Source organism: Balaenoptera musculus, chromosome 7 (genome assembly GCF_009873245.2).
Source record: "Balaenoptera musculus isolate JJ_BM4_2016_0621 chromosome 7, mBalMus1.pri.v3, whole genome shotgun sequence".
Classification (NCBI taxonomy): domain Eukaryota; kingdom Metazoa; phylum Chordata; class Mammalia; order Artiodactyla; family Balaenopteridae; genus Balaenoptera; species Balaenoptera musculus.
Window position 1 is genome coordinate 40,008,335 of NC_045791.1, and position 144,179 is coordinate 40,152,513.

At 36.7% G+C, this 144,179-nt stretch overlaps 1 protein-coding gene across 1 annotated transcript; it reads right to left on the reverse strand.

The window, feature by feature from the left end:
• Positions 1-20,350: 20,350 nt before the first annotated feature.
• Positions 20,351-110,933, reverse strand: ACVR1C (activin A receptor type 1C). Its single transcript, XM_036858068.1, has 9 exons — positions 110,630-110,933; positions 58,864-59,094; positions 38,266-38,505; positions 33,455-33,685; positions 30,382-30,549; positions 28,885-29,041; positions 27,072-27,196; positions 24,772-24,902; positions 20,351-20,476 (listed from the first exon to the last, which is right to left on the reverse strand). Exons 1-9 carry the CDS (start codon positions 110,697-110,699, stop codon positions 20,351-20,353), a joined length of 1,479 nt encoding a protein of 492 aa, XP_036713963.1. The 5' UTR covers positions 110,700-110,933.
• Positions 110,934-144,179: the final 33,246 nt, after the last annotated feature.

The following is a 144,179-nucleotide window of genomic DNA, read 5'->3' on the forward strand; positions in this document are numbered from 1 at the left end:
TCTGATAGCTAGAGCCCCAGAGGGCAGTGAATATCTGAAACTAGGGAAAGAGATGGCAGTGTTTCCAAAGAGAAAGGGACAATGGCCAGGTTCAGTGTTGACATTTTGATCAAAGGTCAAAGAGCAGTAGATGTATGACACTCATATTCCCCCAGGACTTTCAGATGACTACAGTAAGATAGTCAGACTAATAATAATAGTTTCTCTTATTTTCATACAAAAAATTGTAATTCTTACAACAATTTTACAAGACAGACATTATATCATCGTTTCCTGATTGAGGAAACTTGCACACAGGGAAGTTATATAGCATGTTTGCGGTCACACAAAAACTCATAAATGTAAGAACAGAATTTGACTATAAATTTTCTGACAGCAAAATGTATCTTGTCTTCAAGGAAGGCCTCTACATTTAGCAGGCTACAAATCTCATCTTCCTTCTGCTGGGCTCAATCTTCTCAGTCTAGAGCTCAATCTAGTTCAACTCAATGTCTTTCTGGTCAACCTATGCCCTTTTACAGAAGGGTTTCAAAGAGTGGAAGGAACTCAAACTGTGGATTTAGGCACGCTGAGATCCACAACTCAGCTCTTCCACTTATGTGCTATGTGGCTGTCAGCGTATTTCCTTGTCTGTAAAAATTGATGATCATACCTAGTTTACAGTATTCTTGGTGGTTATTTGAGTTATCTATTGCTGCATAACACACCACCTCACAATTTAGTGGCTTAAAAATGATATTTATTCTGTTAATAATTCTGTGATATGATCAGAGTCTGGTAGGGATAGCTCATCTCTGCTCTACTTAGTATCAGCTGGGGCAGCTTGAAGGCTAGGGCTAGAATCATGAAAAGGCTTAGTTACTCACAGGTCTGGCAATTGATTCTGGCTGTGGTCTGACCCCTTAGCTGGTGCAGTCAGTCAGAACATCTACATCTCCCGGTAGCTTGGGCTTCCTCACAACATGGGGTTCCAAAGATAAGCATTCCAAGAGAAAGAGCTGTTAGGTGGAAGCTCTATTTCTTTTTGTGCTCTAGCCTCAGAAGCCAAACAGCATCACTTTTTATAGCAATCTATTCTTTGAGGTAGCCACTAAGGTCTGCCAGGTTTTAGGGAATGGGATATATAGTCCATTAATGGGGGAGTGGCAATGTTCTGGAAGATCACTTGGGGCCAAAAGTAGAGTAGAGGCTGCTCTTGAAAACTAAAATATGCCATGATTAACTTCCAGGCCATACCAATTCACATCTCTTCCACAAGCAAACTACACTCACTTTCTTCCCCAAGACCTCTCTCCCAAGCTCATCAAGCTTAGACTTGAGGTTTAGGATCTTGTCATCTAAGTTTGATCAAGTTTTTTGGGTGTGGTTCCTTGGGTTAAGCACCTTGAGTGCCATTCCTCTTGATCTGCAGATCTGTGAACTAAAGACATGATTCATCAACTCCACATACACCTGAGATGCAATGATGTGTTAGACAGAGGAAAACCATTAAATGTACTCATAGTCAAAAAAGGTAAACTAGATGAAACACAGCAGTCACTGGTTCATAACAATTCTGAAATACAGCCAGGTACATGTTACCAGTTCCCTGATTAATGCTCAGTCCTACTACCAGGAATTCTCCATGACTCTTTGCTCTGCTTTTTGGGCTCTTTCCAAACACTGACTCATTTTTCTATTCCCTACAGTATAGGTTACCTTTGCAGTTGAGTGGTTTTTTAATCTGCTTACTGTCCATAGATTTTGAGGGGTCCAAATATATCTTTTCATGTTGTACTATCTCTATCATTTTCAGTACAAGGAGATAAAATTCCTTTAAACACTTTGTGGGTTTCTTATGAATCAATTTATAATCCACCCCATTAGAGAATAGAAATATGTCCAAATCTCACTGGGATAAGCCTTTTTCTCACTTGAGCTCTCTTTAAGGCCACCTCCTTTAAGATTCTTAAAAAGCTTATTGTTTGTATAGAATGAATCTGTGAGGCACCTACTAAGATCCCTAGAGGGCCTTTTGTTTGTTTGAAATGGTCTGTAAGGCACTATCTAAAACCCTTATGAGGCTTTAACAAAAGGTTTTATATTTAGACCACATTTTCCTGACAGAACCCTGGATTTGATCTCTGCTCAGAAGCCACATCTTAATTTTAGTATCATTTGCCATCTGGAGAGGCTGGGAATGAGAAACAGTTTTCTTTTCCAACCCAGCAAGTCCTAGAGACTTTATATATAACAGTTCTTTCTTTAGCTCATCTTTCTTCCTTGCATTTTACTACAGGCAGCTAGAAGCAGACAAGAGGCAAAGTACATTCAACCCTCTTTCGGCAATTCTTCTTAGCTAGAAAATAGGTATATTTCTTATTTTCCACCTTATTGCAGGAGACATTGTTGCTAAACTTTCTTTCACTACATAACAAGAGTATCTTTTCCTCCAGCTTCCAGCATTTTCCTCTTCCTTTAAGTCTTCACTGAAAGCTATTTTAAGATCCATGAGGCTTCCTCTACTGATTTCCTTGACCCCTTTAAGATTGCACTAACACTGTCTTAAAGATGCTTCTCATTTCTGCCTGAGTCCTAGTCCAAAAGCTATTTCCACATATATTTGCTTTAGTTTTGGCTGTATGTTACTTCCTGAAACCCAAATGTGTTCCAACTGTTTACTCCTGCCTGTAAAACCACCCTAAAACTCAATGACCTAAAAGAATGACATTTACTTTGCTCAGGAATCTGCAATTGGAGAAAAACTCTGTGGGGATTGCTCATCTCTGCTCAACTCAGCCTTAGCAGGGGCAGCTTAAAGGCTGATGACTGAATTCACATTTTATCTCTGCTCCATGATGTTTGGGACGTCAGCTGGTAGACTAAAATCTTGCAAATGATTTGTAGGCTGGGGCCTGGAATCACCTGAAGGCTTGTTAACTCACATGCCTGCTGGTTGATATTGACTGTTGGCTTAAATCTTTACTGGGGTTGTTAGCCAGAACACCTACATGTAATCTTTCCATGTGTCCTGGGCTTCATTACAACAAGGTGGTTGGATTGCAAGAGTGAACGTTTTTAGAGAAATAGTGAGCCAATAAGAAGATGTATTACCTTGTATGACACAGATGGATGTCATGGATGTCACTTCTGCTGCACTCTTTTCATTGAGACAGTCACACAGGCCCCATAAGTTCAAGTGGAAGAGAAATAGCTTCCATAGAAGGGACAGTAGCAATGTTCTGGAAGGGTACGTGAGACCAAAAAAAATTATTGCCATTTTCGGAAAATACAGTCTGCCTCAAAGGAGATAAATGAAATAATTTACATTAAAAAAGTAAATGGGGCTTCCCTGGTGGCGCAGTGGTTGAGAATCTGCCTGCCAATGCAGGGGACACGGGTTCGAGCCCTGGTCTGGGAAGATCCCACATGCCGCGGAGCAACTAGGCCCGTGAGCCACAATTGCTGAGCCTGCACGTCTGGAGCCTGTGCTCCGCAACAAGAGAGGCCGCGATAGTGAGAGGCCCGCGCACAGCGATGAAGAGTGGCCCCCACTTGCCTCAACTAGAGAAAGCCCTCGCACAGAAACGAAGACCCAACACAGCCATAAATAAATAAATAAAATTAAAAAAAAAAAAGTAAATGTTCAACACATATCAGTTCTCTGTCTCAAGCAAAACATACGTTTCTCTTCTACCTTCATCCAGAATACTGCCTTAACATGGGATATATTCATGGTCTTTAAAGACACCTTGGATTGAATGCACAATCTTGTGAGTGTTCGTGTGTGTAAAAATTTTTATATGGGGAGAACACATCACATTCTTAAAATATCATTGACAAGAAACAAATACAATTAAGAACTATTGCTATGATCTGTATTATAGAGTACAATATTTTAAAATTGCATTTTTGGAAAAGGGACCTATTTCCTGTAATGCTGAAGTCAGTTTTACAGGTGTTTCATTCAGAGAAATTAACAGAAGGAAAAAGGAGCATTGGTACAAAAAAGTTAAATTTCCTATCATTTTTTTAATCTAAATGATATGTATTATATAGTCTTAAGCAAACACATATTGTCTCTTTATGTGTTAAATAAGCTCTCTCAACTGAAACCAGAATCAATTTGCAGTAATTCAGCATTACTATTTCTTTAGAGTGGGCATCAAAGAACGTACATTATGATAGTACTGAAAGTCACTGGGGACTGTGTCAACCTGCCCCTAGAGTTGTTTGTTCTCAAATTTTGATAACAAGCTCTGGTTTCATGAATCTAGCCTCAAAAGACATTAAGTTAGATTCACATGGGTCATGATTCAAAGGTGACCAAGCCATGTGAAGGAGGAAGTAATGAAGCAAAATTCTTTTCCCCTTTTAAACCAGTCCTCACCACTATAATTCCTATTATCTACTGCTTCTTGAGTAACTAGAGTGGGAAATGGAAAAATACACATAATCAGAAAGGAAAAGAAGAAAAAGTGGTAGTAAGAAAGAGGAATATAAGTGTTATATTAGGAAGGATGTCAGGCACTTGCCACTCCAACCCCCAATTCCAGAGAAGAAAATCTTGTAACTGTCAGAAATAAGATGGAAGTGTCAAAAGTATATATAATTACCTACATTCATTTAGAATAATAATCAATGGTTTTGTTCTAGCGTTCTGTAAAAACTGCAAATTTCATGGCGATCTAAAACTAAAGATCCAAGTAACATAAGCATGCTAGAAAATATTATTTTCAAGCTATTTCTACAATGAAATTGAACATTGCAGAGACAATTTTGGAAATGCTTGCCTGCTTACAAGTAGTCTGTACCTCAAAGTTATTATTCTCCACCTCCCACCATCTGTCTATACTAACTCCTCAATATGAACAAATGATTGTGAAGCCCTTGTGATCTTTCTCTCTCTCTCTTATTCCCTGTTCCTGCCCCCTTTAGTATAAACACGGCTTAATGACTTGTACCTGTCCAAAATTTTATCGTAGTTACTCTACTTGATTCAGTTTCAAAAGACCTAGTCCACAGAATAGACAAGCTTATTGATAAGTAATTCGAAAAACACATTTAATACATCAAAAACTTAAAAAATAAAAGTAGATACTTCTGCTTCCATCCATGACAGACCATCTGGTGCTATAATTGCCTCCCTGCCATAAAGAGTTAAAAATCTGAAATGAATGAAATATATGCACAATATGTATGTGAAATAGATATGTAAATATACTTGTGTAATATACAGTTGACCCTTGAACAACACTGGTTTGAACTGTGTGGCTTCATTAGGTGAGGATTTTTTTCACTAGTAAATATTACAGGACTACACCATCTGTGGTTGGTGGAATCCCTGAATGCCAAACAGCAGATAGGGAGGAACCGCATATATGAAGGACTGATTATAAGTTATATGCGGATTTCCAACTGCATGAAAAGTTGGCACCCCTAACCCCAACATTGATTGCTCAAGGGTCAACTATACATGGAGTATTATATATTTTATATTATATATAATATATTTACATATATATATATATTTCAGACATCCAACAATAGGAAGCACAGGATTATAATTGCTAAAATGAGGGAAACACATGAAACAGGCAGCCCCATCATTGCCCAGGATCTTTTCCTAGAGGCACTTCCTGGAGGACTGTGAGGAGAGAGGAGGAGCCAAGCTCATTAAATTGAGGAGATGGAGTTTGGAGTTTGAGAAGGCTAAGATAACTCATATTTGCAGAACAGGAGGGAGCTTCACAGAGAAATAGCTTCAAATGTCTGCAAAGAGGTACCCTTGAGTCTTTTGCCAAATATAGTGCAGTGCATGCTTAGGTGAATCTTGATGAGAAAAGGCAAAGAACAATTATCGAGAAGTTGTAAACTGAACAATTCCCAGAGCTCACACAGGACTGGGAAATGTTTGAGTACTGACCAGGCAGTGTATAGAGAGCTTACTGAAACCTGGGGCATTCAGTTGAAACCCCAGGAGGGTCACACCTTTGTAATAGTGTTAAACTAGCCCTAGAGTTAGGCTACTTTAACAAAAGTAGCTAGATTAACAAAACAATCTTGAAAACAAGATTTGAAAGGATAAAACTATTCTCCAAGCCCCTTAAATGCCTTCTAAATCAAACTTCAACTCTCCTAAAAGGATGACAATAAAATCCAGACACTCACTAAATGTAGCCTTTATAATGTCCAGCTTCTAATAAAAAATTACTAGACATGCAAAGAGGAAGAAAAATATAACCTATAAACAAGAGAAAAAGCAGTTAAAAGAAATAGACCCAAAGGAAGACAAAGATTTTAAAACAGCTACTATAAATATGCTCAAGGACACATAAAAGTACACATGAAAATAATGAGAAAAGAAAAGGTGTATAAAAGATCCAAGCAATACTTCTAGAGCTGAAAAAAGCATAATATCAGAAATGAAAATTTCACTAGAAAGGTATATAAGCAGATTGGAAAATGCAAAAGAAAGAGACAATAAACTTTAAGTCATAAGCAATAGAAATGAATCAAACTGAAGCACAGAAAAGAAGCAGCAGAAAAAAGATGATTAGAACCTCAGCTACCAATGGAACAATATCAGGTTGTCTAATATAAACATACTTGAAGCCTCCTATTTGAAGAAAAAAGCAAAAAAACATGATAATACAGAGGAAGACAAGAATTACCACTGACTTTTTTATCAGAAATAATGCAAACTAGAAGATAACACAACAACATCTTTAAAGTGCTGACAAACAAAACAAAGCAATTTAGATTTCTATGTCCAGTGAAAATATTCTTCAAAAATGAAAGGTATTTTCAGATTAACAAAAGCTGAGAGAATTTGGTGCTATATAAGTAATGTTAAAGGAAAATCTTCTGACTGAAGAAAATAACCTCAGATTAAAACTCAAATCTACACAAAGAAATCAAGAGAATCAGGTATAGTAAATATGATGAAAATATAGTGCTCATTTAAGGATTTTTAATTTATTTAAAACATAACCGACCATTTAAAGTGAAAATTAAGTCAATATATTGTGAAATTATAACATATATAGAAGTAAATTGTACAACAATAAAAACACAAAGGAGGAAGAAAATGGAAATATATTTTGTAAAATTCTTACATTATATGTAAACTGATATGACAGTATTTGAAGGTAGATTAGGATAAATTAATTAAATTTGCATATTGTAAAACCTACAGTGATCTCTTAAAAAAAAAGAGATGTCGCTAAGTTATAGAGGAAATAAATTAGAACAGTAAAAGTAGTGAACTAGTTCAAAATAAAATAAGAGGAAAAAAGTAAAATAAAAGAACAGATGAGAAAACTACAAAAAAATAGCAAGGTAATAAATTAAAATTACATATATTGATCATTATATTAAATATAAATGGCCTACACACTCCAATTTTGTAAAGTCAGAGGTTATCAGACTGGCTAAAAATGTAAGACCCAACTGTATGCTGTGTAAAAGAAATCCACTTTAAATACAATCTACAAGAAAGCTGCATTGGCTATATTAATATCATACAAAGCATATTTCAGAATAAGAATATTATGAGATTTCAAAAGAGATATCTCATAATAATAAAGGGATCCATTAACAAGAAGACATAAGATCTAAATGTGAATGCACCTAAAACCAGCTTCAAAATACATAAACAAAAACTGACTGAGTGAAAGCAGAAACCGACAAATCCACAATTATATTTGGAGTTTTCAACATCTTTCTTTCAGTAACTGATAGAAAATAGAAATCAGATAGTTCAAAAAGACTTGAAAACTCTATCAAGTAATGTGTCTTTATTTACTATTATAGAACACTATACACAAAACTACAGAATTCATATTGTTTTCAAGTGCACACAGAGTACTCACCAAGATAAACCATATTCCAGACCATAAAACAATACATTGAATAATAAGTTAAAAAGGGTAGAAATCATTTGGAGTATGGACAACTCAGGACAAAACTACCAGTAAACTAGATTTGGGCTCAGAAGACTGATTCCAGTAGCAAGGACAACATGTCATCTGCAAAGGGGGAATACTGCCAACTTCTGGAAAGATGTTCTTTTTTCCAAGGATCTGTTGGTCAAAGTATATAGAACTTGCTTATTCCTATTTGATAAGCAGAAAGAAGGAGAATGAGATTTTGCCCTCTACTTTTTATGATTTAGAGTCATCATACTTACGTTTTAGAACTATTGCTAATGTTATCCGAAAAGGAGGAAACACAAAGAGTAGAAATGAGCTAAAACAGTAGCGGCATAAAGATGGAGAGGAGGAATAGTCATACTAAGGAACTAGAAACAATAGGACTTGGTTACTGGGTGGAACAAGAGAATCATAGGCAAGAGCACAGGTTTGTCATGAAGAAAATGAGTTCAGTTTGACAAAATATTTGTATCTAGTCTATATAAAGAACTTTCACAACTCAACAATAAGAAAACAAACAACCGATTTTAAAATGGGCAAAATATTTTAACATACCTCCCAATATATGAGTCAATACTCACAGGAAATGAAGCTAAATATCATTAGCCATCACAAAATTGCAATTTAAAATAACAAGGAGGGCTTCCCTGGTCGTGCAGTGGTTAAGAATCCGCCTGCCAATGCAGGGGTTACGGGTTCAAGCCCTGGTCGGGGAAGATCCCACATGCCACAGAACAACTAAGCCCGTGCGCCACAACTACTGAAGCCCATGCGCCTAGAGCCCATGCTCTGCAACAAGAGAAGCCACTGCAACGAGAAGCCCGCACACCGCAACGAAGAGTAGCCCCCGCTCACCGCAACTAGAGAAAGCCCGTGCCCAGCAACGAAGACCCAATGCAGCCAAAAATAAATAACTAAAATAATTAAATTTTAAAAAATAACAAGGAGATACTACTGCATTGTCACTAGAAAGGCTAAAATGAAAAAGTTGGGAGCAACTATTACCTCATACATTGACAGTGAGAGTATAAAACGGTACAAATACTTTGGACAATGGTTTTCACTTATCATTTGATCCAGAAATTACACTCCTAGGTATTTACCCAAGAGAAACGAAAATACCTATCCACAATAAAACTTTTGCATGAATGTTCATAGCAGACTTATTCATAATAGCTCCAAACTGGAAAACCCAAATGTCCAAAGGTAACTGGATAAACAAATTGTGATATGTTAATACAACAGAATTGTACCCAGCAATACAAAAGAACAAGCTGCAGATACATCTAACGACATGAACGATTCTCAAATACATTATGCTAAGCAAACGAAGTCAGATACAAAAAGGACATTTTGACATTTGAGTCAAGTAATTGCAGCACATCAGAGTGGATACATCAGGAAGCAACTAAAAATTAGGACTGGATGTTAGAAGAGAAGTCTGGAACAAATGTGTAGGTTTGTTAAAGAAAAAGAGCAGATGAGATCACCAAAAGGGAATTTTTAGGCTGAAAAGAGCCAAAGCCAGAATCCTGGGTAAATATTAGCATTTTAGGGATACACAGAGAAGAGAAACTTTGTGGAGAACACTGAAAAAGAGAAAAAGAGGTAGTAGGAGGAGAACCAGAAGAAAATGATATTTCAGAAAATAAGGAAAAATAATTCTGGGAGAGGACATTCTGTGTCAAAGATCCTAGAAGGACTAAGAAAGAAAAGGGTAAAGTGTTTTCTGCACTAGGCTATATACGGTCATTCCTGAGCATAGAGAAGGATATTTTAGAGGAGCAATGAGAGAAAAGGTCTATTACAGTGGACTGAGGAATGGATGAGAGGGGAGATGGGAGAGAATATATCCTACAGAAGTTTGTTTCAGAAAGGAAAGAAGAAATAAAGAAATAGCTACGTCTATGTATTTCTATGAATTTCTGTGAATGTAATCTTCCTACCTGATTATAAATTTGGGCTATTTAATAAGTACTCTTCAGCAAATGGATTCTCAGTAAGAGGTTCATGATATCACCCATGCATTTCTGATAAAGGAAAAGCTGACTTAGAGAAAAGCACATTTTATAAACTAGTTCACATATTATATAAAAGCAAAGATCCAGATTGCGGTATAGAATTGAAAGTCTTGTTTTTGCTCTGTGCAGAAAACTAGGCTGTATTTCCTCGTTTCTGGTTCACTTGTATCTCATGCGATTGTGTCACCTTGTGTTTCTCCATTTGAAAATAAAAGGCAAACTCAGCAGTTCCTTTTTTCCTAAACTGCTTCAGTAACCAGCAGTTGCCACATTAAAAGCTTTAGCTGGAAGATTGTAAAAATAGTCTGATGCTTCCTAGCAGGTAACTACTTTTGAACAAATTCTCCCTTCAGGGATGTAGTGAGGTCAAATCAAATGGCCTAGGAAGGACAGGCTATGAGAGAGAAGAGAGAGCTGGTTGAGATTCGAATGGCAAAAGTGCATTGTGTTTGGAATGTTTTGTGTAAGTGTGAAACAGCGCCCACATTTAACCACCTGCTTCTTGTTTAGAAGAGTTCAAATGAACAATTTCAAGCACAACTGAGTAACACTCAAAAGAAAATCAAGTGTAATTTCCTAAGTTGCTGAAGCAAGTGTTCTTCTATGAAATCACCATTAGTATTTCTAAACCGAATTTGATTATATTTGAAATTTACTGCACACAGTTCAGTGGCACCTGGAAATTTCTTCATGCATAGATAAAATTACAAGAAAGACTTTTTAAGATGATTGTTTCTGTGTGTGTATGTGTGTGTGTGTGTGTGTGTGTGTGTGTGTGTTTTAAAATACCCTGGGTCATATTTGTGATAAAACTAAATTACTAAAGATGAAATCTTTAATTATCTTTAATAATTTTTCATTTAATTTTTCTCTCCTTGTGAATAAAATTTGCTTTTCTTTTAAGACACAGTAAAAAGTAGGGAAAAAGTACCATATAGAGACACCTACATGACACCAACCGTACAGCTTATCTTGAAATTCTTCACTTGTCTGCTCTCTCTAAATATTGACCAATTAGGGAAGAAAGGTAATGGTGGGATTTTCAGGTTACTTTGATAAATCTCCTAAGAAGATAACTCTTTTACTGCCTTTATTAAATACCAACGTCACATTATCTTTGCTGCTTTAAACCCTTCAGTCTCCCTCAAAGGCAGAATCAAGTTTAAATGTTGACCCTCATCAGACCCTCCATTCTAGTTCCGTGTTTACTCACTGCCATGAGCATTCCTGACTTTCAGATATTTTTTCCTACCAAGGACTTCTCTGTTTATTCCACTTATACAGATCTTTCCCATCTTACAGTATCAACTCAGTAGTTTTCTTGACTCTTCCAGCTTAACTCATACTTCATTTCTTTGTCTTTGTTATCATTTGATATCTGTACCCACACTCAGCCTTAATAATTTTCTTCCTTATGACTTCTCTGTATTACTAGCTTCTAAAGCTAGATAGCAATTCGTGTACATGCTATGTCTTCCTTAATAGATTATCTTCTTAAGTGCAGGAGCTTACTGGTTTCTTAGCACCACCTACAATGACTCTTACGATACTATGCAGCAGCAATATTTGATAAAGATTTGTTGACTAATATATGAGAGGAAAATAATTTTAACTTATTTTAATTATAGAAGCGATTTTAATTAAACATTGTTAGATATAGCATTAAAAACTATAGAAAAATGTTTCTTATTAAATAATTTTAAAGAAACTATTCAAATTGAAGTTTTCATAACCCTCCTTAACTGAACATACATTTATTTCCTCTAGAAGTCATAAAAGTCATAAATCTCTTCTAGAACATCCCATAAAACAGCCTGGATTTAGTAATTCCCTGATCTCCAGGAATCCATCCTAAGGGAAGAAAGGTAACTCTTCAATTGTTAAGTTCACTCATTAGGTAAATCATTTCATCAGCGTGAATGTTCAACTTTTGCACACATTAGTGCTAAAAAATCAAATGCTAAAAAGTTATTACAAAATTAGAGCTGAGGATAAAATACTAACACTAGTGCTGCTGAAACTAAACCACTTGTTTTATTTATTGCATAGGTTTCACAATCTAGGTTGATGTAAAATAAATATATTTTGCCTTTCTCCTCAACTCCAAGAAGAAGCTAATGATGAAGTCAGATGAGAACCTGATTTAATGATTGTTGAGCAAGAATATTTGGCTTGTAAATCTGGCTAGTACCCACTGAATGCAAGATAATGAGGACATATCAACAAAACTGCCCCCCAAATGGGAAAAAAATGAAGAAGCAAAAGAACTTCAGAACCCACACCAAAAATAAAACCAATGCAGGGTTCTGCTTCTCTTATGCTAAGTCCTAGAAAAATCTTTGTAGGGTTGGAAATATAAACCAAACAACCTAATTTTCTCATAATGTCAGTCTGGAACAGCCACTATGAATTTGGCTAAACTATTCTTGATTGGGTTTTATTACAGACATTTCTGGGGGGAGGGGGAGAGTTAATGCATTCCATACAGTATTACTCACTGTGCAAAACAATATATTAGTCTTAATGTTTTAAAACTACATCTTCAAACTTAACTGAAATTACCCCTAATTCTAGTGCTCAAGGATTTAGTCACCATGATTCTATATACTACAAGACACATGATATAATATAATGCCAGCTAATGCAGAATGCCATAAAGAAAAATAAAACAGACGGAGTGGATGGAATGACAAGGGTGCTGCTCTAGAAAGGGTGGCAAGAAAGGTCTGTTTGGTGTGATGGTTTTCGAACAGAAACTTAAGCCATACAAATGTCTAGAGCAGGAACAGGCAGAGGAAATAGAGCAAATCCCTTGGACAGGTATGTGTAGGGCAAGTTCAAGGAACAGCAAGAAGCAGGTGTCTCCAGAACAGCTGGGGCTGGAGATAATGGGATGCCGGAAATAAGGGCAGACAGGTTGTCAGGGTCCATATCCCCAAGGTGCTTGTAGACCTCGTGAGTGTTAGGCTTTTATTTTAAGTGTGAAGGAAGCTATTTTAGGCTTGAAAGCAGGCCAACCCAGCTCAAATATTTTTCCTGTTACTCTACAGGAAAAAGAAAACAAAGGCTATTGTCCTAAGTCTCATGTAGAGAAATAGCCGTTGAAGAAGCAAGTGTCTCTTCCAGGAAGGAAGGAAGGAAAATTCCAGTGCCCATGGAGCCAGCATTTAAATTTCCAAAACCCCCTCCATACACTGAATGCAAATATAAATATGATTTTAAAATAATAGAACATAATTGTATAGAAACTGGAATATGACACTTTCTTTTTATTTAAAATAGAGCTCTATATGCTTCACAGAAACAAGTTCAAGGAGTGCTTAATTTATTATCTTTGCCACTTTACAAAACAATACATTTTTGGAAAATGCATACATAAAAATATAACATTTAGGCAGATACCTATTTACATCTGGAGGCAACTGAAAGTTATGCAATAATATTTTTAAAAGCTTTAAAATAAATACTTTTATGACTTGCTTTTGGTAAAGTTAAACATTTGGTATGAAGGCTATCACTGAGTTCATACTAAATTCTAAAATACTGTTATTTTTAAACAAAAGAAGTATACATATATTACTATAAAATGCATATTTCCACAGGCTAGAAATTAATGAAACCTCTGAATATCATTCATTTCTCTTTGGAATTTGGAATTCTCTTCAGCATCAATGATTAAATTGCAACTACTAAACTTTCCATCTACATATTTTATACAATTTATTGCCTATTTCTCATTTTAAAACCTAATTTATTTCTTCATATTTCTTATATACATTCATTTGTGCCTGTCTGTTGAAAGGTAATATCTTTTTACATTCTTAAGAATTTCAGCTAGCTTACAATGTCTTTACAACAGTGATTCTTTTCACAGTAGTTCAAGAGTTCAAGGCATGTTTTGCAATGTCAAAATGCAATGGTTTTGACATTTGTAATATGTTCTTAGGTATAAGGAAAGTCACACTACCAAAAGAAAAGTATAATTAGTATTAGTACTTTGAAAGTCAATCCAGAATTACTTTTTTTGAGATCTGAATCTGATTTTCTGTTTTTAGGATATTTTAAAATCTGAAACACAGATTAAGTTTGAATAATTTTCTCCAGTCTAGGATCAGAAGAGTACAAAAGCTTAACACTAGTCATTGTGGAAATGAACTAGAATTTAGTATTTTGGCTAAAATAACCTTACTTTACATAAAGAGAAAAAAGAGCTGGATTTTTAAAAATATTTAACTACTTGTATTTAGCCTACTGGAGGAAATGGAGATACTGGTAAATATCACTCTAATCCTGCATTAGTTAGACAGAATTTAGGCATGTAAGTGCCTTTTTAAAGGCAAAGTCAGTGAGTAGGTTTGGGCGTGGAATTAAAAACTCAATGGAGATATAAAAATTAGGGTCCATGTGTCTTGCTATCTATTGTCTGGGTTGAAAAATTAAATCAACAAGATAAACATGCAATCTCTTTTGCTCTCTTGGGAATGTAGGATGAAAATCTAAAGTATTTTTTTTTCCAAGTTCTCAATTTGCAGATATCAGGAACCATTTTGAAGTTTTAGTTCTCATTTTCTGAAGATGTGTAAGCAGGCCCGTTTCTAAAGCTATATAAGCTAATACGGTGCTTTTCTGCAAACTATAAAAATATTTCTGCAATTGCAGGTTGAAGTTCAGCCCCTACCTACCCCTCAGCTGAGAGGATTCGAGCAAAGCACACGCCCAGCTGGATCTGGTGACACTCAGCGTAAGGTTAATTTCCCTAATGCAGTTGGATTCTTAGTGGCTATGCTAGTATTCAGGTTCATGTAGCCCAGAGTAAAAATCTAGCAGTTAAAACTGTTAGTTATGGAGAGAAAAACTTCTTGTAGGATAACACTGACCAATGATAAAAAAAAATTAGTCATATCTGAAAATATTAAAATCTAGGATTAGATAGAGCTCATATTCTCCCAAATGTTGTATTAATCTACAACTTAATTAAGAAGTATCCTGGAAGTTATATTAATAGAGGGACTTTTTAAATAGGGATTATTACCTAACATCAATATAATATTATATTCCAAACCATATGGCATAATGGCTTAATTTTAAAAGACAGTCAAAGCAAAACAAAGCAATAGTATGAAATATAGCAGAAAGAAATTTAGCAATCACATTATGGGACATATATTTCACATTCTCTGTCCAATCCACGTCTTAGGTGGAATTTATCATTAAGGCAAAAGTAGACATCCCTTGTATGTTAGCTAAAAGCTAGAATATACCTAGACTGCTTAGTCTTTTTAAAATTTAAAAGAAAGTCTTCTCTGCCATTAACAAATACACTCTTCATAATGCCAAATGAAAAAGTACCAGAGAAGGCATGAGATGAAAGCTCTCATATGTGGATATGGGAAATTAAAATCTTGCTAAGAGGTTCAGTGTGTAGCAATCTGGACGGGAGCTAGAATACTAAAAGAACAGTGATTGGAATTGATGAAATCCAGCAAAGATATTTTTTAATGCACTGAAAGAATGTGAATGCCGAGGATGAACTAATGAGAAACTAAGAAAGAAGTAAGATAATGTGCTACTAAACATGGTTCCACATTCAACTACCAAATCATCTTTCACTCCCACTACAATGCATATAAAGAAGAGTCCTTACAGAAAGAAGTCATGAAGAATCTCTTATCACTACTTGCACTAAGAAATTCTATATTCTCACAATTTCTAAATTTTATTCAGCACTCCAGTGGTCGCCTACCTAGCTGGACAACTATTTTACAACTCTTCCTTAGCCTATTTTAGTTTTTCTCACTGATCTCACCATGAGTGAGCAGACTATTTTAGCAGAAATAAAAAGAGAAGGGGGATTTGATCATCACCATTAAATGGCATGTTAGTTTATATTCAACGTAGGTGTAGATGGATGCTAATTATTTTTTAATTAGTAAATGTTGGATGTGGCAGGGCAGTGTGGTAGGTGTCACCACTGGCTTCTCACATTAGTTCTGCTAATAACTAGCGGTCATTCAATCTCTGATCTTCAGTTTCTTCATCTAACAAAATACGGGAATTGAATTATAAAATCCCTTACATCCTTTACAATTCCCAAATACTGGGTTTGGTTTTTGTCTGTGACACCTCTAAAATAATTTAGACCACGAAGGGATTCTCCCTTTATTAGAAGGCTAAATAGTAAAATGATTAAGTTAAATAGTAGCTAGTTTTGGGGGTTTTTTTTTAGTTAGAGACTAAAGATAATTTGGGGAGACAGTGAGGGAATATTTTAAAAGGAGGTGAGAAAAATAATGAAGCATAAAAGAAAAGCTAGAGGGAGAAAAGAAAGCCAAATATCTGAAAATTTGTATTAAAACACTTTGAAAAATTGTCTATACTATAGAAATTCTATTTAATATTAACATTTATTGAAATTTTTGTAATCCAACTGACATTTTTTCTGTTTAGAAGAAGCCCTCGGGAGCAAGGGGATTACTGTCTTCACTAAATAATGCATCAAGTCCATGTAGGTATTAGCTTGTGGAGGGAGCTAATGCAAAACATTATCAAACATAGAAGAATATATTTCACAAAAGCAAAAATATTTAGAATCTCTTCAAAAACCACAATGACACCAGTTTAAGATACTAATTCTTAAACATTTCCAAATAACTTAAAATGTTGTACTTGTAAATTTATTTAAAGGAACAATTATTGAAGACATCAACTGCCATCACCTTCACTCATTTGCTATTTTTACTTTCTTAATTTCCTGGTGGGAAATAAAATGTCCATACTTTAAATAAATTTTTGTAAATGAATTACATTTCTGTATTTATTTTAAATAATTAATCAGAAACTATTCCCTGCTAAGTAATTTTAAGTTGAACTTTATATAATGGCAAACGTGAGCTCCCTGCCTTCAGAGGATTTGCTAAGTAGTTTCCCTGGTACTTTTGCATAAATTCTGAGATAGCCCTGAGTTTTCTCTGCCCCAATAAGTCACATGGTGGCAAAATTCCAGCATAGTAGAAGTAGTTTTCTTTCATTTCATTTAATAATTCTACTAAGGTAGAAATATTACAAATAATAAATTTTTATGGAACGTCTAACCTAGTGAATCTATTGTAGATTTTCATTTTAAAATAAAAGCTGTTTTTGAAGTCTTCAGACACTGCAATCAGGTTACTATTTTCATATAATCATGGAAATTTAAAATGCAAAGTTAATTGAAAGTATAAAGATGAGAAGCAAGTGCTATACCTAAAATAGTGCACGACACAGTCATGTTTCACTTAACTTTCAAGTCAGAACATAAATTAAGAATTCTAGATGTGACATGCCAAATATTTTAGACAGAAGAAAGCACACAACAGAATCTGTACCAATTACACACTTAAATGCTTAGCTTATAAGGCAACAAGTTCATGCTGAAATATTGACAACAAATGATGTTTCCCTTAGTTTAAGGAAGTGATGCTGCATATAAATCCCATCACCACTTTATACAGTACAGTACAGTACAGAAATTTCATAAATAGCATTTTCCCAAGCTTCACGTTATACCCAAAGCCAAAATATTTGAAAGGAGCAAAGAACACTGACACTTTGAGCCTAAGAAGAATATTTTTTGCTTGTAACACAATTCAAAAGAAATAAATATTACACAATGACTCCATTAAAAAGAAATAATATAAAGTTTAACAGCACAGGTTATATACAGTAAATTTGCCTAATGCTCTAAACTGCATCATATTTCTGTAAATGAGCATTTTCTATTTATAATCATTCTGAAAGTTAAGGAAAAATTAGAACTTGTAACTTTTTCTTATAATTTATGTTAACCTACCCTCTTTCTTTAAAAATGCATTTGGAAATCGAAATATAAGACTATTCATTTAGGAGTTATAGTTAACAAACACAAAAACAAGAAAAATATCTCAAAATGTACAGATTTCTCTAGAGTGAAAGTTGACTCAGTAAAAATATGGAATTATATTTGGACACCTTCAAATAGATTATAAAACATAATGTCAAGGAAAATGGCGATTATAAAACACCCTCTCTCAAAAATTAAATAAGTATATTCACCCATTGTATGTGAATAAAAGAGGAAATATTACTCTTGTTTTTATGAAACTATAGTACAATCATAGTAAATAAATAATTTCATTCTCACATATGCAGAAACAATCTATGAGAAACCAAGGTAACAAGCACAAGCAAGATTACTCCTTCACAGAAGCTCTTTTTAGAATTCCTTCCCATATGCACTTTAAAAAATTGATTACATAATTTAGATTGTCTCGAATAACCAATAAAGATACTTTCTAAATGTGTTGGAAATTGAGAGCAATTTTTGAAACCCACGGTCATATAGAATTCAAGACATCCTCACTTGTATTATACCTATTTGTCAAGTTACTTCCCCTACACACCCACATCCCTGTTCCCATTCCCAAATTAGACTTTAAAATCCCTGAGGGCAGAACCTATCCACCTTTTAATTTCCCTGTTGAACCCAAAATTGTGGCAAGGAAGATATGCAGTGCCCCACATTTTTAAATGAATGGATAATTGCATGAATGAGAATGAAGGTATATGCAAACCACAGCTGTCAGATTTTTGCCTTTGATATCTCATCCTAGTCAAATGAAGATGGGTTTAGTAACAGATTTCCATAGTGGAATGAAGTGTAATCACTAGATTGTGCTCTATGTGATAATACACAGGTATATCCTTTAGAACACTGTTACCCAAGGCATGCTTTGTATAAACTAAAATGTGGGCTAGTAAAAGGTTTCCCCTGTTTTTTATGAAAGAGTTCCATTGGTCAAATAATTTGGAAAATCCAGTTTAAAGAAATTCAAGTAACAGTTTTTTACTGCTAGACTCCTCAAAGCACATACTATGCTAATATGCGGTATCACTTTCTAAGAATCTATCAAAGAACACTTTTGGTCTTTGATCATCTCAGAAGAGCATTCTAAGGAACAGAGTTTAGGAAACAATGTTTTAGAACAATAAACGATACCATGTTAAATCTTCCTTCACCAAAGCAGAATTATAGATTTGAAGGAAATATTTAATGTTCCATGTATTATTCAGAATGCATCACTTTTGTCTCCACAGGAAATAGAATAGAAGCAAAATTATCATGAGCCTTCTGTACCCATTGCTCATTTTGAAAGGGTAAGGGAATATCTCTTTACTGATAACGCTTGCTTGGGTTTGGTTATTATATTTCATTTAAGAGATTTCTTAATTTTTCCTCAAAATATCCCCTAGTAGCCTCTTCCTTTTCCGTTCTTCTCTTTCTAAATGTATATGTACAAAAGTAATAGGGACCTCTGCAATACATCTTAAAGACATCTCTGACAATTTATGACCTTATGACTGATTAATGTCTGGAAGTATTCAGAGAACATTAAAACTCATCTAACAAATAGGGTGACTATGGAATTTCTATGAGGAAAATGTCAGTGGATATTGTCCTGAGAGTTCATATAGATCCATTACGATTCTGCAAAATAACTTAATTTGTCTTCCGTTTGACTAAACCACAAATTCCATCATGAAAGATGTTGTTTCTCCATAGGGAGAAAAAATACTATAGGAATTAAAGGGAAAGTAGGAAGCTAGCTAACTACCATGTGGATTATCATAAGATTTGGACCTAGTGCCAGCTCTATCACTAGCTATGTGACTTTGGGACATCTGTCAGTGTCTCAAGGTGTCAGGTGTCTCATTTGAAAATAAGAGAAAGTAACAACCTTAGTGACTTTCCAACTGTTTGCCTCAGGGGCTGCTGTGGTGGTGGATTATGAAGAGGAGAAGAACAGGGAAGGAGAAAGCAAGGAAGTGATCTGATCTCCCTTCCATCTTCCACCTGAGCAGCACTACTTTTACATGTTTTGTATCCTAAAGTTCAGAGCAATATTTAATTTTTAAAAGATCCTGTTTAGAGAGAAAACCACAGATTCTATGATCTAAAGTCTTGTTTAGATATAACATCCTCAGTCCACATTTTTAATAAACATGTTTTCATCGCAGGAAAAAACAATGGGCTTTTATATTTTCTTTTCTATTCATTCATGTGCTCCTGATTCAAGTAAAATAAAACCTTAATAACTTTCATTATTTCATATAGCTTATTTTACAGTTTTGTAATATGTTTCTTAAATAAAAGTATGAGTTGATGTGTTGCTTTTCAAAATAAAATTAAAGACAACATGGGGAGTGGATGAAGTCAACTCCAGCCCATACTTGACTTTAGTTATTTTTTCATGGTGCCTTTGGGCACTTAAATACTGCACTGCATTATCTTTGAGGTAGAACAATAGCAACGATGACAAAACAAAGGCCAAAAAATTCACATAAAAAGGAAAAATGAGAAAGAAAGATGTGAGAGATTTCTTTTTAACACAATTCTCATCATCAGGCTTTGCAGTCTTCTTTGACACAAAGTTGAGAAATAGTCTTCTTAATCCGAAGGGCGGTTAGGCGGGCTGCCCCGTTGGCATACCAACACTCACGCATTATTCTCCCCATGACTCGGAGTGCCTTTAAGAGAGAAAATATCAAAGTCTTTAGCACAAAACACAGTACGAGAGAAGAAAAACCACAAACACAGGAATCGATGCTAAGCTCTGATACAGAAATAGTAAACTTAAATCAATATGAGAAGGAGATCAGGGCCAAATCACTTCAAAAATCCTGTCAACGGTGTCTCCCCTCAGACAAGGAACAGGGCATCTCCCCCCAGACAAGGACCAGGGCATCTGCCCTCAGACAAGGACCAGGGCGTTTCCAGACAGAAAGGGACCAGAGCATCTCCCCTCAGACGCGGACCAGGGCATCAACCCTCAGGCAAGGACCGTGGCTTCTCCTCCCAGACAGAGAACTTCTCTTAGAAAAAGACCAGGGTGTCTCCCCTCATAAAGGCACCAGGGTGTCTCCCCTCAGAAAGGAATCAGAGTGTTTCCCCACAGACAGAGACCAGTGTGACTTCTCTCAGAAAGGGACCTGGGTATTTCCCCACTGACAGAGACCAGGGCATCTCCCCTCAGAGGGACCAGAGCATCTCCCCACAGAAAGAGACCAAGGTGACTTCTCTCAGAAAAAGACTAGAGTGTCTCTTCTCAGAGACCAGAACATCTACCCTCAGACCAGGACCAGGACATTTCCTCTCAGAAAGGGACCAGACTGTCTCCCCTCAGACAAGGACTAAGGCATCTCCCCTGAGAGGGACCAGAGTGTCTCCCCATGGACAGAGACCAAGGTGACTTCTCTCAGTAAAAGATCAGGCTCTCCCCTCAAACAGAGAAAAAAGTTTCTCCCCTCAGACAGAGACCAGGTCAACTTCTAGCATAGAAAGACCAGGGCTCTCCCTTCAGACAGAGCCCAGGCTGTCTCCCCTCAAACAGAGACCAGGGCACCTCCTCTCCTAGGGAGACCAGGGTGTCTCCTCTCAGACACACCAGGTGTCTCCTCTCAGAAAGGGGCCAGGCGATCTCCTCTGGCTTCAGGCAGAGGCACAGGGCCCACTGATCTGTTAGATGATTTGAAGCCATCATTTGTGGACCTTGAAGGTAGCTATAGGAGATGATAGGGAGCTTCTGCTCAGTGGCATTTTGGTTTATGGAATTACACTATCATTTTTAAGGTCATGTTTGATTACCATAATGTGAAATGATGGACCAGTTTCATTTGTATTAGTCTTTTCTGTTTAGTGATTAGTTGTTTATATGTCTTCCACCTACTCTGTTGAATGTAATTTTAAGAAAGAGAATATGGCCACCTTACACAACATCCTTTTAGAGTAAGTGAAATCGATTGAATAGCTTTATCTTCTTGAGATGATCAGTAATCTTTGAAACATAATTAATCTTTGTATGCATTTTATGAAAATTTTCCTCTTCCTTCAAGCTGCATGAAAATAACATGTTTTCAATTAAGAAATTATATATGTTATGTATAAAAAAGCTAACAATTTCTGCCCTTGGGCTTTCAGAATACATAAACTTTCTTTAAAATCTTTGTAGTGGAATTTAAATATTTTTTAAAATCCTGTCAAAACACAGATATTAATCCTATAGAAGGAGGCTATTAATCCTCTTTTAATTGAAAATTCTGGGAATATGGTAGAATGACTATCTTTTAAAATATTCTAAGAAAGGACATGAAAGACAAAAATGGATAAGGGATGGGTTGGAAATTCCCTATGTTGCTCTGCATGGTAAGTACACATGTATACATTTTTTTTTAAAGTCATCAAACTGTATACTAAGATTTATTCATTTTATCATATGTAAATTATGCCACAATAAAATAATGATCTAAGTACTAATATCAAAATTTTTGAATTAAAAAAAATCAGTATAAGTGAACTGGTAAATAAATAAGATAAATACTCAGAGGGGAAAACAATGAGAATGCATGAATCCAGAGAGGTATAAGAAACCACTGAAGCAAGGCGTTGCTCTGATGGCATCTGCTGATCTCACAGTCTAGAATTTCAGAATTGATGGACCACATGTGAAAGACAGGAAATACAGCCCAAAGCACACAGAAGGTGTCAGATCAAGACATTTACAAAGTCCAGACTGTAAGGATGAATTGGTCTTAGAAGGAACTTTGTGAAGAAAATTGTCTAAATCTTTGATCTTGGTAAAGAAAAAAATCAAACCTTAGCCTTAAAATGTTGCAGTAAGCCTGAGCTCATAGTGAAAATTCACAAGATGAGGAAATAAAGTATCATAAGCAAGAGTTAGTCAAAACAACAAACAGGAAAATCAAACCTATCAAAACATTAGATGCTAGAATTAAATGATATAAAATATTTAAAAAATAAAGTACATTTTAAAAAGCAAAGAGAAAAGTCTAAACATAAGTAAAAAGCAAAAGTATATTTAAAACAAAACAAACAAATGGCATTTTTCACAGAATCAGAACAAAAAACAAAGAAAATTTAAAAAAGAAAACAAAAACCCCAAAACCAAAACAAACAATAAAAAACAAAACTAATATAAAAAAAGGTGTCAAAGGTAAGACATGCAAAGTTTTAAGGAGCAAAAGTATCATAACTTTCACACAGCATTATACTGGAAGTCCTAGAAACTGCAATAAGAAAGGTATGAGTCCCGAACTCTCATTATTTGGGAATATGATCATCTATGTAGGTACTCCAAAAGAATCTATAGTTTTATACCCTAAAGAAATAATTTTTACACACACACACACACACACACACAGCAGTATTGTTTTAAAAGAAACTAAAAATCACACATGTGACAATCAACAGTAGAGTGAAAAAAAGAAATTGTGCTATAGCCATACAATGGAATACTACACAGATATAAAAATAAACAGATTATAGCTATACATATATAAGGTAAAGTAAAAAAAAAAAATTAAGAAGAATATCTATAGTAAGTGTCATTAATATATTTCACAAATAAACAAAAGTTAGCCATATACACATACATATATATATATACATATATATATATGTATGGCTAAATTTTAAAGAAAAGCAAAGCAATAATAAAATGATTAGTTATAATAGTAGCCTCTCAGAGGGGTGAGGAGTCTTCAAAGGTATTGGAAGTGTTCTATTTTTTTAACTTGGTCATGAATTCTATTATCTTTACATATAACTTTACATATATGTTAATATCCTCTCATATGCATGAAATGGTTAACATCAGAAAAAATTTTAATTTAATTTCAATTTGCTTATAAATGCCTCAAATTCTGCTTCTAAAATGAGCATGTAGGTAAGCTATCTACACAAAATAGAAATATCAGGACATAAATCTTGCCTTAAATAGGAAACGAGTTGAGTGAAACATGAAGGAGAGGAAAAATGAGGAAAAAAGTAACTGTATAAGATATGACATATGACAGAGCCAAAACTAAAAAGATGTCACCTAAAAAATCACCTCAAACATTACATTTAAATATGGCAGAAGACAAACAGTCATAATTGGGATGGGGGAGATTAAATCATTAAAATAGTTGTGGAACTAGTTAGATGATTTATAGTCTTTCCTCCACCTTCCCTTCTACTTCCTGTGGGAGCTAGAGAAATCTCTCTCTTCACACAGGCAGAACAAACATTGCAATATGTCTGCTCTATGATGGTTACTACATGTGTGGTTCAAGATGAGGAGATAAACAACAATGGTCCCTGCCATGGGGAAGCTTTTCTGATGGAAGAGAATAAATTCAAACTTCAGCAAGTTAGGGATTAGGAATAATTTATTGACTCTAAGGATGGCTGAAATTGTAATACTCTGTGTAGCACAGACATTGACTACCCACCGAATATGCCTGTGTTCCCAACATTCCCAGCTCCCTTCCAGCTGGATGGGACCGTGTGACTTGTTCTGGTCTATGAACCATGAGTGGAAATGATATATGTCACTTGAGCCAAAGTATTAGAGAGCCAATGTGTGACCCTCCAGCTCCTCTCTTCTCCTGATCTAGACCTCTGGAAACTATGTGTTGAGATAGCAGCATCGCAAGATCAAAGTCACCTGGATTACTGAGTCACCACAGGGAGCACAGATTCCAATGAAAGTTGCCTAACCTGTAGGGGACTTGGCATAGCAAGAAATAAAGTCTTGTGTGAAGTCGCTGGGATGTCAAGGTTGTTCCTGCCACATAACTTAGCATTATGATACTGACAGCTAAAGGGAATAAAATCCTTCTGAAGCTTATACGAAGACATATACCTACATACATGAAATGAATTGGATGCCTAGATAAAGAGAAGGACTCTGGTCTCTGAAAATCCACCCTGATACTTACCTCAAAATTATAATGGAAAAATATACATAAGAACATAGCCTTACTTCACAGCTTTGCCACTGGTTTGGGATACTTGGTCGGAACTTCTGGTCACAGACAACCTTCCTCATTTCCTCTACTGAGGGATCTGAAGGCACCATGTCATAATAAGGCAACTGGTACTCCTCAACAATTCCTATAAAAAAGTTGCATAATAAATTTCCCAGTGTGAATAATAAACAAAGATGTTTATTTCAAAATAATACCAATTAAGTTTTCTAGGCACAAGTGGTACCCTGGAAAACTGGAAAATCAGGCTTATTAAAATTATGTATCATTGTAAAACCAAAGATATAAGTTTAAAGCACTAAGTTGAATAGTTATATAAGTTTATGAAATTTTATACTATGAAAATTTATATAATTTTGATAATTAAATAAGTTATATGAGACAAAAGTATATGTAATTACTGTACAAGATATATAATTTTATATAATTATACATTATACATATACAATTTTATATAAAATATTATGTTACATTTACATAACTTTTAATAATTATAAACATATAATTTTATATTATGAAAATTATGTAAATTTTGATTTACATAAAATGCCATTGTGCAATTCAGAAGTAATACCTAATTACAAAATTTATAGCAAGCCTCACTGATCTGTGAATGACGTATATTTCTCCATGAATGAAGTATATTTCTCCTTTTCAAAACACAATAGCTTTCTCTTTTTGAAAATTGTTAGGCAATCTTTTAAGAGCTGAGTTTTTTACATTTGGATTTTATAGCTACTACATCTGAGAATGTTCCAGAGAAATGGCCAAAGGTATTTGAAGATGAACAGTTCAACATGAAGGTTAATATTTAAAGAGTCTCAAATAATAGACAAAAATTTGACCTTAATTATCAGAATGTTACTTGAGTTCAAGAATTTCCTTACAGAATCAATTGAATTAAACTATAGTTCTTTTAATTTAAACATTTAAGATTGGCATAATTTAGAAAATGACATTCAAATCATGTTAACTAAATTACTATTTCAACTGTTGAAGAAAATTTAAGGACAAAAATCTAAAAGCAAATCTAGACAAATATCAGTATGAAATTTAAAAAAATAATAACATGTTTGAATCTTGCTATTTACCAAGCACCTTCCTAAGCCCTTTACATGTTTTAACTAATTATTCCTCAAAAGCACTGACTAAAGAAAGTACCATATTATCCCATTTTTACAGAATCAGGAAACTGAGGCACAAAGAGTGTCATGAATTTTCTCAAGGTCACATAGCTAGTAAGTGGCAGATCTGGAACTCGATCCCAGGCTTGGGGATTCCAGTGTCCGTGTTCTGTTTCTGCACCACTCTAAGTCTATTGCTTCTATGAATAGTTTCACCGTCCTGAATATTTTATTATCTAACCTAGGAATAAAAGGGGGAAAGCATGTTTTCTCATTCAAATATAATTTTAAGCTTTTAAGCTTTTCATTTTTTTAAAAATGAGATTGATGTAAGGCAAAATGACATCAATACAAAATGCAAAAACTGACAGTGGTTTAATAATGACAGTTCTTTCATTGAATGTTTACTCTGAGCAGGCTCTCTACAAAAAGCTTCACATGAATTAATTGAATTAGTCCATTAAACCCTTAAAGCCCAAGAGGTCAGTTTTATTATCTTCATTTTACAGATGAGGAAAGTGAGACCATATAACTCACCTAAAGTCAGACATTCAGGAAGTTGCTAAACCAAGGTTTAGGACTAAGTCTGTCTCACTTGAAACTGAAAAATCTAAATCATCTTCTACCAGGATTTAACTTTTCTCCACTGATGAAACAACTCCATCAGACTGCATTTACAGGGTTTCATCTTCCCAAATTCTTCCTCTTAATCTCTAATCTTCCTATTAATCTCTAAACTGCTGGGAGCAGTGGAGTCAGGAAGTTGCTTTGCTTACCTCTGCCCTCCACTTTAATCCCCGCACATTCATCATCACCGGAAAGAAATGAACAAGAAAAGCCTGAGAACCAGAAGACTTCAATTTAAGTCCTGAGGCCTTGGCAAGTCATTTAGTTTCCTTGGGTTTAACTTCTGATATAAAATAGGAATAACAGCTCAAAGAAGAAGATTTTCAAGTGCTTTGCAAAGTATTATTATGGAAATCAGAATTATCAGGAGAACTAAGCGGTAATCACAATCTAAAATCTCCGTTCTGTTCAAAATGCTCCACTTTTGCCACTGGAAAGATATCGCCAGAAGGTAATCTCTTAAATATTTAGAAACGATTCAATATAGTGCATTGAATTAGAGCATCAAGGAAAGGCAGACACAAAGAATATTTCCAAAATCTTACCTCCGACTGAACACCTCCGGGCTATTTCCCAGTAAACCAGACCAACAGAATAGATGTCAGCTCGTTTGAAGGACTCGAAGATATTCACATTTATTGTATCATCAAGCATTTCAGGAGCCATGTACCTTCAAAAACATGCACACTTCAGATTCTGTGTATGATTTTATAGCAGTCCAGTAAAACACAATGTTAATAAATCCTGATATACAATATGTTAAGGCAGTTTACATCAAATTTACAGGTTGATCTGAGCCACTATAATAGAGTAAAATTAAATAATACACTTATTGAACGATAATTTTAAAAACATTTTAAATAGACCTAGAGATCATCCTAGCATTAAAGCCTCTGGGCCAGGAGCCAAATACTTGGAAAGCACTCAGTAGGAAAGATGGAACTCAGTTTCCAGTAGTTTGGAGCCCAGAAATCTCCTTGAGGGCAAGGAGTACGTCCTATTCATCATGGTGGGCCCAGTACTCCAACTCAGTGCTCAGCGTCACTCCACAAATACTTGCTCTGAATGAACAGTGTTATTATACATTGGCTCCAAGACATATATTCATATTATATATTGGCTCCAATAAAATTACGGCCTTGCTGGAATAGGACTAAATCAAAAATTCTACCGTCCCTGGGGCCTGACTGAGCCTAGCTGTCCTAGGGATATTTCGAGAATTTCTCAGAATATTGAGGTGAGGATGTAATACTCTTCCTAATCTTTTGAAATCTTTAGATTCTCTGAAGGAATTCAGCATCCCAGTCTTCCCTGATGGACAAGTTAAAACTTGCTTTTTAAAGGGAAAAAAGAAGAGGTCCCTTAGGGCTGCCCAGTCTGAATAAACTGTCCTGAAGTGTTTCTGGGGTCCCATTAAAGTCTCCCAGGGAACAAAGTGAAGGACTCAGAGGGACTGCCCTGGAATCTCAAATATGGCTTGTAGGCCAACTATACCAGCTTAGAAATTCTCTACTCTCAAGGGCCTTTAACAACTCCAGGAAAGTGTTTTGGTTATTTCTGATTTCAAGGTCAAGAAACCTGGAATTATGCCAAAGTAGCACAGATCCTGAAATTCAAATGAAAGGAAACGGAAGTATGCTGGCCATATGGCCACAGTCTGGCTATAATAAGAAAACACCAGGAATCCCATTACTAATGGGCCTGTCCTGACATACGTGTGGTATGCTCTATATAAATCATGCTTGTTCTTAACTTTCAGAGATTCTGTTCCTTGAAAGTGGGAATTGTATCCAAACTCATACTACCTTAATATACATCAACTGGAGAGACTTAAGGATAAGTACAACTATAGGTAAATATGTTACATAATATTTTTAAATATTGAGAGAATATTATATAGAGTCCCTCATCTATCTAGTTCAGCGTATTGATTCTATATCTGTTGTTAGGACCTGAATGTACAGAACTAGCCCTGAGTTTCAGTTCATTTACGAAGTCTTGATATAAAGGCTTTGGAGGAGCTATACACTGCTAACATTTTTTTCCTCCTCTCTGTAGGAAAACTATTCTCAGATGTGGCACACTAAAAATAATCTATCACCATCACTTCCACCATTCCTTTCCACTGGACTCCCCACACAAATACCTACTTTCCATATGACCAAATGCCAACTCTTCTTGCTTTATAACCATTGTGCCGCTGATTTCTCGGTGACCCAGAGAAGACTTCTTGCTTTCTTGGGCCTAATGATTTCCCACTTTGGATCTGCCACCCACCTCCCTATACACATATCCCAGGCATTCATGTTTATGGGGCAGTCATAAGTCTCAGTATGCTACCAAAGTAAGTTATCTTACCTTTTGGTTCCTACTTTAGGATTCTGAGGTATGTCAATAGTGTTCAGTATTGAGTCATGCTTCACAGCCAACCCTAAGTCTGCTATGGCACAAGTTTCACATTTTTTCACTAAGATATTCTTTGATTTTATATCTCGATGAGCAATAGCAGGTTTACCTATGAAGCATAAGGTAAACATATTCACTTTTTTCATTACTGGAGATTGAACCTCTCTGAAAGGAGTCATCTTGAAGACTTGGCTCAAATGTTATCTTCTAAGAATGGTCTTCCCTGATCCCCATTCTACATTCCAAGTCATTCTCCATCAGACTATCCCATTTTGCCTTCTTCATAGCCCTTATCACTATCTAAATTATCTTAGTCATTCATATGCATTATCTGTCCCTCCCAACTAGACTCTAGGCTACATAAGGGCAGTGGCTATGTCTCACTCATCACCATGCCTCCAATGCTTAGAACACTAGGTGACATTTAGTAACCACTAGTAAATATTTGCTGAATAAGTAGGGAAAGTATTAGCATTGCTACGTCCACATAAGAACATAGCAAATATTCTCTTACAAAACAAGTTTCAAACTTCTACCACCCTACACCGGCAGTTCTCAAATGTGGCCCAAAGATCCCTGGGGTTCCTTAAGGCTCTTTTCCAACTACATATCTGTGTGATGTCACGTTTTCTTCACATACTTCAACCAAAAACAACATACTGGGACAGACTGAATGAAGAACAGGTATGAAAATCCAGACATTAAGGAGATTTGCAAAAGTGTAAAATGGCATTATTTTAGCTAGATTGGCTTTCGTACTACAAAAATTATGTAACTTTTAAAAATTATGTTATTTATTTTAATATTTAATTGGTTAATTATTGTACTTTAAGTAAATTAATAAATACTTTAAAATTTCTCAATTTTAGTTTCTAATATAGTAAATATTAATAGATATAACCCACATATACAAACTTTTGGGGTCCTCAATAATCTTTAAGATTTTAAAGGGATCATGGATCCAAATCTGAGAAGCACTACGGTGACTAGACTGACTTTCTAGAGCCAATTCTCTATTAACTCAATAAACAGACGAGACAGTGTATATTATTTGGCGTTCAAGTACATGATATATAAGTATTTTTTTAAGGTCAGAATAACCCTTTCTAATTATTTTGATTATCAAAAGTAAACAGTTAAATCATTTGTATTCTCTGAAAATAGAGCATTTGCCACCAAAGCAAGATCTCTCAGGTACATATTGTAAATAGCAAAGATAGAGCCACTAGGAATAAAAATATTATTATGGATAGTATACAAAATGACAAGTATGTAGATGAGAGTTGGCTATATCATGACAAAACCTTCAGCTTTATAAAATACCTTTAGTGTTTCTTTACATTTGATAATTGTTTGTAATAAACTAAAACACAGCTGAACACTAAAATACAACTTAGTGTTTCTATCCTCATATTCAAGGAGAAAAAAAATTAGAAAGAAAATACATACCTTGTGTACCAACAATCTCCATATGAAGGTGGGCCAGACCACTAGCTATTGAAAGTGCCAGTTTGATCATTCCAGCCACTGTCACTATGTTTCTATTCAAATAGTCATATAAGGAGCCCTGTTCATGATATTCAGAGACAAGCCAAAGTTGAGTCCAAGTTCCATTATCTAACAGGAAAAAGTTATTTTGTTGCTGTAAGTTTATGTTGAGAAAGAAACCAAAAGCTTTTAACAAATGTCAGTGTTTAAAGCAAATCTGTGTTGTTAACAAAGCAAAGTTAATTCTTTCAGTGATAATACTTACAGTCCAAGTTAGTAGGCTGAAAATTCTCAACGAATTCCTATTGATATATTAGAACCTGTTACATGTACCCACCATCGCTATAGGAAGCTGTGAGGCAGTGATTCTACCAACTGAACTACTCCTTTCTTATTCCCTCTATATCAATACCTGCTGGTAATAGCAACCACATTATGGGAGAAACTACTGAGAGATGCATTTAGGCTCAGCGTTGTGCTATAAATTATTCTTGAGCTTTTAAGAAAGATTGTACCAATGAAAAACAGAAATATAACAAATTTACACAAAGTATTATTACTATCACAAAAGCTCTAACATTCCAAGGATGTTCATATTATTCACCATTCAAAATATGAAGTTTATGATTTCCCTCAAAGCTTAATATAAGTGCCAAACACAATTACTAGAACTTTTCAAATAATTTACCTTATTTAACCAAAGGCTAATCCAGTTTATAAAAGATTTTTAGCAGAAGAGAAATTAGCCTAAAATTTCCTTAGGTATTAGAGTCCCTAGACTTAGCTTTAGCTTTCAGAATCAGATGTCTACAATAGCCCTGGGAAGTCCTGACCAGTTTTGATCCTCAGTGAAAGGGAACTATAATTAAAGAACATTTGCTAAGGTATCTTTGTACCTAGTGCTTTATGTACAAGAGCTCCTGGTTAACCAAGAATTTAATTTCCAAATCCAGGTAGTGATAACATTTCCTAGGAATGCAAAAATCAACATAACATGATAAAGTTCACTAATAAACTGACCACATATAAAACTAACACTTACACCTCTCTCCCTGCTTAACACCAGTGGCTATCTTTGCCCTCTCGTATCAATGTCTTTGTCAGACAGTTGACTAAACTAAAGAGTGAAACTGTAAATGTTGCAAAAGATACAGAAATGCATGAAAATGAAAGTGATGTTAGAGACCACTTGGAATCAAAGCCACTGACAAGTAAGCCATTGACACAGGTAGACCAGTTAAACTGAAGAACAGACAATCAAGGGTGATCTTTCTTGTGCATATTGTTTTATAATCCAATAAATGTCATGATTAAATTAGCTCTATCAGGATGATCCGTATAACGGCAGTCATTACTGCTTTCATAACATTGCGAATTAAGCTAACCAGTAGTTTAGCTCAATGTTACGAAGAAAAAGTAAAAGTTCTTAACAGCTTAATAAGAAATGTTTCATTTTCAATTGTATAGTTAAGAATTTGGAAAGAACCTTTTTCTTTTTTAAGCTCAGTTTCTCCCTGGCTTTACTTGGCTTTATTCAGTTTCTCCCTGGCAAATCAGAAAAGACAAATCATCAGCAAACATAACTATGGCCAAAATGTATAATAACACTAAGCTTCTCTTTGGCCATCTAATTAATCATAAATACTTTCATGATCAAGCTTATATTAAATAGAAATAACCATAGATTTTAAACTTTCCTAGGTAATGGTAGGTTTCTGATAGCCACAGATAATTTGTGGCTAGATAGAGGTTACAATCTCCACCTCTCCAAAGTTCTTCATGAGTATTACTGATTCAAATAAAAAAATAATTGACTGGATCAAGTTTTGCTCACCTTTGTTCCCTGTTTCCCTTTAAGGGAACTGTTGCACAGCTAAATGAGTAAAAGCTATGCAAAAAGAAGAAAGGGAGCATAGGTAATCCACAGACTCTATATCCAGTCCCTGATTACTGGGCATATACACAAAATTTTATGACTATTGATTTAAATACCAAAAAGTTGATGGTCTGTCTTATTCCACAAATCTCATAAAGCAGTATTATTTGGGGTTGTTAATGTTAAACCTCACGATATAAACCATACTCAAAGTACATTACTTTCACTAAAATTATCTTGCTTGCCACCATTCTAATAATGTTCATAGAAAACTAGAGTCCTGGAGTTGAGGTCTGTTGTACAGATGAAAGTATAGTCCTAACAAAGATGAATATTCAACTATCATTCATTGGTATCTTTGTACCAGTTATCAAAATATTGAAATATTTCTGTCCTGTTTAATTAACAGCTGCTATTCAAAACGTCCAATGGTATTCCTTTGCCCTAGACACCCAAAGCAACTCCTGAACCCCCAAGGTGCCTCCAGATCTTTTTATGACCCAGCAACTAAAGAGATAAAACCTAGCACGGCAGGGTTCTCCCAGGACTCTGTTCCAGTTGAAGCTTCTGTTCTGGTTGGTTAGTTCCTGTGCCATACCAGTCATCAAATATTTTAAATATCAAGCTGGCTATAGTGTCATCATGACTTCATATCACTCGTCTGCCCTGCTTTATTTTACATTTATTGCACATTTATCTGTGGAGAAGAGGAAAGCATTTTCTTTCCTCAAAAAAGAAATCAGGGCTTCCTTGGTGGCGCAGTGGTTGAGAATCTGCCTGCCAATGCAGGGGACACGGGTTCGAGCCCTGGTCTGGGAAGATCCCACATGCCACGGAGCAACTAGGGCCGTGAGCCACAACTACTGAGCCTGCGCGTCTGGAGCCCGTGCTCCGCAACAAGAGAGGCCGCGATAGTGAGAGGCCCGTGCACCACGATGAAGAATGGCACCCGCTCGCCGCAACTGGAGAAAGCCCTCGCACAGAAACGAAGACCCAACACAGCTAAAAATAAATAAATAAATAAATAAATTTATAAAAAGAAAAAAAAAAAAGAAATCAGACTTTTACGTAGATTTTATTAAAACAAAGAGATTATTTATTCTCCTCTGATAGTAGACATAACATTTTATTTGCTGGACCCAATTAGATTGAAAATACCTTTGTTGTCAGCAGCAATGAAGCCAAGGATGTTTTCATGTCTCAGCATAACGGTCTGATAAATTTCTGCCTCTCGAAACCAAGACCTTTCATCTCTGGAGGAGAATATTTTCACAGCCACATCTTCCCCGCACCATCTTCCGTGCCAGACCTCACCAAATCTACCTTTTCCTACTATTTCCTGAAGTACAATCGTCCTTGCAATTGTTCTTTGAACCAATAGAGGCAGACCTAACCAAAGAAAAGATGAAATTGATGATTAAAAACAAGTAATTGCCAGAAAACAACTGTCATGATGACCATTATTTTCACATAAAAAAGCAAACATTTAACCACTTTAGTAATTTTACTGATTTTGAAGAAATAAGCACCATTATACCACACTTTAATTTAGTCAAAGCATGCTCAAAAAATACTCCAAATTCTTACTATGATTTCTCTTCTCATATTCACAAATAAAAATTTCTTGAATATAGCCTGCCACTGCAGATATCTAATTTTCCAAAATTGTTGCAAATCTCTCTGATTTGCACATTGAAGCCAGTCAGTTTACTAAATACACAAAGGTTAAAAAGCATAAGTTGTTAGCCTCTAAAATAAAATATGATTCCTAGTACAACCAAGAATGCAGAGAATTCTTTATGAATTTTTTTAAAAACCAAGTTAAAAATGGAAAGTGAAGAATCAAATTCAATGATGAAGTGAGGCAATCATGTTACACTAAAAGCAAGGTACGGTCATAGAAAATATCAAATGGATATTTTCTGTGGAATAAAAGAAAGTCGAAGAAAATATATTCTGAATGTACGTAAAATGTTTAGGTTCTTTTGAACCAATAACTTTACCTCTAGAATTCTATTCTAAAGATTTAATGAAAAATGCAGAAAAATTTATGTCAAGATACTTAATATATTATTACTTATAGAAAAAGTAAGGAAAAGTGTCTGATAATAGAAAAATTGTTAAGTACAGTGCAGAGGTTGAGACCACAGATAAGAAAGGCTTGGGTTCAGATTTCATCTGTGCCACATGGTAATCATGGGCAAATTATTGAACTTCTCTGAGCTTCAGCTTCCTTGCCTGAAAACCTGTGGGCAATAATATTACCTATATCATAGGGATACTTTGAGAATTAATAAGCATGTTAAGCACCTAGCATGGTATCTGGCCTATTACATGCTCAATAATGGTTTGCCCTTAACATTATGTCTAAGGATGGATTACTTAGAGCCAAAAATAATGATGCTGTTTATGAAGAGTTATTTCTTAATGACATAGGAAAGTACTTCTGCTATAATAAAAACCATACTTTGTTAAATGAAAAAATACTTTTGTTAAAGACAAATAGCATAGCAAATTCTATCCATCTAAATAAGTGTATCTAGCTATTCGAAATATTCACGGGAAAAACACTGAAAAGAATATATGCTAAATGCTATGATGGGTATTTCTATTTAGTGGAATCAGGGTGAAGTAAATTGTGATATTCTCCTTTCTAATTCTTTACATTTTCTTAATGTCCACAATATTCCATAAATATTTATTACTCTTATAATTAGAAGGAAATAGCTAAAGAGGTCACAGTATAATTTATTCAGGAAAGTCATGTTTAGTTGTCATTGTACACAGATGGCTGGGAAACCCTTATAGCAACAACCCTGTAAGCTCCTGTAGGCTTCGACCTCTACTCCTGAAATGAGCCACAGTTTATTCATATGTTCTCATGTTCATGAGAACCACCCACCATGACTAAATAAGCACAGACTATAAGTTTGCTATTATGGGTCTCAACAATTAGTCACAAAGCCTCACAGCCAGAAAGTTCTTCTGAGATCATCTGGTTCAACTTTGTCATTTAGAGATGAGAAAATTGGGGCTGTGTGGTAGTCAAAAACTTGCCCAGGAACAAGTGGAAGTCAGACCTACAACTAAAACACTGTTTTTCAATCCAAATTCTTATGCTCTCACCATTCAGTGGATATGACTACAGTCCTCCCCAGTTGGAAAGATTTCTAGCAGCAAACTATCCAGGATATTTTTGTAAGCTAGAGTCAGTTTCTCTACTTGCCACACAATGAAAATTGTACTAATAATTATTAAGCCAAAGTACAATTTCAATCTCTCTCTCTTCCCTCCCCTCGTCTTGCATACACAAACTCACAAAAGCATCACCACGACCAATCACAACAATATTGACAACGACAACAATACAACAACAATTGGCTAGAGAACTAGATAAGCCTACGTTTTCAAACTGCAAATTGATTAGGCACATAATCAATGCCTCAGACCGGGGACAAAGAAGGATTTCATCTAAGGTACTCAGCACAGCAATTAAGTTGAGGCAGTAAAACAATGAAAATTGCTTCAGCATATTTCAAAGCAACCACCAAAAATAATCTGAGTAATTTTTGTGTTACACACTTAGAGATTTCCTTTGAAAGTACATGGACTTTGGCTCTCCCTGCAGGTCCATGTTACTCTTTTTTACCAGGGGCTGTAGAAGTTGATGCCTGACTGATGGAAATGTCACCATCCATCAGTAGTGTTATATCACGACAGGAAAGCAGAAACCTACCAAGCCTCTTAGAAGCCACCTGAGACACCATGATCTCTCAAAGACCATCCAGTCAAACACCAGTCCATTTTCCTCTCTTGCAAACATTATATCTCTTCGAAATCTGTCCCTGACCAGGTCGGGATAGGCTTCATAATTTTTGTCTCTCAACATCTGACAAAGCTGCTTCTTGCTTAAGGTCGCTGCCCAGGGAAGAGAAGCAGAGGGGAAGCAGAACTCCTGATTTCCTTCCTATGGGTGAGCTTTTGTGACAGAAGCCTTGCTACACATGGACCCATTCTCCCTGATGATCAAAGGCAGTATGGCCATCCATTACCGTTAGCCAGTGGTCACTGGCAAACATATGCAGCTGGCTTTGGGGAAAAGTGCCTAGAACTATTTTAAGTTGATCATTAAAGAAATCATCCATGCTTGGGTATATTTACAGCTTTCTTTTAAGAGAGAACTTAGAATAATCTAAAGAGGAAAGGGTCCAGCAGTCATTAAGTCCAGATTTAGGTTTCAAGATGCACAAAAATACAAAAAAACTTAACGTTAATTTTTGATTTTATGCCCTGGTTCACAACCACTTTCTTAAACTAAATATCCAGTCTCCAGTTATAAAATCTCCATTACTTTTATTTGAAAGGGAAATCCTTGGTCAATCTTAAGTATAGTCAAGAAGTAGCTCCAAAACACATATTTCTGCCTTACCTCTTCATACGAACTGAAAGGTTTGGTGGGGATTAGATAGATGGTTATTTAATCACTTGAACCTTTTAATAAATTGTATAAGGTTTCAAGGAACTTGGCACAAATCAGAGCTTTCTGTGCCTATATTCTAAGCCTAGAATGTTGCCAGGGCTCAGGAAGTTAGGGCGCAGCGGCCCCCAAAAGGTAACACTCAAGGATGGAAAGAGTATTAAATCCTAGTAAGTTTTACTTTTAAAGAAAAAATGCCAACTTTCTATCCAACAATTTAATCTGGATTTCAGTTTTATAAACTTCGCAGTTTAGAGATACTCTTTCCAGTATTCCTCCTTTGAAAACATGCCACCTGATTTGTGCAATGATGGTGTAAACATTGAGGCTTTGGTCAGTGAGCAAGCGATCTTGCCCCCAGAAGCAGCCAACTATCTGGGCTTTCTGGATGACATAATTAGGGTCCTCTTTTCTGATAAGTACTTCTGAGTCCAAAGCTGCTTCTTGTTAAATATGGATGCCCATATAGGTGCTACCAACCCTCTGTCATCTGCCCTTGTTAATTGTGCCTGCCTGGACACTCCCAAAGGCCACGGTCAAGGGAGTTCCTCAAAATCTGTTTGGGGTGATCATCCTTAATGATCTTTCCAAAGCAAGATGGGATGCAGGGGTGACTGAAATGACTCAATTAGGCTTACCCCAGTTCATGTTTCTGCAACACCACATGCTGACAGGATTTCTGGAATTATACATGAAAGTTGGGAGTCCCCTGCCATTTTAGGGAGTTTGTTATTACGGGAGGTGGGTCGGGAGTCAACGCTCTTCTGTCACCGGAAACTCAAAAAGCCCTCAGATGCTTTGTGCTATGAGAAAGGCTCATTTAAGCCATAATACAGCCTGGTATTTTGAACTGCTTCATCAGGGGTTCTGAAGTTCCATTAAAGAGGGAAAGCGTTGTCATATAACCTTAGGAGCACAAGCCAGCCCAGGAATGCTCCCTTTCGTCTTCCATTTCTATGCTTTAAGACCACATTCTTGATTTTAATTTCAGGTCAGCTCCTTATTAACTTCACACACACACATCCCAGGGGTTGCCTACCGATTCCAAAGACCTTTATGATCACAAGCAAACAACGCTACTTTGCATAACTAATATGTTTCCCCCAGAACTCAACTGCTTAAGCCCCGTAACTATTTTGTGCCCATGAAACATGACCAAGACAGCAACAATGATTATTACTAACCATAATGTGGGAGAGGGCAGAGAAAAGAAACTCTTTCTGGCTTCAGAAATAAATTCTGAAGGCATGTGAAAATGAGAATCTGAACACCTAAAGGCACAAAAAGCAATCGAGAAGACTTCATTCTTTAGGCCAGGACAGTGTTTACTCTTCATCAAATCCTGAAAGGAGTTTCCATGCCAGAATTTACCATGTACCATATCAAGCATTTTAAACAATGGAATTAATAATATTTGGGCCCTCTTTTGTTAAAATGGGTATTATTTTTACGTAGAGTTTTTCTTACTGAAAAATGAACAATAGGCACATACCAGAGCCAGATCCAGAGGCGGTCACATCGTAAATCAGATCTTTTAGAGTTTTCCCAGCATTGACCAGATTGCACTCAGAAAGGGGCTCCTCCACATTCGGTCTCTTTTTCTTTCTGTAGGTGCACAGTCGACCTTGGCATGCCCATACTGTCAGCAGTGAAGCTATGGACAGGAGGCAAACTGGCACAGTAATAATAATGGTCAGCTCCATGGGTCCAAGTTTTGGGGCATTTGGTGATGCTGTAATTAAAAAAAGAAAGAACATGACCATATGTTAACCCACGTTAAGTATTTTAGAAATTGGAAATGCGATCACCAAAATTTTACATCTATAACGTGCAGCTACACAGTATGCACTCGTGTTAGTTGGTGAAGACTCTCTATGATAAAAGCAAAGGCGGGGAAAGGGAGTTGAGGTGAGGATGCAGTTGCAGTTCCATTCTGCTAGGTGACAATGGAAGATAGAATTAGGATCATGGAAAGCACTAGCACCTGCGATCCTTTTTAAAACCTCCAAACCATTTGACATTTTATTACTATTTTCTCCCCATTTTTCAGCAATCCATCCTTAAGGCACATTCATTCTTTTAGCCACAGATAATTACTGAGCTCTTGCAATATGCTGCCACTATTCCAGGTGATGGAGATATAGCAGTGAGTGAGAGAGCCCAAATCCTTGCTCTGTGGTGTTTATGTTCTCACACAACCACAGATGGGTATGTAATACAAAAGCAAGAGATCATAAGTGCTATGAAGAAAAAGAAAGCAGAACAAAGAGACAAAGTGATGGTGGGACACTACTTTAGAGAGACTGGTCACAGAAGGCCACTCTGAGGAGGGGGCAGGGAGCTACAAGAGAAGTATCTCAGGGAAGCATGTTCCCAGCAGAAGGAAAGCAAGTGCAAGGTGCCCTGAGGTGGAGACCTACTTGGAGTGTTCAGGAACAATCTTTGCCTCAAGTGCAGTAAATGAGGAGAAAGGTAGAAGGAAATGGGGTCAGGGAGGTCAAAAAGAAAAAGATCATGTTCGTTCATAGTATTTTATACCTTTTTTTTTGCTTGTTGATTCATCTCCTCATTCAGCATCACACTTTTTTGCTAAAATTTATTCCTTAATTAAGAGAGGTATCAGTTTCCAAATGCTAGGATGCATACTTGTAACTGAGCTTTGTATTGCTTTATGAAAGCCTCTATGCTGTTGTTTGTTCTTGGCAAATTGTCACATGTCTATTGATAGACATTCCAAAGTTGAATGGGAAATGTGGGTTCAAGTCTGCACCTTCAAATCACCGAAGGATTTGCAAACCAATCAATATGTTATCATTTTCTAGTATTGTATGCAATCTGGCTTTACATTCTCTTATTTCACACTTGCAGTAATTTATTACCGTCTTTTCTATCAAGTCGACATAATTGTTATCAGCCAGTATTTTAAGATCGCCACATCTACTCATCATTGTAGAGACCATTATGAGGGCTAAGATTTATCTAATATAAAAATAGGAGTACTCCATCAATGGAGAAATGAAACCAAACTGTCAACCAGTTATTTCATCTTTCATGGCAATATTACCTTACGGCCAATTAGTTATATGGCAAAAACTGTTTGCTGCAAAAATGTTTGCGGTGAGGATGTTTACCTGGAAAATACCTACAACCCAATTAGAAACCTGATGCAATAATCCAGGCAGAGATGATGGTTTTGGCTGACAACTCTATCTAAAATACTACTTCCTTCTCATTCCCCGTTTACTCTCTCTACCCTTGTCCTGTTTTACTTAACTTCCTGGATTTTATCACCACCTGGCACATCATAGATTCACTTATTTATCATCTGATTTCTTCCGAAGAACATATGCTAGTTCTTAATGAGAGGAAGAATTAAGTCACTCCTCAGGCTTCCTTCTTGGTAATGACAATCCAAGAGAGCTTATTATGCTAAATGTACTTGAATTTTACTTACAACATGTTAACCAGAATATGTGAACATAATTTGAAAACAAATATTATTTAATTCTAAAGGAAAAAGAATCAAATTCCTCAAAGATGTGTTCATAAAAGTTTCACTAAAAGCCTAAAAATAGTAGTCTATCTACTACCAATGAGTAAAATATTTAAAACTGTTAAGTGAACTTTGGAAACAAACATATTTCATGCTCTTCTCCTTTGCCAGGTGAATTTTGGCAGATCACCAACTTTCCTTCTCCTGAGTGTTGCAGGATTCCTCTGAAATCATTAGAAGTTGTACAGGTGCATATGAGGACAGCTTGGGCTTGAGTGTTCTTAGGACAAGGTGCTAAAAGAGGTCTCAGACTTGACTTTGGCTGAGAAATCATTAACCATGGAAGTTGCACTTCTGAAGTTTGCTGTTATAAAAAAGTTTTATAATCCACTTCATAATAATCTTTCTAATCTACATTTCAAGTTGCATCCATATTTTTATGTCCTCACAAAGGTATTCCAGGAATTCTAAGAAAGCCACAGAATGTACTTAACCATTTGCAACTTACATAAACATGTACCTAAACATGTTTTTAAGAATAAAACTCCGCTATTGGATACATTTATATGGCTAAATTTTATTTTGATACATGTTATTAGGAACTATCAATATAAACATTACTGTTAAAAAGCTTATTGATTGTCTTCATTTTAGTAAAGCTCTATTAAGCAGAGCTCAGATCATCACTATGGCAACCAATAAAGAGGCGAAAGGTCAGCAAGCCTGAAAATAGAATAATATCTATAAAAGTGCACTGCTCTGGTGATGGCTACTGCTCTCAGGGATGTTTATTACAGATGGGCAATGTTTCTACTTTTGTGAACAAATTTACTGAAACGAGTTAGTAAGAAAAAAAGATGACTCAGCTAGAAAAAGGCTAGCAACACCATCCAGAAAGAGCTCCTTAAGCACTGAGCAATTTTTAAGGCAAACATTTGTAAAACTATCTTCTAAACCAAATGTTGATTGTAATCTCTACAGGAGACAAATGAAGAAAACTGTGGTCTACACCCAAGGAGTCATGGTAGAAAAAGACAGTAGTGCAGTTAAGAATACATTTTAATAAGTTATCTCAGATGAAAATATTAATTTTTCTAACAGATTTTACATTCTTGATCATAGGAGAACTCTTTTGTTTTTGTTTTTTGCTTTTTTAAATATTTTTTCCATTTCTATAATTTTATTTTATTTATTTATTTTTATTTTTTTGTCTGCATTGGGTCTTCATTGCTGTGCACGGGCTTTCTCTAGTTGCAGCAAGTGGGGGCTACTCTTCATTGTGGTGCGCGGGTTTCTCATTGAGGTGGCTACTCTTGTTGCAGAGCAGGGATCTAGGCATGCGGGCTTCAGTACTTGCAGCATGTGAGCTCAGTAGTTGTGGCTCACAGGCTCTAGAGCACAGGCTCAGTAGTTGTGGCGCACGGGCTTAGTTGCTACGTGGCATGTGGGATCTTCCCAGTCCAGGGATCAAACCGTGTCCCCTACACTGGCAGGCAGATTCTTAACCACTGCACCCCCAGGGAAGTCCCAGGAGAACTTTTATTATTTGATAATTTCCAATTTTTGAGACCGTGTCAACTGAGGTGATTTCTCCATGGAATAAGCAGCTCCATGGTGGCATACGTTAATCCCAAAAGTGAGGTCTGGGAGTCCTGCATTGCTAACTCTAGTTATTTCACTCTCTAGTAAATTAAATAGAAGAGGTTGGGAAAAAAGAGACAAGCACTAGCCCACATGGATGAGAGTCTAGCTTACAAAAGTCTCCCCTATGTAAGTTCTGCAGTCCATTAAACAAAGATGACACAGGGGAAGGAGGTATTAACAAGCCAGGAAGAAGGGAATGTATGAGGTGGAAGATTCTGTGCAGCTGGAGGGAATCATACAAAAGGCAAAAGATTGTAAGAAGGTAAGAACAAAAAAAGGGAGAGGAAAAAAGAAGGAAGGAAGGAGGGAGGAAGGAAGGAAGAAAAAAAGAACGAAAGGAGAAAATTTTTTAAAGTATTTTTGTGAATTTGCAACTTTCCCTAGAGACAGGAGTGAAACTGGTGATTGTGAAAGCAGTGGTGGTTACTACTGCCCAAATGAAGTTCAGAACCAGTTTAGATGCCTCAGCTTCTCCCAGGATAGTTCCTGTTACCTCCTCGCCACCTCCTATTTCTGGCTTTAGGGAGGCAAACTTCTCAAGATGAAAAGAAAAAGATGAGAAAATGTGGGCATGATCTCCATGTTTCTTCCCCTGCTGACCTTTTCTCTTTCTTTATTAAAAGTATGAAAAATTATTGATGTTTATGAGATTTATATGACCTTCATATTAATTAATTTGTATTTCTTTAGTATATGCTAATAGGAGGAGATGCCTTAGAACTGAGGAGAGATGTGGACTTGATCAGTGGCTTCACATAACTCATATTGACCTTTGGCACAAAAATCCTGTAGTATATTTGTGTTCAACTTAAAGGTATATTTCTTCACTGCATTTGAATGGCATTCAACTGACTAGAAACTGATATATTACAATGGAGCGATGTACAGAAAATGAGGATATAGTGACTGAAAAGATATATACTGGCTGGACAGCTGTTTAAAAACAAATTTGAGCAAAGAAAACAGAGGTCTTCATCCAGACGAAGTGAATTTTTACGAACCATTTCAAGGTTAGTGCTTCCTTCCCAAAAGTTGCTATAGCAAGTAGCTACATAAATTTAAGAGGGTCCAAAGCACCCCTAAAGAAACCACAAACTAATTTAGCATTGAACCACTCCTATTCCTTTTATTAAAAGTTTTCCCCAAGTGAAAAGATGCTATTATTGCAAGGTTGAATCCATGAATGTATAAATATCAAGTCTTCAACTGCCTCCTTACCACCCGCCCGCCCCCCGCCCACCCCAGGAAAAGGGAAGCATTTGTTTCTCCAGCTTGTGGCTTTGAAATGTTCTCAGAATAAAGCAACCAAAAAGACTGTGTTGCTCGAGATGCTTTCTGATAGGTCTGTTTCTGTCCTGGCACCAGAAGAAATGCCACTAGGAACAACTGAATGACATGGTGATGTACAGGGTGATGTACCCTATAAACTTCTATACTCTATAAACTTCTATGACCTCTGACTTCAGTTAAAGAGCTTTTTGTTTAGTTCACAGGTTTCTGGGGGGAAAAGTGTGGAAATAATAAGTGCAGCTGAAACAGAAAAAAGAAATACATTACCTCTAAGATATTCAAAGCTACCTTGTTAATTAGCTCAACAGGAATGATTTCTTTTGTCAAAAACAGAGTGACATGTTAAGCAATGAGAAATCTCCCAAATCTTCTCCTTTACCTGCCATTTCAAAGCACCCAGAAATATGGGTACCATTATCTCAAACATTTGCCTGATGGTAATGAAAATACATTTCTAATTGATTTCTTGTTGCTTTACTAAACTGGTTCAAAACCTGGAACCAAAGGGATTGGTGTGTATAATATTGCACTGAGAACAACTCTCTGGGATGGGGGGCAGAGGGTGGGGCACAGTCCACATCTTTGTGGAATTTAAAATCTACTAAGGAATACATGACCCATCTAGGGTACAATTCCAAAGCAATTTGGCTGGTAAAAATAAGGAGAAAACTTTATGTAGCAGCGAGAGATGTGGCAGATAAGAAAAAGATCATGATGAAGAGCTCCATTCATGATGAATCAGTCTAATATAAAGAATATGTAACTAAAACTTTACATGTGTGAAGCACACACATGGGAAGCAGAACGGGTCCAAGGAGTTAAGTCACAAACGCAGTTTTATTTGTCTAACACTTCCATGTAATTCTTTACTCCTGATTACAGGGAGACCTCCACCACCATCCACGAGAGCCTGTCCTAGCCTCCTACTTCTTCACAGTGACCCTTATATTTATAAATGTCACCAGGAAAAATGCAGTTAGAAGTTAATTTGGTTAGATCCCTCCAACATGCTTCACTATAGGGGGAAGCAAATGGTCCCCCTTCTTCACAGAGTGAGAATAATCATGTCAAACAGGTTGTTTCTGATCAACATGAACCTCAAGTACTGAACAATGGCAGAATATTTTCTAATCTAGAGATTCAACTGAACCATGACAGTGACAGAAATAACATGAGAATTATTTCTGCCTTTTAACCATATCAGGTGAGGTACTGATGGGCCATTCCGTCATTCAGTGCTCAATCTATAAATGGCTACTAGTATACAAGGTCTACATCTGGCCTGATTTCATGCGTGTGTAACAGGCAGAGAGCACCGCACATCAAAATATTTCCTAGCTAGTTCCCCTTGTGCTGCCAGTTTTCTGGGAAGAACACTGAGAAGCCTCAAATCTTCTTTTGTCCACCAGCACCTGAATTTTAAAATAACAATGATTTTATATATTAAGGAAATAAGAATGTTAGATTGAAGAGTATAATCTTTGGCATAAGGGGTAGGAAGAACTCTGACTCAAGCAGAGGTGAGATTAATACAATGTAGGAAGAATTCAAATCGGCTTCACAGTTTTTCTTAATTTTAGGGCATGCACCAGAGATCAGTTTCTTAATCTGTCATCAAAACACATATTCTTTTTTTATTTATTTAATTTTGTATTTTATATTGGAGTAGAGTTGATTTACCATGTTGTGTTAGTTTCAGGTGTACAGCAAAGTGATTTAGTTATACATACTCATATATCAATTCTTTTTCAGATTCTTTTCCCATACAGGTTATTACAGAGTATTGAGTAGAGTTCCCTGTGCTGTACAGTAGGTCCTTGTTGATTATCTATTTTATATATAGTAGTGTGTATTCTTGAATGATACATATCTATAAAGAAATTAGATAGTAATTACTCAAAGAACATTTTAAATTTTTTTATGCCAAACTTTTACATAAGAAAAATGAAAATTCCTTGGAAGAAGCACCCTATCTCATAGCTGAGGGCGTTGTTCAAAGAAGGCATTTAAAAATATTGATGACAAAGAAAAGTTACACTTCTCTGTCCTGAAGTTCACGCTAATAGAATTTCTCCCTCAGCTAACACATTCACACAAAGCAGCTTGTCCATTTGGAAAAGACTGACATGAGACAATGATATTTTGACCCAGTTCAACATCCTGTATACGATAATCACCTGAAAAATATTTGAGTAAACGGGTAATAGTATTTACGTAACTGAGAAGAGTAGGGCTTACATAGTGTAAAATCCTCAATTTAGAATTGGTTATAAATTTTACTTTCAATTTCCTATTAATCCCTATGAACAAAATTTCATAATTAAAATCAGTGTACTTGTTCCTTGAGACAAGAAATGCTTCCTATATTAAACATTTAAAGTACAAGGTTTGACTTTTTGTATACTTATATTTCATGGACTTTTCAAAATGTAAAAATCACAGCATCTTTCAGCTTATGGGGAAAAAAAAATCCCTGTCTGGCACACCTGTCAGGTGTGTGGGGGATCCTCAGAGAGTGAGCTACAAATGGATTTGTTCATGTGGTGGCAGAGCAATTCCACAAGGGGTCCCATGAGTCTTTCTCAGCATGTTGATGTCACCTTACACTGCCTAGAGCAATGAATTTACATTTAAAATAGAAAACCATAAAAGTTGAGACAACAATGGATTTTTTCAAGGGATTAAGATAGCAAGACTTTTCAGCTCCCCAAAGAATAATATTCACTACCTGAGTCTGCAAATTTTTATAATTATAGCACGCTTTAAAATGATTAATTTTGATAAATTCAATGCTAATGTTTTCACATTTTATCTTCCTTCAAATGTAATCCTTCAGTTTGGCTTAAAGTCTAATTTAGACATGTGCCTAACAATATGCATTGTTCATCTACCCTAGCTGATATAAATAATAAATTGTTCTTTTTTTCTTTACACAGTTGAGAACAGGACGGTGAAAACTGTACTGAGGTTAATTAGGAAAGTACCCACATTTTAACGTTGTGCGTGTATTTTCTTTATTGAAACTAATTATTTGAATTAGTCAAAAATACAATAGTATTAAAATAGTGTATTGAACTCCAAAAGGAAAAATCAGAAATTATTATTACACTTACCCTTTTAAGCACTGTATGTTTTGGCAGCAAAATGGGAACAAAGATACCCAGAACTTGAATGTTTTTGTTGAATACTCTATTTCCATATGAAGGGTGGTAATTAGTGCACGCATAAACTAAATAGCAGTTCCTATAAAAATTAACCCTATAAATAAAAGGCTTCTCTAGCCCAGGTTTCCTGACCTTATCCTCGATGAATTTTCATAGACAATTTTAGAATGCTCTTGATGCTATTTGACATCACCACTATTTCTCTGAGCATGTCTCTGATGTCACCTAGAGTCACCAGAAATCATTTCTGTTACAAATCACAGTGCAACCCACTATGAAAGAAACAAGCCACAAAATGTGATTCCTTCACATAGGAAAGACATGTTTTAATAATAAGAAAGGAAAGTCAGACATAAAATTATATTAAACAGAATAACTCAACTATATTAAAATAGAAAATATACTAAACTACTGAGAGTAGGAACTCTAGGCCAGTGAATATAAGTTCGGTAGGTATTGAATGAGTGAATGAATGAACAAGGAAAGCTCAGGCCCAATAAGGAAATCAGTCACTTCTGCTTCCGCCAACTGATAACAAGAGGGAGACTTCAAGAATGCCAAATCTTCTGATTTTTTCAAGATAAGCCCGATGTCTGGATTTTTATACTGACTCAATGTTTAACATTATAAAGAAACTCACTTTTTTTCCCCAGAAACTATGTAGATCAAATGAAACCTGTCTGTGGGTCAGGTACAACCAATAAGCAGGTAGAACTCTCAATGACTTGTTTTGCTGTTTCTATGTTCATTAGAATTAGATTTAGCTACTAATAACAGAGGAAACTATATAGAAGTTTCCTTTTCTCTTTCATGTAAAAGAAATTTGAAGATGGATAGTCCAATGTTAGCAGTTTGGCTCCATGTAGTTTTTGGTCAGGGTCCTTTCATCTCCCTTGTTTCCATCCCTATCATGTAGCTATTATCCTCATGGTCCAAGGTAGCTGCTAAACTCCATCCTTTACATCCAGGCAGCATGATGGAGGATGGCATAATAAGGTGCCAGTTCTGTTTTAAATGAGTCTTCTCAGAAGTCCTCCAAAACACTGCCAGTCAACTCGTCAGCCACAACTTACGCCACACCTACCAGTAAGAGGAGCTGAAAATACTGTCAGTTGGAGGGACAGCCATACTCCCAGCTAAGTCTAGGTTCTGCTACTAAATGGGTATTGGAGGAAACTAGATGTCTTTGAAACATTTATAGTCTTAGCAAACTTTGATCCATTAGATTTTTTCATTAGAAAAAGAACACATTTGCAACAAAACAAACAGTATACAAATTTATAAGGAAAGAATTAAATAATGTCCTCAGCCGGTTAGCTCTCCGATATCAACTCCGAATGTTAGGAGAATGTGTAATTTTCATAAATTTACCCATACTCAAAAGTTACTTTGGGACTTCCCTGGTGGTCCAGCGGTTAAGACTCTGTGCTTCCAATGCAGGGGGTGAGGGTTCGATCCTTGGTCGGGGAGCTAAGATCCCTCGTGCCGCGCGGTGTGGCCAAAAACAAAGTTACTTTGAAACTTGATGTTTTGTTTTCCTTTTGTTGTGAAATATAATAAATATACAGAAAAGTGCATACAACATATACACTGAGCATAAAAATAATTATAAACCCCTATGGATCACCAGCCCCCTTACCCCCTACCTGCTCCCCAACTCGGAGATACCCCACATGATCATATCCTTTCCCAACCTCCAGGGTAAGCATTATCCTGATTTCGCAAATAATCATTTCTCTGTCCTTGTACTGTGCTTCCCAGAATCCCTTTTCCTGTATTGTTACAGGTTAAAGTTGGGATATTTACATATATGCTCATAAATGAGAATGGCTTGTAATTTCTTTTTTACGTACTGTCTTTGTTGGGTTTTGATATCAAGGTTATGCATAAAATAGGTTAAGGAGTGTTTCCTCTTTGTCCATGTTTTGGAAGAGTTTGTGTAACAGTTACACAGTTATCTGTTCCTGGAAATTTAGCAGAATTTTGTGGTAGAACGTCTTGGGCTTTGAAATTTTCCTTACAGATATGTCATAAGACTATTATAATTTACATTATAATTTTCTAAAAATTAGGTTGCTGATAAATCATGTTGTTTCAACCTTATGTAGTCTCACTGGTTTTTTTAAAAAATCTACTTATTCTATCAATTACCAAGACAGTGGTGAATCTCCTTCTGAGATCATAGACTTTTTTATTTCTCCTTATAGATCTGTAAATATTTTCTTTATTTTTGAGGCCATATTCCTTTTTTTTTTGGCTGCATTGGGTCTTCGTTGCTGCACACGGGCTTTCTCTAGTTGTGGCAAGTGGGGACTACTCTTCCTCGTGGTGTGCAGGCTTCTCATTGTGGTGGTTTCTCTTGTTACAGAGCATGGGCTCTAGGCACATGGGCTTCAGTAGTTGCAGCACGCAGGCTCAGTAGTTGTGGCACGCGGGCCCTAGATCATGTGGGCTTCAGTAGTTGCGGCGCATGGGCTCAGTAGTTGTGGCTCACAGGCTCTAGAGCGCAGGTTCAGTAGCTGTGGCGCACGGGCTTTGTTGCTCCGCGGCATGTGGGGTCTTCCTGGACCAGGGACCAAACCTTTGTCCCCTGCATTGGCAGGTGTATTTTTAACCACTGTGCCACCAGGAAAGTCTGAGACCATATTCTTAAGTACACAGAAATTTAAATTTATTAAGAATCCCTGGTAGGGACTTTCCCTGGTGGTCCAGTGGTAAAGAATCTGCCTTGCAATGCAGGGGACACAGGTTTGATCCCTGGTGAGGGAACTAAGATCCCACATGCTGCGGGGCAACTAAGCCCACGTGCCACAACTACTGAGCTCGCACACCTTAACTAGAGAGCCTGCGTGCCACAAACTACAGAGCCCACACACTCTGGAACCCTTGTGCCACGGAGCCCATGTGCCACAACTAGAGAAGAGAAAACCCGCACGCCACAACTAGAGAGAAGCCTGTGTGCCAGTGAGGAGCCCACGCACCACAACGAAAGATCCTGTATGCCTTAACGAAGATCCTGCGTACCGCAACTAAGACCTGATGCAGCCAAAAATAAATTAGAAAAAAAAAAAGAATCCCTGGTAAATTGAAACTTTAATCATTAAAAAGTGAACTTTTTAACTCTAGTAATTTTTTTTTCATTGAAGTTAATTTTGCCTGCTAGTAATATGTCAACATTTTTATTAGTGTAATATATGCATGGTATATGTAAAAGCACATATCAAACCTTCTTATACTTTCCTCTATTTGTCACCCTCTCTTCCATATTTTCCATTATGTATTTTCTTTATTACTGAATACAAAATAGTTTGTTCGGACCCGTATTTCAGATCCCTAATTCTCTCTTCAGTTGTTGTTATACGAATTGCTGTTAAACCTACACATTAAGTTTCTAATTTTTGTTATTGTATCTTTAATTTTAAAAAGTTTTCTTCAATATTGTTCAAATCTGCTAGGTCATTTTTTTATAATTTCCTATTCTCTAACAAATGTTTTCAAATTTGCCTTTTGTTTCTTTAAACATAGAATAGCTACTCTATAATTATTGTCTGATAATTCCAATATATGAAACTTTGTGCTCTCTTCTACTGGCTCATGCTCATGCTCATGCTGTTTTGAACCTCTGTAAGCTTGGAGTGCTTGTCCTTCATTATGTACTTCTCATGTCCTTGAAAAAGTGTTTGTTGTGTCTCTTTGAGACCTAATATTAAAGTGCCTTTCTCCAGAGAGTTTGAACTTTCTTCTGGCAGGCAATTGGGGACACTATTAGTCTGGGTATACTTTAAAAAAGTTTTTCTTCTGGAGAGTACCACTCAGACAATGGAAACTCAGGTTTAAAATCCATGTGATGGCTATGCTATGTCCACAGCTTCTCAAGAATAAGGTTTTTCATTTGTTTTAAAGTTGTTGCTTTTCATTATTTCTTTTTTTCCCCTGCTCTGCTTAGTAATAAACCCAAGCCTCCTCCCTGGGGTTGGAAGGAGATGTATTTACGTCTGGTTTAAACTTGCAATAAGGAAAGAGACCTTTGATAATTCTACTAAACATGGCGGTTTCTATTAGACGACCCAATTTGAGCAAATCATGTTTTTTTACTTTTGTCTTCCCTGAATCTTGAGATTGCTAATAGCAAAACCCAACATTTCCCTTGTTAGAAAAAGCAGATACACATAAGGAAAAAAATGTACCAGATAAGAGTATCAGAAAGTTAGATAATAATGTCTTAAACAATAACGGTGTTCACCAATTCACATAAAAAGAAAACTGGAAGTAGGCTGTTGACACTGTTGAGTCTCTTTGTTAACAAATCATAGAAAGAACCTACTTCCAGATTTCTTGTCATGCTGAGGCTGTGAACTCCCTCACTGGTTAAGATATTATCTAAGTTTCTGATACTTTTAGTTGAAAACATCCTCCTTTACCTTTTACCAATCCAGTGGGTGGAAAAAAATAGTATGTTGTTTTAATTTGCATCTCCCCAGCTATTAGTTTTGTTGAACATCTTTTCAATACTTGACCACTTTGAAGATTCTCTTCTGTAAAATTTCCATGTGTGTTTTTTGTCCATTTTTTCATTTAGCACCCCCTCTCCTTCTCTCTCTTTCCACTCTCTCCCTTGCCATGTACACAGGCATGTGCACATGCACACACACACATACACAGAGGCTCTTTATCTTTTAAATAGTTATTTTTTTTCCAGTCATATATGCTACAAATATTTCTATCCCATATTTCATTTATCTTGGTTTTATTTATGTTATCTTTTATTATTCATTTTTATTTTAGTTCGCATGTAGTCAATTATATCTGTCTTTTCCTTTTATAGCAATTGGATTTCCTGTCTTACTTAAAAACAGCTTCCATACTGTAAAGTCATAAAAATCCTTTTTTTCCCTAAATTTTCCTCTGACATTTAAATTGTTTTATGTTTCACAATTAGATATTTAATCAAGCTGTAATTTATTTTTGTATATGGTATGACACTGTGGTACAGCCCTGTTTTCTTCCAGATGGATAGATAATTATGCCAGCATCATTTCAAAAATAAACCATCCTGGAGTTTCCACTTCTGCCAAGTTATACTTTAGATGTCCACAGAGCCCTTCTTAGTACAGCACACACAAAAATGCTGAATAAAATATAAATGAAAAACTTTTTTCTATTATATGATTAACCTGGTAGGAAAATAAATGAATTTCTCAGCAGCCAAAAATAAAATGCAAATCCAAGGAGGTATCTGAGCACAGGGACTGCCATTTACCCTGGAGGCATCTGCCAGTTCTTGGTAGTTAAGTGCTTAGTTTATTAGATTGTATCACAAGATCAGGAAATAAAACATGGTTCCTGAAATTGTGAAAGGTCAGATCAGAGATCCTGGTATAAATCAGTCAAAAATGAATAGCATTACATTGAAAATAAAACAAAATAGAAACCTTCTGCAGAGAGAGACAGGGTGTGTATTCATCTATTTGTCTGTCTCAACCTTGACTTTGGGTAGAGAAAAAAAAAAAAAACTCTCTCTGAGAGGTCCTCACCATAAGTGTGCATCCATATAGGCAGGCTTAGAGCCAGAATTCATGCTATATGTTGGCCAAAAAAACCTAATCAAAACACTGAATGGGTTGGAGTTGGTAGCACTTCCAGATATCTGGCAGTAGCTAATATAAATCTCCTCTGGAGGAATATATTTTAAATACAGGCATCAAAAGTTTCCTCCAGATATGATTCTCAAAACATGAACTCACAATCAAAAATTACAAAACATGCAAGGAAAGTAGCCACCCAGAACATGAGTCAGCAGATTCAAACTCATAGAAGCTGTAGATAGTATTAATTAATTATCAGAGACTCAAATATTAGAAAATATAGGGAAAACAGTTTAAGAAGCTTGAAGAATAGACACAGAAGGCCCAACTTACACAAAATCAGTAAAGAAACTGTGAGAACTTATTAGAGGGCTCACAGAAAGAACCCATTATAGGGACACACACCTTAAACATCTTTTGGAACATTTTCCAAAAGAATGGAACTTTTTCACTTATTATTTGTTTGTTTACCCTGAAAACAATCCCCCTCCCCATCCTCCACCCCAAAAGTATGCACTAATTTGGGTAAATAAGTCTTTTTTTTATTGAAATGGAAATGCTCTTGAAGAGCTAAGAATACATCATTTATTTTTGAGGTGAATTTTTCCCACCAAAGTGGCTTCTATCCTAATTTCAGAGGAAGCTGTGAGTGGTCAATCTGCATGAGTTACTGTGCAGGAAATTTACTGAAGCCTGAGAGTACTAGATCTAAAGTCACTGGAGTCAGGGCAAGATAAGTAGAATCCAGAAAGGCGGGCAGATATTTTTGGAGTTTAAAAGAGCTATTTTTATCTGGTCTAAAAATAAACAGTTAAAAAGAAATTAGGTTACACTACAAACAATATATATGTTTCTCTTGCTTAACTGATTTGCATAGCCTATATTTAATTGTAATATTTAAATATTCAGTATGTTCGTATAATGAAAATAACAACATATTTACTATTAGTAGAGACATGAGCTCCAAGCACTAGTCAAACACATGCCTGTTTTTGGAAATGGTTGTTGCCTTTCAAGTTTACTTAGAAAAAAGCCCTCTAAATATTTGTGATAATAGTTGAACTTGGAAGGTCACTCCAGTGACATCAAAGATATCTACTACAATAAGCTTCAGGGAAACGAGCAATTTTTCTGATGTTATATTTCTACTAAACTATAAAATTACTTCTATCAAAAAAATTAACTCCTGAAAATTAAACCCACATGCAATGTCAAACAAGGAAGTACTTTTTTTTAAGGGCAAGTGATCAAATTTAATGTGATCTTAATCAAATCTTGCTTACAATGATCTGAATTAATTCAACTTTAATCCAACTTAGTATTATAAATGAATGGGTAAGAAGGTTTTAAAAGGCCATTTAAAAGAAAAACATTGTAAATTAAAATAGTAACCAGATTCTTAATAGTTTGTTGAACTAGTTAATTAAAATAATAAATGTCCTTGCTGCATTTAAAATTACCACATTTTAAATATCAACTAAAGCAGTCTCTCTTAAACTGTAAATATGTAAACAACTTATGGGGTCTGATCAGCATTTTTACTTAATGAAAGAGCACAGACTACCTTGTACATTTTATGGGTAAGAATATTTTGTGAAATTCTTGTTTCAGATGTGTGTGCATGTGGGTTGGGGGAAATTACATAAAATGTGTTTCTTTCAGTGTGTCACAATGGAAAGCTGTACAAAAGCCACTAGTCTAAGGTTTTAAGAATTAGAATCAAACACTTAAGAGGATTTTTAGGAGGGCAAGAGTTTGTGCCTACAGAGCTCCAGTTGCTGAGTTACTAGGACACCATCAGGGAGAGGAAGGGGGGAGAAAAAAGTCACGAGATGTATTCAAGGTAGGAAGTTTGTCACAAAGAAACAAAGCAAGAGCCCAATTATCACAAACAGGACCTAAGGACAGAAAAGAGCCAGCTGAAACATGACAAGAGTGGGTTACTGTACCTACATGAAGTCAGTTATCCAGAAATGACACCACAGTCTGGGGTGATGAATGAAAGAACCAAGAGGCAAGGATCCACTTAGCTTTCAGCTGGAACTGAAAAGGGAAGTCCCAGAGTTTCTCCAACCTGTTCTGGTCACCTCTCAACCTTTTCTTCTACCATTTTACCCATGAATGTGATGCAGAGTATTAAGTACTGTGGAAATATCACACTGTCTACTTTTCAGAGTGCTTTTATATATTTCATATACATGTGATCACATTTGAAATTGATAAATTCCTACTAGGCAGAGCAGGGGATATCAATCACACTCACCTGATGACACAAAAACAGCAGAGTTCTTGGCACTGGCTGTATCACTGCTCAGCCTAGATGTTCCCAACTGCTCTCCAACAGCTGCTGTTCCAAACACAGCTAATAACCATTCAGTGCTGCCTCACAGAGAGAACAACCTAACACAAGATGACTGCACATGCAATCTTACTCAATTCAATGTCAATTTACCATACCCATGTCACTAAAAGAAACAAATTTTTAGTTTATGTAAAGAAATTTGATATCAATTAAATGTCACATAGCATTTTTTGTAGACATATTAATTAACTGGCTACATAATACATACCTTCCCTGTTATAAGTAATCTTTGAAAGCCAATTAAGATAATCCATCATATCAGTAGACTAAAGAAGAAAAGTCATGTTATAATCTCAATAAATCCATGAAAATACTTGAAAAAATGTTAATATTCATTCATGATTTTAAAAAAGACTTTCCTGGGCTTCCCTGGTGGTGCAGTGGTTGAGAGTCTGCCTGCCAATGCAGGGGACACGGGTTCGAGCCCTGGTCTGGGAAGATCCCACATGCCGCGGAGCTACTAGGCCCGTGAGCCACGACTACTGAGCTTGCGCGTCTGAAGCCTGTGCTCCGCAACAAGAGAGGCCGCGATAGTGAGAGGCCCATGCACCGCGATGAAGAGTGGCCCCCCGCTTGCCGCAACTGGGGGAAGCCCTCACACAGAAACGAAGACCCAACACAGCCAAAAATAAAAATAAAATTAATTAATTAAAAAAGACTTTCCCAAAACTAGCAATAAAAGCAAATTTCCTCAGTTGATAACAGGGATCTACAAAAAAACCTTCATACTTAACCGTAAAAGAGTGAGTGCACTCATCCTAGAAACAGGAAAAAGGCAAGGATCTTTAACCACACCTACTCATCATCATTTTAGTGATCCTAGCCAGTGCAAAAAAAACAAGAAAAAGAAATAAAATGCATAGAGATCAGAATGGAAGATGTAAAACTGTCTGTACTCACAGATAAGATTATTCTGTATGTAGAAAATGCCAAAGAATTTTTTAAAAAGCTATTAGAACTAATATATTATTTTCACAAGCTTACAGGATATAAGGTCAATATACAAAATTAATTTTATTTTCATATACTGGCAGTTAACATTTAGAAATTGATATGTTAAAACTACCATTTATAGTAGCATCTAAAAACATGCAATACTTAGGGATAAATTCAAGGAAATATGTATAAGACCTGTTTTCTGATAGCTACAATACACTAAGAGTAACTGAAGAAAAACTAAATAAATGGAAAAACATACTATGTTCATGGATCAAAAGAGTTAATATTATTAACATGACTATTTTCTCCAAATAATCCATATTCAACTCAATCTAATAAAAATTTCATCATCATATTTTTGTGAAAATTGTCAAACTGATTCCAAAATTTAAATGGAAATTCAAAGGACTTAGAATAGCCAAATCAATTTTGAAAAAGAACAAAGTTGGAGGGGTCATATGACCTGATTTTAATACTTACTATAAGGCTACAATAATCAGGAAAGTTTGATAGTGACATAAGTATAGACATATAGAGGCCAGAAATATACCCACATATACATGGTCACTTTATTTTCATTCAAAAGGTAAAAGTAATTGAAAGGATAGATTTTTCCACAAATGATGCTGGGAACAACTTCATATACATGTGGAAAAAATAAAACTCCACCTAACCTCAAATAATAACAAAAAATTAAATTTAAATTGAACATAGACCTAAATGTAAAAGCTGAACTGTTAAAATTTCTACAAGAAAACATAAAAGAAAATATTTATGACCTTTGGATAGATAAAGACTTCTCAGGACATGAAATATGTGAACCATTAATAATTTTTAAAAAGATAAAATATACTTCATCAAATTTTGATCTTCTACTCTGCAAAAGACACCTTCAAGGAAACAAAATGTCAATCCACAGAATGAGAGAAAATAGTCATAATATACATATCTGATAAAGGACTTGTATTCAGAATATATAAAGAACTCTTAAATTCAACCATAAGAAGATAACCCAATTTTTTAAATATGCAAAATATTTGACACTTTATAAAGAAAGAAACACAAATGTCCAATGTGCACAAGAAAAAAATAAGTTATCATCATTAGTCATTAGGGAAATGCAAATTAAAACCACAATGAAATACCACTATACAATCACTTGAATGGCCAAAATTAAAAAGACTGATTATACCAAATGCTGGCAAAAATATGGATCAAATGGAACTATCATACATTTCTGTTGGGGATATAAAATGGTATAAGCAGTGTGAAAACTATTTGGGAGATTAGGTTTATAAATTAAACATATAGATATTATATGACCATTCAATTCCACTCTTAGGTATTTTCTCAAGAGAAAGGTAACATATCTCCAAAGACTTGTACTCAATTGTTCACCGCAGCTTTGTTAATAACAGCCCCAAAATGAAAACAACCTGAATACCCATTGTGGATGAAAGCGTAAAAAGAACAAAACATACAGTGGGATATTACCCAGCAGTAAAAAGGAAACAAGCTGCTGACATACCCAACTTCATGAATAAATCTCAAAAACATGCTGAGTGAAAGAAGCCAAGTGCAAAATTATATCTTCCATAGGACTCCTTTTATGTGAAACTCCAGTAAAAATTAATCTACAGCTATTAGAAAATAGATCAGTTTCCTGGCCCTGGTGAAAGTGGCGATTGAGAACATTTTGAGGTAATGGAAATGTTGTGGCAGTTACATAAATGTATGTGCCAAGACACATCAAACTGTACACTTAAGATGTGTGCATTTCATTATATCTAAATTATACCTCAATAAAATTGATTTTTTAAAAAGAAAGTCTAGTTCCCAAGTGGACTTGAAGGTAGAACATAGGCATCTCAGTAGTTAGGCAGAGTTTAGAGTTGGGCTGGGAAGGACCCATATCCTAGCTGCGCTAAGCACCTTTAATTTGCCCAACTGCGTGTGAACCATTTTGTCCTCCAAGACCTTTTGTTGCAGTCAAAGTGCTGTCTTGTACACATACTGACTGGCAGAACATGGTCTTATGGATAATTTTTATTGAGAAGACACATTAAAGAGCTCATTGCCACAGCCTAACATGGAGACTTTCCTTCCCCTCCTTAATCTTTTGGATCTTGGTCATGGGAAGACCAGCATCAAATATAGGGGACCTTCATTTTAGGGTTCTCTGGTCCACCAAAACCAGGGGAGGAGATATAAGGAAAGAAAAATTCTGGTATCAGAATAGATACCAGATCACTATCAAACCAAGGAAGTCTATGGAATCTCAGACAAAATAACTGTGGTCTAAAATCTAAGACTCCTAGTACCTTTGGGGGATGAAATACGCCAAGTATGACTTCTGAGGTTGTAACATAGGATAATGCTTCAGAGTAGTGTTTCCCAAAGAATGGGACAAGTATTAGGGGTGGTTCATGAAATGATTTTTAAGGGTTCTTGAGATTAATTGGAGTGGTAAACCAACATGATACTAAATAACATTGAATCACACAAGAATTTCTCCTCTAGTTCTCTTAGTTTTTCTGATTATGTATCAAAAGGACTCATTTCATGTTAGTATGTCTTTAACACCACTGTCTTCTCTTTTAAACAAAAAGAAAATACAAAATACCTAACTGTAATGCAGTCAGTACATTTGTTTGTTTATTTACTTAGTTACCTTTTATTTATGGCAAGTAAACTGGTTTTTCATTTGTAGAAGTAATGTCAAGTTTTTGCATAAAGTAAATGTTCTCCAGTAAAAAAGGGGGAGAGCAGTTAATTTATTAAAAATAATAATAATAATAGGTTAAAAATACTATAGTAGAATATGGTGATATACGAACATCTGAGATTGGATAACAGTACATGTAAATGTTCATTTGTGAGGAAGAATATGTATTTCTGTATAGATATTAACATACTAAAGAAAATCTACAAGCAGGACATTTTCATGTCATAAATTAGTTTTTAATTTGAATTACTTGCCTCTTACTAGCCCCCAAAATTTCAGACTCCAGATTATTGATAAAAGGCCAGATTAAGATTTTTGTACCTTGTAAATTAGGATAAAACTCCATGAAATTGGGGGAAAGGCAAGAATATATTTGCACAATAATGAAGGGTCAAATTCCATTCTATCTGTCTTTCTGTTAATGAATGCTCTCACTTGAGTGTGGGCAAAGAAGATATGCAGAAGTTACCCATGAAAAAAAGATTCTGTCTCCATAAAAGTTGGCAATCTACTATTTTTGTTTTCCTCTTTTTTCTCTTCTTTTTTCTTGGTATACATTTTAATTTCTTTCCTTTAAGAGACTCCATAAAAATTTATATTTTACTTTAGGTTCATTAATCACTTCAAAAAATACAACTCATGTGTACAGATTTCTTCAGAATTGTTATGCTGTTGTCAATGTTTTGACAGTCTTGTGCAATTTTTAAAAAATCAACCTCAACTAGGCTCTAGAGAATTTTACCAAAAAAAAAAAAAAAAAGGGAGAGAGAGAACTGTAAAACAGATTTTCTTATTTAAAGAAACATAAAACAGTTTGATTTCTATCATGTGTATATAACTTTCCAAGAGTACAATTAAATTTGGCATGAACAAAGATAAACCCTTTACCTGTTGGAAGGTGCAGAGTTATGTTGTTGCAAAAATCTGTGAAGCAGCATTCCGTTTTGGTAACATTGTTGGAACTATGACAGAAGACTTGCGCATTTAGTTCTGGGAGAGAGACGCAGGACTTGATCACCTGTTCCTTTCCGTTGGTTAACATAACGGAAGCCCAACATGCTCCTTCTGTTTGGCAGGTAAAGTTTGAAGAGTCACACAAAAGACAAACACACTTCAAACCTGGAAAAGGTAAGGCAAAAAGCTTTAGGAAGCTATAATGCATATTTATTTCATAATACTTGAATAGAGAAATTCAATCTTTATGAAGACTGAGAGAGGGTTTAAATAGTACTAGATAGAAACACATGCTAAAGCTGTTACTCCCTCTCGGCAATGTGTTTTATCAAAAGGGTTGCCCAATCATCGTTTACTATTGCTTATATTTTTACAAGCAATTTCTTCAGTTGCTACTATATTTTGAAACAATTTTCTCATCCATGGTGTAAATCCCTCCTTTTTAAGCTCAACCAGCTCATTCCTAAATCAATAGCTCCTATGAAATTCTAGGATACAGTAACACAGCAACCTAGGGGCGCTGTCGAGCATCACTTGTAGAACATAAGTGTTGTTACAGGAGCTGAGTAACTGAACAGTCCAGTGTATTCTGTTCATTTACAATTTCTCCTTTAAACTGTTAAGTGAATGTGCTAAACACAAACCAAACCATAGATATTTACAGCTTTAAAAAATAGTGTGACTCTTCACATTTATATTCTGTGACTCTTTAACATTATTGTATCGTCACAGTTACCTTTAAGGCATTGATGAGCCATTATACTTCCCCCTCTTCACTAAAGAATACATCTCAGAATGAGAGTCATTTGAACATAGACCATGACCTTCGGGCAATTTTCTTTAATGAACACATCTATTCAGTAGAGCAAAACACATCAATCGTAGAATTTAATATATTTGCATCAATAAAACTTTCAAAAATTAGACTTTGCTAAATTAATCTGTTTCCTTCTCAAGTTTTCTCAGCATTCCCTACTTAATAAACACACACACACATATACACACACAACCCACGTTAACTCACATGTTCAAAGTGGTAGAGTACTTCTGTTCTGACGTTAAATACCTGTCATCACGTCAACCACTGGAATAGTCCAGTGGTTGTGAGTAATTTATTCAAATTTTATTTAAATTATTTTTAAATAGAACAATGCTGAATAAGCCGTTTGTATCATTACTTTAATGAAGGTTTTGTTAAATCGTAACAGCACCCTGCAATTTCTGAATGTCCAACGTTTTTCCATGCAATCATTTTTTTCTCAAATTAAAGTCTTTAAATTGCTAATTACTCAAATTGGAGCTGATTTTATACCTGTAAAATATTTGATACATAAATGGCCATTTTTATATTCAACTTCAAATACCAATGTAAGCAATATAGATAATATTCCTATATAACTGCATGTGTAAGAAAGAACAAACCACATATTGATCAATAGAAATTATCTCTTCTTTTGATAATTGTTCTTGAACAGTAAAATACCATCCCTACAAACATTTTTATTACTACATGCTAAGGGACTTACAATCATGAAATAAAATACCATTTTTTTTATCAACATTGGATCAACCATAATAGCTTACTCTTCTATTTATTCTAGTGGTTTTCAATATAAATAAATATAATCTTTTGTTGATATTAATGTGCTATGGTAGAACCTAATAATGTAGACTGATTGGGACTCAGTAGAGCTAGATATGTAAAATCTAAGTGATTTGGAAATGTTTTAAGTCACTCTCCTTGCATAAAAGAGAGCTCATATAATAAAGATCCATCCACCCAGGCATCTTCTGACAGTGGAATCTCCCTCTCTCTAGCATCTTCTGATTCAAATCTGACCAAAGCCTTCAAATCCTGGTAATAATCTTGGCTATTACTTGGCTCCTCTGTGTTTCCACACCCTTATATGAAAGGTGAGATATACCTCCTCACGGTGTCATTACGGAGAATAAAATAGTTAATCTACATAAAGTCCTAAGAATAATTCCTGGTTCATAGGAATTACTATGTAAATATTAGTGACTCTGTCTTCTTTTACTGGAGGAGTTAAAGCTGGTGGTCCTATGAAACAATCAAAATACATTTGTAATCCATAAAGAAAGACTGAATGAACTAATGTGCACAGACCATTTAAAAAGCATAACAAAGAGTGCTTTTCCTACGTTTTCCTCTAAGAGTTTTACAGTGTCCAGTCTTAAATTTAGGTCTTTAATCCATTTTGAGCTTATTTTTGTGTATGGTGTTAGCTAGTGTTCTAATTTCATTCTTTTATATGCAGCTGTCCAGTTTTCCCAGCGCCACTTATTGAAGAGGCTGTCCTTTCTCCATTGTATATTCTTGCTTCCTTTGTCATAAATTAGGTGACCATATGTGTGTGGGTTTATCTCTGGGCTTAAAACTCTTGGAGGAAAACATAGGAAAAACACTCTTTGACATAAACCACAGCAAGATCTTTTTTGACCCACCTCCTAGAGGAATGAAAATAGAAACAAAAAGAAACAAATGGGACCTAATGAAACTTAAAAGCTTTTGCACAGCAAAGGAAACCATAAACAAGATGAAAAGACAACCCTCAGAATGGGAGAAAATATTTGCAAATGAAGCAATGGACAAAGGATTAATCTCCAAAATATACAAACAGCTCATGGAGCTCAATATCAAAAAAACAAACAACCCAATTAAAAAATGGGCAGAAGACCTAAATAGACATTTCACCAAAGAAGACATACAGTTGGCCAAGAGGCACATGGAAAGATCCTCAATATCACTAACTGTTAGAGAAATGCAAATCAAAACTACAATTAGGTACCATCTCACACCGGTCAGAATGGCCATCAACAAAAAATCTACAAACAATAAATGCTGGAGAGGGTGTGGAGAAAAGGGAACCCTCTTGCACTGTTGGTGGGAATGTAAATTGATACAGCCACTATGGAGAACAGTATGGAGGTTCCTTAGAAAACTAAAAATAGAACTACCATATGACCCAGCAATCCCACTACTGGGCATATACCCTGAGTAAACCATAATTCAAAAGGACACATGAACCCGATGTTCATTGCAGCACTATTTACAATAGCCAGGACATGGAAACAACCTAAATGTCCAATGACAGACGAATGGATAAAGAAGATGTGGTACATATATACAATGGAATATTACTCAGCCATAAGAAGGAACGAAATTGGGTCATTTGTAGAGATGTGGATGGACCTAGAGTTTGTCATACAGTGAAGTAAGCCAGAAAGAGAAAAACAAATACCAGATATTAATGCATATATGTGGAATCTAGAAAAATGGTACAAATGAACCTATTTGCAGGGTGGGAATAGAGACGTAGACTTAGAGAATGGACATGTGGACACAGTGGGGGAAGGGGAGGGTGGGACGAATTGGGAGATTAGGATTGACATATATACACTACCATACATAAAACAGATAGCTAACAGGAACATGCTATAAAGAACAGGAAGCTCAGCTTGGTGCTCTGTGACGACCTAGATGGGTGGGATGGGCAAGGTGGTCGGAGGGAGGTCCAAGAGGGAGGGGATATAGGTATACATATAGCTGATTCACTTCATAGTACAGCAGAAACTGACACAACATTGCAAAGCAATTATACTCCAATAAAGAATAAAAATAAAAATAAAAAATAAAAAGCATAACAAAGAAATGCATCTCTTTCTGCACGGCTGAGTGAGTTGAATGCTCTTATTCTTTTAATGGTCCAGGCTAGATCCCCAGTGGTCACAAAGAAAGGTGGTCTTGTGTAGGACAGATAAAGATTTCAGGAAAAGACCAAGTTTCCAGACCTGGCTCTGTCACTCACTTGTTGATTGACTTTGGAGAAGCTATTTAACCTTACAGGGCTTCAGTGCCTTCCTCTGAAAAATGGGAAATTAACCAGGAGAGGGGCAGTGGGTCTAGAAATCCTGAAGTCTCATAGAGTGTCAGCATTTTACAATTTTATAAATTTACAACTTACGGAAATTTACAATTACAAAATATGGAAAACTCTTTTACAATTAAAAAACCTACCCCACTGTGGTTATTCTTCAATCTCATATTTTAAGGGGCTGAAGTTGGGAAGAATAACTCTCCTGACACATAGTCTCAAACCATTTGTTACTAGACTATTCATCAGAGTCTCCTTGAATTTTCTATTTCCATGAGAAGCCTAGCCTGGAAATCAAGGCAAGTAACTAAGGGATATGGGTCCAATGAGAGGAGACAACCATAAAGCACTCAATAACTAAACATATGTTAGTTTCATGTGTGCTTATCGTTGAGTATAATTCCCAGTGCAACCGTGGGAATTATTTGCCACTCTCTCCATTTTACAGATAATGAAATGAGGCTCAAAAAGATCAAGTGACTGAATTTATGTGGTAGTCATCAGACTACTCAAACAATGCTGTCTCTACCCTACCAAAGCTGATATTAAAAAAAAAAAAAAAAGATGGGTACAGAAACCACCCTCCCACCTCACCAGTTTCTAGTAATGGTGAATAAAATATAACTTATTATAAAATTTATATTTTATATACAAGAAAATATTTTATTTTTAGAATAAAATTTAATTCTAATACAGCAAAAAGAAATGAATAATTACTTAACAATGGACAATTGATATTTTGATCTTTATTGTCCTAATTATCTTTTTAAACAAATTCTACCTACATATTTTCTGAGGAGACAAGTGGTCAAATAAAAGTCAATATCCTGTGCCTTACATCTAGCATAAATAACCTTACCTTTCAGTTTGTTTAAGTTTTGTATCAAGTGTAAGTTTCTAAGTACATAATCTGATAATTTCTCTTGAAAGTATTACTAGCTCCTTATAAAAGTGATTACCTAGTAGTTCTTATCAAGGAATAACGTGGATTCTCACTGAATGTTTAACAGGCTATAAAAATCTCCTTCAATTTAAAGTAAAAGGTACCAATCAGAAGAATAATACAGACCAAAGTGATACAGTTAAGACATAGTAAGTGACACATTTACTTTAAATCTTGCATGATGGAAAACATTGACAAAACTGAGAATTTGTTGATGATAATGGCTTCAAACAATTGCTAAATGTCCTCATTTATTCCAAGTCAATTGGCTGTACTGTAGCACTGACAGAGAACAAACAGCAAGCTAAAACGAACCTAAGATGTATATCTAATACACAACCTACAAACATATTCAGTCTTGCACGTAGTGGATTGGTGGGAAATGAAAAATGCAAGACTGAACATAGATCCCTAGTGTTACCAATTAAAACACAGGTTGCCATTAGAGATGAGACATGCATTCATATTTTGTTTTTTTTAAAAATTATGTTATTGAGTCAATTACACTGGAATATTCTATGACAGGATAAAACTGGTTGTTAGCAGACAACAGGTCAGACTTACATTTCTTTATTTTATACTTTTCAATTATACTGTACTTGAGTCATATGGAAAGGGATAGCAAATGAAGTTGAAGAAGGAGGTAATTACCCGTAATAAGGAGGTCTATTAGATTTTCCCCACAAGGAAGATTGCACTTTTCTGTGTCTCCTCCTACCCTTTTAATTATCCTCTTCTTCCCCCTTTTTGCCAATTAGTCTATAAAAGCCAAGACATCTGTTACCCACAAGACATCTGTTACCCATATGAAAGCAAAGGATGTGCATATTTCTAATCAACCAGAAAATAAATGTTCATCCATATTTACATGTGGTGGCAAGCACACCCTGGTGTCTAGAAATGTAAAGACCATAAGACTACAAAAAAGAACCAAATGTATCACTTGTGTTTGTGTGCTATTCTTACTAATATTTGGTTGGGAAATATTAGTTGTTTTGAATTAGATACTATTTTCAATAAACTGGTTTCCTACATTCGGGGGCTATATGTTAAAACATTTATTGGCCAGTGCCTTACATAAATTTCTGACACATACCTTTTCCTCTTTTCCAGAAATTAGTTGATTCAATTTCCCTAATTTGGGAGCAGGACATAAAATGCAAAATATTTTTTTAATTCAGAAAACTGTCTCAGGTTTGACCTGCTGCCTTTCATCATTTGCAGACTTCCGAGTTAAAAAAGAACAACTCAAGCTCATCAGTGTGCTGAATATGAAAAGGACAGCAACAGGAAAGGAGCCAGAACAACTGGCACTACTGTCTGTGAAGTTAAGTTAGACAGGGCAATGGAAACTCTTTGACCCTTTCTATTCCTTTTCAAAATTTTATTTTCTTGTCATATGGTCATTTCAAAACATTTTCCTTTCTTAATGGTAAGGAAAAATAGAATAGAAAAAGAAAGTAGCTTTAATAAAATATGGGCAGAGGACCTTCAAGATGGCAGAGGAGTAAGATGTGCAGATCACCTTCCTCCCCACAAATACATCAAAAACACATCTACATGTGGAACAACTCTTACAGAACACCTATTGAATGCTGGCAGAAGACCTCAGACCTCCCCAAAGACAAGAAACTCCCCACGTACCTGGGTAGGGCAAAAGAAAAAAAGGAAAAACAGAGACAAAAGAATAGGGATGGAACCTGCACCTCTGGGAGGGAGCTGTGAAGGAGGAAAAGTTTCCACACACTAGGAAGCCCCTTCACTGGTGGAGACGGGCTGGGGCGGGGTGGGAGGAACCTTCAGAATGGAGGAGAGTGCAGCAACAGGGGTGCAGAGGGCAAAGCAGACAGATTCCCTCACAGAGGATCGGTGCCAACCAGCACTCATCAGCCTGAGACGCTTGTCTGCTCACCCACCGGGGAGGGTGGGGGCTGGGAGCTGAGGTTCCGGCTTTGGAGGTCAGATCCCAGGGAGAGGTTGGGATCTCTGGGGTCGGCTGCGTGAACACAACCTGAAGGGGGCTAGTGTGCCACAGCTAGCTGGGAGGGAGTCAGGGAAGAAGTCTGGAACTGCCTAAGAGTCAAGAGACCATTGTTTTGGAGTGCGTGAGGAGAGGGGATTCAGAGCACTGTCTAAAAGAGCTCCAGAGATGGGCACGAGCCACGGCTATCAGTGCGGACACCAGAGACGGGCATAAAACGCTAAGGCTGCTGCTGCAGCCACCAAGAATCCTGTGTGCAAGCACAGGTCACTATCCACACCTCCCCTCCCAGGAGCCTGTGCAGCCCGCCACTGCCAGGGTCTCGTGATCCAGGGAGAACTTCCCCGGGAGAACACACGGCACACCTCAGGCTGTTGCAAGGTCACGCTGGCCTCTGCTGCTGCAGGCTCGCCCCACATTCCGCACCCCTCCCTCCCCCGGGCCTGAGTGAGCCAGAGCCCCCGAATCAGACACTCCTTTAACCCCCTCCTGTCTGGGTGAAGAACAGATGCCATCAGGCGACCTACATGCAGAGGCAGGGCCAGATCCAAAGCTGAACCCCGGGAGCTGTGCGAACAAAGAAGAGAAAGGGAAATTTCTCCCAGCAGCCTCAGGAGCAGCAGATTAAATCTCCACAATCGACTTGTTGTACCCTGCAACTGTGGAATATCTGAATAGACAATGAATCATCCCAAAATTGAGGCGGTGGACTCTGGGATCAACTGTAGACTTGGGGTTTGCTTTCTGCACCTAATTTGTTTCTGGTTTTATGTTTATCTTAGTTAAGTATTTAGAGCTTATTATCATTGATAGGTTTGTTTATTGATTTGGTTGCTCTCTTCCTTTCTTTTTATATATATATATTTTTTTCTTTTCCTTTTTCTCTTTCTGTGACTGTGTATGTGTATGCTTCTTTGTGTGATTTTGTCTGTATAAGGTTGCTTTTACCATTTGTCCTAGGGTTCTGTTGGTCTGTTTTTCTTTTTAGTATTGTTTTTAGCACTTGTTATCATTGGTGGATTTGTTTATTGGTTTGGTTGCTGTCTTCTTTTTTTTTAATTTTTTTTTAAATTTTAATAACTTTATGTATTTACTTTTCTTTCTTTCTTTCTTTTCTACCTTTTATTCTGAGCCGTGTGGCTGACAGGGTCTTCATGCTCCGGCCGGGTGTCAGGCCTGAGCCCATGAGGTGAGAGAGCTGAGTTCAGGACATTGGTCCACCAGAGACCTCTGGACCCCATGTTATATCAATTAGCAAGAGCTCTCACAGAGATCCCCGTCTCAATGCTAAGACCCAGATCCACTCAATGACCAGCAAGCTACAGTGCTGGACACCCCATGACAAACAACTAGCAAGACAGGAATACAACCCCACTCATTAGCAGAGAGGCTGCCTAAAATCATAGTAAGTTCCCAGACATCCAAAAACACACCACCAGGTGCAGTCCTGCCCACCAGAAAGACAAGATCTGGCCTCATCCACCAGAACACAGGCACCAGTACCCTCCACCAGGAAGCCTACACAAAACACTGAACCAAACTTAGCCACTGGGGGCAGACACCAAAAACAATGGGAACTGTGAACCTGCAGCCTGTGAAAAGGAGACCCCAAACACAGTAAGTAAAGCAAAATGAGAAGACAGAGAAATACACAGTACATGAAGGAGCAAGGGGTAAATTCACCAGACCAAACAAATGAAGAGGAAATAGGCTGTCTACCTGAAAAAGAATTCAGAGTACTGATAGTAAAGATGATCCAAAAGCTTGGAAATAGAATGGAGAAAATACAAGAAACGTTTAACAAGGACCAAGAAGAACTAAAGAGCAAACAAACAATTATGAACAACACAATAAATGAAATTAAAAATTCTCTAGAAGAAATCAATAGCAGAATAACTGAGGCAGAAGAACGGATAAGTGACCTAGAAGATAAAATAGTGGAAATAACTACCAAAGAGAAGAATAAAGAAAAAAGAAAGAAAGGAATGAGGACAGTCTCAGAGACCTCTGGGACAACATTAAACTCACCAATATTCGAATTATAGGGGTCCCAGAAGAGGAAGAGAAAAAGAAAGAGTCTGAGAAAATATGTGAGGAGATTATATTGAAAGCTTCCCTAATATGGGAAAGGAAATGGTCAATCAAGTCCAGGAAGTGCAGAGAGTCCCATACAGGATAAACACAAGGAGAAACATGCCAAGACACATATTAATCAAACTATCAAAAATTAGATACAAAGAAAAAATATTAAAAGCAGCAAGTGAAAAGGAACAAATAACATACAAGGGAATCTCCATGAGGCTAACAGCTGATCTTCCAGCAGAAACTCTGCAAGCCAGAAGGGACTGGCAGGACATATTTAAAGTGATGAAGGGGAGGGGCTTCCCTGGTGGCGCAGTGGTTGAGAATCCGCCTGCCAATGCAGGGGACACGGGTTCGAGCCCTGGTCTGGGAAGATCCCACATGCCGCGGAGCAACTAGGCCCGTGAGCCACAATTACTGAGCCTGCGCGTCTGGAGCCTGTGCTCCGCAACAAGAGAGGCCGCGATAGTGAGAGGCCTGCGCACCGCGATGAAGAGTGGCCCCCACTTGCCGCAACTAGAGAAAGCCCTCACACAGAAACGAAGACACAACACAGCCATAAATAAATAAATAAAATTAAAAAAAAAAAAAAAAAAAAGTGATGAAGGGGAAAAACCTACAACCAAGATTACTCTACCCAGCAAGGATCTCATTCAGATTCGACAGAGAAATTAAAACCTTTACAGACAAGCAAAAGCTAAGGGAATTCAGCACCAACAAACCAGCTTTGCAACAAATGCTAAAGGAACTTCTCTAGGCAGGAACACAAGAGACTTACAAAAACAAACCCAAAATAATTAAGAAAATGGTAATAGGAACATACATATTGATAATTACCTTAAATGTAAATGGATTAAATGCTCCAACCAAAAGACATAGACTGGCTGAATGGATACAAAAACAAGACCGGTACATATGCTGTCTACAAGAGACCCACTTCAGACCTAGGGACACATACACACTGAAAGTGAGGGGATGGAAAAAGGTATTCCATGCAATTGGAAATCAAAAGAAAGCTGGAGTAGCAATTCTCATATCAGACAAAATAGACTTTAAAATAAAGACTATTACAAGAGACAAAGAAGGACACTGCATAATGATCAAGGGATCAATCCAAGAAGAACATATAACAATTGTAAATGTTTATGCACCCAAAAAAGGAGCACCTCAATACATAAGGCAAATGCTAACAGCCATAAAAGGGGAAATTGACAGTAACACAATCATAGTAGGGGACTTTAACACCCCACTTTCACAAATGGACAGACCGTCCAAATTGAAAATAAATAAGGAAACACAAGCTTTAAATGACACATTAAACAAGATGGACTTACTTCATATTTATAGGACAGTCCATCCAAAAAAAAACAGAATACACTTTCTTCTCAAGTGCTCATGGAACATTCTCCAGGAGAGACCATATCTTGGGTCACAAATCAAGCCTTGGTTAATTTAAGAAAATTGAAATCATATCAAGTATCTTTTCCAACCACAACTCTATGAGACTAGATATCAATTACAGGAAAAGAATCTGCAAAAAATACAAACACATGGAGGCTAAACAATACACTACTTATTAACCAAGAGATCACTGAAGAAATAGAAGAGGAAATCAAAAAATACCTAGAAACAAATGACAATGAAAACACGACAACCCAAAACCTATGGGATGCAGCAAAAACAGTTCTAAGAGGGAAGTTTATAGCAATACAATCTTACCTCAAGAAACAAGAAACATCTCAAATAAACAACCTAACCTTACACCTAAAGCAATTAGAGAAAGAAGAACAAAAAAACCCCAAAGTTAGCAGAAGGAAAGAAATCATAAATATCAGGTCAGAAATAAATGAAAAAGAAATGAAGGAAACAATAGCAAAGATCAATAAAACTAAAAGCTGGTTCTCTGAGAAGATAAACAAAATTGATAAACCATTAGCCAGACTCATCAAGAAAAAAAGGGAGAAGACTCAAATCAATAGAATTAGAAATGAAAAAGGAGAAGTAACAACTGACACTGCAGAAATACAAAGGATAATGAGAGATTATTACAAGCAACTATATGCCAATAAAATGGACAATGTGGAAGAAATGGATAAATTCTTAGAAAGCACAACCTTCCAAGGCTGAACCAGGAAGAAATGGAAAATATAAACAGGCCAATCACAAACACTGAAATTGAGACTGTGATTAAAAACCTTCCAATAAACAAAAGCCCAGGACCAGATGGCTTCACAGGAAAATTCTATCAAACGGTTAGAGAAGAGCTAACACCTATCCTTCTCAAACTCTTCTACAATATAGCAGAGGAAGTAACACTCCCAAACTCATTCTACGAGGCCACCATCACCCTGATACCAAAACCAGACAAAGATGTCACAGAAAAAGAAAACTACAGGCCAATATCACTGATGAACATAGATGCAAAAATCCTCAACAAAAAGGTAGCAAACAGAATCCAACAGCACATTAAAAGGATCATACACCTTGTTCAAGTGGAGTTTATCCCAGGAATGCAAGGATTTTTCAATATATGCAAGTCAGTCAATGTGATACACCATATTAACAAACTGAAGGAGAAAAACCACATGATCATCTCAGTAGATGCAGAAAAAGATTTTGACAAAATTCAACACCCATTTATGATAAAAACCCTCTGGAAAGGGGGTTTACCTCAACATAATAAAGACCATGTTGACAAACCCACAGCCAACATCGTTCTCAATGGTGAAAAACTGAAACCATTTCCACTATGATCAGGAACAAGACAAGGTTGCCCACTCTCACCACTATTATTCAACATAGTTTTGGAAGTGTTAGCCACAGTAAACAAAGAAGAAAAAGAAATAAAAGGAATCCAAATTGGAAGTGAAGAAGTAAAACTGTCATTGTTTGCAGATGACATGATACTATACAAAGAGAATCCTAAAGATGCTACCAGAAAACCATTAGAGCTAAACAATGAATTTGGTAAAGTAGCAGGATACAAAATTAATGCACAGAAATCTCTTGCATTCCTATACACTAATGATGAAAAATCTGAAAGAGAAATTAAGGAAACACTCCCATTTACCACTGCAACAAAAAGAATAAAAGACCTAGGAATAAACCTACCTAAGGAGACAAAAAACCTGTATGCAGAAAACTATAAGACACTGATGAAAGAAATTAAAGATGATACAAACAGATGGAGAGATATACCACATTCTTGGATTGGAAGAATCAACGTTGTGAAAATGACTATACTACCCAAAGCAATCTACAGATTCAATGCAATCCCTATCAAACTACCACTGGCATTTTTCAGAGAACTAGAACAAAAAAATTCACAATTTGTATGGAAACACAAAAGACCCCGAATAGTCAAAGCAATCTTGAGAAAGAAAAACGGAGCTGGAGGAATCAGATTCCTGGACTTCAGACTATACTACAAAGCTACAGTAATCAAGACAGTATGGTATTGGCACAAAAGCAGAAATATAGATCAGTGGAACAGGGTAGAAAGCTCAGAGATAAACCCACACACATATGTTCACCTTATCTTTGATAAAGGAGGCAGGAATATACAGTGGAGAAAAGACAGCCTCTTCAGTAAGTGGTGCTGGGAAAACTGGACAGCTACATGTAAGAGAATGAAATTAGAACACTCCTTAATACCCTATACAAAAATAAACTCAAAATGGATTGAAGACCTAAATGTTAGGCCAGACACTATAAAAACTCTTAGAGGAAAACATAGGCAGAACACTCTATGACATAAACCACAACAAGATCCTTTTTGACCCACCTTCTAGAGGAATGGAAATAAAAACAAAAAGAAACAAATGGGACCTAATGGAACTTAAAAGCTTTTGCACAGCAAAGGAAACCATAAACAAGATGAAAAGACAACCCTCAGAATGGGAGAAAATATTTGCAAATGAAGCAACTGACAAAGAATTAATCTCCAAAATATACAAGCAGCTCATGCAGCTCAATATCAAAAAAACAAACAACCCAATCCAAAAATGGTCAGAGGACCTAAATAGACATTTCTCCAAAGAAGATATACAGATTGCCAGCAAACACATGAAAGAATGCTCAACATCACTAATCATTAGAAAATGCAAATCAAAACTACAATTAGGTACCACCTCACACCGGTCAGAATGGCCATCATCAAAAAATCTACAAATAATAAACGCTGGAGAGGTTGTGGAGAAGAGGGCACCCTATTGCACTGTTGGTAGGAATGTAAATTGATACAGCCACTATGGAGAACAGTATGGAGGTTCCTTAAAAAACTAAAAATAGAACTACCATACGACCCAGCAATCCCACTACTGGGCATATACCCTGAGAAAACCATAATTCAAAGAGTCATGTACCACAATGTTCATTGCAGCACTATTTACAATAGCCAGGACATGGAAGCAACCTAAGTGTCCATCGACAGATGAATGGATAAAGAAGATGTGGTACATATATACAATGGAATATTACTCAGCCACAAAAAGAAACGAAACTAAGTTATTTGTATTGAGGTGGATGGACCTGGAGTCTGTCATACAGAGTGAAGTAAGTCAGAAAGAGAAAAAAAAATACCATATGCTAACACATATATATGGAATCTAAAAAAAAAAAATGGTTCTGATGAACCTAGGGGCAGGACAGGAATAACTATGCAGATGTAGAGAATGGACTTGAGGACACGGGGAGGGGGAAGGGTAAGCTGGGATGAAGTGAGAGAGTGGCATGGACATATATACACTACCAAATGTAAAATAGATAGCTAGTGGGAAGCAGCTGCATAGCAAAGGGAGATCAGCTCACTGTTTTGTGACCACCTAGAGGGGTGGGATAGGGAGGGTTGGAGGGAGACGCAAGAGGGAGGGGTTATGGGGATATATGAATACATATAGCTGATTCACTTTGTTATACAACAGAAACTAACAACAACCTTGTAAAGCAATTATATTACAATATTACAATAAGATGCCAAATAAATAATATTACAATAAAGATGCCAAATAAATAAATAAAATATGGGCAATATAAAAGCAAACTTTTTGGCTAAATGAGCCTTATTACAATATTATATTATTATAATTACAATAAAGATGTATTACAATATCACAATAAAGATGCCAAATAAATAAATAAAGATGCCAAATAAATAAATAAAATATGGGCAATATAAAAGCAAACTTTTTGGCTAAATGAGCCTTAAGCAGAAATTCAACTTCTAGAAATTCTATTTGCCCAGCCGTATCCAAAGAAATTCATAACTCCTAAAATATAGGAATGTATACCCAGCACAACGGAAAACCGTTCCTTTGTGCAAGTGGCAATTATGTTCCCTGTTTCAGAAGGCCTCATCCTCATGGCTGAGGAGGAACAGAACCACCCTAACAGGAGGGATGCTATCTAGGTGAACCGCTTTCACCTCCAGTTGTAGAGCTCAATTTAGGAAAAGTCCAGCACATCTTGAATTCTAATATTAGCCATTCTGAATGTCCTCAATCCAAAAGCAGCACTAAAGGGACTTCCCTGGTGGTCCAGTGGTAAAGAATCCGCCTTCCAATGCAAGGGACACAGGTTCAATCCCTGGTCGGGGAACTAAGATTCCACATATTGAGGGGCAACTAAGCCCACGTGCCACAACTACTGAGCTCACGCGCCTCAATGAGAGAGCCACATGCCGCAAACTACAGACACCATGCGCCCTGGAGCCTGTGCCACAACTAGAGAGAAGCCCGCGTGCCACAACGAAGAGCCCACGCCACAGTGAAAGATCCCGCACTGCACTCTCCAACGAAGACCCTGCATGCTGCAAGTAAGACCCGACGCAGCCAAAATAAATAAATAAATAAAATAAATAGAATAAAATAAATAAATATTAAAAAATAAAGCAACACTAAATGAAACCTGAGGTTTCAGCCCACCTTTACCATAAACCACCTAAGACTTCAGACAAATTTCTCAACCTCTCCGCATCTTAGACTCCTCATCCGATATATCATAAGGTCAGGAAGTAGATTAGATTTCTAAAGACCCCTCCAATTTTATAGCCCTCTTCTGCTCTGAGCTCAGGTCACAATTCTCAATATAAGTAATTTTTGGGTTACCCTATCTATCATAGATAGAGAGCTGGGGTTAGAAATATGAGCACCCAGTGAAGGACAGGTTTGTACCTCCAAATCCACACACATATTTCAGTGGGCGAGTGGATTCTACTGGTTTGTAATCCAACAAAACTTCTCCAGTCAATATTAAAGATGATTTATCTTGCTCTGTATTTATCATATGAGAATCTAATGTTCTTTTCAATGTCAGCATGATATTTTGGGGAAGTAGAGGAAAGTTCAAAGCCTCTCTGAATTGATCTTGACATCCAGACTCTTGACTAACCCCTAAATCACAGTATATACACGATTACAACTTTAGACCTTGACTGTAGTCATGTAAGGAAGAAAAGGACTGACTCTGTTTGGGGTCTCCCATCTCAAAGCACCATGTCAAAGAAAAGGCTGTTCCTAGTCACAGGACACATGTCTTCTGCTACCCTCCCATATACTTCTTATTGAATTTGAGAAGTTTTCTTACATTGGCAGCCTAAGTGGTTCCTTATCAAACTGTTCCTTCAAGTCCTGAGATTTTGTATTGTCTTCTGCCTAGGAGAAGAGTGACTCTCAATGGATTCCAATTACATTTAGGATAAAACAAAATCCACAATCATTATTATGACCTAAGAGCCTAGTAAGTCTGGATTCTTCTCAATCCTTGAACCTCATTTCTTATAACTAAGCCTCCTGGACACATTGGTCTCCTCGTTATAGCTCTAAATAACAAGTTCTTTCCCACATCATTGTCTTTGCTCAGACTGGTCCCTTTGCCTGACATGCTCTTCCTTTCCTTCTAATTCTTCAGATCTCAGCTCGAACATCACCACCTCAGAGAAATCTTCACAGACTCCTCTTGCCAGACCATCTGCTCTCCATCCTTTCTGGTACTTAACTGCAATCTGTAATTAGCTTATTTATTATATCAGCCTCACTAGAATGAAAACTTCATGAAGACAGGGATCTTTTCCTGCCTTATCTACCATCATATTCCCCAACAACTAGAAGAGGGTATGGCATATGATAAAAACCCAATTAACAAGTATTAAATTAAAAATTGTAGAAAACTGCAAAGTACAGAAGAATATAAGATAGCTAAATTCATAACACAACTCAAAACCCTATAATATTCTCATTGTGGTGTATTTTCTTCTAGTTTTTTCTGTAATAGTTTTTCACAGTTGAATTCTACCTATAAACACAATTTTAAGTGCTGCTTTTTAAGTCTGTCAGCATTATATCATGAGCTTTATAATATCTCCTTTATGGTCATTCAATGGTATTGATAGATCTATTATTAATGTAAATGGATGGCATATAGCATTTCCTTACTTTTAGGTGTCAGTTATTTCTAATTTTTGCAATTAAATAACACTGTTGAACATCTTTGTGGATTAATTTTCAACCAAATTTAATTTCCTAATCTAGAGCCCCAAAAATTACAACATCTGACATTCTTGATAGAATTGTCAAACAGCCTTGCAGAAAAGTTGTACTAATAAAGATTTCCATTGGCCCTTATGAAAGTACCTATTTCACAATACATTTTTCAGCATTAGATATTCTCACTAAAACCTTAATAATATGACAGATGGAAGTTGCATCTCATTTTAATCTGCTTTTCCCTCCTAATGGGGTTGAAATTTTTTTTAATATTTCATCTGGATTTTCTCTTAGGTGAATTTTTTATCCATACCATTTATCTCTTGGATAAATCTTAAAATGTCTCAGTTTGAAAGAGCTGTCTATAAAGATAGAAATCCTTTGTCATATGTGTCACATATAACATTTCCCACTTTCATTTTATTTGCTTTTTTCCTAATGTACCATCTTCATTGTTTTGAAAAAATATATATATTTCCTCTGGATTACCAGTCTTTTATTTGGCACTTTCCTCCTTTGCCTTCAAGCTTGAAAAATCTCCCATCCAGATGTTTTCTAAATGTTCAATATTTTATTCCACCTAATGATTTTTTATACACTTAACCATTAAATTCATGTGGAATTTGATTGTGGTATGAAAAAATACATAAATCTTTTATTTTTAAAATTTATTTATTTATTTATTTTTGGCTGCGTTGGGTCTTCATTGCTGCATGCAGGCTTTCTCTAGTCGTGGCGAGCAGGAGCTACTCTTCGTTGCAGTGCACAGGCTTCTCATTGCAGTGGCATCTCTTGTTGTGGAGCATGGGCTCTAGGCATGCGGGCTCCAGTAGTTGTGGCATGTGGGCTCAGTAGTTGTGGCTCGTGGGCTCTGGAGTGCAGGCTTGGTAGTTGTGGCATATGGGCTTAGTTGCAGTGCGGCATGTGGGATCTTCCTGGACCAGGGCTCGAACCCATGTCCCCTGCATTGGCAGGCAGATTCTTAACCACTGCGCCACCAGGGAAGGTGATAAGTGAATTATTTTATGGCAAGTTCCCAGATGCTAAAAATGTTTTTTAAATCATTATTAAAAGAATGTTGCAATTTTAAAGAATTTAAAGAATTTGTATCAGGGAAGTGCAATCAAAACCACAAGAAGATATCATCTTATACCTGTTAGAATGGCTATTATAAAAAAAAAAAAAGAAGGGGGGGGTCTGGGCAAGATGGCGGAAGAGTAAGACGCGGAGATCACCTTCCTTCCCACAGATACAGTGGAAGTACATCTACGCGTGGAACTGCTCCTACAGAACACCCACTGAACGCTGGCAGAAGACGTCAGACCTCCCAAAAGGCAAGAAACTCCCCACGTACTTGGGTAGGGCAAAAAAAAAATTAATAACAGAGACAAAAGAATAGGGACGGGACCTGCACCAGTGGGAGGGAGCCGTGAAGGAGGAAAGGTTTCCATGCACTAGGAAGCCCCTTCGTGGGCAGAGACTGCGGGTGGCAGAGGGGGGAAGCTTCAGAGCCACGGAGGAGAGCGCAGCCACAGGGGTGCGGAGGGCAAACCGGAGAGATTCCCGCACGGAGGCTCAGTGCTGAGTAGCACTCACCAGCCTGAGAGGCTTGTCTGCTCAGCCGCCGGGGCGGGCGGGGCTGGGAGCTGAGGCTCGGGCTTCGGTGCTAGCCAGGAGGGAGTCTGGGAAAAAGTCTGCAGCTGCCGAAGAGGCAAGAGACTTTTTCTTGCCTCTTTGTTTCGCGGCGTGCAAGGAGAGGGGATTCAGAGCGCCGCCTAAACGAACTCCAGAGACGGGCACGAGCCGTGGCTATCAGTGCGGACCCAGAGGCGGGTGCGAGCCGCGGCTATCAGCGTGGACCCCAGAGACGGGCAGGAGACGCTAAGGCTGCTGCTGCCGCCACCAAGAAGCCTGTGTGCGAGCACAGGTCACTCTCCGCACCGCCCCTCCCGGGAGCCGGTGCAGCCCGCCACTGCCAGGCTCCAGTGATCCAGGGACAACTTCCCCAGGAGAACGCACGGTGCGCCTCAGGCTGCTGCAATGAAACGCCTGCCTCTGCCACGCAGGTTCACCCCGCCTCCTCCGTACCGCTCCCTCCCACCGTCCTGAGTGAGCCAGAGCCCCCAAAGCAGCTGCTCCTTTAACCCCGTTCTGTCTGGGCGGGGAACAGACGCCCTCAGGCGACCTACATGCAGAGGCGGGTCCAAATCCAAAGCTGAACCCCGGGAGCTGTACGAACAAAGAAGAGAAAGGGAAATCTCTCCCAGCAGCCTCAGAAGCAGCGGATTAAAGCTCCACAAACAACTTGATGTGCCTGCATCTGTTGAATACCTGAATAGACAACGAATCATCCCAAATTCAGGAGGTGGACTTTGGGAGCAGGATATATTAATTTTTCCCCTTTTCCTTTTTTTGTGAGTATATATGTGTATACTTCTGGGTGAGATTTTGTCTGTATAGCTTTGCTTTCACCATTAGTCCTAGGGTTAGGTCCGTCCGTTTTTTTTTTTTTTTCTTTTTTTACTTAAAAAATTTTTTTTTCCTAATAAATGTTTTCTTCATAATTTTTTCCTTATTTTCTATTTTTAGAAATAAAAAAATTTTTTAATAAGTTTTTTCATATTTTTTATTTTTAAAAATAAAAAATTTTTTTCTTAATAAATTTTTTCTTAATTTTTTTTCCTATTTTTTATTATAAAAAATTAATAAATCTATTTTTAAAAATTAAAAAAAATTTTTTTCTTAATAAATTTATTCTTAATTTTTTTTCTTATTTTTTATTATAATAGTTTTATTTTATTTTATTTTATCCTCTTTCTTTCTTTCTTTCTATTTTTTTCTCCCTTATATTCTGAGCCGTGTGGATGAAAGGCTCTTGGTGCTCCAGCCAGGCATCAGGGCTGTGCCTCTGAGGTGGGAGAGCCAACTTCAGAACACTGGTCCACAAGAGACCTCCCAGCTCCACGTAATACCAAACAGCGAAAATCTCTCAGAGATCTCCATCTCAACATCAAGACCCAACTTCATTCAACAACCAGCAAGCTACAGTGCTGGACACACTATGCCAAACAACTAGCAAGACTTCCCCGGGAGAACACAGCCCCATCCATTAGCAGAGAGGCTGCCTAAAATCATAATAAGGCCACAGACACCCAAAAACACACCACCAGATGTGGACCTGCCCAACAGAAAGACAAGATCCAACCTCATCCACCAGAACACAGGCACTAGTCCCCTCCACCAGGAAGCCTACACAACCCACTGAACCAATCTTAGCCACTGGGGACAGATACCAAAAACAATGGGAACTACGAACCTGCAGCCTGTGAAAAGGAGACCCCAAACACAGTAAGATAAGCAAAATGAGAAGACAAAAAAACACACAGCAGGTGAAGGAGCAGGGTCAAAACACACCAAACCTAACAAATGAAGAGGAAATAGGCAGTCTACCTGAAAAAGAATTCAGAATAATGATAGTAAAGATGATCCAAAATCTTGGAAATAGAATAAACAAAATGCAAGAAACATTTAACAAGGACGTAGAAGAACTAAAGAGGAACCAAGCAACAATGAAAAACACAATAAATGAAATTAAAAATACTCTAGACGGGATCAATAGCAGAATAACTGAGGCAGAAGAACGGATAAGTGACCTGGAAGATAAAATAGTGGAAATAACTACTGCAGAGCAGAATAAAGAAAAAAGAATGAAAAGAACTGAGGACAGTCTCAGAGACCTCTGGGACAACATTAAACGCACCAACATTCGAATTATAGGGGTCCCAGAAGAAGAAGAGAAAAAGAAAGGGACTGAGAAAATATTTGAAGAGATTATAGTTGAAAACTTCCCTAATATGGGAAAGGAAATAGTTAATCAAGTCCTGGAAGCACAGAGAGTCCCATACAGGATAAATCCAAGGAGAAACACGCCAAGACACATATTAATCAAACTATCAAAAATTAAATATAAAGAAAATATATTAAAAGCAGCAAGGGAAAAACAACAAATAACACACAAGGGAATCCCCATAAGGTTAACAGCTGATCTTTCAGCAGAAACTCTGCAAGCCAGAAGGGAGTGGCAGGATATACTTAAAGTCATGAAGGAGAAAAACCTACAACCAAGGTTACTCTACCCAGCAAGGATCTCATTCAGATGTGATGGAGAAATTAAAACCTTTACAAACAAGCAAAAGCTGAGAGAGTTCAGCACCACCAAACCAGTTTTACAACAAATGCTAAAGGAACTTCTCTAGGCAAGAAACACAAGAGAAGGAAAACACCTACAATAACAAACACAAAATATTTAAGAAAATGGGAATAGGAACATACATATTGATAATTACCTTAAATGTAAATGGATTAAATGCTCCCACCAAAAGACACAGGCTGGCTGAATGGATACAAAAGCAAGACCCATATATATGCTGTCTACAAGAGACCCACTTCAGACCTAGAGACACATACAGACTGAAAGTCAGGGGATGGAAAAAGATATTCCATGCAAATGGAAATCAAAAGAAAGCTGGAGTAGCAATTCTCATATCAGACAAAATAGACTTTAAAATAAAGACTATTACAAGAGACAAAGAAGGACACTATATAATGATCAAGGGATCGATCCAAGAGGAAGGTATAACAATTGTAAATATTTATGCACCCAACATAGGAGCACCTCAATACATAAGGCAAATACTAACAGCCATAAAAGGGGAAATCGACAGCAACACAATCATAGTAGGGGACTTTAACACCCCACTTTCACCAATGGACAGATCATCCAAAATGAAAATAAATAAGGAAACACAAGCTTTAAATGATACATTAAACAAGATGGACTTAATTGATATTTATAGGACATTCCACCCAAAAACAACAGAATACACATTTTTCTCAAGTGCTCATGGAGCATTCTCCAGGATAGATCATATCTTGGGTCACAAATCAAGCCTTGGTAAATTTAAGAAAATTGAAATCGTATCAAGTATCTTTTCCGACCACAACGCTATGAGACTAGATATCAATTACAGGAAAAGATCTGTAAAAGATACAAACACATGGAGGCTACACAATACACTACTTTATAACGAAGTGATCACTGAAGAAATCAAAGAGGAAATCAAAAAATACCTAGAAACAAATGACAATGGAGACACGACGACCCAAAACCTATGGGACACAGCAAAAGCAGTGCTAAGAGGGAAGTTTATAGCAATACAAGCCTACATCAAGAAACAGGAAACGTCTCGAATAAACAACCTAAACTTGCACCTAAAGCAATTAGAGAAAGAAGAGCAAAAAAACCCCAAAGCTAGCAGAAGGAAAGAAATCATAAAGATCAGATCAGAAATAAATGAAAAAGAAATGAAGGAAACAATAGCAAAAATCAATGAAACTAAAAGCTGGTTCTTCAAGAAGATAAACAAAATTGATAAACCATTAGCCAGACTCATCAAGAGAAAAAGGGAGAAGAATCAAGTCAATAGAATTAGAAATGAAAAAGAAGAAGTAACCACTGACACTGCAGAAATACAAACGATCATGAGAGATTACTACAAGCAACTCTATGCCTATAAAATGGACAACCTGGAAGAAATGGACAGATTCTTAGAAATGCACAACCTATCGAGACTGAACCAGAAAGAAATAGAAAATATGAACAGACCAATCACAAGCACTGAAATTGAAACTGTGATTAAAAATCTTCCAACAAACAAAAGCCCAGTACCAGATGGCTTCACAGGCGAATTCTATCAAACATTTAGAGAAGAGCTAACACCTATCCTTCTCAAACTCTTCCAAAATATTGCAGAGGGAGGAACACTCCCCAACTCATTCTACGAGGCCACCATCACCCTGATACCAAAACCAGACAAAGATGTCACAAAGAAAGAAAACTACAGGCCAATATCACTGATGAACATAGATGCAAAAATCCTCAACAAAATACTAGCAGACAGAATCCAACAGCACATTAAAAGGATTATACACCATGATCAAGTGGGGTTTATTCCAGGAATGCAAGGATTCTTCAATATACGCAAATCAATCAACGTGATACATCATATTAACAAATTGAAGGAGAAAAACCATATGATCATCTCAATAGATGCAGAGAGAGCTTTCGACAAAATTCAACACCCATTTATGATAAAAGCCCTGCAGAAAGTAGGCATAGAGGGAACTTTCCTCAACATAATAAAGGCCATATATGACAAACCCACAGCCAACATTGTCCTCAATGGTGAAAAACTGAAACCATTTCCACTAAGATCAGGAACAAGACAAGGTTGCCCACTCTCACCACTATTATTCAACATAGTTTTGGAAGTGTTAGCCACAGCAATCAGAGAAGAAAAAGAAATAAAAGGAATCCAAATTGGAAAAGAAGAAGTAAAGCTGTCACTGTTTGCAGATGACATGATACTATACATAGAGAATCCTAAAACTGCCACCAGAAAACTACTAGAGCTAATCAATGAATTTGGTAAAGTAGCAGGATACAAAATTAATGCACAGAAATCTCTTGCATTCCTATATACTAATGATGAAAAATCTGAAAGTGAAATTAAGAAAACACTCCCGTTTACCATTGCAACAAAAAGAATAAAATATCTAGGAATAAACCTACCTAAGGAGACAAAAGACCTGTATGCAGAAAATTATAGGACACTGATGAAAGAAATTAAAGATGATACAAACAGATGGAGAGATATACCACATTCTTGGATTGGAAGAATCAACATTGTGAAAATGACTCTACTACCCAAAGCAATCTACAGATTCAATGCAATCCCTATCAAACTACCACTGGCATTTTTCACAGAACTAGAACAAAAAATTTCACAATTTGTATGGAGACACAAAAGACCCCGAATAGCCAAAGCAATCTTGAGAACGAAAAATGGAGCTGGAGGAATCAGGCTCCCTGACTTCAGACTATATTACAAAGCTACAGTAATGAAGACAGTTTGGTACTGGCCCAAAAACAGAAATATAGATCAATGGAACAGGATAGAAAGCCCAGAGATAAACTCACGCACATATGGTCACCTTATCTTCGATAAAGGAGGCAAGCATATACAGTGGAGAAAAGACAGCCTCTTCAATAAGTGGTGCTGGGAAAATTGGACAGGTACATGTAAAAGTATGAAATTAGAACACTCCCTGACACCATACACAAAAAGAAACTCAAAATGGATTAAAGACCTAAGTGTAAGGCCAGACACTATCAAACTCTTAGAGGAAAACATAGGCAGAACACTCTATGACATAAATCACAGCAAGATCCTTTTTGACCCAGCCCCTAGAGAAATGGAAATAAAAACACAAATAAACAAATGGGACCTAATGAAACTTAAAAGCTTTTGCACAGCAAAGGAAACCATAAACAAGACCAAAAGACAACCCTTAGAATGGGAGAAAATATTTGCAAATGAAGCAACTGACAAAGGATTAATCTCCAAGATTTACAAGCAGCTCATGCAGCTCAATAACAAAAAAACAAACAACCCAATCCAAAAATAGGCAGAAGACCTAAACAGACATTTCTCCAAAGAATATATACAGATGGCCAACAGACACATGAAAGAATGCTCAACATCATTAATCATTAGAGAAATGCAAATCAAAACTACAATGAGGTATCATCTCACACTGGTCAGAATGGCCATCATCAAAAAATCTAGAAACAATAAATGCTGGAGAGGGTGTGGAGAAAAGGGAACACTCTTGCACTGTTGGTGGGAATGTAAATTGATACAGCCACTATGGAGAACAGTATGGAGGTTCCTTAAAAAACTAAAAATAGAACTACCATATGACCCAGCAATCCCACTACTGGGCATATACCCTGAGAAAACCATAATTCAAAAAGAGTCATGTACCAAAATGTTCATTGCAGCTCTATTTACAATAGCCAGGACATGGAAGCAACCTAAGTGTCCATCATCGGATGAATGGATAAAGAAGATGTGGCACATATATACAATGGAATATTACTCAGCCATAAAAAGAAATGAAATGGAGGTATTTGTAATGAGGTGGATGGAGTTAGAGTCTGTCATACAGAGTGAAGTAAGTCAGAAAGAGAAAAACAAATACAGTATGCTAACACATATATATGGAATCTAAGGAAAAAAAAAAAAAGGTCATGAAGAACCTAGTGGCAAGACGGGAATAAAGACACAGGCCTACTAGAGAATGGACTTGAGGATATGGGGAGGGGGAGGGGTGAGATGTGACAGGGTAAGAGAGTGTCATGGACATATATACACTACCAAATGTAAAATAGATAGCTAGTGGGAAGCAGCCGCATAGCACAGGGAGATCAGCTTGGTGCTTTGTGTCCACCTAAAGGGGTGGGATAGGAAGGGTGGGAGGGAGGGGGATGCAAGAGGGAAGAGATATGGGAACACATTTATATGTATAACTGATTCACTTTGTTATAAAGCAGAAACTAACACACCATTGTAAAGCAATTTTACTCCAATAAAGATGTTTAAAAAAAAAAAAAGAAAAAGAAAGAAGGAAAGAACAAACAAGTGAGGTGGTGAGGATGTGCAGAAAAGGGAAACCTTGTACACTGTTCATGGGGATATAAATTGGTGCAGCCACTCTGGAAAACAGTATGGAGGTCCATAAAAAAATTTAAAATAGAACTATCATATAATCAGCAATTCCACTTCTGGATATTTATTCACAGAAAACAAAAACACAAACTGGAAAAGGTATATGAACATTATATATGTAAATAATGTTCACTGCAACAGTATTTACAATTGCCAAGATATGGAACCTAAGTGTCCATCAACAGATGAGTGGATAAAGAACATATGGTATACACACACACACACACACACACACACACACACACCCACTGGAGTATTATTCAGGCATAAAAAGGGATGAAGTCTTGCCATTTGTGACAGCATATCTGGACCTTGAGGGCATTATGCCAAGTGAAATAAGTCAGACAGAGAAAGACAAACATCATAAGATTTCACTTACATGTAGAATCTGAAAATTAAAATTTTGTGATAGTATATGGTGATAAATGTAAACTAGACTTTAACAAAAAGGATATTGTATGAGTTAGGGTTTTCCAGAGATACAGAACCAGTAGGATGTGTACACACACACACACGTATGTGTATATGTATATCTATACATCTGTACCTATATCTACAGAGAGAAAGAAATTTATTCTAAGGAATTGGTCACTGGATTGTAGAGGTTAACAACTCCAAATCTGCAGGATAGCCCAGGAGAATGGAGACCTAGGGAAGAGTTGATGTTGCAACTCAAGTCTAAAAATGTTTTGGAAGCAGAATTCCTTCTTCTGGGACCTTAGTTTTCCTCAAAAGGTCTTTAACTGATATGATGAGGCCCACCCAATTATGGAGGGTAATCTGCTTTACTCTAAGACTACTGATTTAAATGTTAATCTCATCTTAAAAATAACTTCACAACAAAATCCGCACTGGTGATCAAAAACTGGGTACCATGGTCTTGTCTAGTTGACTCGTAAAATTAACCATCACAAGTATTTATTACGTGTCAAACACCATGGTAAGAGCTAAGGAAAGGAGGTATGGAGGAAAGCAAAAAGGTCATTCCCTAAAGAAATTGCAGTGTTAAAGGACAGTACTATAATGTGGAAAACGGAGCCAGAGATGTGTACACAGTGTATTAGGACACAGAGGCTGAGCGCTGCTTAATTCAGCTGGGGAGGGGGCAGGGGTGGATAGGGAAGGCTCCTTTTAGGTGAGTCTTGAGAAGCACAATTGTTCTTCACCATCCCCAGTCTCCTCCCCTCCCCCATTCAGAGTACCAGTGCCACCCCACACTCTCAGCAGTCCTCAAAGACCCTCCAGCCAGCCCCACCAGCCTGGGGAAAGCATGGCAGTCCTCACCCACTGGACAGTGGGGAAATAGCTCCTGTTATGGGGCTGAAATATATGGGCACTAACTTGTGCCCACTTTGCCAATATATTCTTGTCACACCCATTCCCCAGATGGAACTACATTCCCAGTCCAAGCATCTCAGTGTCCCGGGCACCACCCTCCCAAGGGCCCCTTGGCTCTTCTGGCACTGACTGGGAAGGTTCAGTCACCGTCCCTGGAGTTGCAGGTTGGGGCTCAGAGCCCTCCCCCAGTACAGGGCCTGGGGACTTCCACCTCCTCTTCGCCTGAACGGTTTGCAGGTCCTCCCTCGGGTTGCCCGGATCCCCGGGATGTCAGCCGGGCTTTGGCATGAGTGAATTCCAGACCCAGTCAGCTCCGGCTGGCTTCACCCTCTGCCTGCCCAGAGAGAGTCTCACTCCAGAGATGCCTTCCCAGTGATCCTGGGTACCATCTAGTGGCAGCATAGAGAGGATGTGGGCTACTTTTTACAGAATAACCTCCGCTCCCGAGTAGCGTTTCTCAAGCATTTTTTTAAAAAATAAATTTATTTATTTATTTTTGGCTGCGTTGGGTCTTTGTTGCTGCGCACGGGCTTTCTCTAGTTGTGGCGAGCGGGGGCTACTCTTTGTTGCGGTATGCAGGCTTCTCATTGTGGTGGCTTCTCTTGCTACAGAGCACAGGCTCTAGGTGCACGGGCTTCACTAGTTGTGGCACACGGTCTCTAGAGCGCAGGCTCAGTAGTTGTGGCGCATGGGCTTAGTTGCTCCACGGCACGTGGGATCTTCCTGGACCAGGGCTTGAACCCGTGTCCCCTGCACTGGCAGGTGGATTCTCAACCACTGTGCCACCAGGGAAGCCCCTCTCAAGCATTTTTAAAACCCGTATTTCTTTTAACTAAACATAAAAATCTGACACCCTTAGCTTTCTATTATTTGACATTGGAAATAAAATGAATAAAAGAAAAATAGATAATTAAGTCTGTAATACTTATTGTTATTTGCGTATTCATTTAGATCCCATTGCCCATAGAGCTATGTTGATGTTCACATAAAATCTCACTTGATAGTAGTGGTTACCAGATTTGGGGATATCACTCACCCGTAAAATTTCAAAAATAATTTTGGGACTCAATCAAGGCTTGAACTAAATATTCAAGGGTTGAACTAAATTTTTGCTTTCCCAAGGAAGAACATTAAAAAAAAAAAAAAAAAGCACACTCTATTACCGTCATTTCCAAAGATAAAGGGAATTATAATACCAATGAAGGAAGGAAGGACATAAATCACAGGTTTAAGGACAGACCTTAATAAGATCAAGGATATCTTTTAAAATTTTCAAATGTTGAAAAACATAACTATTTTATCATGTTACATTTCTTTTGTCTTTTTCTAATACAGATTGTTCATCTGGGGGTGAACTGTGCATCAGAAAGTGGAACTTGAGTGTTCAACCTGTTCCTGTACTTTGTTTTGTTCATGATCAATGGCCACAATCCACATAGGAATGTTCCCTTAAAGGCAAGAGGCAGCCATCCATAGTGCTATTTTTATTCAATATGGAATGTTCCAAAAAACTGAATGAAGCTGAATAATAAAAGCCACGCATGCCAAGCTACAAAGAAAGCTAATAGTGGGAGACAGCACAGTGTTTGGCTAACAAGGGACTTCTTTGTTCAGAAAACAGACTGCTGGGCCTTCTGGGCTCAACTCAATGAGCTCACTCTAGGCAAATGCTCACCTGCCAAAGATTCACTTTGTAAATGCTTCCACCAGTATTGGGGCACAGATATTAACACTGTATTTAATCAACCTGTACTTTTAGGTCTATTTTATTGAACTTGGAGGAAGGTATTTTTAAAATGATTACAGACCTGCGTTCAATACACTGCTTCTCAAATCTGTGATGTACTTGATGATTAGCTCTTAATCAGGAACACACCATATAATTTTAATATTGTTTCCATGAGACATTATTACCAATTATAACCACCTCCTGCAGGATATGATTTCCAGCAATATCTTGTAGTGATGAGCACAGATTGCTACTCTGTTGTACAGAGAAAGGAACCTATGTAAAGAAAAGAATGGCCCAGGAGTTCTGATTCAGTTCAGTGTATTTTGGAGGCAGGGTGTTAATCCTAGTTCTAGTAACATGGCCTTTGAGGCTTCTGCGACCTCAACTGATCCATCCAAGAAAGAATTCAATTAGATGACCTCTAATGTCCTCCCCAGTTCTAAAGATCTATGACTCCAAGAGGTGAATGCATAGATGGGCACCATGCAGTATGAGATAGAGCAATGTGAGCGAGTGCATACCCAGAGAACAAAGAAGTCGTTGTCCTAGAATCTTAGTTCTCGAAGAAACCTGTTCAGGAACTATTGCATCGTTCTGCTAAAGACTGAAGTGTATAATCAGAGTTCATACTTTGGAAGTCCACTGAGTCATAGAAAGCTAGTGTTGTCTTCTCAATTTCTATGAAGTAGAGAAGATAGAAATCAAGTGGGAGAGGATCACAGAGAATTTGGTGATGAAAGGAGAATAGGAACATGTGAAATATTTCATCCATTTATAAAAAATGGAATAAAATACAGAAAGTTGATACAAAGATAAACTTTTAAAAGCTAAGGAAGTTCTGACTTATTTAAAGGAGGCAATTAAAATAATCAATAAAGAAAAATGTAACTAATAATTAATAGTCAAACAACAGGACTAAAAGAATATGCAGATAGAAAAAGAGACAAAATGGTCTCAAGTTTAGAATGAAAGTGGCAAATAAAATTGAAAAGTTAAAGTCTTCAGAGTTCTTAAGGGCTCACTTGTCAGAAATTTTTATCACAATCCACAGTTCTTCATTTCTATGATCAGATATGGTAAGGAATAGATAATTCTCAATCTAGAAATAAAAGGAAACTATACAAAGTTAGAAGCTGCTGTAACTAAAAATAGAGTGGCAAGTGAAGAGTTGAAAGGGGAAGAGGAGGGCAAGTGATTTAAAAGGAAAGTTTTCTCTAAGGCTGATCCCACTGGGCCTCTTTCCAACACTGACCCCAAAACTCAAAGGTTTAGCTTGGATACTGTGAAGAACTTATATTGTACAAGCATGAAATGGGCAGCATTACCTTCCTCTATTCAAAGAAGATGGGTAGGAGTGGGAGCTGATGAGTGGGAGATGACATTTTTAAATTCATAATTTTTAAAATATATGTAATTCTCAGACCTCTAGGGATTATCATAGCTGCTATAGAAGGCGCGTTACATGGCTTTCCCTGGAATTATGTTTTCCTGTTGTTTATCAAAGCATTATTAAACAAAATAACTGCTTGCTTTTTTCAGCTACGCAAATATATTTCAAGACATAAAAGTGAAGAAATATAAGAAATTAGAGGACTTCAGAAGCCTCAAAGAATTCATATTAAGCCAAAAGGAAAGGAAAGTCTAAGGCAGGTCGTCCTGAGTTTTGCTGCTACTGTCGTGATAAGCCAGTGTAAAACGATACAAAACAAAAAACTATAGCAAAATAATAAAAACAACCCTTATCTTTCTAGCTCTGTTCATTTAAGTTTAACATTGTGGGAATTCAGCAAGGTGTAGGGAAAGCATCCTGTGCTTCAGAAGACTCCACATCTGTAGCTGAAAACCTGAGCCACTGCTAGACCAGCTGCATGGCCCGGGAAGTTCCTTCACCTCTCTAAATGTGACTACGCGCTGGGGAAGCAGGGATAGTAACTCCAATCTCACAAGGTTTTTGTGATTAAAAGAGATATTTTATATAAAACATTTGACACACAGATGTTAAAACAAAAAACCTAAAAATTAAGTTCCTGCTGTTATAAGTTATAAGCTGTTCAGAGCTCAACATTCAAAGCCCAAACCATACTCCTTGAATATAACTGTGAGTGTTTCTGACAACTCTTTCTGGCTTTGATTAATTTTTTCTTTGGTAGTGAAACTGCAGCACTAAGGTGATAAAATCAGCAGCTGTAACTCGAAATAGACTTTTTTTGTCTTAAAAAAACCCCAAAACTTTGACATCTGAGCATGATCAAAGAGTAGAAGTATCTAGAATGTTAACTCTCATATTGGTTGCTACACTAATTTTTTTCCCACATATCAATCAATGATTTCTTGAGTTTGACAAATAAATTTGAAAAGACAAATATGTCAATAGAAAAATGAACAAAGAAGATGAACAGAGAAAGAAAAACTGTCAATAAACATGAAAAGCTTTAATCTCATTAATAATCAAAACAGGAAATTAATACAAAGACATAATTTTTATTTAAAATTATTTTGTAAATTATAACAACCAGAAATGACAAGAGGGGATCAATTAATTTCACCTTAACACACAGTTGATGGAGTATCATTTGGTACAAACTTTTGGGAGTACAATCTGACATATTTGTCTCAAGAGTCCTAAAAACGTTTATGATCTTTGCGGTTGTATTTCCACTTCCTCTATATGAAATAATCAAAAAAACAAAATTTTATTTAAAATTTCCATTGTGGAATTATTATTCACAGAAGTGAAAAATGGAAATAACCTAAATATCCCCAAATCAAAGTGTTTAAATAAATTTTGATAATACATATGACAGCATAATACTCTGTTTTTAATAATATTTCATTAGAGTAGCTCACTATAGATATTAAATGAAAAGTACAGTCATAAAACATCTAGGATATGATCTTAATTTACATAGAAATAAAGATTAGGAGGAAATAAAACAAAATATTAATAGCAGTTATCTCTGAGGTATCAAACTAAAGATGATTTTTACATTTTTCAACACTTTTCCCTAATTTCCTACAATGAACACATATTAATGCTATAATCAGAAACTAACAAAAAGATTTTGTTAAAATCACTTTTTGCTCTGTTAAAATATTTAGTTCATAGGGAGTCCCTGAGGATATCATAGGGATATCTTCAGTCAGCTCTTCTGCCTATGCCTTCAAAATAACACTGATGGCGGAGTCTGGTATCACCCACATGTGTGTTGTCATGTTACCCCATTGCTTACAGCAACTCTATTTTCAAGTCCAAAAATTGTAATTTGTGCTCTGCAAATAGGCTAGCATATTTGAAAGCAGGGCTATCCCTGAAAATTCAGATATATGAACATCACATAATGACTCCCACTCTACACTGGAATCTTACCTGATCTCGAGGACATAAACCAACAGACTAGCGTAGCCTGATGATCTTTCTATAACATTTCCTCTCATCTTTTAATTTGTCTTAGAAGAGGGTCAAAACCGGCATGGTGACTTTCTCTGACTGTGTAGAAGACAATCAAGAAAATGCTGACTGCCCACTATGTGCATGACACTGTATTAAACAAGGGGTACCTCTAACCTGACTCAGCAAAATAAGGTTTGTTAATGCATTAATGGGTCTGTGTATAGACTGCAGGTGTAAGCAAAATTCTCCATAAGCAAGCTTAATGCTATAGTAAACCAACAAAAAGAGCCAAAGCAGCCCATAAGTGCTCTCTTGTAGGTGATAAATGACCTTTCAAGTTGAACCAAATGCTTTCACCTAAAAAAGCAGGTGAGCAATGCCACATTTACAACGGGCTTTATCTGTGTATGGATAACATCCCTCAGTTGCAATTTCCTTTGCTAAGAGAAGAAATCACTACTCCCTGCTAATGAATGAAACACAGGCTTATGTACCCTAATTTGATTTCATTTCTGTCTACCTTATGCCATTTTACAGACTGAAGATGATACACACAAAAAACATTTTAATATGTACAGACATCGCTTACTTACATGGAAGTTATATAACAAAAGTAAATCAATTACTTGTAATTTTTAATTTTTTGTTTGTTTAATCAATGTTATAAATGCACGTGACAAAAAAAAAAGTAGTATAGGAAGAATTAAAATGAAAAGGATCTGTCCAGTCTCACTTCCCAGAGGCACCCATTTTTAACTATTTTTGTTCTTGTTTTTAGGATACTGTCTTAGGGCGTTAACTCTAAAAATAGAGTGTTCTTGATTAACCAATTTGAACAACTATCTGCTGACTTCCTGATTTATATAAGACTTCCTAGTTCATACACATGCATTCCAATTTGGGAAGTAGGGTCCAGTTTATTGAGGTGTAATTTACATATGGTAACATTCATCCTTTTTAGTATACAGTTTTATGAGTTTTGACAACTGCAGTTCAAATTTCCCCCCAAATTTCCTATACAGCTTGTTAGACAGCTCCTCCTGCTACCCCAGCCCATAGCAAACAATGATGTTTTCTGTTATACATTTGCCTTCTCTAGAATGTCAAATGAATGTTGCCTTTTGATTCTGGCTTCTGCCATTTGCCTGAAGGCATTTGAGATTCATTCATGTTGTTGCATACAACAAAAGTTCATTGAATGAGGATGGACCTAGAGATTATCATACTAAGTGAAGTAAGTCAGACAGAGAAAGACAAATATATGATATCACTTACATGCAAAATCAAAAAAATATGATACAAATGAACTTATTTACAAAACAGAAATTGAGTCACAGATGTAGAAAACAAACTTATGGTTACCGGGGGGGAAGAGGGTGGGAGGGATAAATTAGGAGATTGGGATTGACATATACACACTACTATATATAAAATAGATAACTAATAAGGACCTCCTGTATAGCACAGGGAACACTACTCAGTACTCTGTAATGACCTATGTGGGAAAAGGATCTAAAACTGTATGTATAACTGATTCACTTTGCCGTACAGCAGAAACTAACACAACATTGTAAATCAACTATACTCCGATAAAAATTTTTTTTTAATTTTTTAAAGTTCATTGAATGAATGTTCAAGAGTTTGTTGATCCATTTACTAGTTAAAGGATATATTTCCCAAGTTTTTGCTGATTAGGAACAAGTCTGTAATAAACATTAATATACAGATTTTTATATGAAATGTTTCATTTCTCTTCTCTAAATATCTAGGAGTGGGATTACTACATTTTAAAGAAAGTGTATGTTTAACTTTATAGAAAGTTACCAGTGTTTTTCAAAGTGGCTATACCATTTATATTCCCACCAGTAATGTATGAGAGTTCTACGTATTTAGCCTTCCTGACAGCACTTGGTATTTTCATCTTGCTTTTTGTTTGTTGTTTTGTTTTATTTTGTTTTTTTCACCACTGGAACAGGTGTGTGGTGGCATGTTGTGGTTTTAATACGCGTTTCCTCATTTTTTGGTGTGCTTATTTCCATTCAGATATCTTCCTTATACCTGTTCAGGTCTTTTGCCCACTTCTTATTGGGTTCTTTGTTTCCTTGTTATTGAGTCCTGAGAATTCTTCATATATTCTGATTCAAGTGCTTTATCAAATATGTGTCTTGCAAATATTATCTCCTGGCTTTCAGCTTGTCTTTTCATTCTCTTAACAGCATCTTTCAAGGAATAGAAGTTTTAAATTTTGATAAAGTCCGATTTATCAATACTTTCTTTTATGGATCACGTTTTTGGTGCTCTCATCTAAAAAATGTTGTCTAACCCAAGATCACAAGATTTTCTTCTATGTTTTCTATTAGAAGTTTTTATAGTTTTAGATGTTATTTTTACATTTATTACCCATTCTGACTTAACAATTATAACCATGTCAGTCATGTTTTGAGGTTCTCTTTTCTCTTTTTTTGCCTATTTTTCCAGCATCATTTGTTGAAAAGATTGTCCTTTCTCTATTGAATTGCCTTTATACTTTTGTAAAAACTCAATTGATCATAATGTGTGGATCTATTTCTCATTTCTTTATTCTATTCCATTAATCAATATTCCTCTCTCCTTTGCCAGTAATGCACTGTCTTAATTATTGTAGATTTATAAGCCTTGAATCAGCATTGTGAGATTCCAACTTTGTTCTTCTTTTTCAAAACTGATTGGTTCTTTTAGCTCATTTGCCTTTCCATATATAGTAATTTTTTTTTAAAGTTTGGTGAATTCTGCAAAAATCCCTGCTGGAATTTTGACTGGGATGTTGACTGTGATTACACTGAATCTATAGACTTATTTGTAGATAGTTGACTTATTAACAACATTGAGCCTTCAATTCTGTGAATATAGTATATCATTCCATTTATTTAGATCTTTGAATCTTTCAACTGTGTTTTACAGTTTCCAAAATACAGATTTTCCACATATTTTGTTAGATTGATAACTAAATATTACATGGATTTTTAGATGCTACTGTAAATGGTTCCTTTTTTCCAATTTCTAATTTTTCATTGCTACTATATAAAAAGACAATTGATTTTTTATACTAACTGTGTATCATGCAACCTTGAACTTGAACAAGAACTTATTGGTTCTAATAATTTTTTGGAGATTCTTTAGTATTTTCTACATATAAAATCAAATAATCTGTGAATAAAGAAATTTTTGTTTATTCCTGTCTAATCCATATGACTTTTATACAGTTTTCTTATCTTAATGCATTGGCCAGGACTTTACATTTGGTATTTATTAGAAGTAGTAAGAACAGACATCCTTGCCTTGTTCCCACACTTAGTGAGACGCATCCAGTCTTTCACAGATAAGTACAATGTTAGCTATAAGTTTTCTGAAAAAGCTCTTTCTCATGTTAAGGAATTTCACCTTCTATTCTTAGTTTGGTGAGAGTTTTTATTATAGATGTGAGTGTTGTCATCTGGGTTTTGTGCATCTATTGATATTGTCATTTTTTTTTTCCTTTGGGCTACTGAAATGGTGAATTGTAATATCAGATTTCTGAATGTTGAAAGCCTTGTATACCCAGGTAAAACCCCACTTGATCATGATGTATTACCCTGTTATTATATTGTTGAATTCAATTTGATATTTTGTTGAAGTTTTTGCATCTCTATGAGAGATACTGGTCTGTAGGTTTTCTTCATTGAGATATCTTTACCTAGTTTTGGTCTCAGTGTAATGCTGGTCTTACAAAACGAGCTGAAAAGTGTTCACTCTACTTCCATATTCTGAAAGAATTTGTGGAAATAGACATTCTTCTTCTTAAAATGTATTATAGAATTCACCAGTGAAGGCATCTGGGACTGGATACTTCTTTGATAAAAGTTTTCAAGCTTTGAGCTATGAAATAAATTCCTTTGACTATTCAGTTACTTCTTGAGTAACCTTGGTAGTTTGTACTTTTTAAGAAATGTGTTCATACCCCTCCTACACTGTTGGTGGGAATGTAAGTTGGTACAGCCACTATGGAGAACAGTATGGAGATTCTTTAAAAAAAACTATCGATAAAAACAGAGATATGATCATATGATCCAGCTGGATCCATATGATCCAGCAATCTCACTCCTGGGCATATAACCAGAGAAAACCATAATTCAAAGGGATACATGCACCCCAGTGTTCACTGCAGCACTCTTTACAATAGCCAGGACATGGAAGCAACCTAAATGTCCATTGATGGAGGAATGGATAAAGAAGATGTGGTACATATATATACAATGGAATATTACTCAGCCATAAAAAAGAATGAAATAATGCCATTTGTAGTGAGGTGGATGGACCTAGAGTCTGTCATACTGAGTGAAGTCAGTCAGACAGAGAAAGACAAATATCATATGATATCACTTATATGTGGAATCAAAAAATGGTACAAATGAACCTATTTCCAAAGCAGAAATTGAGTCATGGATGTAGAAAACGAACTTATGGTTACCAAGGGGGAAAAGGGGGAAGGGATAAATTGGGAGATTGGAATTGGCATATACAGACTAGTATATATAAAATAGATAACTAATAAAAACCTAGTGTACAGCACAGGGAGCTCTACTCGATACTCTGTAATGACCTATATGGGAAAAAAATCTAAAAAAGAATGGATATATACATATGTATAACTAATTCACTTTGCTGTACAGCAGAAACTAACACAACATTATAAATCAACCATACTCCAATAAAAAAATTAATTTAAAAAAAAGTGTGTTCATTTTATCTAAATATCCTAATTGTGGGCATAAAAATGTTTGAAATATTCCCTTATTTTTATGTATGTAGGGTCTATAGTGATGTCGTCTTTCCCTTCTGACATTGGTAATTTGTGTATTGCCCTTTTCCTTGGTAAACCTAGATAGAGGTAAACCAATTTTATTGATCTTTAAAAACAAAAAAAGTTTTTGGTTTCCTTGATTTTCTTTAATGTTTTTCTATTTTCAACTTCCTAGGCTTCTCTTCTTACCTTTATTTCCTTCCTTCTGTTTGCTTTATTTGCTGTTCCTATAAATTTCACTCTAATCACTGCTTTGGGTATAGCCCACAGTTTTTGACATGTTGTGTTTTCATTTCCTTCCATTAAAAATATTATCTAGAGTACGGCATTTCATTTTGGGAAAATGCAGAGACGCACGGCAACCCGTTCAAGGTCTCGCCGCTAAAAGTGCGGCTTCAGCTCCGGCCGCTTTGTGCTGCTGTTGATCTGATCAGCGAGGCCTGGGACACGGGACCAATAAAAAAATATATATATATATATTATCTAATTCTTCTTTTGACTTCTACTTTGATCCATGAGTATTCAGAAGTTTATTGCTTAATTTCCAAATATTTAGGGATTTTCCAGATAGGCTCCTGTTGTTGATTTCTAGTTTACTTCCATTATGTTCAAAGAAAATACCCCGTATATTTTAAATTCTTTTAAATTTATTAGGTTTGTTCTATGACCCACAATATGATCTATGTGGATTAACATTCTATGTGCACTTTAAAATGATGTATATTCTGTTGATAGGAATGTTACACAAATGTCAATTAAGTCAAGTTGGTTAAAAGTATTTTTCAGATCTTATATATTTTTACTAATTTTTGGTCTGCTTATTTTATCAATTATGAGAGGGGAGTGTTGAAGACTCAAAATATAATTATGGATTTGTCTTTTCTCCTTTCAGTTCTATCAATTGTTGTTACAGGAATTTTGAAGCTCTGTATTTAGGTGCATACGCATTTAAGATGATCATATCTTCTTGATTAGTTATGTCCTTTATCATTATGGAACATCCCTTTCAACATTCCATTTTCTGAAGTCAATTTTGTTATTAAGATAGTCACTCCAGTTTTCTTATGATTATTGTTTGCATGGTATAACTTTTCTCATTCTTTTACATTTAACCTATTTGTGTCTTTATAGTTAAAGTGCATTTCTTATACTGAAAGTGAGTTTTTTATAGCCAGCATATAGTTAGTTCTTGTTTGTTTTTTCAATTTGATAGTCTCATCTTCTTAATTACTGTATTTCAACCACTTACATTTAATGTAATTATTGATATGGTTGAATTAAAATCTACCATCTTGCTAGTTTCTTTCTATTTGTTCCATCTGTGTTTGGTGCCTTTGCCATTTGCCATCATGTTTTGGGATTTAAAATTTTTTATTTTATTTTATGTACATTATTGGTTTCTCATTTATACCTTAATATTTTAATTTACACTTTACTATTTTAGGCATTGCCCTTGATTGTAAAATATACATCTTTAATTAATTACAGTATAACTTCAAATAATACTATATAACCCTTCACATATAAGAAACTTAACAATTGTATATTCCCATTTCCTCCTTTCCATCCTTTGTGCTAAAACTGTCATACATTTTATCCATACATATGCTATAAACTCACAGAGAATTGCTACTATTTTTGTTTCAGAAAGTCAATAATCTTTTAGAGTGATTAAAGTTAAGGAAAAATTTATTTTATATTTATCTTCATTTTAGCCATTTCCAGAGATCTTTACTTCTCTCTGTGGATCCAAGTCTCTGATGTTGTATTCATTCTGTCTGAAAAAGTTGCTTTAACATTTCTTGTAGTGCAGGTCTTGTGGTAATAAGTTCTCTCAGTTTTTATTTGTCTGAAAATGTCTGTTTCTCCTTCATTTAAAAGGATAACTTTATGTGGTATGGAATACTGAGTTGACAGTTTTATACTGTACTTTATTGTTTTCTGATTTGCATAGCTTCTGATGAGAAGTCTGCTTTAATTCTTAACTTTGTTCCTTTGTATGTTATAGGTCTATTTTATTTGGGCTTCCTTCAAGATTTACTCTCTATCTTTGAATGTGATCAATTTGTATATGATATGTCTAATAGTGTGGGGTTTGGAAGGAGAGAGATTTATCCTGCTTGGGCTTCTTTGAGTCTCTGTGATTGATGATTTGATGTCTTTCATTATATTTGGAAAATTATTCATCAATCTCTTCAAATATTTCTTCTATCCCATTCTCTTTTCCACCTGATTCCACTTACACATGTTATGCCACTTGATATTGTATTACACCTCTTGGATGCCCTGTTTTTGTTCTTTTCATTCTTCCCTCTTTACCTCCTGACACCTTCCACTTTTGTGTAATGACTTTATAATAGTAAAATTACATAATTATAAGGTAATTTCTATTGTTCCATCTTCAAGTTCATGATTCTTTCTTCGGCTGTGTTAAGTCTACTGATAAGCACATCAAGAACATTTTCCTCTCATGTTTCATATCTAGCATTTCCATTTGACATTTTCTTACACTCTATCTTTCTGCTAAAATGCCACGTCTGTTCATGCATATTTTTTTTCTCATCAGGCATACCCTAACATGGTGCTTTATTTCTACTAAACATAAAATCAGGAAACAGAAGCAAACAAATGAAATAAACCACCTAATCAGTTTTAAAACATAAAAATGGGCTCCAGGGTAGAGTAGAATCTAGGACAACAGTATTTTAGAAAATAAAATTGAAAAAAATAAATAATGCCAAAAGCACACAGTAAATGAAGCCTGTTTCAAAGCAAAAAGACTGAATTAAAAATAAAATCTTTCAGGCACTTCAGGGAACACAAGAAGCATGTATTAAGCTGAGCAAGTTGTGAATAGGGAGGAATTCAACACCTGTTTGGGAAGCCTTTTCCATTTAGGACTCATAAACCAAGCTCTGTCATTTAAGGTTTAATCCTTTGAAAAAACAAGCCTTTATCAATAAAGGTGCCTCACTCTGTCAATTTTCTTTCACTTGGGATGGCACTCAGAGTGCAAATGATGTTCATGCATATTTTTCACCTTTTCCACCACAGCTTTTAATCACAGTTATTTTTAATTCCCTGTATGATAGTTCCAACATCTGCATCATATCTAAACCAGGTTCTATTGAGTGCCCTGTCTCTGGACAGTAAGGTTTTTTCCTTGATTATTTGTGTTTCTAATAATTTTTGGTTGATGTCAAATATAATCATACTATTGGTAAATGTAATCATATTATTATATGGTCTTTACATTAAAGTAGGAGATGTCATGCGATAAAGAGGGAAATAAAGTAGGAAGAATGAAGTGTCAGGTATAAAGAGTGAAGTATGAAATAGTACAATATTGACTCAAAATAAACATTAAGTTAAGAAAGAATACAGTTAGGTCTAAAGTAACCTAATTTATTATTATTAATTTTAGGTTACTCTAGATACACTAAAAATAACAATAATTAAAACAGAGTGTAAATAAATCCATAAAGGAAATAAATGGAATATGCCCCAAAAATGATCAAACAAAAAGAAGGCAAAAGAGAAGAAACAGAGGAAGAACAGAAAGAGAGACAAATAGCAAGATGGTAGGCTTAAATCCATATCAATAATTACACTAAATGTTAATGGGCTAACCATTTAATTTGATGCAATATCTGCATCAAATTTAACACAGATTTTGTCATATCGTTAAAGGATAAAAATCAAGAACCAACTGAACATTATATACAAAGGGTGCACTTCAAATATAAAGATACAGATGGGTTGTAAGTAAAAGGATGGGGAAAATATACATGCAAATATGAAGCATGGTTATAACAATATCAGAGAGAATAGACTCAAGACAAGGAGTATTACTGAGATGAAGAGAGAGATTTTATAGTAATTAAATAGTCATTGCATCAGGTAGACAGACAACTCTAAATGTGTATGTGTCTAACAAGAGAGTTTCAAAACACATGAAATAAAAACCGACAGAACTAAAGGGAGAGAGAGACAAATCCACAAGCACAGTAGGATATTTTTAACACTCCCCTCTCAGTAAAAATGTGATGATGTGAACAACACTATCAACAAACTTTACCTAATTGGCATTTACAAAGCAACACACTCAACAGCCAAAACTAATCTACGGTGAAAAAAATAAGAACAACAGATGCCTTTGGGAGTATGGCATTGAGAAATGACTGGGTAAGGACGTGAGGAAACTCGTTGTGGTGATGTTTAACATTAACATCTTGAAGAAGATTAAATGACTGCATTTCTCAACACCAAGAATGCACACATAAGATTTGTGAATGTCATTATATGCAAATGTTTCACAAAAGAGAATAGTGTTGTGTTTGCAAGTGTTTGCAAATATTGAATTTGTGTAATAACATGCATGCTGAAGTACTTAGAGAATAGTGTACTGCTATTTGTAATTTATTTAAAAATGCATCAAAAATAATATGTATTCATGAATAGAGAGATAAATGGATGTATATGGACAAAGCAAGTATAATCTAGTTGGTGAATGTATCAGTAGTAACTATAAAATTCTTTCAATTCTGGTGTATGAAAAGCTTAATAATAAAATTTTGAGAAAAATGAAAATAAAAGCTTTTCCAGAAAACAAAAATAGATTAGAACTGGATAAAGAAGATATGGTACATATATACAATGGAATATTACTCAGCCATAAAAAAGAACAAAATAATTTTGCAGCAACATGGATGGATCTAGAGATTGCCATACTAAGTGAAGTAAGTCAGACAGAGAAAGACAAATATCATATGATATCACTTATATGTGTAATCTAAAAAAAATGGTACAAATGATCTTATTTACAAAACAGAAATTGAGTCACAGATGTAGAAAACAAACTTATAGTTACCAGAGGGGAAAGGGGAGGGAGGGACAAACTGGGAGATTGGGATTGACATATACACACTACTATATATAAAACAGATAACTAATAAGGACCTACTGTATAGCACAGGGAACTCTACTCAATACTCTGTCATGACCTATATGGGAAAAGAATCTAAAAAGAGTGGATATGTACATATGTATAACTGATTCACTTTGCCATAGAGCAGAAACTAACACATTATTATCAACTATACTCCAATAAAATTTTAAAAAAATAATGTATTGTCATCAGAACTGAGCTATAAGAAATGTTAAAAGAAGTTCTTCAGGCTGAAAGAAAGTGACACCAGTTGTAAATTCAGATCCACATAAAATAATGAAGAGCAATGAATGGAAATGATAAATAGGTGGGTAAATGCAAAATACCACATTCATTTTTTTCTTCTATTTTTTTGGGCTGCATTGGGTCTTTGTTGCTGCACGTGGGCTTTCTCTAGTTGTGGCAAGCAGGGGCTACTCTTCATTGTGGTGTGCAGGCTTCTCATTGCTTCTCTTGTTGCGGAGCACAGGCTCTAGGCGCGCGGGCTTCAGTAGTTGTAGCACGTGGGCTCAGTAGTTGCAGCATGTGGGCTCTAAGGCACCCAGGCTACAGTAGTTGTGGCGTGAGGGCTCAGTAGTTGTGGTTCACAGGCTCTAGAGCTCAGGCTCAGTAGTTTTGGTGCACGGGCTTAGTTGCTCCGTGGCATGTGGGATCTTCCTGGACCAGGGATTGAACCCGTGACCCCTGCATTGGCAGGCAGACTCTTAACCACTGCACCATGAGGGAAGTCCCTACATTCATTTTTTAATTCACTTAAAGGTAATTACATCAACTATACTTCAATGAAAAAGTTAATAAAACTAAAAACAAATAAATAAATAAATTAAATTAAATATTTAAAGTCAAAATAATAACTTGTCCCAAGGTTTATAAAATATTTAGAAGTAAAACATATGAGATTAATAGCACAAAGGACAAGGAGACAGAAATGGAAGAATATGATAATAATGTTCTTAGATTAAACTATGATAATTTAAAGATAGATGTTATAAATCTTGCAGTAATCACTAAAAACAAAGAGATGTAGCTTACAAACTAGTATTAGAAATAATATAGAATACTAACATTTAGTCAATTAAATGAAGGCCAAAAAAAGGAAGAAAGAGAAGGAGAGATATAAACATAATAAGATGACAGATTTAAACATAACCACATTGATAAATGCATTAAATGTATATGGTCTAAACACTACAGTTAAAAGACAAGTATGGAAGACTAGATGAAAAACAATACCTAACCATTTGCTCTCTTCAAGTAACCATCTATACACACACACAAACACACACACATACATATATACATATGTATATATATGTATATGTACATGTAAATATGTATGCGTGTATACATATGTACACATAAAGTTAAGAATATGAGGATGGGAAATCTATAACATGCTGACATTCAGCACAAGATAGCTGGAATAGCTATATTAATAGTAAAAAAAAAGGATAGATATACAAATATTAAGCATAGCTGGGATGTCTATATTAATTTTGACAGAGTAGACTTTAAAGCAAATTGCCAGTGATAAAGAAAGACATGTCATAATAATAAATATTACCAGGGATAAAGCAAGTGGTTTCCTAATGCTGAATATACATCAAGAGGACATAATAATCGTAATGTGTATGTACCCATTAACAAACTTTTCAAATACATGAAGCAAAAATTGGAAAAACTGAAAAGAAGAATAGCTGAATTCAAATGTAAGTTGAAGATGTCAACAATCCTCTCGCAGTGATTGATAAAATAAGAAGACAGAAAATCAGTAAAGATATAGACGACTTGAATAACATGTTAAGCAACTTGACCTGAATAACATTTATAGAACACTCCACCCTACAACAACAGAATACACATTATTTTCAAGTGCACATGGTACATTCACCAGGTCAGACACATGCTAGGTTCTGAAACAAATACAAATGAAATTTTAAAAACTGAAATCATACAGCTGATGTATTTTCATCCCCAATGGATTTAAATTAGAAGTCAACAGCAAAATGATCGGGAAATTCCCAAAATATTTGGAAATCAACCAACAGATATCTAAATAACCCACAGGTCCCAGAAAAATCACAAAAACTAGAAAATATTTTGAACTCAATGAAAACAAAAACACAATACAGCACAATTTATGGATGAGCTGAAGCAGTTGCTGAGAAGGAAATTTAGAGCTTTAAATGCTTATAGCAGAAAAGAAGGAAGGTCTTAAGTGAATGACGTAAGAAAGTGTCAGCAAACTATGGCCCACTGGCTGTCCCACTTGTAAATAAAATTTTATTGAAACACAGCAACACCTATTTATGTATTGTCTATGCCTGCTTTTATACTACAATGGCAGAATTAAGTAGCTGCAGCAGAGACTGTAGGGTCCATAAGACTAAAATATGTACTATCTGAGCCTTTAAGAAAAAGTTTGTCAACTCTTGATCTAAGGTACCAACTTAAGAAGACAGAATAAAAAAGAATAAATTAAATTCAAAGTAAGTAGAGAAAAGAAATAGTGATGATAAGAGCAGAAAACAATTGAAGGAAAAAAACAACAAAGAAAATCAATAAAACCAAAAGTTTTTTATTTGAAAGAAATCAATAAAATCGATAAACCTCCAGCTAGACTGATCAAGGGAAAAAGAAAGAATATTCAAATTCTCAATGTCAAGAATATAAGAAGGGACAGCACTACAGATACTATAGGTATTAAAAAGGTAATAAGGAAATATTATGAAAAACAATGATAAAGACAATATCCAAAGGAGAGCTCAGGAAAAATAATTCTAAAGGAGCATCTCATCTTGATTTGTCACAGTAACTCTCAATCCTTTTAAAGAAGTCCAGCTGTTTTAACAAAGTCAACTTTCTTCTATGTGCAAAAAAGCAATGCCTTTTAATATAATATAGCTAATATAATATATCTAGAGAACAGCTATAAAAGGGAGAGAGGTTCATTCAACTATGCATTTATTATTCTGTAAGGAATCTTCTGCTAATCATATAATTATTCTTTTTTCAGTGTTTCAAATTTAGAGTGTATTGTCTATTTCCTGGAAATACACATGCTTGATTCCAAGTGGAATTTGAGTGAGAATGCAGTCTCACTATGATTTTAGAGAGGCAAAGGTTCACAGTGTAGATCTTTACTCTTGAAGAGAAATAATGGGAATGGAAAGAAGGAAAAAACACATTTCTAGGGGATCAGGCCAGGAAAACGTCATCAGATAAAGTTATGAGATGTGATGAGTTAATATTCTTTAATATATTTTGGCTCTGTTTGAAAACAATCTGGCTCCTGAAAGCTGTGTTAATCTGGATTACCACCCTCTGAGTTAACATCTCTAAGATAAGCATGCATTTATGAAACTAAACATTTTGCATTAAAATGATGATTGTCCGGATCCTGATGGATTAGATTTTTTTCTAATCTGGTTTTTGACCAAAGTATTAATTCAATCATGGCATTGAATGAAAAATTTATAAGGAACTTAATCAGCATACAGAGATGTAGCATCTCTATCTCTGTCATTTTACCTTAGCATGAGATAAGAATGATAAAACAGATTAGAAGAAAATATACGTGTTTCACTTTCAAAATTAGAGAACCTAATCATTTTCTTGATGTGAAAAGTTTAATGAAAAAGTAGACTGATCTAATTTGGGATGCTTAAGTCACTGGCAAATTTAAATTGTTTTAAAAAAAACTAATAAGCCAGGCTCTTGAGTCATACTGAATGATTCACCCATGAATTCTTGAGGGGATTAATTTAAAACAGTTCCGAAGAAACAGCATCTTCACATACCTACTCTAAAAAAACAGAAGAGAACAACAGAAAAGGGAAATTATTCTAGAGGAGAAAAAGGCAAGCATCAGGACAGAATAGAACCTTGTTAGCCTGGTTGGCCAATCAGAGCAGATGAATTCAAGAGCCACATGATAAGGCAAAAGAGTGAAAAATAATGGAGTATTGGCTTCCATGAAAATAAAGTCTTCCTTGTCTCTTTCACACTCCTACTCACCTCCTCCCTCTCTTTTACTTTTTGCTGGATCCCTAAGTGAGAGGAGTAGTGATTTGTATTGTTCAGGTTCCAGGGAACCAAGAGACCCACGCGCTTCAGGGATCCAGCTTTCAAAGAACATGAAAGGCACAGGGTTCATGGTCATGACCCTGTCTCCTACTTCTTTTCATAGCAAGCGTGGGAAGGGCAGGACCTGCTTCCTCATAGAAGAGAACCAGCCACCTATCTCCCCAGACTCTCCACCTTTCCCCACTTAGCAGTCACCCCTGAGATTATGGCCTGGAACTCCTGTCAGAGCTGCCATGAAGGTTGAATTACCATGAGCTACTGGAGGTAGAGGTCCCCTGCTTCGTCACTCTGGCTTCATGCATGCATTGCAAGACCTTTTGTTGGTAGCGTAGTGTCAGGATCCAGGATTCTGACTTATCACAACCCCCCTTTCTTTATCCTAGGCTATTTAGTTGTTAAAAGTTTAGAAAAAGGGAGAATATTAGAGTTTTGCCATGCAGTTTGTGGCTAAAGTACCAGGCAACAACAACAAAAAGTTACTTTGCCTTATTTTCCCTCCCTTTTCTAGATGGCCCCCTTAGTAAGCCATCTTAGACTGGAGGAGAAGCACAGCTGAACCAAGACAGTATTTAGGTATTCCTAGGTCCCTTAGCAAAAGAGTAATTTCTTTTTTTTATTATTGTTATATTTACTTTTTAACAGCTTTATTGAGATAAAATAATATACCATACAATTTGTCAATTTAAAGTATGTAATTTGATGGCTTTAGTACATTCATATAGTTGTGCATCTATCTGGAATTTCTATATCATTTATGAACATATCCCAATATTATCCCAATTTTTTTTTTATAAATTATTTATTTATTTATTTTTGGCTGCATTGGGTCTTTGTTGCTGTGTGCGGGCTTTCTCTAGTTATGGTGAGCGGGGGCTACTCTTTGTTGCAGTGTGCGGGCTTCTCATTGTGGTGGCTTCTCTTGTTGCGGAGCACGGGCTCTAGGCGTGCAGGCTTCAGTAGTTGTGGCATGCGGGCTCAGTAGTTGTGGCTCACGGGCTCTAGAGCACAGGCTCAGTAGTTGTGGCACCAGGGCTTAGTTGCTCTGCGGCATGTGGGATCTTCCCAGACCAGGGCTTGAACCCGTGATCTCTGCGTTGGCAGGCGGATTCTTAACCACTGTGCCACCAGGGAAGTCCTATCCCAATTTCTTAAACAATGTAAAGATAAACCTTGAGATTTTTACTATTAGCTGTGAAAAATTTTAAACATGAAATCCCAATCAATAAAAAAATCCAGAAAAAGATATAAAAGATAAGGAATGATAGATGATACACACTCTGTGCTTAGAACTTTTCCTTTTTTTCCTATTTAGTTCTGTTTTCCATTTATATTTGAAAATTAATCCTATTGTTTATTTATTAAAATAAACTATATTCATGTGAACATATCTGTTTGAGTTTTTAATGATCCATGCCTACAGTTGTTCACTTATAGGACATTTTCCCCTGCAAACCTCAAAATGAAGCCAATGCTAATTATTTGGTAGCAGGTCAAGACTTAGCTAGAGCAGGAACTAAACATCCTCTGGCTGATATTTATGTATACCTGTCCCTCTCCTGAAGGACTCAAGATCATTCTTTTAGGAAGGTGCTCTGGAACCATAAACTGTCAGATTATCAGGTCCTGTGTGACTCTAGTTGTTCTCCTCTCTTCTTAACCTCTTTTTATTAACAATAAGAGATGCAAGTTCTGCCAAGAAAAATACAACAAACTGGATCTCAGCTGCTGCCTAGAAGTTTTTTAAAGAGAAACACAAAATGTTTATTCAAAAGGAAAATATAGTTGGCCCTCTGTAGCCACAGGTTCCGCATCTGCAGATACAACCAACCAACTCCAGAGAGTTCCAAAAAAGCAAAAGTTGAATTTGCCATGCACTGGTAACTCTTTACATAGGTTTTACATTATATTTACAACTATTTACATAGTGTTTACACTGTATTAAGTATTATAAGTAATCTAGATGATTTAAAGTACAATACATGGGAGGATGTACGTAGATTATATGTAAATACCACACCGTTTTACATATGGGACTTGAGCATCCTCAAGTTTCAAATTTCAGTATCCCGGGGGTCCTGGAACCAGTCCCCCTGTACTCTAAAAATGCTTCTGAAAGCAACAATCACATTCAAAAGACCATAACTTTGGGCAAAACCAACTGCTTTCACATAACAATAAATCATTTGCAGAGAGTCTAGAGAGTATTGTTTCTTTTTCACACATCCTTTTATGGTAAGGTACTCATGTAAGATTAGGAAAGGCTGGGTATTCCCCTCTGTTGACTCAGAAGGACATTCAGTGCTAAGACTTGGAAGTGATCTATTCAGAGATACACATGGGGATGGTAGCAAAGCTAGAACAGAAGTTTTAAGAGATGAGGACTAGAAAATAAGTGTATTTTCTAATGCAAGAGCTGGGAATACATATATCTGAAGCAGTTCATCTCACCACAATATTTATTTAATGTTGGGTTGCCAGATAAAAGTACAGAATACCCAGTTAAACTAGAATTAAACAGCAATTAATTTTTAATATATGTATGTCCCATGTCATATTTGTAACATACTTATACTAAAAAATTATTTGTTGTTTATCTGAAATTCAATTTAACTGGACATGCTGTGATTCACTAAATCTGTGACTCTATTTAATGTGTCTTTTAAAATTATCTAAAGGGACTTCCCCGGTGGTGCAGTGGTTAAGAATCCGCCTGCCAATGCAGGGGACATGGGTTTGATCCCTGGTCCGGGAAGATCCCACATGCCGCAGAGCAACTAAGCCTGTGCGCCACAACTACTGAGTCTGTGCTTTAGAGCCTGTGAGCCACAACTACTGAAGCCCACGCGCCGAGAGCCCGTGCTCTGCAACGAGAAGCCACCGCAATGAGAAGCCCGCGCACCACAACGAAGAGTAGCCCCCGCTCACTGCAACTAGAGAAAGCCCACACGCAGCAGTGAAGACCCAATGCAGTCAAATAAATAAATTATATTAAAAAATAAATAAATAAATAAAATTATCTGTAAATGCCCTTGGCTTTAGATTTTTAATCTTCAGGTCAGACTTATCCCCTGAACTCCAGACTCATAAAACCAATTGCTCACATGACATCTCCACCCCAGTACCTACGAGACATTTAACACTCAACATACCCAAAACTGAGCTCCAGCTCTCCACCACCATGCCTCACCTCTCCCCAGGCCTGCTCCTCCTGCAGTCAGCCTCACCTTACTTAATGGTCTATTCTTCTATTGCTTGGGTCAAAATTTGGCGTCATCCTTTGCTCCCCTCTTACTCTCACACCTCGAATCCTGTATTTTTGTGTCATTGTAGAAAATCGGAGGAACTCTATTTTATACTTCTGTAAGTCTGAGGCTAGAAAACGGGTTCAGGCAGTACAATCAATGAAGAAATATGCTCCCAAGGACTTCTGCACAGAGTTTCTCCTAGTCCAAAGAAGTCTCTTTTTTGGAACCAGGGAGCCTCTTGCTACACTTGGGTCAATCAACCAATAAATGACTATGCTTAAAGAAGGGCAAAGGTAACATCTTTTTCATTGTAAACTCAGTCCAAGGCTTTCACTTTTACTTCCAGCACAGTTTAAAATGTATAGTAGGAACTGCTAACTGCTGTTAAGTGGGGAAAAAGAAAAAAAAAACTCATTACCTAAAACCCCTACCCCACTCTGGTTATTAAATGAAACAGTTATCTTTTCACCTTTAGAGTAACAGCATCTCGCTTTCTGGACTCTTAATAATTCTTTCCATCCAGAAGAGAAAGGAGTTTCATGAAATTAGTAGAGAATATACAATGTGTAAATCTGTATAATGTCCAAGTCCAGCTTCAAATTTGAGAACTCCAGGACATTTTCTGGCAATTCTTTGTTTGATACACATGATAAATGTTGTGAGGTCATGTCAGGTCTTTCTTATCAACATCAAGGAATCCAGAAACTAGATAATTAGAGCAACACAGAGCAGCCTAATTTTTTTAGCCAGTCCAGACCAATAAATAGTTTCTCTAAGTTTCCACCAGACCAGTGGTTACCCTCTGAGATTCTCACCAAGGAGCAATGATTTCTACTCTGCTGTCAAGGCTTGACATGCCTAAGGTGCTAGAGATGCTGGGGAAGAACAGCCAAAGCAAAAAGGGTTTATTGGTCCATCAATATCTTCAGATATTTAAGGTCCTAGGCTTGGTGCACAACAGAGCCAAATTGGAAAGCAGTGTTTTCTGTCATGTGGTTTTGCTATGACACTGTCAATAGCAACTTCTCATATAACATGTCAACAATGGCATGTACATCTCCAAAACATGGTAAATGTGATTAACAATGCAATTTGTAAAAGTGACCAGGTCAAAAATAATGAAGGTACCACATGAGAAAAACAATTTAAAAGATGAAATAAATAAATAAATAAATTACATTGAATCCCTCTATCAAATACTCAAAGATTCGTATAAAAAAATAAGAATCAAAAATGTAGATTGCAATATACTTTTTTTTTCCTGTGGGACACAAAGAGGAGTAAAATTTCTTAAACAGGTTTCAAAACGATTGCATTCTACATAGAAAAGTTCATTGTTAAAGTTCAATTTTGATACGTACTTCTCTACTGTATTGCCACATTATCTCCATATCAGGAATTTTTCTTAGCCTTCAAATTTTAAGGAAACAACCAAATTTGAATGGATGATCTATTTTTTTTTCTTTTTTGCACATTTCAATGTCAAAAGTTTCCATGCCTTTTTAAGAACATAGCAGGCAGGGCATGTGTTTCCTATGTTGCTGTGCCCAGGGTCTCTGAAATCTTCTAAAGATTCTGTCATATAACAAAATACACCTTTCAAGCTAGATAAAAAATAATTGAGTCTATTTTTTTAAATGTCTGCAACAAAGCTATTAGCTCCCTGAAATAAAAAGGGTTTGTACAGATAGCCTTCAGAGGCAACTTCACAGGTGTCCAGTTAAAACTGTGATCTCCAGAAGACTTCGTGTGTGTAAATTCTATTAAGTCATCAAGAGCACTTTGAGTATTCCAAGTTAGTGGAGTTTCTGCCCATTTCTCATAAAGACCTTCCCATAGTCATTTTTCTTCCCAGTGATGAATTTACTAACTCTGAATGCAAATACTTCCCTTTATCCCATCATCTTCCTGACAAGTCTCTGGGTAACTGATTCCTAAAAGGCTGTGCCTTTTCAAAGATAACTGAAATGTTTTCATCCTAATATTGTATCAACTGATCACTTCCAACAATCAAATTTTCATTTGAATATTGTATTTGGTGAGTCTCTCAGACCATCTGAAACACTGAATCTGCACGTGACAGCAATCATACTATTCAAAACATTCTCCCGCACATGTCACTAAGAGGAAAACTACCTACCCTGGAGTATAGCTATTAATGTCAAACAGACTGTCATCGGAGAAAACAAAAATGCATCAAAATCAGCTTCAGACAAAGTACAGCCCTACGGAAAAACATCCGGTTTTTATGTGCAAATGTCTTAAATGCCTGATTGACATGTTTAAAGAATGAGTTAGCAAGGAATCTGCTCCCGGTCTCTCTCCATAACCCAGAATAATGTTATAATGAAAAGAATTTTAGAGTTAAAGGGTTTTTCATCATAGCACACTACATGCATTTGCCCCAGTTTCTAGTAAACATTATGAAGAAATGTTTAATTTCTAGCTTGGGCCGAGGGCTCTGTTTAGCTTATCAAAGCACAGACCTGCCATAAACGCTGGGACTCTTGCCAGAAATTTTTTTTCCTGCAACTCTTAGTAAAGATCATACCTCGAAAGCATTGTGCCTTGCAAACCACGCAGATTTAAGTTCCCACTCCCGCCTACAGAGCTTGGCACCAGCGGCTTTTGAGGTATCCCTCATCTCCTAAAACTCAGACTGAATCGCCACCACCACTCCCCACTCTCCCACCACCACCGTGTCGTCATCCTTGCTCAGCTCTCCGGAGCTCAGCACGGAGCGTCCCCCAAGACCCTGCAGAGTGAACTCACGGTACCACCCAACTCCCATCCCTGCATACACCCACAAACACTCTCCTACTCCCTCCGCTACAATCTGCCCCCAAATGTGTCACCCACCTGACTCCTAATCCCATACCCCAACGTCCCTGGAGCTCTTCCCCCCTCCTGGTGGCTTCATCCCCAACACACCTGTCTACCCCGCTGGCCGACTTCAGGTGCCCACGCTGCGCCCTATCCCGCGCCCCCTCAATCTAACTGGCGCTTCGCACTCCGCCCCGAGGAAGGTCAGTTCGCTCGGAGCACCTTCTTTCCCCACCCCTTGCCCACCCGCAGACCGTCCCCGGCTCCCACCCTCGCGGGCGCGGAGAAAGGGGCGGCTGTAGTACCTGCCGAGAGCGCGGCGGCCGCGGCGAGCAGGAGAGCCTGGCGAAGCGCGGCGCGGAACGCTCGGGTCATGGCCACCAGGCGCCGCGCCCGGGCTGCGAGGCCCCGGAGCGGAGCGCGACGGCCGGGGCAGCGCGGGCCGCTTTGAAGTTCCCGGGGCGCAGGAGGGAAGCACGGCCCGACACCCTTTTGAAGTGTGCGGTTGGCTCTAATCAGCGCGGGCGCCCCCCTCCCCTGCCTCCCCCATCCCCCGCCCCCGCGGCTGGCGGTGCGCGGCGCTCCAGCCACTGGCCCCGGGAGCCCGGCTGGCAGGGGGGCGGGGGGGCGACAGAGCCCGCCCCTGCCGCGCCTCCGCCCCCTGGGCCCTCCGGCAGCCGCACGGGGCCTGCCGCTGCCCGGCTGGCGGGCAAGGGCGGCCCGCAGGAGAAGCAGTGAGATCGCAGAGAGGTGGGGGCGGGGGGGGGGGCGCAGGGGGAGGCAAAGAAAGCAGGTGGGGTGGCGCGGAGTCTCCAAGACTGGATACGCTGAGAAGGGCGTCGGGACAGGAGGGAAAGCCCTACGGAGACTTCAGGAAGACTTAAACCCTGCAGCAGTTGCTTCCTGTTGGTCCGCTCTATAGTCTCCTACAGAAGATCCACGTCCAGGTCTCTTGACACTCATTTGTCGTCCAGTGCCCTAAAGGTTTTCTAACTAGACTGAGCCCTGAAACATCCTGGGTATTCCTCCTGGCTCCTCACTCCGCCACGTCCTGGCTGTGCGCGCGTCTGTGGAAGGGCGCCCTCTCTGTCCAGCCCTGGAAATAACCAGTTGCCCCACTGCCTAGGCTACCTATAGTTTTGGCTTAACAAACTTCATCTCTAATCTGACGCCTTCAAGTGACCCCCCCCCCCCATGAATGGCGACTGAAGCTGGACTACCTTCACCAGGTGATGTGGTCATTTGCAATGTGTAATCCAGGTTTAGAAGGAAGTAGAGGACCCATCCTATGCAAAATACTTAGCAACTACAATTTCAGCAGTTGAAAAACTGAGGGGCGGGTTGGAATCATACACAAGCTTTAAGGGGAGGTGAAGAATGATTGAAAGTACTGCATTAGACACTTTAGGTATTGTTTAAATCCCTGGGGCTTATCAAATGAGTGTGCTTCCCATGTGGATTGCGTTTGAAAATATAAGGGCAGCATTACCAATTAATAGAAATTAGCCTAAATTCAATCCAGGTATGTAGCTTGTACATTAAAGTGAATGGAATTATTTTTTTTTAATTTTTATTGGAGTATAGTTGATTTACAATGTTGTGTTAGTTTCTGCTGTACAGCAAAGTGAATCAGTTATACATATACATATATCCACTCTTTTTTAGATTCTTTTCCCATATAAGCCATTACAGAGTACTGAGTAGAGTTTCCTGTGCTATACAGTAGGTCCTTATTAGTTATCTATTTTATATATAGTAGTGTGTATATGTCAATCTGAATGGGATTATTTTTAACTGAACAACACAAAAAGCCAAGAATCCAGTGCTGGTGTTATTGCTGCTGTTAGGGGCCTCTTTGAAAAGTGATCGTCATATAAATTAATTGCTTTAGAGTAAGAGATATTACTTGCTTCTTCACCTACTTTAGCTCTAAATAGCACATCTATGGAAGACCTATTCTGAAATGCTGTATGCGGTTGACTTAATCAAAGAGTCACGGTATTGGGGGTGGGATATTTGTCGGACTTCGATGCATGATAATGACAGTCTTGAGGATCTCACCCCACCACCACCACCTTGTATGAATCAAAACATTCCTAAGCATAAAAAGACTTTGTTCTCTTTTCCTTCTGGATCCAAGCAAACAAATAAATCAAAAAAAAAAAAAAAAAAAGGAGATCTGGGACAAGCCTGAGCCCTTCCAGACACCCACAAAACAGATGCTTTTTTTAAAAAAAGAAAAGAAAATGCTAGAACACATTATATTTTGGCTGACTTAGCTTGCTCATTATTTGGTAACTATACCCTAGATTGTGATCTACCATTGGATCATGAGACTTGGAGCCTAAAGATCAGGGCCTGCTTCCTCAAAAGTAAGTGGAACTTTGTTCCTCCCTATTTCTCAGAACCACGACAGGATTAAAAAGGGTAGTGAATGTGAACATACTGTCAAACCGTAAGGCATTATGCTAATGTCAGGTATTTACCCTACACATATTTATTTTGTCTCTTGAATACAGTAAGCAATTTCCCTGCAAGTTGGAAAGCTCTCATCTTCTAAGAAAGCAAGGTTATTATCCCAAGAAGTCTGATATTAAATAACTTCAATATTCTAAATAAATTCAACACTTTCCTCTTAGTCTAATGGTGCATTGTCTGCTATGTTATCCACCAGTCACATGTGAGTAGTGAGCACTTGAACTGTGTCTAGTCCAAATTGACATGTGCTGTAAGTATAAAATGCATGCTGGATTTCAAAGACTTACTACAAAATAAGAATGTAAAATATATCATTAATAATTTTATATTGCTTACATGTTGAAATGATAATATTTTGGATACACTGGGTCAGATAAAATATATTACTAAAATTAATTTCACCTATTCCTTTTTACTTTTTAATATAGCTATTAGAAAATTTTAAATTATATGTGTGGCTCGCATTCTATCTCTATTGGACAGTGCTGGTCTAATGAATCCTCCTCAAATGGCAAAAGATCATTACCTTTGTCTTAAGCACAGTATAAAAAAGCCAAGTGTTGTTAAGTACCTTGCCAGTCAACATGTGGCCAGCCAATGAAGGAAGCAGCAACTCTTGATATATTGGTGCAAAGTTCTGTGATACAACAAAAAAAGGTTAATATGTCAAAATCTAAATACTTAACTTGTAGGATTATATTAAACTACATCTCCAAATACCATTTCCCTCTGTCCTAAGCTCATGTTCTTCTTCCAACGTCAGTTCTATGACAGCTTTGAAGTAATGAGTTAACCACTCAGCATGTATTGAGTTCCAATGGCTGGAAAAGTATATTCTTAGGAAACTATAAATATTTCTGATAGGCTTGAAGAAAAGAGCTTCATCCTTATAATGTGTCCCAATTTTTACTTAAGAGTATACTTTATTTGTACACACACACATAAACACACCTATGGAAATTAATCCAGTTTTAATCCAATATCTTTTAAAATGAACTATTATTAAGAAAATACTCCTTGGAGCATATTGAGTGACTCCTGTTACTTAATATAAGCAGCACAACTGCATTGTTCAAGATATGATATAATATAGTACATCTTTCATACTTTTGTACATAACAGAAAAAAATTTACATGTGAAATTTTTTTAAATTTCACTGGAAAGAAATTTACATGCAAATATGTTTCTAAAGATTTAAGCTTCCCCCCACCCTTAGTCATCTATTTGTACATATTCATTACCATAGCAACATTACATCATGACTCCTGGATTCTCATCATCAAAGGAAAACAAAAAACAACAAATAATTGAGGAGTTCATAACCCATCAGCAAAACAGACTTTGGGTGAGTAAATCTTACATAACCAGGGAAACAGGTACAAATTGTAAAGATCTGATACATTTGCAGAATAACATTCCAAATGAATAAGGCAAGTAAACGTGTAATAACTGAACTTTGAAAACGACTATTGGTTGGGTGTGGTTGTTTAGGATTTTTTTTTATCATACAGGTTTCTTTTATTATTATCCTTCCCAGAATCATGAATGCCATGCATCTTAATTTCTCATTTCATCTTGGAACATGAACTTGTCATGGAACAAGCATATGGTGAGGAGGCATACTATGATAATTTGCTACATACTGTCAAGGTCTAATCTTTTCTCATTTTACTGCGTTTTTCCTTCCCTAAACTCACATCCTCTCTAAAGAAGTGCATGACACACTCACCTCCACTCATCTCATTTCTTAATCCCAGAAAGTTTTACATTGGGAAATTTTAGTTTCATTTCGGTTCTTCTTCTCTTGTCTGTTGTTAATTCTATCCCATGAAAATAGTCATGTGTTTTAGGAACTTTGTTGAGATTCTACAATATATACCTTCAAAGTGTCTACCTCATGAGACAGCTCAGGTCTCATAAAAAAGAAAAATAATGACCCCACTCTATGGACATGGATAATGGGGGGATATCAAACAGTTTCTTAGCTCGACTGCCACTGCTAAAAGCTTAATGTCTTTGTCAAGTATTCACACTATGTGTTTTCACCACCTTCCAAAATGACTGCACCCCCTTCACTGACTTTTGTATGCTTTTAATACTATTAATATGGTCTTTCAACAAACTCAAACTTTGTCTGTTTTCTCTTCCACTGGCTAATGTCAGTGTGCTGAGCTGATTAGCTGCATTCAATACAGGCTCTATCTATAAAAGACAGGTCAGAGATTCAGTTCCAAGTAAGCAAGCCTCCACCACTTGGATCATTTCCTTAAAATGGGCCTGTAATTATATTCTACCAGAGTGAGGTTACAAGGAGGTAAGAGAGTTAGATGACTCAGTACAAATCCATCCCTTCCTGAGTAAATCACTCAAAAAGGACAGTTATTTTTAACCCCAGACAAATACCCTGTTTCTTTCCCCCTTATCACTTCCCTCTGTCTCATCTTTTACATCCAGTTAACCAGTAGTTTCTATGGATTCTAACTTTTATAAAAAATCTCTCAAATTTTTTCACTTCTTTCCATCTCACTGCGACCATCCTACCGCAAATCATCTTCTTTTACTTGAAACGTCAAAAATGCCTCCTAACTGGTCCCCCTTCCTTGAGATTCACTCCTCTCCAATCTATTCTCATGGACTCTTCAGCCAGAGGGGTCTTTTTATGGCAGAAATGTGTTCATGTAACAGAATGCTACCTAAGACGTATTGCTAGTTCTAACACTGGCAGTTCTGACATTGGCAACTGAAATTAACTTGGCACATAATAAGCACCCAGGGGGACTGACCTTTGAGGTGCTCTGCCCTGTCCCCCAATGGGCACAGACAGTGCATCTGACACCATCAACACCCTGAGGCCGGACAGTGGATGATTCTGCTAGGATCTCTCCTGCTGCTGCATCTGAACACTAGCTGTGGCTTTCTTCACCCTAACTGTAGCTTCAAGGAAGGCTTGGGAATGGAGCATCAGGTTTTTTTAAATATTTATTTATTTATTTACTTACTTACTTACTTTTGGCTGTAAAACATAAAATGCACAAAATAAAAAAGATTGCCAATGACAAAAGCCCAAAAATAGTTATCAGAAGTACTCACTTTCTATCCCCTAAGAGTGAGACTCTTGTTCCTACACTGAGAAGTCAGGGATTTTTCTATAACCTAACAGGACAAGAAACCAAAAAGAACAATGATAGAAAGATTACTGCCCAAAGCTCTAGAGGAATAAATCTGAGAGTGATGCAGAGGATGCTGGGAGATCTCAAAAATAATCCAAACTCAATTACTTCCTGTTGGATTGTCTATGTGACCCAGTAGCTTTTACTAACTACTGCTGCCAAATAGGGTGCTTATCTTGTGATAGGACCCCACATGTGTCCTGCTCTTAGAGGTTCATAATAAGTCATTATCAACCCACTCATTTCCTTTAAGGTGACTCCTACATTAGGATTATCAAACATACAGCAAACCATGACATTTTGGAAGATAGGGTACATTATTTTCTTGGTGTGCCCCTTCTCCTATCTATTGTATAGAGATGTAAAATACATTGATACTTCTATTTATGAATTCTCTGGAAACCAGATTCTTAAGAAACTGCTGTGGTTGAGGGAAAAAGTCACCCAATACTTGGTCCATCACTGAAAACCAAGTTGGCTCATAGCTTATCTCTTCCCACTCTGGGCAAAAGGACTCCACCAGTTAAAAGTAAATTAGCCTCACTCCAAGAAAAGAGGCAAAGTAAGCCCAGCTGGTCTTTGATATTTCTAGCCTCTCTTATTCCTCTTTTGCCCCCTCTGTCCTACACAAAAGGCTCCTAATCTCCCACCCATTCCTCCCATTCAAACAAGAAACATTCTGAAATTGTATGGTGATTGGTTGATAAATTATATTTCAGAATGAACAAAATTCTATCAAGCTAGTATATAGCTGTTATTTGTATATTGTGCCTTTAAGGGTTTTTTTTTTTTTTTGAAGAAAAATTTTTTGTTACATGACTTTCAGAAAACAGCAATGATTAGGGGGAAATCTGACGGCTATGGAGAAACTTACTAGAAAGAAGAATCTATAAAGATAGTCCTCTAAAGAGCCCAGAATCTTGCTCAATAACTCAAGTCTAATACGTTCTGAGGTTTCAATGGCGAGAATATTGTCATGTAAGGAAGAGGTTGAAGGATAAACAACTCAGTAATCAACTCTGCCACCACCACGTGGGCCCAGAGAGTGGGGACATGCGGACATAAATAGAAGAAAAAGTTCACCTGTAATACTACAGCTTGATGGGGAGCACAGCTGCTCTCTAAATTCCTAGTCCTGGAGTTGATGCAAGGCTGGAGGAGTGAAACGAACTCCACTTGAAGCTCAGATATAATAACAAGGGAAACAAAACCAGATAGGAACATATGACCAGGCAACATAGTTCATAAAGTATTGTTTGTTCATGTTCTTTCCTGTTGTCTCCTAGAGAGGCGTTTCCCCCCTCAGCTCCAGACTCATTTCCCTGTGGCCTGTTCAGCAGATGCCATCTTACTTAGGGGGAGGCTGACCCCAGAGAGCAACAGACATTCCCTCTTGCCTTTCTAAAGCCCACCTTCTAAATGTTCATTCTTCTCTGAGAATCCTCCTCTTCACCACATCATTGACTCCAGGAATATCCAACTCTTTAAAGTGAGACCACTTACTCTCCTCCCACCCACATAGGTGTGACCTTACCACTTCACAGGAGCACCATATCAGAATCCAAAGCACCAAAAGCACCAAAAGAGGTACACATTGAGGTGCACACACATGTACACACACACGGAGTAGCAAGGACCCAATTCACTGCAGCACCAGACGTATCTCTTTGTGGATGACTGACAGTCAAGTCTGCAATCAAAAGCACCAAATATGAATTTCGTTTCGCTGAAGAGGGTGGCCTGTCCCATTACCCTGCTGCAGCTATCTATTAAGAGATCAAGCCCAGACTATACCAGAGAGGCAGAGAAGTGGACAACTGGTTGTCATCTGTTTCTTCAAGGTCCTGGAAGACCTTGAAGCCGTGATGTCCTTAGGATAAACAAACTGGAGAACAGGATTTTGTCGTACTCTTTCATAAATCTCAAAGGTCAAAGTATCTGATAGCACATGGCATAGAAGCAGATGGAAAACTTGCTATGTTGTATCTTGATTTAATTTAGATGGCTCCTACAAAGCCCCAAAGTTTCACTTTAGTTATAAGTTTTATGGGCAATTAATATATCTTCAGCATGTATATCAAAGCACTACTGCTAAGAGCCTTTTCTTCGTTCATTCCATAAATGGAGTGACCGTTATGCGATGGAAATGGTTTCTTGACACTTGAGTCAAATACACCTAGATCCCAACCTCTCCTTTGTTAACAAGTGTTAATACACCAGAAGATACATTTGGTCCTGTTATTTCCAAAAAGTGGACTTATTTTGTTGAAACCTTTGAATTATTGCCATCTCTGCCATTTGATAACTGTGTAACTATGGTCAAGTTATCCTTTGGGTCTCTGTTCTTTTCTCATGAATTCTCACTGGGCAATTGTGAGAATTACACTAGAATTAGTATCGTTTGATGATCTAAAGCCATTCTACATTGTAAGCACTCAGTCAATGTAAATGTCCATCCTCTTCTTTCCTAGTTTTTACTAAAAATTGTGTTTAAAATTGACTTCTTGCCAAAGGAAATAGGACTAGTTAGTAGCATTAATGTTTAATCATTTCCACAAGGTAAAAATCATATAACTATTTAGAGTGGCATTTTGTACCTAACCCACAAGGTGGTTCATCAATTATTACTTAATTCACCCAATACCTACTTTGTGCAAGGCACTAATTTCAGACACTGGGTATATAGTGTAAAAAAAAAAAATGTCATCTACTTTTTTGAAATTTATGTCAAACAAAAGAAAAAGATCTTAAAAACTAGTTACAGAATTAATTAAATTGTGATAAGTACTAGAAAGGGCAAATATAGGGTACTCTAAAAATTACAATGGGGTGAATCTGTCAGAAGTAGCAAGGAAAGTTTCTGTTAGGATGTGTGTTGAGCAGAGTTTGAAAGTAGAATAGAAATTAGTTAGGGGTTGAGTGCTTGCATGTGTGTGTGTGTGTGTGTGTGTGTGTGTGTGTGTATGAAAGACTCAAGGCAAGTAGGCACTTGGTTTTAGAGAAATCCGAATGCTAGAGATGAGTCTGAAGATGTATTCAGATCAGGTGGGCACCTTTTAGGCAACATTAAGGATTTGGATCCTAATTTTTAAAGTAATGGGAAGTCACTGGAATTTTTCAATAAAGGGAATGGCATGATCAGATTGAAATGTTAAAATAGCACTCCAGCTTCTAATGCGGAGAATGGGCTGTGCCTAGGCAAGAGTGAAATCTAGGTCACTAGCCAGGAGGATTGCTCAGTCATCTGGCTGAAAAAAGACTCTTGGCAGGAACAAATTTTGACAAAGGAAACAGAAAAAAGAGCAGTTTGTTGAAAGAGGAGAGGGAGACAGGAAAGGAGAGGAATGATTCAAGGTATCCCTCAGCGTTCTGATGCCTGCCCTGTGTGGGCCATTCACTCAGAGAGGGAACACTGAGAAGAGTCAGGTTGGATTTACATATATACACTACTATATATTAAATAGATAACCAACAAGAACCTACTGTATAGCACAGAGACTATACTCAATATTTTGTAATAACCTATAAGGGGAAAGAATTTGAAAAAGTATATATATATATATATATATATATATATATATATATTCATAACTGAATCACTTTGTTGTACATCTAAAACTAACACAATATTGTAAATCAACTATACTTAAAAAAAAGAGTCAGGTTGGATGTGTATGAATTCCACTTCAGACACTGAGTTAGAAATGATGAGACATGCGTTAGAGCTGAGGAGCCAGTAGTGAGATATATAAGTGTAGGGTTTATAAGATTGATCTTGGTGAGAAGCAAAAATTTGAGTTCTCTTGGTATGCAAGGCAGTGGAAAAGATTTTCTGTATACATTTTTTTCAGGACAGACACCCACTGTAGCTGTCTTAAAGTTTTTCCTGATTTTTTACAGTCTCCCAGCAGAGTTCATAATTGGTTCAACCTGACCTAAAATGTTTTCAAGAATCATGCTCTATGGCACCAAGGTTTAGACTCTTAACCAATTACTTGTTTTAACTGATTAAGAAAATTCAAAGTTCTTTCCTGAGCAAAACGTTAACTCTATGCATAAATTCCAGCATATTAGCTAACTCCTGAGCTGGTGTGTTGATCTTTTCACTGGGCTAGACTTCACATTCAGGTACTCAAGTATACACAACCGGAAGAGAACTTTGCCCCTTCAAATCTGGGTTTAAACCATGTGGCTTCATTAGATTCACAACACAAAATAGCCACAATACAGCTACTTCTCAGAAAATCCAGTCGTCAATGAAAGAAATCCATTTTTGCCTGAGAAAATATTCGTAGGGGAGGAGGGAAGCAAGATAACTCTGCTAAGTTAATCAGTAAGAAAAGTGTTTGTCATTGAAGGCATTTGTATTATTTTAATCTGCTATTTTGCCCTAACTGGGGATCATTTCCTTGAAATGATCATTGACGCTTAAGGCATTAAAGAACAAATATTTGCAAGGTCTTAAAGCTCTGCCTCTTTTTAGGCATGAAGTGATAGAAAAGGAAGAAGGAGGAAAAGTTAAATTATTAATTTATATTCCTCAGTGTTCCATAAAGAATTTCAGAAACTTTACAAGAATTCATGGAATGGAGACACTGCTTCAGGAAAGAACCCTTGTGTTCTCCCTACTTGCTGCAAGTAATAAATCCTTCTCCCGCCAAAAACAAAAATTCATGGAATGAAACATACAATTTATTTACACACACACACAAAACAAGGGAAAATACAAATCAGAGTAGATGACTATAACTGAGGGTGAGGTAAAATTCAAATATGCAAGCCAAAGACCCCTCCAGAAGTACTAAAGTTGGATTGCAGACTTGAGTCTGAAATTTTGGCTTTTGCATAAAGGGATACATCATTATTTTATTTATTATGCATAAGGAAGGTATATTCTCTCTTCTAAAAGTAATTTGTTGGTTGAGGTTTTGTTTAGAAGACACTGGAGGTATTTTTAAACATTTTAAATATTTAAAATATTTGAGTATATTTAAAATATACTCAAAAATATTCCTAAAGCAAATGCAGTCGTAGATTTTATACATCTATTTCTGGCAGTATTCTTCAATTCAAGACTAGGGCATTATTCCAAAAACAGCTCAATAACAGCAATTCTGTGAGATGACAGAAGTGGAGGGAAGACGGTCAGTGTGGCCCAAATATGTGGCTCTATGATGGCCTAACTTAATCCACAGCTAAAATCGGACAGAGCTAGATGACTGACTCTTTACTGTTTTAGATGAGATATCCTAAGGGAATCTGCTTAAAGCTATCGATCTCCAGAAAAACAAACATTGCACACACACGCACACAATGTATAAATTCAGAAGGTTCACTAATCTTTTAGAGCCCAGGTTGGAATATGGGATCTTAAGTGCCTATTAAAAAATTCTATTAAAAAATTAGAGGTATTATGAAGCAGTGTTTAAGATTATATGCACTGGCACCACACGGACCTCAAGTTTGATTCCAGGCTCTGCCACTTGCTAGCTTTAGAGAGCTTTAAGCAAGCTATTTAAGTTCTCTAAGCCTCAGTTTTCTCATCTATAAAATGGGGTCCATAATATTGTTTAATTCATAGGGTCAAGGTGAGGATTAAATGAAGTAATGCATATAAAGGGCTTAGCACAATGTCCTTACCATAGTAAGGACTTAATTAATAGCAACTATTAGTTATTATTAGCTTAATTAATAATTGAAGGTATTATTACTTGTTACATTGTTTATATTTCCCTAGACGACCAAGAACATTATAGAAGTGGTGATCAAACAACAAAAAACTGTGCTTATATGTAAATGTAAACAATTTCTCTAGGAAGGGTATATAAAATCTTTTGTCAGATTTTCAGTGAAGTCCATGGGTGGAAAATGTAAAGACCACGGCAAAAAAAGCAAACACGTGTTGGCTGTGTTCTCTGTGAAAGTACTGACTCACAGCCACAGCTCCGCACTCAACATTTTGAGAGGACACTCACCAGCTCAGGGCAAATATTTATCTCATATGTTGATTCTCTAAGAGACAATAGTGGCCTCATGGGTCACTAAGCTCTTTTAGTGATCTGATTCTATTTTGGGACGCTCCATCGTTGACCTTAACTCTCCTGACCCATCTCTTAGATCCTTGGATAGATCAAAGATACATTAACCTAAGAATCGATAGAAAACCTCTCAAGTAAGTTACTGAGCTATGCAAAATTACTTTAAAATCTCTCCCAAAATGCCAGCAGTCATCACTGCTTCCCTGTTTTTGGCTGTTCCCTCCTTTTCCATTTTCTCAGTTATTTCATCCAATGCCGCTACTGTTCTTTTTTTTTTTTTTTTTTTTTTTTTGCCTAACCCAGACCCCCCATTTTTATCCTTTTTAAAGCTAACGTTTCCAATAAGAATATTCTTTTTTGCTTGACCAAACCATCAGGGTGCATCTCTAAATCTTAACTCTCCTCTACAGTGTTTATTGCATCATGTTCAAAGATTTGTTTGTTGCTAGACATAAAACATGATTTATTTTATCCTTTTCCCAATTCAGAACCATTCTGAACACTTGTGTCTCCTTTCACACAACCAAGAATTCACTATATTGATATGAAAATTTAAAAGCTTTAGGAACTGGAAACCTTCCAAAAGCCTTGCAAAATTAAGGTTAAAGATGAGACCTGCATCTGGGGAGCAATGAGCTTTGTTTTCTGAAGTTCTGCCTTACTAATATGTTTATACATTATGTGACTCAAATAAAAGCCATCTCCAGCTCTTGCCTTTGTTATTTTATCTTTGTTTTAGTATCATGATTTCTGTTTTCTGAATTTTTTATCTCAAGTAATTATTTAATATTAGGACAATATCCTCACTGCAAACAAATCAGGCTCCTTATGAGTACCTACAATAAAGAAAAGATGCATATAGCGCTTACTATATGCTAGGGGCATGCTCTGAGCCTGTCATACATTATCTCATATTATTTTTACCACACTCTTGTGAGGACAGCTACCTTTCGCATTCTATAGGTGAGAGGGACTAAGACTCACAGAGTTTAAATGACTTACCCTTGTTCATTGAATGTAAAGTTTTGATTTTTAACTCAAGTTTGTCTGACTCTAAAGCCCTTGTTTCTCTGACTAATCAAGAGGGATCCAATTAACTTCATCAGAAACAACAAAAGGACTTTATGAAATTACATATCTTTGAGCCCCTTGAAGCTTCTAATTCAGTAGATCTAGGTAGAACTTGGAAAACTGGTAAGGACTTGCTCAATTGTATCTGTTGTTAGTTATTAGTTATGCTGTTTCGGTTTTTCTAATAAGACCAAGAACATTAGAGAAGGGGGTATTAATATTCAAAGCATTGCGTGAATATGTAAATGTGCATATCTCTGGGAACTGTTCCATAACCTTGTTCAGATTCTCAATGAGGCCCTTGAACCAAGAAAGTTAAGAACCACTGGATAGAGGCAAACACAAGCAAGTTTGTTCTATTTTTTTTTAATGAAGATTTCTATTCACACCTGAGTACATTTTATTCACCTTTTAAGAATACCAGTGTGCTCAGGGCAGGCGTGTTTATTTCATACAGTGTTACTCTAAACTCTATAGGTCACAAAATATCTCAAAGCTTTTTTATTGCTCAAATTACAAATACCTTGGACCATTCCACCTTTCATACTAACACCTCTTCATCTATCCCACAAACCCTTGGATTTTCTCAAGTCCATGTGATTCAGATTCATAGCCAGGTTTGGGAACAACTATTATTTACTGAAACTCTTGGTGTAACACTAATCCTATTTATTAACCAAAACCTCTTTATTAACTAGCACCAGTTGGTGGCCTGAAATAATAAAAGTTTCCCTAAATGTGTATCATATTTGCATAGATACTAGAGTAGTTTTACATGGTATGTATCTTATTACCACAGCTAAATTCATGTTAGTTATTACTTCTGCACACCTTTATCCTCCAAGCTGTTGATGAACATGAATGCCTGATCACTAGGAATGCCATCGTGGTGTGAGATAACACTCATCATCCTAGCACTAGGATCTACTCTTCGAATTGATTTCTAGAGGTGATGCAGCACACACCTTTGGTTACTGCCCCATTGCTCATTATCCCCTTCCTTCTGATTTGTTGGTTGCAATGTGTCCAGCCCTGTGGAATAAATTATCATTGGTCTAAGTTACTCCCCTTTGTCCTGTGGTAGGAATATGACACAGTTCTTACTCATTAACAAAAGAATTGGAGGTGGGCAATCTCGGCATTGGTTTGGTAGATCACATTGTCATAAAGAACCAAGGTACCGTGCCAGCCTCAACTCTGCACAGATAACATACACCCCTTTTTTTTAAAGGATTTAGGTTCCTACGATATATTGATCTAAATCTATAGTTAAGCATTATTGTTTTCAGTAAAAACACAATGATTTCTGTCAACTTCAATACTGGAATTATCAAAAAACTTTTGATGCTATATATTAAAACAGATTAATTTTAAAATAATATATATTAAAAACATATCCATTAAAACCATCTATTAAAAACTGTTTAATTTGATTATATATATGATCAAACTAAACTAGCCATGCTCAGTTTCCAGTGAGCATGGCTAACATTAAATAACGTCTTAAAGCCTTGATAGAGGATATTGAAGGCAAGGCAAGGAAATGGATGCCAGACATTACATTGAATAGAACATTCTATACAAAGCTGAATTGATGAGCAATTGGTTGTCCCACTACAATGGTAAAATATTTTTGGTTTCTTTAGATTAGTGAGAATCCTGTAGAATTGATTTAAAAACAAGAACTTGAACATTATGTAATGCTACAGACAATGTTTAAAAGAATAATTTATTGACACTATTCACTATGATTATGGCTCAAATGATTGTCATGATTTTAGCAAGGACTCCCAAATGCTCGCCATTTTACAAGCACGTTGGCATTGAGAGGACACAGCCAGACATGTTTCCCTTCAACTCACCTTGGATGATTTTTTTTAAACCACCGAAGCAAACTTGACTTGAAATGTATTCAGTGGCTTATGTAAATGTTTTGCATAATATATTACATGTGAGAAAAAGAATTTGTCTATTCATCTAGTCCAACTTTCTGTCATTGTTCTCATTTTGTTTTGTTTTTGCTTAAGAATGCTTTCCCTTTACCTTGCACTTACTTTTAAAGGCTCCAGCAAAACGCCCTCATTGCTTAGCCCTCTTGCTAAGTATTAGGTGTTTGGGGGGCAAGGCCAGTGCCAAAACTGGGAAACATGTAGTCCACCATAGTAGAGGATTAATTAAACTGTTAACATAACTGGAATGAAAGTCAGAAAACTTGGGTTCTTCTTCTGGTTCTTTCACTAACTACTATGTATTTTAGGGGCAAACTACAATAAGTAACATGTAGTTAGTCCTTGCAACATGATAGGAATTTTACCAAGCATAAAAAAGGGGTTTTCTCATTGAAACAACATATTATCCCTCTTAGGGACTTAATATTATTGGCCTCATCCTCACATCAAAAAAAGTGAAGCTCAGAATTTACAGCTAAGTTCCCATAGCTAAGAAGTGGTGAACCAGGATTTGAACCCTGACAGTATGATTCCAGAAACTAAGCTTAACCACATAGGCTTCTCTCCTCTCCTAACCTCATTTTCCTCTTGTGTATAATTACAAGAGAAATATATTAATAAGATAATTTCTAAGGCTCTTCTACGCTTCAACATTTTTTAACATCTATGTTTCCAGGTACTTTGCCCTTAAGCAAGATAAGATTCAGCAAGAAGGATAAGTTTCCAATACAAATATATATAATATAAGGCTATCCATAGTAAAAATGGCTAAGTTCAATTTAATAAACATTAATTCAGCACTACAGATATACCAGATATAGTTTAGTTATGCAATTGATGATATATTGTGTGTTTATACATATATGAATAAAATATTCAAGATGGGAAAGCTTCAAGTTTGGGGAAGAAATGTCAAGTGTAAGCTGATCGCTTTAATAATATGAAACAAATACCATGATGGAGATATTCTTAGGACACTCATATGAGGAAGCACAAGGCACTTAATCCATCCTGAAATAAAGGGGGAGGGAGAAGAAGTCAGAAAAATCCTCCTCTGGAAGAAGATGTCCAAGCTGAGCCCTATCCAGGGAGTAGAGTCAGCCAGAAAGGGAGGGGGTAAGGGACGGAAAGTGCAGGAGCAAAGCCACAGAGCAGTGAAACAGAACGACACATGTGGGAAGCAACAAATACTTTGTTACTGGAGATTCACATATGAGGCAGGATATAGTAGATGATGAGACTAGAGAAGAAGGTGAGGCCACATCATGGAGCTATTTAAATATTATTTTTAAAAGCATAGATCCTAACCAATTGGTCATGGTCAGCAAAGAAACTGCACATGTACCACATTTCTCCCTGTCTATGCCCAAGGTAGACATCACTAACAGATCATCAATCTCCCCACCGACCCTGGTCACAGTCAGACAGTCCTCCTCAAATCAGTGCCCTGGGCAACTACCATTAATGGATTGCAATTTGCATTCAAGATGGATTTCATCTGCTATTTCAATTGTAGCTGATAGGCAGCTATCCAAAAGCTCTTGTTAGGCAAGCTGTATACAGTCAATAGAAGAACTTGTTAAAAATGTAATTACAAATTTAGTACACTGAATGGGGCCTGATAGTCTGGATTTTTAATAACTTCCATAGAGAATCCTTTTGCCCTGCCATGTTTGGGAACCTATGATGCAGAGCATTCAGGACAAAAAGAATGACATGAATCCAGAGTTGCAAACTGGTGGCCCACAAGCTAAATTTGGCTTTCATATGTTTTACAGGGCTGGCTAAGTGATTTTTGCACATTTTATTTTGTATTTATAGTTTATATTTCCCAATATTTAATAACCACATAAACTCAGAATTTTTTGTTGTTGTTGGCTTCTCCTTAAAAATTAGAAAATCTGCAACACTGGACTTCCATTCCAACATGATAACAACCAGCTGGAAATGAACGAAGCTGCCTCTTCGGATGGGGCATGCACTTACTATTTTGTCACAGTCTTCTTCATTCCCTGCTACTACAGATGAATATCACTGCTGTTTACCATGGTGTTTTCACTCTTGCTTTGCTTCTGCAGATAGTGTGTACAGACAAGAGGAAAGTGAAATATTTTGTGGACCCCTGTCTTTGTCAAAAGCAGGAAAACAAATGACAGACCAAAAAGGCCATTCTTAGAGGCAGAAAATTCATGAGTACTAGGGCATCAAGCCTTTTCTCATGAAATTTCAAGAAAGATTATGTTCTTATGCAATGGCTTTGCCAAACAACTGTAAGTCAGTTTCACAATTTTAATGATACCAGGGAAGTTTGATTCTGCCACTGTTTTTCTTATATGTTAAAGAGCAAAAGTTCAGTAGGATTGCAGCAGAGAAAGAAAGCCCATCCCAGAATGTGACACTACTTGCTGCAGTGCAGAATTTAGTATGATGGGGCTGGGTGCAGTTTGTCAGCAAAATCACCTCATTATAACAGGCACCAGCTCTAACAAGGACTTCGGCCTTATCTTAAAACATGTGCTGCTGGCAAAGCCAGTCCTAAATTTAGTGGTTTGTGAGCAATCCTGTTATACACCCTGATTATTTGTGATCTCATAATTGGTTTTCCAACTGTATTCTGAAAATATAAATCATCTTAAGTGAGATTTTAGAAGTAACTATTCCATTAAACTTTGCAGCAAGCAGTACTGTGTAAGGATAACCATGATGTCATTTTTGTTAAGTTTCAGATACACAAGTACTTGAATGCATTCTAGTCATAAACCTTTAAACCACAGAGAGATATAGAGAATAAAATGTGAAAATCTCCCATACTCTCTTCCCTACCTCTCCACCTCCCTCTCCTCAGAGGAGCCCACTTTCCTTATCAGAAGCACTCTAAACTGACATTTAGGTATGACTTTTCCAGGCATTCTTCTACATAGCTATATACACTATATATACTTTTGTCTGGAGGGTTTCTTATCACTTCTGGAATCACACTATACATTTTGTTCTGCAACTTGCATTTTCATACAGCAGTATGTTTGGGAAACCGTTCCTTGTTAGAATTTACCACATGATTTTTAACCATTGTATAACATTCCATATCAACCATTCTTCTGTTGATGGATATTTAGATTGTTTCTATATTTTTTTATGATGTGGCAATTCATTCTCTTAATCCTATATCTTAGTGCACACATGTATGTACAAAAGATGTCTAGAAGTGGCATCTGCCAGTTCAAAGTGAATGTATAATTTTTTAGCTACTCCCAAACTATATTCTACCTGCAATGTACCTATATGCTCTTGGTTATTACAAATATTTTAAATGTTTGTCTATCTAAGGGCAAAAATATATCTCTGTTTGAATTTGCATTTGAACATTTTTCACATGTTTATTAATCATTTGTAATTTCTTGAATTTCTATTAGGTTGTTTTTTCCCATCCTAATTGGCATGAAATTTTTAGATATTAAGGCTGATATCATTTTATGTCCATATGTTGCAAAAATTTTTTGTCAGGTTGACAATTGTCTTTTGACTTTAATTTTGACATCTATTGCACAGAAATTCTGAACTTTTAAATATTAAAATCAGTTGATGCTTTCCTTTATAACTTCTGAATTTTGTGAATCCCAGGAAAGTTTTACCTCTTTCAGGGTTATAAATATACTATTCTTCTCTATTTTCTCTTTTTTTTTTTGGCTGCCCTGGGTCTTCATTGTGACGTGCGGGCTTCTTTCTAGTTTCAGCATGAGGGCTTCTCTAGTTGTGGTGCACGGGCTCAGTAGTTGTAGTGCGTGGGCTTCTCTCTAGTTGCAGTGTGCGGGCTTAGTTGCCCTGCTGCATGTGGGATCTTAGTTCCCTGACCAGGAGTTGAACCCATGTCCCCTGCATTGGAGGGCAGATTCTTAACCACTGGACCAGCAGGGAAGTCCCTCTTCTCTATTTTCTATACCGGTTACTCACCAGGCCTACTGGCCTGGGTTTGAATCTCATAATTAGATGAATGTGGGTCTTCAGCCTTCTTGAAAAGCTTGGTGGACAAGCCAGGTTCTTCAGGGCCCATGTGGCAATGTGCAGTCAACAATTAGGAGACCTACTTTTCCATATAATCCAGCTCTAAAATCATGTGGCTCTGGGAGTATGGCATGTTTAGAGACAGTACCTTAAACAATGACATTCCCACTATGTTTACGTTTGGCATCACTTGGGCTCTCTCTAGATCAGCAGAGGAAGCTATCTCAATTGGGGTTCTACCCAGCAAACTGACTTTAATGATACTAACAATAATAACACTATTATTAATTATTAATAATCACATTAATATGTTGATGATGATAATCATGCCAAATATTGCCAATTAGGTGTATCAGGATGACATGTATCATCTCAATTAATATTCCCAGTAATCTTATGATGTAAGCCTCATTACTGCTATGACCTTCAGCAACTACTCACATTTTCTGAAGATGCCACAGCTAGTAAGTAGCAGAACCAGATTTCAAATCAAAATCTGTCTGATTCCAGAAGCTATAATTATAGCCAAGAAATTATCCTGCCTCATGTCAGATGGTTCATGAAATAACCCCTATGAGAATATCCAAAAAACAACTGAAGGACACTAACACAGTGGCTGAGGTCCTCAAATCTAGTTAAGTAGGGGTTTGTGTCATGTAAGTTGGGCATTAAATCAGTATAAGTAAATTTGAAATTTGATATGGATTTCTGGATGGACATAAGATCTAACTGTGAAAAAATATTAATCTGTAGAAGTGCTAAAAATCAAGTGATTTTTTTAAACAACTTGGAAGATGACATGATCTTTCTAATTATCAAACGAAACTCAGGCAGTCGCTGCGCAGCCTCTCGGGCCATAGGGGCAGGAACATGTCTCCGCCCTGGCTGACCAAAGACGGACAACGGGAGAGGCTGGGAAGTCCAAGATCAAGGTGCTGGCAGATGGCAGATTCAGTGTCTGGCCATGCCATGCAGCATGAGGGATCTTAGTTCCCCAACCAGGGATCGAATCTGTGCCCCCTGCATTGGCAGCACCCAGTCTTAACCACTGGACTGCCAGGGAAGTCCCTATTTTAGCTTATTAAAAAATATATCTTGGATGCTGAACCAGCTCGCCAGACACGCGAACTTCGAATTTCGGCAAGCCATGCTGCCAGCCGCAGGTGAAGGGCCATATGCCTGTTACGCTGGAACTACGTTACAGGATTTGTGGACTTCTACAAAGGCACTCTCATCTTTCGATCTAACTCTGTGTTCTCCAGGGACTCCAAGACCACGCTGAAGGATGAGAGACAGTTTACGAGGCACTGCAGGGTCCACAGCCAGGACCAAGGACAGAAAAGTTGGAGAAAAGAAAGATTCCCAAAGATATCCATCCTCTGTGGCCTCTGTTAGTTCTGAGATATGTTCCTTTCAATCAACACCAGTGTGGATGTATCTTGTCATTATAGCAACCATCTGCTTTCAGATCTTAGTTCCCTGACGGGGGATTGAACCTGGGCCATGGCAGTGAAAGAGCTGAGTCTTGACCACTGGACTAACAGGAAATTCCCAAGCTGTGTGACTGATAGGGTCTTGGTGTTCTGGGCAGGTGTCACGCCAGTGCCTCTGAGGTGGGAGAGCCAAGTTCAGGACATTGGTCCACCAGAAACCTCCAGGCTCCACATAATATCAAACAGTGAAAGCTCTCCCAGAGATCTCCAGCTCAACACTAAGACCCACCTCCACTCAATGACCAGCAAGCTACAGTGCTGGACACCCTATGCTAAACAACTAGCAAAACAGGAACACAGCCCCACCCATTAGCAGAGAGGCTGCCTAAAATCATAATAAGTTCACAGACACCCCAAAACACACCACAGGACACAGTCTTGCCCACCAGAAAGACAAGATCCAACCTCATCCACCAGAACACAGGCACTAGTCCCCTCCACCAGGAAGCCTACACAACCCACTGAACCAACCTTAGCCACTGGAGACAGACACCAAAAACAACGGGAACTATGAACCTGCAGCCTGCGAAAAGGAGACCCCCAAACACAGTAAGTTAAGCAAAATGAGAAGACAGAGAAACACACAGCAGATGAAGGAGCAAGGTAAAAACCCACCAAACCAAACAAATGAAGAGGAAATAGGCAGTCTACCTGAAAAAGAATTCAGAGTAATGATAGTAAAGATGATCCAAAATCTTGGAAATAGAATAGAGAAAATACAAGAAATGTTTAACAAGGACCTAGAAGAATTAAAGAGCAAACAAACAATGATGAACAACACAATAAATGAAATTAAAAATTCTCTATGAAGAATCAATAGCAGAATAACTGAGGAAGAAAACGGATAAGTGACCTGAAAGATAAAGTAGTAGAAATAACTACTACAGAGCAGAATAAAGAAAAAAGAATGAAAAGAATTGAGGACAGTCTCAGAGACCTCTGGGACAACATTAAATGCCCAAACATTCGAATTTTAGGGGTCCCAGAAGAGGAAGAGAAAAAGAAAGGGAGTAAGAAAATATTTGAAGAGATTATACTTGAAAACTTCCCTAATATGGGAAAGGAAACAGTTAATGAAGTCCACGAAGCGCAGAGAGTGCCATACAGAATAAATCCAAGGAGAAACACCCTACAAGACACCCACTTCAGACCTAGGGACACATACAGACTGAAAGTGAGGGGATGGAAAAAGATATTCCATGCAAATGGAAATCAAAAAAAGCTGGAGTAGCAATTCTCATATCAGACAAAATAGACTTTAAAATAAAGATTATTATAAGAGACAAAGAAGGACACTACATAATGATCAAGAGATCAATCCAAGAGGAAGATATAACAATTGTAAATATTTATGCACCCAACATAGGAGCACCTCAATACATAAGGCAAATACTAACAGCCATAAAAGGAGAAATTGACAGTAACACAATCATAGTAGGGGACTTTAACACCCCACTTTCACCAATGGACAGGTCATTCAAAATGAAAATAAATAAGGAAACACAAGCTTTAAATGATACATTAAACAAGATGGACTTAATTGATATTTATAGGTCATTCCATTCAAAAACAACAGAATACACTTTCTTCTCAAGTGCTCATGGAACATTCTCCAGGATAGATCATATCTTGGGTCACACATCAATCCTTGGTAAATTTAAGAAAATTGAAATCATATCAAGTATCTTTTCCGAACACAACGCTATGAGACTAGATATCAATTACAGGAAAAAAATCTGTAAAAAACACAAATACATGGAGGCTAAACAATACACTACTAAAAAACCAAGAGATCACTGAAGAAATCAAAGAGGAAATCAAAAAATACCTAGAAACAAATGACAATGAAAACACATGACCCAAAACCTATAGGATGCAGCAAAAGCAGTTCTAAGAGGGAAGTTTATAGCAATACAACCCTATCTCAAGAAACAAGAAACATCTCAAATAAATATCCTAACCTTACACTTAAAGCAATTACAGAAAGAAGAACAATAAAACCCAAAGTTAGCAGAAGGAAAGAAATCATAAAGATCAGATGAAAAAGAAATGAAAAAGAAATGAAGGAAACAATACCAAAGGTCAATAAAACTAAAAGCTGGTTCTTTGAGAAGATAAACAAAATTGGTAAACCATTAGTCAGACTCATCAAGAAAAAAAGGGAGAAGACTCAAATCAACAGAATTAGAAATGAAAAAGGAGAAGTAACAACTGACACTGCAGAAATACAAAGGATCATGAGAGATTACTACGAGCAACTATATGCCAATAAAATGGACAACCTGGAAGAAATGGACAAATTCTTAGAAATGCACAACCTTCTGAGACTGAACCAGGAAGAAATAGAAAATATAAACAGACCAATCACAAGCACTGAAATTGAAACTGTGATTTAAAACCTTCCAACAAACAAAAGCCCAGGACCAGATGGCTTCACAGGCAAATTCTACCAAACATTTAGAGAAGAGCTAGCACCTATCCTTCTCAAACTCTTCCAAAATATAGCAGAGGAAGTAACACTCCCAAACTCATTCTACGAGGCCACCATCACCCTGATACCAAAACCAGACAAAGATGTCACAAAGAAAGAAAACTACAGGCCAATATCACTTATGAACATAGACGTAAAAATCCTCAACAAAATACTAGCTAACAGAATCCAACAGCACATTAAAAGGATCATACACCATAACCAAGTGGGGTTTATCCCAGGAACACAAGGATTCTTCAATATACGCAAATCAATCAATGTGATACACCATATTAACAAATTGAAGGAAAAAAACCATATGATCATCTCAATAGATGTAGAAAAAGCTTTCAACAAAATTCAACACCGATTTATGATAAAAACCCTCCAGAAAGTAAGCATAGAGGGAACTTTCCTCAACATAATAAAGGCCATATATGACAAACCCACAGCCAACATCGTTCTCAATGGTGAAAAACTGAAACCATTTCCACTAACATCAGGAACAAGACAAGGTTGCCCACTCTCACCAATATGATTCAACATAGTTTTGGAATTTTTAACCACAGCAATCAGAGAAGAAAAAGAAATAAAAGGAATCCAAATTGGAAATGAAGAAGTAAAGCTGTCACTGTTTGCAGATGACATGATACTATATATACAGAGTCCTAAAGATGCTACCAGAAAACTACTAGAGCTACTCAATGAATTTGGTAAAGTAGCAGGATACAAAATTAATGCACAGAAATCTCTTGCATTCCTATACACTAATGATGAAAAATCTGAAAGAGAAATTAAGGAAACACTCCCATTTACCACTGCAACAAAAAGAATAAAATACCTAGGAATAAACCTACCTAAGGACACAAAGGACCTGTATGCAGAAAACTATAAGACACTGATGAAAGAAATGAAAGATGATACAAACAGATGGAGAGATATACCACATTCTTGGATTGGAAGAATCAACATTGTGAAAATGACTATACTACCCAAAGCAATCTACAGATTCAGTGCAATCCCTATCAAACTACCAATGGCATTTTTCACAGAACTAGAACAAAAAATTTCACAATTTGTATGGAAGCACAAAATACCCCGAATAGCCAAAGCCATCTTGAGAAAGAAAAACGGAGCTGGAGGAATCAGGCTCCCTGAGTTCAGACTATACTACAAAGCTATAGTAATCAAGACAGTATGGTACTGGCACAAAAATGGAAATATAGATCAATGAAACAGGAGAGAAAGCCCAGAGATAAACCCACACACATATGGTCACCTTATTTTTGATAAAGGAAGCAAGAATATACAATGGAGAAAAGACAGCCTCTTCAGTAAGTGGTGCTGGGAAAACTGGACAGCTACATGTAAAAGAATGATATTAGAATATTCCCTAACACCATACAGAAAAATAAACTCAAAATGGATTGAAGACCTAAATGTTAGGCGAGACACTATAAAACTCTTAGAGGAAAACATAGGCAGAACATTCCATGACATAAATCACAGTAAGATCCTTTTTGACCCACCTCCTAGAGAAATGGAAATAAAAACAAAAAGAAACAAATGGGACCTAATGAAACCTAAAAGCTTTGCACAGCAAAGGAAACCATAAACGAGACGAAAAGACAACCCTCAGAATGGGAGAAAGTATTTGCAAATGAAGCAACTGACAAAGAATTAATCTCCAAACTTTACAAGCAGCTCATACAGCTCAATATCAAAATAACAAACAACCCAATCCAAAAACGGGCAGAAGACCTAAATAGACATTTTGCCAAAGAAGATATACAGATTGCCAACAAACACATGAAAGGATGCTCGACATCACTAACCATTAGAGAAATACAAATCAAAACTACAATGAGGTATCACCTCACACTAGTCAGAATGGCCATCACCAAAAAATCTACAACCAATAAATGCTGGAGAGGGTGTGGAGCAAAGGGAACCCTCTTGCACTGTTGGTAGGAATGTAAATTGATACAGTCACTATGGAAAACAGTATGGAGGTTCCTTAGAAAACTAAAAATAGAACTACCATATGACCCAGCAATCCCACTACTGGGCATATACCCTGAGAAAAACATAATTCAGAAAGAGTCATGTACCAAAATGTTCATTGCAGCTCTATTTACAATAGCCAGGACATGGAAGCAACCTAAGTGTCCTCTGACAGATGAATGGATAAAGAAGATGTGGCACATATATACAATGGAATATTACTCATCCATAAAAAGAAACAAATTGAGTTATTTGTAGTGAGGTGGATGGACCTAGAGTCTGTCATACAGAGTGACGTAAGTCAGAAAAAGAAAAACAAACACCGTTCGCTAACACATATATATGGAATCTAAAAAAAAAAATAGTTCAGATGAAACTAGGGGCAGGACGGGAATAAAGACTCAGACATAGAGAATGGACTTGAGGACAGGGGGAGGGGGAAGGTAAGCTGAGACGAAGTGAGAGAGTGGCATGGACTTATATATACTACCAAATGTAAAATAGATAGCTAGTGGGAAGCAGCTGCAGAGCACAGGGAGATCCGCTCAGTGCTTTGTGACCACCTAGAGGGGTGGGATAGGGAGGGTGGGAGGGAGACGCAAGAGGGAGGAGATATGGGGATATATGTATATGTATAGCTGATTCACTTTGTTATAAAGCAGAAACTGGCACACCATTGTAAAGCAATTATACTCCAAAAAAGATGTTAAAGAAAACACTCAGAAACCACTAAAAATAGACGATAAATTCTACTACATGAAAATAAAAACTTTCTGCATTGCAATAATGACCAAAAGTCAAAAGACAAATGATAACTTTGGGGAGGAGAGGGTGGGAATTTGCAACCAACACCACTATTAGACAACCAATAGCCTTAAATGTAACGAGTTCACGTAACTCAATAAGGAAAATCTAAGAATCAGATTGGGAGAAATGGAAGATAAATATTAATAGAAAAGATAATACAAATGATTATTAAATATATGAATTATTGTTCAGCCTCACTGATACTTTTTAAAAATAGTAAACAGAGAATTCCCTGGTAGTCCAGTGGTTAGTACTCTGAGCTCTCATTACCACCGGCCCGAGTTCGATCCCTGGTCAGGGAACTAAAATCCCACAAGCTGCACGGCTGGCCCCCCAAAAAAAGTAGTAAACAAAATCATAATGAGGTTACATTTTCATCTACCATTCTGGCCATGATGAGAGAGAGAGAAAGAGAAACTATGTTGGACAGAGTTGAAGGGAAAATACATTATGGAAAATGAATTATGAAAATGTATATTTCTTATACATTGTTGGTTGAAAAGTATGTTGATACAATCTCTCACAAAGGAGGCTTGCAATTTTAACTTTTTCAAAATAAAATTGCTCATACTCTTTGATCCAACAATTCCACACTTAAGTATGATGCTACAGATATACAATCACCTGGGTGAAAATTGTATACATATAAAGATATTCACTTTATTGTAATAGCAAAGGTAGGAAACAACTTAATAAGGGACTACTTAACATTTAATAAGATGAATAAATTACACTAATCCATACAAGGGAATACTTCAGTGTCAATAAAAAGAAATAAGCAGCTTAAACAGACCGATCTATTATGAATTTAAAAAGCAAGATAATGAGAACTTACTGTATAGCACAGGGAACTCTACTCAATGCTCTGTAGTGACCTAAATGGGAAGGAAATCCAAAAAGGAGGGGATATAGGTATACATATGGCTGATTCACTTTCCTGTACAGCAGAAACCAACACAACATTGTAAAGAAACTATACTCCAATAAAAAAATTTTTAAAAAGCAAGGTATAGAAGAGTATATAGATTATGACAGCATATATGGAGGAAAATTTTGTATACACACACACACACACACGCGCACATACACAGAAAATCTCTGGAAGGATTCACAAGAAAAGGAAGGAAACTGAGTAGTTGGGAAATAGTAGTAGGAAGGAGATTGATTTTTCATCATATACTCATGTGTACCTTTTGAACTTTGAATCAAGAATAAATTTTACTTATTAAAATTGTAATGATTGGGCTTCCCTGGTGGCACAGTGGTTGAAAGTCTGCCTGCCAACGCAGGGGACACGGGTTCGAGCCCTGGTCTGGGAAGATCCCACATGCCGCGGAGCAACTAAGCCCGTGAACCACGACTACTGAGCCTGTGCGTCTGGAGCCTGTGCTCCGCAACGGGAGAGGCTGCTACAGTGAGAGGCCCGCGCACCGCGATGAAGAGTGGCCCCCGCTTGCCACAACTAGAGAAAGCCCTCGCACAGAAACGAAGACCCAACACAGCCAAAAATAAATAAATAAACAAATAAATTAAAAAAAAAATTGTAATGATTAATGTTACTGGGACATTTACAAGGATATCTTCAACAGGAAGCTTTGTTATAGAAAAAATGTTGAAGGCAACCTCAATACCTATCAACAAGGAAATAATTTTTTAAAAGGTAATGCATGGAATAATGCACTGCTGTTAAAACACTTAATCTTTATACATGGTTGTTCACTTTTAGGATTAAAAAACGTTACCATACAATAAGTCCCAGTGTCTATAAAACAAAGACTACATATGTGTATGTATATGCACACATCTAGATGTGTTTGTGAAGGAGAGCCTAGAATTTTACACTCTATAAATACCTGAAAAACAGAGGTTAGTGGTAGGTAATCACTCTCATTTTTTATTCATCTCTGTGTTGTTTGAATTGTACAGGGTCATGTGTTACATTTATCATAAATATATACTCTTTACATTTAGATAATTAAACAATTATCCATATAATTAAAGTCATTGAGACCTTATTTGTATTTCAAAAATGGAGAAGTCAGGGACCTGGTGGTTATATATATATTATTATTTTATAATATATATTATTGTTTTATTATTTTAATTTTATTATTACTTTATTATTTTTCTGGGTTTCCTGGACATGCATATTTTCTCCTTTTTTGTCAATTTTTAATTTTTAGACAATTTTTAAAATGACATGCATATTTTTTACTTATTATATGCAATATACTCAAACCTTAGGAAGTGTATGTAAAATAAATATTTACTTGTTTACCATATGTTAAGGTTTATATGCTGAAATTAACCTACCGTCAACATTCAGACCTCAATGAAAAGGAAAAGTACTTGATTAGGTTAAAAACAGCAACAACTGGGATTTCACATTAAGAAAACAGCCTCAATTCTAACTCTGAATTTTTTACTGTTTATTTATTCTTTTGAAGCTCTGTGTCAGGCCAATTTACAGATGGTCTGGTGAGCCATAGGAAAATAACCCCGCTTAGCTCATGAATCATAAACAGTTACTGCAAATAGTTATTAATGCAGCTTCTGAAGGCATCTGCTTTACCCCAAGGGAATATTTTACCTATAAGTTTGAGTCTTGCTCAAAAGCAAAATAGGTAGATTGATGCCCTGCTTATAAGTGAAGCTGCCTCATAATGAAGTCCTTTGGGTACTTCATAATCCAAATTCCTTACCACAAAGAAGGTTTAAAATTAATTCAATTTAATACAGAAATCTGTTCTGTAATTAATACAGTTTATAAGAAGAATCATGTTCTATAGTTTTCATAATTAAATACAATTGAGTACCCCAAAATACTAGAAGACCTTCACTTTCAGATTTTTTAGAATGCCAGCTATTAATTGGCAGAAAGCATGTTTTCCATTTGTTCTTCAGTGTATTTGAATCTTTAGTTGTACTTAACAGATATTAACCAACAATGAGTTTTGCATTTTCAAAAGAAGTCACTTATCTTAAAGAACTACTCCTGGATAGTTATGAAATTGTCCAAGGACAGAAGAAGGCAAATCAAATCCCATTCAAACTTACTCAAGTACTGTTCAACTTTATTCTAGGGATGTGGTTATTCAACTTCATTGTTTTAGATATGAGAAATGTATACTATGTGTTTTTACAATATAACTCAACGTGACTCATTTGTGAATGATATTACAGAGAATGAGTATAAGAAAACTGGACTTTACAACCCTTCATAATTAAGGACACTGGTGATAAAAATCGCTTCCCTAAAAGGCTAAAGATGGTTAATATTCTATGCCTTCCATGAAATATCCAGGTTAACAGGACCTCACAGGTAGCAATGAGTATAAAAATATTCCAAGAATCCTATTTTAATCAATAGACTAAGTCTCCATTCCTACCAAACATTTTATTTATGGAACAGCAAAGTGCTTTTGTTTCTATACTTTTCCCCTTGTGAAGTGGACATTCCGGTGAAGATTGTAGTACCTCAAAGTTAAGGGCAAAGTACAATATTAGAAAGATCCTTGTACCGGAAATCAGGAAATGTGAGTACTAATCAAAGCTCTGCCGAGAATTGACCAAAGGAAAGTCAGTTCACAGCGGTCCTTAGCTTCTCATTTTGCAAAATAAGGGGCTAAATTAAAATTTCCCTAAGGTCTCACTAGGCCTAAAGCATTATAGAATAATGTTTAAAAGACTGTCCTCAATGATATATACTAGGTGTATAAATTTGGGCCAATTACTTTTTGTGCCTTAGTTTCCTCATCAGGAAAATCAGGATAGTAATAATATCTACTTCATTGGATTATTGGGAGATATCAATGAGTTAATATGTGTCGAGAGCTTAACATCTTCTCAAAAATAATAAGGGCAGTGATGAAGAGGCTGACGGTGGTGGTGGTGGTGATGATGATTTTATGAACTGAACATAATGAAAGAAAAAGGTAAGGTAAAAATATTTGGATCATCTGTAAACTGTATAAAATTCTAGAAAATACAAATGTGATTATACAGAGTGGTCAAAGAGAGATTCAGTTGAGGAACTTTGTAATGTAAGTCTCATCTATGTTTATCACTTTCAAGGCCACTTGTGCCTTAGACACTTAATCACTGGATAAATAAACCCCCAATTCTATTAATTGTTTTAAATACAAAATTACATTAAATTTAAATGTCTGATTTCAAAAAGAAGCACTGAAAAAGAATCAAATATAAGTTTTTTCATTAGACATAGAGATTCTTTGAGAGTGATACCAAGTCTATTATTCCTTGTCTTGTTCTTATCTAGTGGTATCCCTCATACTGTGCTTCTCTTACCATCCTGACTCAGAGACAGATGTTTCTCAGTCATTTGGTCATAAAATGTTAACCTTTAAAGAGTGGGCAACTTATCAAAACGAGTTATAAAAACACAAGACCAGCCTGTAGAACATATAAACACGAGTCAAGAGATCTGTGTTGTATTTCTGGCTCTCCCCATCTTTGTCTTACTCTGCTACCCTTGGTCAAGATTCTGCATTACTCTGTGTCCACCTACGTAATTCTTAAAAGTGACAAGAACACTACACATCCCTTTCCTACACTATTCAAAGAAAAACAAGAATTTATATTAGATATCTCACTTTCAAAGATCCACTTTTCCTTAGGTAACTAACATATTATAATTCTTCAAAATGACAAAATGAAGTCCTCCTGGTACCCTTTTTCACTTCTTCTTTTTCCCTCTCAAGAACAGAGCCATCATCGGATACTATTTATAAATCCACTCTCAGAAATATTTAGTCACATACTCAAAAAAAAAAAAGACTCTTCACAAGTCAACGAAGTAACTCATGTACCACCTGGAAATGGAAGTTCTTAAGCCAAGATCCATAATCACACTGCCAAGATGGCTAGCAATTTTGTCCCTGAATGTAGTGTGGCCATTGGTTTCCTTTTGCCTCGTAGGGCCTCCTTTCTTATTAGAGTAACTGTTCCCTGGAGAAGCCTAGTCTAGTGACTGACAACGTGAAGCAACTTAGGCAAGACTCCAGGAAATACTGTTTTGCCAAAAGATGGTGAAACTCTAGCTTGATGTTTTCCACTTCACGTCCATGGGAAACTGTGAGGGGGTGTAAGATTAAAAGCCACGCTCATTGAGTTTGCAGAAACTCGGCAGTTAATGATTGACTGGGACTATCAACACACAAGAGCCATGCACACCAACCAATGAAAAATGAGAGGGAATGGAGCAAAAGGGTAAAGGATGCAGTTACTCTCAATAAAAGGTATGGTGGTTTTGAAAACAGACAAACTCAGTCATGCGCTTCATGGGAAAGCCAAATCAAATGTGTTTGTTTTAAACTCTTTTAAATACATTTTCTGCACTATCTCCCAGTTCCAGTGGATAAAATCAGCCTTCAGCAAAATTACTAATAAGTTTTTTCGGGGTAATCTAATCTCTTCTTTTGTTCATCCAATGCCAAAAGATAAACAAGTTTCTTTTTTAATGTACTATAAGCTGCAAGCAGATATCCAATTGTGTTAAAATTCTGTGTGAGATAAGAATAAACTGGTTGAAAGTAAGGGCCTGAATTGTTTTCCTGCAAATAAAGCACATGAGCTTTAGTAAATAGGCTCAGTGGCTTCTATTTTGGATACTCAAAGGTTTATTTTTACTTATTGGATAAATGTTATTTTTCAAAATTTGAGATTCTTCAGTTAGCTCTCATTGCTAATGAGCACATTTGTCATTGCCTTACACTTGTGCAGTCATCTCCAAGTCTATTATATCTGTCATGAAGTGTAAACATTCAGGGCAAAGGCTCTGCCTAAGCCAATTCACACAGGTCCTACTCAGCATGAGCCATACAGCAAGTACACTCTTAAAGCCAAGTAAAAGCAATAAAAGAGATTCAAAACAACAAAAACAACAACTCAAATTTGTTGAAAAATGAAATCCATATCTTCCCATTTGGTATGGGTCCCCTTGAGGGCAAAAACAGTGACTCATTTACCATTGTATTGCCGACACTGCATAGTGCCTAGCACACTGTATATTAGTTACCTTAGTCATTACTTGTGGACAATGAATTAATAAAGGAAGACTTTTTTACCCACTCATAACCCAAGGCAGCATGGTGTAGTGGCTGGGATACTCACCCTCTGAGACTCTGTTTCCTCATCAGTAAATGGAGTAAATATATTTAATCCCACAAGGTAATTGTAAGGAGTAACTGAAAAAACATGTGCTGACGTAGGACCTGGCCCAGAGCAGGTACCATTTGCTGAACTAGAATCTTAAAACTTTTAAAATCAATTAATAAACAAGGAAAGACATGAATTCTGCTTATTCAAAGAGTTTATTTGGATCAGAACAGCCTGTCTCAAGAAGAGGTGGTGGGCTTTCCCTTGACGTGGGGAATATTTAGTCCTCATTCCCTAGATATGGAGACTGCATTTATAACAGCAAAGGATTTGATGAGAAAAACTTGCCATAGTTCAGAATCTTAAATCCATTTATATGGTCTCTGGGCTCCAGGGTCACTGAGTCATTCAAGGGTACTGGGAGCACAGCTGACATTTAGGTCTGTAAACCCTCTTGGACCAGCATCCTCAACCCCACCCAGCTGAAAGCCTGCTTCAATGAATCTATACAACCAGCAATATTGGAGTATCCAAATCTCTTCTGTTTCTCTTTTTTTCTTTTAGACACAATTTTTACTTTAACTGACTCATTTGAATCTGCATCAGGGAAATGGTTAAGTCAGATAAAGAAAACAATATCAAAATCAATCAAATTTATTAACGACTAGCTATCGAAATGAGTGCAGTAAGGTCAGAAATAGATGACGTTAAAAGCATGGTTCCTAAACCAACACTGTCCCATGCTACAGTGCTGAATTGAGAGTGATTAGGACTATTCTTCTCAGATTCCAAAATATACAAAGTGTACTTTAACCAAATTAATAAGCTAATAAATTTAGAGTGTTCTTTTCTCTTCGACCAAAGAATCTGAATCCAAGGTTAGTGAAGTAAAAATCTTGGGCAAAGCAACAGCAACAAAAACAGGCAAACCAAACCAACTTCTTGTGTGTTCCTCACTGTGACAAAACGTTACAGTGATGAAGTTGATGAGGAGATTTATTAAATTTCCCAGGTTGACACACTAGAACCGCCCAATTACCACAACAAAAGAGCACTCTCTGTCCATGACTCCAGATTTTATTTTGAATTGTTTGGGGAGGGAAAACACATCTGCTCTAAAGAGGAACACCATGTGCTATTGGAGATATTCATTGCCTTGCCACTAAGTAACTTACAGAATATTCTACAGCTTTCACTGGTATTCACATAAAAGCATTGTTTGATAGCAATCAACCTATTTCTTTTGTTGGAACAGGCACTGCCACGCTGTCTCACAGCTCAATATGATTCTTACAGGGTTCCAGGAATTATCCCCAGCATGATGTCTCAAGAGCAATAGCAAAATAGCCGTTTTTCACGTGACATTTTTTTCATTTTAGAGCCACCAAAACACATTTTGGATAACAAATAACTTTAAAAAAATTCACCTTGCCTCTCTCCCTCAAAGCTAATAGTACCAACTACAGACACGGGGGAAAAGAAATCAGAAACAGTGAGATAGACATAGAGAGAGTGGGTATTTTTGTCATTGCAATAAAATGGAGCACTGAGGCGTGTAATAAAACAGCAACTGCTTCTCACCAGCACCACTAATCCCCCAGAGTCGCTCTTGGATTCAAAAAATGCTCAGGGTTGGCTTACTTCAAAGTCAAAGTATGTGGCTACTGAATAGGGTGATTTGAGGAGTTCTTGGAGTTTCTCTGGCTCCAAAATACTCACCTTGTCAGTTTCCATAGTTTTAAGATTCCATTGTTGAGGTTTTATTCCTTGAGGTTCTGAAGCACGGCATGTTAGCATAAGGATACTCCTGAAACCTATAAACGTTAGGCCACCATCTAAACTTTCTGCATATCTCAGAGGCAATGTCTTCTCAAGAGTGAGTTCTTTGAGGGCTCTCCTCAGTCTCCAGAGGAACCTAGATAAGTGCTCTCCAAATTTGATGTATACATAAATCACCTGGAAATCGTGTTAAAATACAGTTCTGATTCAATGGGTCTGGGGTTGGGCCCAAGATTTCTATATTCATAGTAAGTTTTTGGATGCAATTGTCTCTGATTCACAGACCACACTTGGAGTAGCAAGCTCCTAGATTCTTCCCAAGGTGACCCAGATTGGGGCACAAGCCCAGGGGTCAGCAAGGTTTTATTGTAAAGGGCCAAATTGTAACTATTTTAAGTTTTGTGGGCTACAGGGTCTTTGTTGGAACCATTCAAGTCTGCCATCATAGCAAGAAAGTATCCACAGACAGAATTTAA

Bases quoted from the DNA above. Each gene is read 5' to 3' on its own strand.
- ACVR1C (XM_036858068.1), bottom strand. From the start codon at position 110,699: ATGACCCGAGCGTTCCGCGCCGCGCTTCGCCAGGCTCTCCTGCTCGCC. The intron at 30,550-33,454 runs GTATTTTCAATC...TTTTCCTGTTAG, and splicing joins CATTGCTGCTGACAACAAAG to ATAATGGAACTTGGACTCAA. The intron at 29,042-30,381 runs GTATGTATTTTC...TATGCTTCATAG, and splicing joins GGAGATTGTTGGTACACAAG to GTAAACCTGCTATTGCTCAT.